This window comes from Microcaecilia unicolor, chromosome 5 (genome assembly GCF_901765095.1).
Source record: "Microcaecilia unicolor chromosome 5, aMicUni1.1, whole genome shotgun sequence".
Classification (NCBI taxonomy): domain Eukaryota; kingdom Metazoa; phylum Chordata; class Amphibia; order Gymnophiona; family Siphonopidae; genus Microcaecilia; species Microcaecilia unicolor.
Genome location: NC_044035.1, coordinates 111,824,226 through 111,968,404, shown reverse-complemented (window position 1 = coordinate 111,968,404; position 144,179 = coordinate 111,824,226). Strand labels below are relative to the sequence as shown.

General features: G+C 41.8%; 1 protein-coding gene across 1 annotated transcript; it reads right to left on the bottom strand.

Moving 5' to 3' along the window:
• Positions 1-41,596: 41,596 nt before the first annotated feature.
• TUBGCP2 (tubulin gamma complex associated protein 2) lies at positions 41,597-115,620 on the bottom strand. The gene is made up of 18 exons (XM_030203196.1): positions 115,513-115,620; positions 110,603-110,771; positions 107,148-107,276; positions 106,066-106,236; positions 101,292-101,451; positions 98,531-98,738; positions 89,347-89,546; positions 89,062-89,251; positions 85,679-85,824; positions 78,474-78,654; positions 77,509-77,689; positions 72,365-72,537; positions 56,315-56,443; positions 54,208-54,328; positions 48,437-48,580; positions 47,669-47,797; positions 42,546-42,709; positions 41,597-41,973 (listed from the first exon to the last, which is right to left on the bottom strand). The coding sequence occupies exons 2-18, from the start codon at positions 110,750-110,752 to the stop codon at positions 41,862-41,864; spliced, it is 2,688 nt and encodes an 895-aa protein (XP_030059056.1). The 5' UTR covers positions 110,753-110,771; positions 115,513-115,620; the 3' UTR covers positions 41,597-41,861.
• Positions 115,621-144,179: the final 28,559 nt, after the last annotated feature.

The window sequence follows — 144,179 nt, the reverse complement described above, 5'->3', positions numbered from 1 at the left end:
TGTGCTGCATGTGCTGCATCTATCCCCCACAGGAAGTTGCATAGCTGTGTGACCTCTCTAAGTAATTCACATCAGAGGTCACAGAGTAATCACAGAGAAATAATAGGTGACAGGCAATGCATGTAAAATACAATACATTCCAACAAACCCCTTCTCATGCATAACTGTCATGCAATTATTTATTCATACAAAGTCCAAGCTTTATACGCAGATTCACAAAATGTTCTCTGGGTAACGGTTTGGTCATGATGTCAGCTGTCATCTCACTGGTGTGACAATAGTGTAGACTGATGACCCCTTCTTTCGCCAACTCTCGCACGTTGTGGTATTTCGTTGCGATGTGCTTGGTGCGTGACTGAACCTTGTCATTCTGTGACAGTCGGATGCAGCTCTGATTATCTTCCATTATCTGGATTGGTCTCTTTTCAGCTATTCCAAAATCCAGCAAAAGTTTTTCAATCCACATCAGTTCTCTGCACGCTTCCGATACGGCCACATATTCAGCTTCTGTAGAAGACAGACTCACAATACTTTGTTTATGACTGGCCCATGAAATTTGTACATTTCCATACATAAACACATATCCACTTGTGGATTTATAATCAGAATGATCCCCTGCCCAATCTGAATCACAGTAACATATTAGTTTTGGATTACTATTGGCTGAAATCTTTAATTTACAATCAATGGTACCCTTTAAATACCTTACCATCCTTTTAACTGCAGTCCAATCTGATTTGGTAGGTGAGCTGACCCTTCTGCTCAAAATTCCTACTGCATTTGCTATATCAGCCCTGTATGTGGTAGCTAGATATAAAAGCTTACCTATGGCTGATCTATATTGGATGTTATCTGGTAAAGGTTCTCTTACTGTTTCATCCTTCAGAAAATCAGTGATCATGGGAGTGCTTACAACTTGGGCATCTTGCATACCTAAACTTTCAATAAGCTCATTTATTTTCTGCTTCTGGCTTAGAAGATAAGAACCATCATTTTGTTTCTCAATTTCTATACCAAGATAGTATGACACATTACCAAGTTCTTTTATCTCAACATTGTGGTTTAAACATTTTACAATGTCCTTGTACTCTTGCTCACTTTTGCTTGCAATGAGCAGATCATCAACAAAAGCAAAAATGTATGCATATTGTCCATTTGTGCACCTAGTGTACAAGCATTTATCTGCTTCACCTTGCTTAAATCCTAAATGTGTCAATATTTCATGCAATTTTTCATTCCAACATTCTGCACTTTGCTTTAATCCACAAAGACCTTTGTTTAATTTACACACTAGCTGTCTTTGTTTTGTATTTATGAAACCTGTTGGCTGTTCCATGTACAAGTCTTCAGTTATTTCTCCATGAAGAAACGCTGTTTTCACATCAATGTGTTTGACTTGCATGCCTTTTGAGACTGCAATGCTCAGAAGTGTTCTGATTGTCGTGTGTTTCACTACAGGTGCAAACACTTCATCAAAATCTTCTCCATATTTTTGAAGATATCCCTTTGCCACTAATCTGGCTTTATACCTTTCCACTTTTCCTTGTGCATTCCTTTTTAACTTGAATACCCATTTGCATCCTATAGCTTTCTTGCCAGGAGGTAATTTTGTAAGAATCCAAGTATTATTTTTATCCAATGCATCAATTTCTTCTTGTGCAGCTTTACGCCATTCAGCAGCTTCTTCTGCTGACATTTTCTCAATCTCATCCCATGTTAAGGGCTCTTGAGCTTCTGCTGACTTTGTTAGGTAAGACAGTCTTGGGGGTGGAACACCTTTGTTTTCCCTGGATGAGCGTCTGACAACAGGTTGGTCTGACCTTTCTGCATCCTCTAAATCTGAGAGTTCTTCTCCAATTGATTCCCCTTCTCCAACTGTACTGTCTTCTTCAATGATCCTTTCTGTGTCTGTTTCCTCTGCCTGTTCCTCGTTAGATACAGGTGAGTTGCTTTCAGACATCTGCCTTGGTATGGCATTTATATACACTGGCATGTCTATTATTGTTCTAGTTTCATATTCTGGATGATAAGGCTCATCTGGGATAATCCAGCCTTTATCAACCCTTTTGTTTTCATCAAAATATGTAACATGTCTTATGCCAACAATGCCAGTTTTCAGATTCAAAATTCTATATCCTTTGTGTCCTGGAGCATAGCCAACTAAAATGCCCCTTTCTGTTGTGGAATCCAGCTTATGCCTTCTTTGCTTTGGTACATGAGCATATGCTGTACTTCCAAATGTTCTTATGTGTGACAGGTTTGGCTTCCTACCATGCCATGTCTCATGTGGTGTGCGCTCAGCGCCTTTAGTTGGCATTCTGTTTTGTAGGTACACTGCTGTGAGAATGGCTTCCCCCCATAATCTTTTAGGGAGATTGCTATCTGACAGCATACATCTGGTCATTTCCACAATTGACCTAAATTTTCTCTCTGCAACAGAATTTTGCTCTGGTGTATAAGCTACTGTTGTGATATGCTGAATGCCTTCTTGTTCTAGAAATGTGCGCATGCTTTGTGAAGTGAACTCACCACCATTGTCGGTCTGAAGAACCTTTGGTTTTCTTTCAAATTTATTGCTCACCATGGCTACGTATTTCTTCAGCATGTCTGTGACTTGACTTTTTTCTTTCAGCAAATAGGCCACACAATATCTAGAGAAATCATCCAAGAATATTAGCACAAATCTGTTATTTCCCAATGATGGGATATTAAACGGTCCACATAAGTCACTGTGTATTAAGTCCAGCACTTTATTACTCCTATTTCCTGTGTATGCAGGAAATGAGGGTCTCACACCTTTTTGAGTAACACAGTCTATGCATTTCTCCATTTTACCAGCATCTGCACTTATCTGAATGCCGGTGGCTAGTTGCCCACTATGAAGATCCTGGATCACCTTAGAATCACGATGTCCCAGGCGGCGGTGCCAGATTTCCAGACTACATTTTCCATCATTCTTCCTTACTTGCGCCATATGTGAGGCTTCACCTGAAATGTTCAGCTTATAAACATCATTATGCATAAAAGCTTCAGCATACACTTCATCATTTTTAGAGATTGTGCACTTACTGTTTTCAAAATGAATCACAAATCCCTTCTTATCTAATGTAGATACACTAAGCATATTGCAAACTGCTTGGGGAATATACAAGACATCACTTACAGGAATTTCTTTAACTTCATTAGACACTTTGCATTTTAAGAATCCAATACCTTTTGCTTGGATCTTAGCAGTCCCTGCGTTTGCAGTTTTAAGAATACCTTCCTCTGGACACATTTCCTGAAAGAAATCCTTACAATTGGTTAAATGGCATGTACTCCCTGAATCCAAAATCCAAGTACTTTCATTTGAATTATTATTTACCATAGTCAAAGATTTTTCTGCCATTAGAAAGCCCTTGTGTTTATCTTTGTCCTTCATACATTTCCTGGTTTGAAAATTCTTTAGTTCCATTGGCTTAGGTGAGCTAGAGGGAGTGTTTTGTGTTTCCTTACACCATTTAGATACATGTCCCTCCTTTCCACATGAGTAGCAAATCAGCTTGCCCTTGGGTGGAGTTTTCCCATAGCTCCGCCTTCCTCTGTTCTTTGCCAAGAAATTTGTTTCATTTCTCTCTGACTTGCTTTGAGAACACATCTCCTCAGAATCATTTATTATGCATTCCTGCCTTAGTTTTGATGTTGCCTGTTCAAAAGATTGCCCTTCAATGGCCTCATTTACAGACCTAAAAACATCAAACTTCTTTGATAGTGAGGTAAAAAGAAATGCTCTTTTCAATGCATCACACATGGGAATTCCAGAAAGTTCTAACTTTTGAAATGAAGACATAAGATGCATAATGTGATCATTACATTTACTTTTATCCCTTAATTTGGTTTCATTCAACTCTGCCAGCCAAATTGGTTGCTGCTTTGCATATGTAGTTGCATACATAGTTCTCAGTTTATATAAAATGTCCTTTGGTGTATCTTTTCCCTCCACTAATATGGCTTGTTTCTCTGAGAGAGCTTCCAAAAGCATGCACTTCACATAATAGTTTGCATTGTCCCATTCAGCCATATTTTCAGCTGTTCTGTCTTGGTCTAAGCATATATTTAATCCTTTTGCTCGAAGGAGACATATGAATCTTAGTTCCCACTGCTGATAATTAAACTCAGTTAATTTTGGCACCTTGAGAGAATAGAACAATGGTGAATTTCCTCCCTCAGCCATTTTCTTAGCCTTCTGTCTGCTGTGTGGGGGGAGAGAGAGACAGACTGAATCTTTCCTTTAAAACTTAAGAGAAAAATGTGGCCTTTTTTTCTGCCTGGTAATATTTCTCTTCTTTTTCAATTCCTGGCCCCTGGGCCCATAACCCTTTTGTTGGATTATTTGTAGTAAATAATTAGCAGATTTTAGTACACACAGCTTCAGCTTTAGAAATGTTAATTTCTTTCTTCATCTCTCTCTCATTCACCCCTGAATAATTCACTGCTGAGTCAGTTTAAAGTTGAAGTAACAAAACATCTGTTTACTCACAGTTTGTAGTTAGATTATAATCAGACAGGCTTATATTTACATATTACTATACATTTGTATTATCAGCTCCTTCCATGTGCTTAGATGGTAATGGATGCTCACACCACCATAGATCCTCTCAGGTTAGGAGAGAACATGAGCTCCATGTGCTCCATGTGCTGCATGTGCTGCATCTATCCCCCACAGGAAGTTGCATAGCTGTGTGACCTCTCTAAGTAATTCACATCAGAGGTCACAGAGTAATCACAGAGAAATAATAGGTGACAGGCAATGCATGTAAAATACAATACATTCCAACAATAATGGGCTAGAAAATCCAGATCTTTGCTAAGTCCTGTCTGCTGGGTGTCAAAATATTGAATCATTTTGACTTTAAAAGTGGACTAACACGGCTACCACATCTCTCTACTCTATATTTACATGTAAACCAGAAGAGAGGAGACAAAAATTCTAGGACATCAAAATCCAACACATACCAAACCAATCCTAACGAAAAAAAAACCCAGGCATTTGCTTAGAGGAGCGGTGGCAGGAGTCAGACATTGGTTTTATCAGCGAAACATTGAGGCATCAAACTTACAGAGGCTTGCAGAGTTAGGAATCAACACTATTAAGAAGATACACAGGCTACTGATGCAGACAAGTGCTTGCCGAAAGCATTCTTTTTGGCCTCTCAATAAACCTCAACTTTTATTTTCACGGATCACTGTTGGAAGTCCAGTGTCCTTTCCCTACTGGTTTGGATTGTGCTATATTTACATATCTCAGACACTGTTCCCTCTGTAGGTGATTTAGTCTTGTGTTTAGATTTTGGGACTAGGAGTTGGCAGAAACAGAAGTCTGACTGTGGTCAAGTGTTTGATTACCACACACAGATATATAATCAAGAGTTAGTTGTGAGGAAAAGCAGACTCCAGGATCACAGCAGGTATATGCCTGATAGGAGTCTGGAAGTCAGAGGAGGTTTGGAAGTTGCAAATGCATCTTCACAGATAGCTTCTGTAAATGAGTTTCATGAAGCACTCACAAGTGCTAGCTTGTGCTTTGCCAGAGAGGGAGAAACAATATGTTGTACTGTAGTATGCCATGGAGCTCTACTTGCTGGCCAATTTCTTTCTGGGGAGGGTAGGCCAGAGGCATTTTTTAAATCCAGCAATATAATAGCATGAGAGAAGGTAAAAAGCTTTGCACCCAGTCGGCGGTCATAAAATATGCATTTCAGTGTTTTTTAGACATGTACCACCTCTGGATTCCATCTGTGGCACATTTGTGTATTGCTGAGGGAGGGAAGGAATGGCCAGTACAAGGATTATGCTTAATAATGAATACCTTTTCAGCTTGATGAAATGCTCCTGATAGCCTTATTTTCTTAATGGGAGGTTTAATCGTCTTGGTTTGACTGGGTCCAAAGAGTTTCATATTCCCAGTAAGAGTGCATGACAGAGTGTTTGCTCCCATCCTAGGTGGGGCTCAAATCATGCCTATGGAAAAATTCAAATATGAGGTGAGCGAACTTAAGTGTTCTTTTTTGTGTGCGGCTCTGGGACAGGGGGGAGGGGCAGTGCGCATTCGGTGAAAGGCCTACGTGCTTGAGATGTTCTCCGCAGTGTCAGTTTGCAGAATTTTCTGAGTGGTGCGAGCAGCTGCGGCTGGAGTGTTTTTGGAGGTGGTAGTGCCTTGACATTGAGGAGCTTAGTAGACAAGTTGGTGCAGCTGCCATTCTCACATGAGATAATTGTGTCCTTATTGGGCGCTTTGGGGGGGGGTGTAGTTCCCCTTTTGAAGTAGTTCTTTTTTGATGGCATTCACTGTGATCTTTTTGGGGACTTTCCAGGTTGGAGAGCTGGTGGCTCCTTCCAAAGTTGATGTGGGAACTTCTGGGGTGCTTTTGAAGAATGTACTTTTAGGATCTAAGGTGTTAGCAATATTTTTACCTTGATCCAAATGTGACCAGTTGGGCAAGTGAGTGTGGGTGAAGTTGAAGCATGTTCCTCCGCTCTTGATTTGTCCAGTGTCTTCTGCAATGCAGTATATGGTGATGAGGCCACAGGGTAGATTATTCTGGTTGACTCATGTAGATGGGATGCCCTTGACACACTATCAATTTGGGGCAGTCCTGAAGAAGTCTTTACGTTCCTTAGGTTATGACCCACAGCAGTTCAGAATTTACTCTTTCCGGATTGGAGCTGCATCTGTGGTAGCTTTTCACAGGGCCTGTGCTACAGCCTCTGACGCCCCCTACAAACCATTAGTTGGCGTCCCCCCCCCCCCCCCGGTCCACCATCTCCTTTCTTTCTTCTCCCTCCCCCTTCTCCCATGCTGCCCTTTTTTTCAGCCCAGTGCCTTAAAAGGTGAACAACAAAAGTTGTATTTTCAAAATGGCTGCCGAAACTGCCACCAGAAGCCTCAGCAGCCATTTTGAAAATACGGCAGCAGCACCCACGGCACAGAAGACCAAAGTGGAGATGGAGAGCAGCAGAGGGCAGGAAAGAGTAGGATTCTTTCCTGCCCCCGCAACCACATAGGCCACTAAACCACCAGGGCGACCTTCAAGAATCAAGGTAGGTCTTCTTGGGAGGGCCGTAGTATAGCGCATGGGAAGCATGGCAGTTTTTGGTGCCCCCTCAAATGTTGGTGCCCCCCTGCCATGCACACCCTGCTTACTGTGTTCTGCCCTGGCTCTTCAGGGTTGATCCAAAGGGTGGGGTGTTGGTCTTCACAGTGCTAGAAGGCTTGTGTTCGAGATCTTGGACATTAATTTCTTGTGTTTTGCTTTTAGTGTCCTCAATTCAGACTCTTCCAGTGGACATCTGTGTTTGGCTGTGAGCACTCTTTCATCTTTTGGACTGGAAAGTGTGCTTCTGATCCCATTGGGGGACAAATCTGGGCCTTGCTGCATTGGGAATGTCTATACAGTGGTTGGGTCAACAGGGGATGCTGTGGGACCAACTGCTGTCAACCTTGCTGGACATTCAGCGTTATTTGTATCCAGATCTCATTCTTATACTTATGGGTGGGAATGATTTGTGCACAGTCAAAGGGATTGATTGAATATTGTTTGTCACTTTCCGAGCTGTTAACAGCTGAATGCACCATATTATATCATCCAGATGGCGTTCATTTGTTCGATATTGGGTCAGACAACGTTTTAAGCACCATTCAGTATTTGCTGCACTTTATTTTTGGTGCTTAGTGGTTGCAGCGGTAATGAGCTGAGGCTAACACCGCTTTGGCAGGGTAGTTGAACAGTTGACTACGTGGCCAAAGGGGCGGGAAGGGATATGAAAGGGAGAATTACAGGAACTGACATGTAAGCTTGAATAGGGGAAAGGCTCAGGTGCGATACCGCCTTAAGCTGAGGCATGGACTTGGCAACACCACAAGTCTCGTTTTGACTACGTTAATGAACTTGGCATTAGTAGGGATGAGGCTAGGTCAATATCGACTTGCCTTAAGATTCCGGGATTGGGAGTTACGGCCACTCTAGTGGGAAACAAAAAAATGAATTGTTGTTTAAGATTATTGAAATATTTGATTTGTTATATGAAGAAGTTAAATAAAGCTGCGGCCAATATATTCCACATTTATATTATATTTATTTTTCCTTGGAGACAGATGTTTTGTGGGTTATTTGGGAAAGTGAGATGGATGCTGTGCGAGTGTCAAGGTCAGGGGCGGCCTAAGGCAATCTGCCGCCAGCGCCCCCACCCAGTCTAGCATCTCTCTCCTTCCTTCCTCAACCCTCTTCCTCGTGTTTGTTTTATTTTTTTCTTTTCCAAAAGGTGGCAGCAGCAGCAGCAAGTCCCATAGGCTGACCTGCCACAGTGTTTATTTATTTAGATTTTGCTCACACCTTTTCAGTAGTAGCTCAAGGTGAGTTACATTCAGGTACTCTGGATATTTCTTTGTCCCAGGAGGGCTCACAATCTAAGTTTGTACCTGAGGGAATGGAGGGTTAAATGACTTGCCTAAGATCACAAGGAGCAGGGGTGGGATTTGAACCAGCCACCTCTGGATTACAAGACTGGTGCTCTAACCACTAGGCCACTCCTCCACTGTTGCTAGCACCAGCCTCTTTGCTCTACTGCATCCTGCCTCTGAGGAAACAGGAAGTTACATCAAGAGGCGGGCCACAGTAGGGAGAAGAGGCCGGAACTGGCGGCAGGACAGCCTATGGGAATCGCTGCCACTGCCACCTTTTGGAAAAGAAAAATAAGGTAAACGTGGGGAAGAGGGTTGAGGAGGGAAGGCAGGATGCCACTCCATGGACAGTACCGCCTGTGGCCTAATGGTAGGGCAGCCACTGACCAAGGTTATAATACCTTACTCTGAACCAAAAAGAAGACATGTGAGATTTTTGAAAAAAAGGGCCTCATAAAGGCCTCAAACCTTAAAAACTGTAATTATCAGTCCTCTAAAGTTTTTGTTGATTTTTAAATCTAAGGCTTTATCAAGTGTTCATTAAAGAGTTTTTTTTTTTTTTTTAAAGTGCTGTGGAAGATTTTTAAAATTTAAAACTTCCTCAAACATTAACCACTAGGCTTGCAACATGCAGAAACTAAAGTAACATAAAATGTCATCTGATGTAGAAAGAGAGTCAAAACTGAACATCAATTAGGCTTCACAGTTTGCAATGGGAAACCCACCCTTCTTGTCTGAGTCCAATGTTTGTATTTTCATTCTTTCAGTTTGGATTTATACTAACCCTTATGCGACCCTTTTTAAATGTTCAGTATATATTCCCTCCCTTTCTTGGAAGAATAACAGTGAAAACTGTTATTTATTTGTATTGATTATCACATCTCCACAATGCTAGAAGTTATTTACAGTTTTGAAATTGTCAAATATTATGGCATTGTTCTTGTGTCAAAGGAAAAAACAAAAAGGAGGTGAAATCCCTCACGGAATGTGAGATATGGAACAAAAAAGTGAAGAGAATGAGTGAGGATACCAAGAAAAATGTTTATTCACATAAAAAATGACCCAACACGGCCGTGTTTCGGCCCAACGGCCTGCCTCAGGGGTCTTTACAACCTCGGGTAATCTGATGTGAAACGGGCACTCTGAAAAATGGCATTTTTGTAATCGCAAACCGTTTTCACGAGAGGAGTATAACAGGCTAGTTCCTGGTTAATATCTAAAAATTTGTCTAGAGGATAGGAGACCCAAGAGGGTTCACCCACACCATTTTTCAGAGTGCCCGTTTCACATCAGATTACCCGAGGTTGTAAAGACCCCTGAGGCAGGCCGTTGGGCCGAAACACGGCCATGTTGGGTCATTTTTTATGTGAATAAACATTTTTCTTGGTATCCTCACTCATTCTCCTCACTTTTTTGTTCCATTGTTCTTGTGTCAAACATAGCAAAATCCAACAATTAAATGATTAATTGTAATAGTTATTAGATCTTGTCTTTACAACTTGTACTATGAATATTCATGAGATATATTAACACCCTTATTTCCATGTCATGGTTTACCTTGAAACACAGACTAATTGCAACCCTCATGAATTCTGTGCCTTTGATTTTAGATCAACTGTATACTGCATAGATAATTCACACCCTTTTCGGGTGCACTTTATGTGTCACTATGATAGCACGTTGCATGCATTAGTGCAATGGGGTATCAGAATATTCAGGGCAACATAACGGTGCTGATGGTCAAAAGTACACGTGGGCGCTAGAGGCACCATACTAATGCCCGCATTTACCAGAACAGAATGATCAGAGGGGTCTAGTGCAGCAAACAAGCGCACCAGGCCTCAGCACAGACAGCATGCAAAAGTAGTCATGCTCATTTAAATGAGGTCATTTTGTATTTATCCCTCAATGATCAGAAAAGAACGCCCAAAACAAAGGTGCCTTACTGCTGTATAAAATAACGTCATTTCCGAGCAGGCATTAGGGTGTTGGAAGAGAAGATTTCCCATAATTCTCATGCTTCTCTCATGATTCTGCAAAATCTACCAGTTTTGATTGCTTTCGGAAGCAGAAGGAAGCCCGTGCAAGCCCTTGAGCGCAAGTTGTGAGAAACAGCAGACTTGAATGTGAAGCACGCATCGGTGTTCTTGTCCTGCAACTAAATTTAAAGCAGCCATGTTTTAAAATAGAAACCCAACGCACACATTGGCGTCTGTTACTTACATCTAAATATAAGCATCCAGAAAATTTTTTTTTTAACGCTTATATTTGGGCTGCAGAAAACAGATGCCAATATACGCTTCATGCTCGAGTTTTACCAGGTATATGCATACAGGAGCTGATCTTACTGCTGAACTCTTCAGTGCACGCGCCAAGCACAATCCTTCCACTGAACTCCCTAATGCTCAGAGCTATGAGCATGCCTATATTTGCATCTCATTAGCTTTGAGCATTAGGGAATTTTTCTTCTGCAGTGTTTTTACAGTGCTGTTCAAAATAGTGCCAGAGTTTTGATCATTTGCCCCGTTCTATTTTAGATACTGCCCTAAATATCTATCATTTACTCCAATGAATGAGCTTTTATTTATATTTTAAAAAATCTTCAAACACTTCATGTATGCAGAGTCTATAGGGAGAATCGTCCCTTGTTTGTCATCTGTCTCTTAGACACTTGCTTAATCTCTTTAACCAACATCCTCCTGTTGAAAGTTCATTAGTTCCATTTCTATTCATTATGCTGAAGAGAAAGAGACTGTAATGGCCATCATTTGAAGGTTTTACTAATAGCCTTTTCCCCTGATACATACCTCTGTGGGTACATTGGCTGATGTACAAGACATCAGCATACTATCAGCTAGCATTATGGCACAGTATCCGGTCACAGGCCATTCACAGAGGAAGCGACCAAGTCATTGGAATGTGTCACTGCTACTTCACATCATGACACAGAGAACTTACATTTGCCATAGACTTTTTCTGGCAAATTAAATGCAATAAAATATATTTTGTTGGTTTCTTAATTCACTTTAATTTGAAAATGACCCAAAATGAGACAACCCATTTCATTGCATTTTTAATTTAATTTTGAAAAGAATGCACATTCTTGCTAATGATAATTCATTTCAGGACAGTATCTTGTTTTCTCAAATTGCAATCCTTTGCCTGTTTTTGTAGTGTTGACAAACAGCTGAAGAATGCACACAGACTATTGAAAAGGGATATTGATATTCAACAGATACCTTCATCCAGCAAAATCTCAAACCAAACAGAATACAATATAAGAACTTCCACTTAGAACAAAAAAAAAAGCCTATTTTCCAGGGTGTACATGTGCACACATTTGCACATATATGTGAATCTCGGAAAGAAACCCACCTCTGTCAGAGTCACATATAACTCTGAAAATTTGATGTTGGTAAAAGAACAACAAAGACAAAGGTTATAAGGGGAGATACAAAAACACACACAGAGCAATCTCAAAGTTGTCTTTTCCTTCAGAAAAGAGGCTAAAAATCAGCATTTTATCATTGCAGTTGTTGCATCATCATTGACATTTAAGAAAAGATGAATTAAGAGACATTTCTGGAAATCTAGCTAACAGAGCAACACAAACAGCAAATTTATTTGAATAAGGGATGTGTCCGTTAGGGCAGTGGAATCTTTTTGGTTGGGAGAGCCAAGTCAACCAACCTATGTTCCTATCCCCAAGCTCCCCAGTTGATAACTCTGTGTGGAGCAAAATGTTAGTCAGGAAATAGTGACACACTCCATTGTACTGCACATCCAGTTTGAAAAAAGGCTGCCCAGGTGAAAAAAGGACAGATCACCACTCTATTTTATTCACTGTCAATATCCCACAGGCTTATAGTTGAAAAGTCAAACAAGCACCTCTGTTTTTTCTGCTTACAAGCAGGCCAAGCAGAAATCATTTTTAAATGAATAGTTATTTGCTCTACAGTCCGGAGGTATGTCATGCACCTAGGGAACTTGTCTTCCCCTGTCAGCATTCAGGAACATTGCTGAGTCAATCAGAACTAGCATTTTCTTTTGATCTTGTGATATTCAAGATAACAGCTGCTAACTCCAACCTTATCTCCTGCCTAAAAAGAGGAAATGAAAGAGGCAGGGTGAGAAGGGAGGAAACACAGAAGCACCCATGCACTACTAGTGTGCCTCTCTGGCCTCTTCTATACAGATTCATATGTAGATAATATATACAGCAGCCTCTCCATTTAGATCAAAGGTTTTCAATCCAGTTCTCGGGGCACACCCAGCCAGTCGGGGTTTTCAGGATATTCCCATTGAATTCTAAATGGAGGGGCTGCTGTATATATTACCATCCATCATGAACACTGAGGTCACAAAACCAAAACAGACTTGCTATCCCAGCATTGTCCAGAGCATGCTTAGATATTTTCAGAGACGCTGCCTTTTTCTACTTAGCGCCAGCATTATGGAATTCCCTCCCTCACCAACTGAGGTTGGAAAATCAACTGGAATCTTTCAAACGGACCCTTAAACCTCTTTTCTTTAGACAAACCTTTGAGAAAACAGAGGAGATCGGTAGCTTTTTGAATAACTCATAAACCCTACTGTTGTCTCACTTGTCAGACCTGTGTAATGCTTTCTGTTTATATGTTCTAAATATGGTTCCATGGATTTTAACTAGCTTATCATATGTTGCCTCTTGCTATTCCACGTGGCTGATTGATTTGTGGCCTAGTTTAGCTTAGTGCAAGTTATGTTGGAATTTAGGGTTTGCATATATTTTAAGACAATGTTACCTGTTTTATGACCATGCTCTGACATATTGTGAACTGCTGTGATTAGTCCCAAGCCAGAAGGGGGTTGCTCCTAATCTAGATAAACTGTGTCAAACTTTGGTACAGATTTTTTTTCACTCCCTTTGTAGGAAAGGGGACCTGATATACTGCCTTTCTGTGGTTATAGTCAAATCAGTTTACATTATATATACAGTGGGGGAAATAAGTATTTGATCCCTTGCTGATTTTGTAAGTTTGCCCACTGACAAAGACATGAGCAGCCCATAATTGAAGGGTAGGTTATTGGTAACAGTGAGAGATAGCACATCACAAATTAAATCCGGAAAATCACATTGTGGAAAGTATATGAATTTATTTGCATTCTGCAGAGGGAAATAAGTATTTGATCCCTCTGGCAAACAAGACCTAATACTTGGTGGCAAAACCCTTGTTGGCAAGCACAGCGGTCAGACGTCTTCTGTAGTTGATGATGAGGTTTGCACACATGTCAGGAGGAATTTTGGTCCACTCCTCTTTGCAGATCATCTCTAAATCATTAAGAGTTCTGGGCTGTCGCTTGGCAACTCGCAGCTTCAGCTCCCTCCATAAGTTTTCAATGGGATTAAGGTCTGGTGACTGGCTAGGCCACTCCATGACCCTAATGTGCTTCTTCCTGAGCCACTCCTTTGTTGCCTTGGCTGTATGTTTTGGGTCATTGTCGTGCTGGAAGACCCAGCCACGACCCATTTTTAAGGCCCTGGCGGAGGGAAGGAGGTTGTCACTCAGAATTGTACGGTACATGGCCCCATCCATTCTCCCATTGATGCGGTGAAGTAGTCCTGTGCCCTTAGCAGAGAAACACCCCCAAAACATAACATTTCCACCTCCATGCTTGACAGTGGGGACGGTGTTCTTTGGGTCATAGGCAGCATTTCTCTTCCTCCAAACACGGCGAGTTGAGTTCATGCCAAAAAGCTCAATTTTTGTCTCATCTGACCACAGCACCTTCTCCCAATCACTCTCGGCATCATCCAGGTGTTCACTGGCAAACTTCAGACGGGCCGTCACATGTGCCTTCCGGAGCAGGGGGACCTTGCGGGCACTGCAGGATTGCAATCCGTTATGTCGTAATGTGTTACCAATGGTTTTCGTGGTGACAGTGGTCCCAGCTGCCTTGAGATCATTGACAAGTTCCCCCCTTGTAGTTGTAGGCTGATTTCTAACCTTCCTCATGATCAAGGATACCCCACGAGGTGAGATTTTGCGTGGAGCCCCAGATCTTTGTCGATTGACAGTCATTTTGTACTTCTTCCATTTTCTTACTATGGCACCAACAGTTGTCTCCTTCTCGCCCAGCGTCTTACTGATGGTTTTGTAGCCCATTCCAGCCTTGTGCAGGTGTATGATCTTGTCCCTGACATCCTTAGACAGCTCCTTGCTCTTGGCCATTTTGTAGAGGTTAGAGTCTGACTGATTCACTGAGTCTGTGGACAGGTGTCTTTCATACAGGTGACCATTGCCGACAGCTGTCTGTCATGCAGGTAACGAGTTGATTTGGAGCATCTACCTGGTCTGTAGGGGCCAGATCTCTTACTGGTTGGTGGGGGATCAAATACTTATTTCCCTCTGCAGAATGCAAATAAATTCATATACTTTCCACAATGTGATTTTCCGGATTTAATTTGTGATGTGCTATCTCTCACTGTTACCAATAACCTACCCTTCAATTATGGGCTGCTCATGTCTTTGTCAGTGGGCAAACTTACAAAATCAGCAAGGGATCAAATACTTATTTCCCCCACTGTAGATAGATATTTATTTTGTATCTGGAGCAATGGAGGATTAAGTGACTTGCCCAAAGTCACAAGGAGCTGCAGTGGGAATTGAATCCAGTTTCTCAGGAACTGAGTCCACTGCACTAACCACTAGGCTACTCCTCTACTCCTTTGTAGTGCTGAGTCTTTACTGCAGCTTAGGGTGGAGTAAAGATGCAGTGTAGGAGCAAAGGATCATCTGAGATGAAGTGCAGCAATTCACTTCAAATAACCTTTTTTGGCAGATCTTCTTAGTACCCTAAATGGGACTTCAGAACCCCAACCCACTGAACCCACAAAGGTATCCCATGGCCTACGTGGACACCTGGACACCTAGTCCTCAACCCCACAAATATATCCATAGTGACCCATGTGGGCCTCTAGATCCACAAACACCTCTACTTGCCATACCTCACAGATATCCCTTGTGGCTCGAATAGGCCCCTACCCTCCATAAACCTCCTTCCCCCACCTATCTGCTTTTATCATCCTCCTGACCCCTAGTAGTGCACTGGATATAACACTAGGATCAGAATACCAAACAGAGGAAGGAGAGAAAAAAAAGACTCTTACCAGGGCTATCTAGACCAGGGCACCCCTGGCTAAGGCATCTTGGGCTAGGGCACCTAGCACAGGATGACCTTCAACCAAAGATCCTCTAATGCTGCAGCAACTCTCTATGGATCAATAATACCAGGTCCTGGGAAGGCATCCAGGTGTCATCTTCTGATCTAGCATGCCTGACTCCTAGTGCTGAGTTGCATTGTTAGGGGTCAGTGTGCCAAATAAAGGAAGAATTCAATTAATTTACTACATAGAGAGTGAAAGGTTTTGGGGTTTTTTTTTCCTGAGCATGCATTAGCAAACTGTGCATCAAAGCTCGGTGCACTATTCTTACGCTTAGCTTATTAAATCAGTCTTTCAGTAGCTCCAAATAATTTAATTTAACAATGGGTTCCTATTTTGGTATCTGTACAGACAAAACACAAACTACTAAGTGAGGTCTATAGGTTACTCTGTGGGAATTAAATATTTGTCTTACAATTGCTGGTCTTACATAGTCTTCAGGAAAATGATTAAATAAATTAGAACCTCAAGGAGTATACTCTTCAGAAATGGTAGTTAGGGCTGCATTATGGATATTTTTTACCCCTGGCATAGAAAAAAAAAAAAAGAGTCCCCAGTTAATTTAAGACATAGAAAAGCATATAATATTGTAAACCACTCTGATATTTTATTAGTTGCAGTATATCAAGGGGCTTATTTTCAAAGCACATAGACTTACAAAGTTCTATAGGTTACTATGGTGTTCAGTTTTAAAGCATATAGACTTACAAAGTTACATAACCTATGTAACTTTGTAAGTCTATGTGCTTTGAAAATGAGCCTCCACGTAACTTTGTACGTCTAGGCGCTTAGGAGGTGGTCCACTGGACCACCAGGGATTCTGTGCAAGCTGTCAAATGCATTTGACAGCTTTAAGTCGCATACAGCATTTGCATGTGATTCTCTTTGTGCAGTGGTCGCTGATTGCGATTTAGTATTTTTTCCTGCAGCACGTCTTTAACATTGTTCATCAGTCTCTGAGTAACTGTGACGAAAACCACAGGAACCATGAAAGTAGACTAGGCAGTGGCAGGACCTGGAGCAGGCAGGACAAGCAGTGACACTTGGAGAAGCAGTAGTAGAAACAGAGAAGCAGTGCTGTAGCAAATTTTTCCCCTTTGTTCTCTTTTTGTATGTGGGGCTAATTGTTTCCTGAATGCCAAATAAGAATCCACTTTCCTAAGTTCAAAAGGCAGCACACATTCCACAAATTAGGACCCACTACTTGGAACGTAGAATTCCTTAATCTAAGCAGGCTGAATGAAAACTAGGAATCTCCAACTAAATGTTATCTGAGGATCTCAATGTATGGTAGATGTTAAAGTAGAAGGAGCTTCATTCTTCAAAATTATAATAATTAACGTCAAGATCTTAAAATGACTCCATATATTAATAATTTCCAATATGGCGGCCATTTTTCTTCTTATACAGGAGCATGATCATTAAGCAGCTAGAACCTCTTCCCTGAGGAAGCGTCTCGAAACCTGGCCAAGTCGGCGGAGGTTCTCCTAAGTTGAAATCTTGCTGCCAGCTAAAAGATAAGTGATAATGCTTGAAATGAAGCTAAAAATATACTGAAGCAATTCAAAAATTACAAAGTAGGTAGATCAATGACGATTTGCGCTACAACCATTGTTTCAAAAGAACGTGTGTTCATATGGTGTGAACTGCAGTAGACTCTGAAGATCCCCTTAAAAATGTCTATATATTTAAAAATTGCATAAACAAAAAGAATATATTGATTGCACTCAATGATATCGAAGAAGTTTCGAACTGTTATCATATAGAAGTTGAAAATATTACTTTAAAGGTTACTGTCTGGGACAACACATATACTGTGTCCATATATTAACAGGCAACCAGTTCAAGTCAGATAAATCAGGAGTGACATGATCAAATCTTGGGGTATTCATTATTAAACAAGCAGCTGAATTCTGAGCCACCTGTAGAGCTTTCAAAGAAACAACAGGCAGCATTACAGTAATTGAAGTATGGTAAAACAATACTCTTCACCAAATTGTGAAAATTAGACATTGAGAGCAAATACTTCAATCTCTGAGGGATTCTCAGTTAAAAAAAACAAACTGTTTTGATATGTTTCAACTGGCTTCTCATAAACTAGTAGAACAGTCTGCATTTCCTGCATTTGATAGAAATAAAACCTGTGTTTTAGCTATACTTAGCTGAAATCTATTTTTAGACATCCAGTTTTGAATCAGTTGAATGAAGTGTGATAGCTGCTTCAAAGCATCATTCATTTAAAAATTTTTTTTTTATTTGTTGCATTTGTACCCCACATTTTCCCACCTATTTGCAGGCTCAATGTGGCTTACATAATACCATCAAAGGCACTTGCCCAGTCAGTTGATAACAAATACAAGGTTGTATAGTGATCGAATGAGGTATATGTGGAGGATCAGAAGGGATGAAGATTGCGTGATGTCCAGTACGATCAATAGTAATGTTATGTTCCTGGGTGAAGAGGTTTACGTTGGGTCGTTGGGGTAGGCCTTTTTGAAGAGGTTGGTTTTTTACTGATTTCCTGAAGTTCAGGTGATCATGGATTGTTTTTCTCCGCTTTTGAAGATTAATCGATCTTTAACAGGTAAAAAGAACTGTAAATCATCCGCATAGATCTTATAATACAATCGGTACCATATATAAATTAAATAATAACGCTGAAAGGACTGACCCCTGGGGGACACCAGCTGTATGTAAAGACCATGTAGAAATGTCCTGATTAATTCTAATTTAGCAAAGACGATCAGTCAAAAAAGATTTAAATCACCCCAAAATTTACCAGATATTCCAAGACACTCTAATCTTGAAATCAAAATATTATGATTGACTGAGTCGAAAGCAGCTGATATATCTAAAGTTGCCACACAATATTGGCAACCACGGTCAAAACCTAATTCCAAATGGTGAAACTCGATACCAAAAACTATAAGAAGCATCACAAATCTCCTCCAATTCAGAAAGGAAATGAAAAGCTACCTCTTCAAAAAATTCTACAGCTAGTCACAAAGATATTATTGCCTTCATCTCAAACCTAACTCTTGAAAACTATATGAATAAATACCACCAAAACCCTACAATGAACACAAACTACTTCTATCCTTTCCTATCTTTTCAAAACTCTATGAATAACCATATGAACTACAGACACCCTCTCCATATTGCACAACACTATTGTAACTCCACCAAAATATAAATTTGTAAGCCACTTTGAACCAAAACTTGTTTTTGGATAATAGTGGGATACAAGAATGCATAAATAAATATCAAAAGTGTCTCTTTATTATGTTCGGCCTAAAGCCAAACTGATTCTTATCCAATAGCTTATGTTCCTCAATAAAATCCTGAAGTTGCTGAAGCAGCACATTTTCAAGCACTTTTGCTAGGAAACAAATTGAAGATACAGGTTTAAAGCTATTAGGTAAAGAAGCATCTAACTTCTCATTCTTCAATAACGGTGTCAACGATGCCCTTTTCAAACACTGTGGCACCACCTCTTCAGATAAGAATTGATTCACTAGAGTAATCACAGAGTCCACTACCATCGCAAGCATCGTTTTAAGCACTGCAATGGGACAAGTATCTAATTTACAAAACATATTGTTCAAGTTTGCTATCACTTGAGCTACTTGTTTAGAAGACACTGGAAGAAATGACTCCCATTTCTCTGCTTCATCAGGACTACTCTTTTCAACAATAGATTGTGGCAACATCTCAAATGTTTTAGCAATATTGCTACTTTTACATAAAAGAGCCTCCAAAAATACTTGGGCAGAAATTACTACAGGTGGCAGAAAATATTAATCAAATTTTTTGCAAAATAAAAAAGATCCTTGAACCCATTTATTGAGGAGAGGACTCACTAGATTCCCAGCCCTTGAGAATTTCCATTCACTGGGCATGGTGGTTCATGGGCAGAAAAGAAAATGGTGGGTGACCTTGAGCAGGAATGGCCAAACCATGATCTTCTGTGGCCAGTGTGCTAAATCTGTGGTCATGGCCTCAATGAGCTCTATAAGTTTCTATGTCACAGATGTTTGTGCAAGGGTCTCACTTGCATCAGGCTTACATTGGTATCTGTTACTCTGCCACTACTGTAGCTATGGTCTCCATCAACAAAGATGGTGTGGTAGTGCCCATGGGGGACTCATAAGTGACGATAGGGCAGCAAGTTGTAGCTGACAGAGTGCTACCAGTACTGCTTGCTGACATTCATACTCTTTCCTCTCCTGCATGCCCACTGACCCTCTGCCTCTGATGCTCCCTTTTGTTGATCTGAATCATCACCATATCCCTTTGGAACATCAATGCATTGAACTGGAGGGTAATACTTCCTTTGACCTATGGGCCACATAGAGTGAATAAGTACATAATGCCATACTGGGAAAAAACCAAGGGTCCATCAAGCCCAGCATCCTGTCCATGACAGCGGCCAATCCAGGCCAAGAGCACTTGGCGAGCTTTCCAAACGTACAAATATTCTATACATGTTATTCCTGGAATTGTGGATTTTTCCCAAGTCCATTTAGTAGTGGTTTATGGACTTGTTCTTTAGGAAACCGTCTAACCCCTTTTTAAACTCTGCTAAGCTAACCGCCTTCACCACGTTCTCTGGCAACGAATTCCAGAATTTAATTATGCGTTGGGTGAAGAAAAATTTCTCCGATTTGTTTTAAATTTACTACATTCATCACATGCCCCCTAGTCCTAGTATTTTTGGAAAGCGTGAACAGACGCTTCACATCCACCTGTTCCACTCCGCTCATTATTTTATATACCTCTATCATGTCTCCCCTCAGCCGTCTCTTCTCCAAGCTGAAAAGCCCAAGCCTCCTTAATCTTTCTTCATAGGGAAGTCGTCCCATCCCTGCTATCATTTTATTCGTCCTTCGCTGCACCTTTTCCAATTCTACTATATCTTTCTTGAGATACGGTGACCAGAATTGAACACAATACTCAAGGTGCGGTCGCACCATGGAGCGATACAACGGCATTATAACATCCTCACACCTGTTTTCCATACCTTTCCTAATAATACCCAACATTCTATTCGCTTTCCTAGCCGCAGCAGCACACTGAGCAGAAGGTTTCAGTGTATTATCGGCGACGACACCCAGATCCTTTTCTTGGACCGCCACTCCTAAAGTGGAACCTTGCACGACGTAGCTATAATTCGGGTTCTTTTTTCCCACATGCATCACCTTGCACTTGCGCACATTAAACATCATCTGCCATTTAGCCGCCCAGTCTCCCAGTCTCGTAAGGTCCTTCTGTAATTTTTCACAATCCTGTCGTGAGTTAACGACTTTGAATAACTTTGTGTCATCGGCAAATTTAATTACCTTGCTAGTTACTCCCATCTCTAAATCATTTATAAATATATTAAAAAGCAGCGGTCCTAGCACAGACCCCTCAGGAACCCCACTAACTACCCTTCTCCTTTGTGAATACTGCCCATTTAACCCCACTCTCTGTTTCCTATCCTTCAACCAGTTTTTAATCCACAATAGGACATTTCCTCCTATCCCATGACCTCCAATTTCCTCTGTAGCCTTTCACGAGGTACCTTGTCAAACGCCTTTTGAAAATCCAGATACACGATATCAACCGGCTCTCCTTTGTCCACATGTTTGTTTACTCCTTCAAAGAATTGAAGTAAATTGGTCAGGCAAGATTTCCCCCCACAAAAGCCGTGCTGACTTGGTCTCAATAATCCATGTCCTTGTATGTGCTCAGTAATTTTGTTTTTGATAATAGCCTCTACCATTTTCCCCGGCACCAACATCAGACTCACCGGTCTATAATTTCCCGGATCTCCCCTGGAACCTTTTTTAAAAATCGGCATTACATTTCAAGTGGTTCACTTGAAACATCCTTCTTGCTGAAGGGTTTCAACCTATTTTCCACTTGCATATGCAAGGTATCCACAAGCACCTATACCTCTGATGTCAATCTCTCTCACTGCTGAAAACACTCTAAAACTTCACCTCCAGGATGCTCACTCTTTGTAAAACAGGTGGCTCTTCTTGAACTCAGTTCCTCCATTGCATCCTTGAAGGGTTTCAGCACTTTTATGACCCGAGTCAAATGTATCCAATCTTCATGGCCCAGGAGACTTTCAGTGCCAACTTTGGTGCCAAATGAAATAGGATAGAGAGCTGTCCGTCCATTGCTCCATTAACCCCAGTATCAGATAGGTGGAATTTCACCTGGTGCCAGCCTTGTGAATGAGATGGCCCTTGTAGCTTCTTGCTTCTGACACAGTCATACCCACCCTTCACTACAGTTTAAATGTCCAGCTCTTTCTTGGCACTTTTTGATCAGTACCTTTAGAACACTGCTGCCACTTCCCTTGCTTCTTGTGCCTATGGAGTCTCTTATTACCAGGTGCAGCAAGTATCAGATACCATAAAAAAAACCCTCTTTCACTGTATTAACCATGTTGTCAGCCATCTGTTACAAAAATACAGGAAGTAGAATTGTCTCTATTTTGCCTAGTTATTCCACCTTCCCCCATCATTGCTAACATATGGACTGAGGTATGGCTATCATCCTTCTACTGAGTATGCAACCCAGCTCACCTGTACCTTCTTGCTATTGCACCCCCCCCCCCCCCACCACTATATCTATATTCTGCCCATATTTATCTAACTTCCACCAGTGTGTTGTCAAGGAAATACAGGCCTAGCACCTCTCTCTCTGATCCTCTCTGTTTGAGTGTAAGCAGAAAATAGTGCTCTCCTTTCTTTCACTTTCCTAGTCAGTTGCTCAAGACATCATCAGCCATGGGATTTGGGAGAAGGGAAACTGGGATAGGCTTGTTGGGCTGTTTGTCAAAAATTTTCAACATGATTGGTGATGTGCTTCGTTATTCTGAATCTTTCTCCTCAGAAAGTAATGCCAGCTTGTTTGTTCTCCCCTGTAGTTTGCTAGCAAAAACAAATGGCATGACTGAAGATTTAGCTCAAACTGTACTGCCTGGCATCCAGTTTATTTAATGGTAAACAAATCCAAATGCCCTTGTTTCATCACATTTTACCACTTATGCAAAAATGAATGCACATCTCTATGGTTTTAGATTACTTACAATTGAAAGGGAGAGGGAGAAAGAGAAAGAGGAAACGTTATCAGTAGCAGGGATAGAAAAGGGATGATGAGAGGAGATGGGAAGAAAGTATTAGTTAAGATATATTTTGTTTAAGAGGTGTATATGTGTGAGTGAGAGAGGATCAAGCTTTGGCCATTTAAATGTTAATTGGAGAGGTGAGCAGACTGCAGTGGATGCAGTATGTTAAGGAGTGAAATAGAGCATGTGTGGGTAGTGAAAAAAGAGAATGAAAGAGTATGAACTGTGAGAAAGAGGCTCTATCTGTAAGGCTGCCAAATGGATCCAGATTCGCAGGACAGGGTTGATCCAGTCATGGGTTTACCCCATTGCATGCAGAAACTTGTAGTTCTGATTTTTCCATTTCATTCCTTCAGAAAAACAAGACTACAAGTCCCAGCATGCACTAGGGTAAACCCAGAACTGGATCAACCCTATCCTGCAAATCTGGATCCAATTGGCAGCGTTAATATCTGTGAATGAGAGGATCAGAAGATATGTGGAATGTGTGAGTGAGTGGATAAAGGTGTATATAGAGGTAACTGGGGTGAAAATGAGAGAGACAGAGAAAGGAAGTGTGGTGACTGATTGGATGAGGGAGGTGTGAGGGAATATGTGTGGGACAGTAAAAGGATTGGTACTGGGATGGTTATGTGCCACATAGCACCTAAAGTTGCAGTTCTGGTTGTCCTCGGAATGGTCTCGAAAGAGGAGGGAGTCCTTTGCTTTAGAGATGGACCAAAACTGGACTTGCAAGATGTTTTTTCCATCATAGGGGTGACTTATCTTGATCGTGAAGTGAGGGTGTTCCCCTAAATATGCAAGTTAAATTCACCCTTCTGGATTCAGTTATTTCTATGCATCAAAAAGTTTCTGCCCGTGGATGCATAAAGATTACTAAAATCAAGTGTGCACTTAAGTTTCAGGTGCATCAATATAACTTTTTTTGACCCTAAGCAGTTGGTTGTATTTCTTAAGGGTAAGATTTAGCATGGGGACCTCAGCTGTATTAGCAACAGAGAATTTTCAAGCAACAAACAATATGGGGCCTAGACTAGTGTTTAATACTGCTTTAAATATTAGTGTGAGTTTATGGATTAGCTACCTAATGCTTTGGTTTTCTTCTATTATTGTGGTAGATCTTACTTCTCCCTTTCCCCATCCCAGTGGCATACCAAGGGGGGGGCGGTGGGGGCGGTCCGCCCCGGGTGCCAGTGGGTGGGGGGTGCTCCGCTCCCGCCGCCTCCCGTGGCCGTTCCCGCGGCGCCGCACATTAAAAAAAACCGGCGAAGCAGCGTCGCAGGCAGCGCCTCGTGCCCTGCTTGTAAAAAAAAAAAAAATCAAATCTCCTTCCTTCTCCTCCTCGTCTTGACGTCGACTCGGGCCTTCCATTCAATTTGATTGGAAGGCCCGAGTCGACGTCAAGACGTCAAGATGAGGAGAAGGAAGGAGATTTGATTTTTTTTTTTTTTACAAGCAGGGCACGAGGCGCTGCCTGCGACGCTGCTTCGCCGGTGGGGAAGGAGAGGGGCGAAAGGGACTCGGGTGGGGGTGTTCAGAGGGGAGAAGGGGACTGGGGTGGGGGTCTCAGACAGGGGAGGGGAGAAGGGGACTGGGGTGGGGATCTCAGAGGGGAAAAGGGGAGGGGAGAAGGGGACTGGGGTGGGGATCTCAGAGGGGAGAAGGGGACTGGGGTGGGGGTGTTCAGAGGAGAGAAGGGGACTGGGGTGGGGGTCTCAGACAGGGGAGGGGAGAAGGGGACTGTGGTGGGGGTCTCAGACAGGAGAAGGGGAGGGGAGAAGGGGACTGGGGTGGGGGTGTTCAGAGGAGAGAAGGGGGCTGGAAATGGGGGCTGAAAAAAGGGGCAGAGAGAGAGAGAGGGGACAGATCCTAGATGGAAGGGGGAGCGAGAGGGAGGGCAGACCCTGGATGGATGGGAGAGGGAGGGCAAATGGTGGATTGAAGGGGCAGAGAGAAAGGGCAGGCAGTGGATGGAAGGGACGGCAGAGAGGGCTGACACTGGATGGCAGAGAGAGAGAGAGAGAGAGAGTGAAGACAGATGCTGGATGGAAGGAAGACGGTGAAAAGAAGATGAGGAAAGCAGAAACCAGAGACAACAAACTGTAAATAAAATATATTTTTTTTGCTTTAGGATAAAGTATTGTAGTTGTGTTAAATGTTTATAATAGAACATGTAAATAAGGTAATCTTTTTATTGGACTAATTTTAATATATTTTGACTAACTTTCGGAGAACAAAACCCCCTTCCTCAGGTCAGGATAGGATACTGTAACAGCACTATACTGTACTGACCTGAGGACGGAGGTTTTGGCCTCTGAAAGCTAAATGTATTAGTCCAATAAAATGGTATTATTTTACTTTCTATATTTGTTTTATTTCTATTTGTTAATTTGTAAAGTGGTGATTGGTACTTGTTAGTTTTTTTCAAATTTACATCTGCTGTCTTTATATTTTGCACAATACTAGGGGACAGCTTCTGTTTCTGTGGTGTTGCATTGTATGCAGAGTCTGGCATTGGGGGTTCAGTTTAATTTTTGTCTAAATAGAAAGTTTATGATTACTTATTCTATAGTGGATTAGGGTGTATCTGTGTTTGTGAAAAAGACATGGCTTTCAGTTGGCATTGACTGCGCAGGATCTACGATCTGTACTATTCTGTCTGGTTTCATTTTACAATAGGTGAATTGATGTTCTAGTGCTCACTGTAGTGTTTAAGATGCTTTCCTTTTCCTTGTGTGACTCGTAGAAATGACTGCTTATGGTATGGTAGAATTGCTCTATAGGTCCTGAGTGTTTTGTATTCTCGGTATGCCTAGTACTGGATTTGGGGGGGGGGGGGGGGTGTTAAAAAATGACCGGCCCCGGGTGTCAACTACCCTAGGTACGCCACTGCCCCATCCCCCAACTGTGTGCATACTTTTGTGGGCTTGACTAAACAATTTTTGATAGATTTTTTTCTTGTTATTTCTGCCAAGGGGTTACTTATATACTGCTTAGTGATTTATATAAAAAGGTTTTTTCCACTACAAACGTTTCTTTACTTTGATGTATTTCTTTAAAATTGGAAATAAGCCCCCCACCCACACTTTTATTAATCTTTGAAGAATAAAATAAATTATTCTGAAGCATTATCTGCACTTTTCATTCTAGAATGTGTGTGTGACAGTACTTATAACCATTGTATATAATTTATGTAATCATGTTCATGTTGTGCAGGCTATTTACCTAAAAGTGATGTATAACTATTTTCTCATATATGGACAGCTGATCATAATCAGTGGCTGTATTTCAAAGAAAGATCTGATGCAACTATAGTGTTGTAATATGGAAACCCACTTTGCATAGGTATTGAGGTTGAAGAAAGACTTCTGGGTCATTGCACTGACGCTTTTCAATTACTCAAACTTGGGTACCTTGTGAAACAGGCTTGAACGATAAAGATCAGCATCCCACTTTATTTACCACAATAATCATGCAGCTATCACACTGAAACATGTAAGAACAAGGAAGTGTTGAGTTGAGAACAGAATTTATAAATACAGTATGCATTTACAGTAAAAGATGAACATCGTTAGTGCAAAAACAAAAAAGTATAAAAACATAAGAAAGGAGGCCTAGAAGTTAGATCAAGAGAGGAAACCATAAAGCTAGAAAATAGGCAAAATGATATACTGATAAAATCTAGCACCACCACTGCATTAAAACTCTAGTTACTTGCTATTCATGTTTCATTTAGCAAAATGGTCTATGTAGAAATAGTATACCAGACATTAGATTTCTTTGGAGACCACCATTAGCTTCAGGTTTTCAGAGAAAGTTTTAAAAACTATACTCTCAGAACTGCAACAACTCGGTCACTGTCTAGGAACTGAACCTTACAGTTCAGAAGTGTGGGCCAATTTGAAAGCCCAATAGCAGAGCCACACATTGTTGTGCTGGAAACAGATTTGATTCTCAGATGCAGCTTCTCTTCACTAAGCTGCTGGGAGTTTAGCATGATTACAGGCTCTCAGAAGGGAGTTCTAGACACCATTCAACGGTAATGCTTACTGGTTGTTTTAACAAGAGCATTCATGGACAAAGACATCATATCTCTCAGCCACAATATTCTCAATACATTCGATAGGCTTGATAGGGTAGCAAGAAGGAATTAAAATGGAGGGAATTCTGAGGCAGCACCACATGAGGCTTATTGTGTTTATTATTTGGAAAAGATTCAGACTGAGGTTGAAGCCCACAGGCACAGGAGGAAACTGCACACACACATCTCTTTTTGTCTAATTTGATTTGGAGGGGCATTTTCGATATGATGTCTAAATCTGAATTTGAATGTTTACACAAAACGTCCAAATTCTGAACCAGAAAGAAAGTCATTTTCGAAAAAGAAAAACGTCTATCTTTTTTTTTTCAAAAATACTATGGACATTTTGTATTTTGGACGCGTTTTTTTGGACCATTTTAGAAACAAAAATGTCAAAGTGCAAAACGTACAAAATCAAGCCATTGGGATGTAGGAGGAGCCAGCATTTTTAGTAGACTGGTCCCCCTGACATCCCAGGACAGCAATAGGGCACCCTAGGGTATACTGCAGTGGATTTCATAAAATGCTCCCAGGTACACATCTGACCATTGCTCCCTTACTTTGCTGAGCCCCCCCCCCCCCCCCCCAAAACCCATTACCCCCAACTGTATACCACTACCATAGCCCTCATGGTTGAAGGGGGCATCTTTATGTGGGTACAATGGGTTTCTGGTGAGTTTTGGAGGGCTCGCAGTTTCCTCCACAATTGTAACAGGTAGGGCGAGCTAAAAGGCTGGGGTCCACCTGTCTACAGTGTACTGCACTCACTACTAGACTACTCCAGGGGCCTACATGATATTCTGATGGACCTGAGTAGAACATCTGAGGGTGGCATAGAGGCTGGCAAGTAATGTTTTTCTTCAATTTTTTTTTTGGGGGTGGGGGGGGTGGGAGGGGGTTAGTGCCCACTGGGGGAATAAGGAGAGGTCATTCCTGATTCCCTCCAGTGGTCATCTGGTTATTTAGGGCACCTTTTTGTGCCTTATTCGTTGTAAAAAGAGGTCTAGCTCAAAACGTCTAAGTTTTAGTCCTGGATGTTTTTGTTTTGTTCCATTATGGCTGAAAAATGTCTAAGTCTTAGGAACACCCAAGTCCCACCCTGAACACACCCCTTGAGATTTGGACGTACTTCTGTCGGACTTCATAGAAAAACATCTAAAAATAGGTTTCGAAAATACTGATTTAGACGTTTTTGTGAGATTTAGTCAAGGGAAATCTTGTCTCATCAATGTACTGCACATCTTTGAAGGGGTGAACAAACATGTGGATAAAGGTGAGCCGGCTGATATTGTGTATCTGGATTTTCAAAAGGCATTTGATAGAGTATCTTTTGAAAGACTGCTGAGGAAATTAGAAAGTCATGGGATAGGGGGTAATGCCCTATTGTGGATTAAAAATGGGTTAAGAGATAGAAAACAGAGTAAGATTAAATGGTCAGTATTCTCAATGAAGAAGGGTAGATAGTAGGGTTCCCCAGGAATCTGTGCTAGGTCCGCTGCATTTTAACATCTAGAAATGGGAATAACTAGTGATGTAATTACCGTATTTTTCGGACTATAAGACGCACCGGACCATAAGACGCACCTAGGTTTTAGAGGAGGGAAATACGAAAAAAAATTTTTTCCTTTTTCCCTCCTCTAAAACCTAGGTGCTCCGGTGCGTCTTGTCCGAGTTCGGGATCGCCCTCCCCTACTTACGTGACGCGATGTTCTCTGGTGGTCTAGTGACGTCGGGGCAGGAAAGAGCCCCCTCTTTCCTGCCCAGCGTGCTGCTCTCCGTCCTCCTGACTGCTTCCTGACGGTCTCTGCGAGATTCAAAATGGCCGCCGAGATTCTCGGCGGCCATTTTGAATCTCGCCGAGACCGTCAGGAAGCAGTCAGGAGGACGGAGAGCAGCACGCTGGGCAGGAAAGAGGGGGCTCTTTCCTGCCCCGACGTCACTAGACCACCAGAGAACATCGCGTCACGTAAGTAGGGGAGGGCGATCCCGAACTCGCTACCTTCGGACTATAAGACACACCCCCCATTTTCCTCCCAAATTTTGGGGGAAAAAAGTGCGTCTTATAGTCCGAAAAATACAGTAAATTTGTTCCTGCCCTGACAACTGTCTCTTCAAAAATAGAAACCTGCAACCCCTAGCAGAACCTTCACTTTCCTGGTCCTCAGCATTCTGCTATAACTACTAGGCTATTCTTCCACTCCTTTTTTTTTTAATAGTTATATTCTTGTATTAATACTTAATTGTCTTGTAATGCTTCTTGTAATTGCTCCATGATATGACAACACCTCAAACACTGTGTGCAATTCTGGTCACCGCACCTCAAAAAAGATATAGTGGTATTAGAAAAGGTACAGAGAAGGGCGAAGAAAATGATAAAGGGGGTGGGACGACTTCCCTATGAGGAAAGGCTAAAGTAGCTAGTAGCTTTGAGAAGAAACAGCTAAGGGGAGATATGATAGAGGTCTATAAAATACTGAGTGGAGTGGAACAGGTAGACATGAATTACTTGTTTACTCTTTCCAAAAATACTAAGACTAGGGGGCACACAATGAAGCTACTAAGTAGTAAATTTAAAACAAACCAGAGAAAATATTTCTTCGCTCAACACATAATTAAACTCTGGAATTTGTCAAAGAATGTAGTAAAGCAGTTAGCTTTGCAGGGTTCAAAAAAGGTTTAGATACTTTCCTAAAAGTCTATAAGCCATTTTTAAGATGGACTTGGGAAAATCCACTGCTTATTTCTTGGATAAGCAGCATAAAATCTGTTTTACTGTTCTGGATCTTGCCAGATACTTGTGACCTGGATTGATCACTGTTAGAATGAAGATCCATCAAACACAGTATTCTGTTTCCATCCCAGTATGGCAACGCTTATGTTCTAATTAGCTTTAACAAGCATTAATAGGCACTAATTTGCAGTTACATGTATAACTGACTTACAACCCTATTCTATCAACTTAGCACCTAACTTCTACAGCATGCAACTAGAAGGGGGTGTTGATGTGGGAGTGGCATGGGCAGGTCACATGCTTAAATACAAAACTTATAGAATACTGTAAGTTGCACCTACATCGGCATTTAGGCATGCTCAATTCCACCAGCTCTAGAGATGGCAAAAGTGATCACACCTAAATGTAGACATGTTGCTGCTGACTTACACTAGCATTCTATAATGAATTCTGGGCACTAGATGTCATTATCGAAATTTGGCTTAGTACTCATTATTTTAGAGCTTAAATTGTAGCTCCCTTTCTTGAATTAACTGATAAGGGGGCAATTATGTGTAGTTTGTCAACATTTAGGTGCCAAAAGGTGTGCGAAATAGTGGGCATTAAGCGGTATTCTATAACTGCATCTGCGTGGCCAGATTTTATATGCTGACATTTAGGCACAACCAGTTATACCTGGCCTACAGCAGATGTTAATGCACTTGCCTTTGGCACATAACTGAACCTATTCTATAATTGATGTACGTAGCCATCCCTTTCAGTTACATGCTATGACACTTAGGTGCTATTCAATAGGTGTTATGTTAGCAGGGATTTATCTCTTGCCAACTCTCTTAAATAAGATTTAAGGTGAGTTACATCAATTGAAATTATAGGCTGGCACAGTTAACAGGATTACATATAGAATAAAAAAATAAATAATAAAAATATATTCATAACATTCTAGGCCTAGCAAACAGATAAGTTTTCAAACCTTTTCAAAATAGAAAATAACTTCTCATCGAACATAGTTCAGAAGGAAGATTGTTCCAATCATGAACTGCTGCAAAGAAAAAAGATTGAGAAAAAGCAGCTTTAGACCGTATACTTTTAGTTGACGGAAAACTAAAGGTTGTCCTAAATTTTAACACAATAGAGTTATATGATCCATCCGAGTTTTCTGAAATATTAGCTTAGCATCTAAATTCCGAATCATTTGAATTTTAGAGAGCTGCTTAGAAGACAAGCCCAAGTATAGCGAATTTCCATAGTCCAATAATGATAAAATTATTAATTTTACAATAATCCTAAAGTGATCCTGTAAAAAAAGAAGACCTCAACAGACATAATTGTTTCAATTTAAAATAGTGCGATCCAAGATGGCGACGGTGTGCCTTGCACTGACAGACACGTTCTGAATAGTGCTCAAGCTGACTCTTGAAAGAGCCTCTTACCTGCTGTTTCAGATGGGTAAGAGACGAGGGAAAGTCAGGGAGATTCCCTCTGCCCCAGGCAATAAACCCCCCCCCCCCCCCACTCCAACAGTTTGGAATTGCGTCTGGCTCAGGTATGACCTCTACTCCTGCTGCTGGAGTCCGCCCCTTGGAGCCGACCGACAGTGTCGACGGGGCTTCTTTGAGCCGTCCCACGTACAGCACCACCCCAACCAGGAAGATCTGTCAGGTGAAAAGAGTATTCAGGGAGGGAACTTGCTCGAAGCTGGAACAAACGCTGTAAGCTTGAATATTCCAGAGGAAAGCTCTACTCCTGCTGTGACTGTGAGTATCCTGGAACAAGTTGTTAAAGCACCTCCACTGTTGTTTGAGGGGAAGTTGGAAAGACCTGCTGTAGTGACATTAGAGTCACTTTGGGATTTAAATTCCACAACTCTCTCTGCTTTACAAACTATGATAGTAAAGAATTCTGAAACTATCAAGGTTTTGGCTGGGTCTACATTGAAGCAATTACAAATTAATGATCTCCAAGCAGCATAGGTAAAAACCCTTTCTGGCAAACTTGAAAAAATGGAAATCGTGGAGCAGTCTTTGATTAAAGAAAGGAATTTTGCCTCTAAACGCTTGGAATATTTGGAGAATCAATCAAAGAGACTTAACCTAAGAATTATTAACTTTCCTAAATCTCCACTTGTGTCACCAGTACAAATGGTTAAGAAATATTTAGTAGAAATCCTGGGACTACCTGAAAATTCTTTACCACCTATTACAAGGGCATACTATTTGCAAATTACTGGGAAAAACCCAGACAATTTAAACCCTCAAGGTGTAATGAACTTGACTGAGTTCCTGGAATCATCTCTGGATGTTGTCACACAAAGAACTACTTTGTTAATGACATTTGCATTAGAATTAGATAAAGATGCTGTACTCAGACTGTCCTTGAGACATTTGAATTCTTTATTTTTAGGTTCAAAAGTAAGGGTTTTCCCGGATTTATCCAGGGAAACCCAAAAGAGAAGAAACTTATTTCTTTTACAGCGTCCTAGGGTAGCAGCTTTAGGAGCAAATTTTCAATTGAAATTTCCTTGTGTTTGTAGGATACTGTATCAAACAAAGCAATATCAATTTTTTGAACCTAAGCAGTTAGAGGATTTTTTATTAAGCAAAGAGAGTGTAATTGTGAAAATTTATAAACTAATATAACAAAGCCTATTCTCTAATTGTTAAACCAAAGACTGCACCATGCTCTGTTGACTTAATCCAAGCTACTATACAGTGTTATATTCAGGATTAATTTAATTTCTTTTTCTTGGATCAATTCCTAAATTGTGGTCTTTGTATTATTGTTTCCCTATGATGATGTTGCATATTTCGTGTATTTTATTCAAGATTTATTGAATATTGTAATTATTAAAATTTGAAAATAAAAAAAATAAATAGGCTCTTCTAATTAAGCCATTAATCTGTGGCTTCATGGTCAGGGAAGAATTCAGGACCACTCCCAAGACTTTGGAGTTTTCTCTACATTAAATTGGGACCCACCATCATCCAAAATCATCTGGAGAATTTTAGTTAAATCCAATGTGAACCATAGTATCTTTGTCGTATCAGCGTTTAACTTAAGTTTGACCTTAACAGATCAGTCTTTAATCCTGTTTATACAGCTATTGATCTTAAAAGAAATAGAATCAACACCTTGACCAACAGCTATCAAGAAGAAAATGTCAGATACTGTTTGTTCTTCAAAAAAGATTCAAACCAGTTAAATACTAAGTCGCTAAAGCCAAATTCAGATAACATACTTAATAAAATATCATGATTGACAGTATCAAAGGCAACAGAGATGTCATATTGTAGGAAAACCATCTTTCGACTACTGCACAAAACTCATCTTACCTCAGATGTTAAAAATACAGCAGTAGAGTCTCTATACTATGAAAAGATCGGAAACCATTCTGAGAACTATGCAGAAGATTATATCTTTCTATATAGTTTAATAACTGAGATCCTACAACAAACTCAATCAATTTTACAAGAAATGGAATGTTTGCAAAAGGTCTAAAATTGGAAACTGAGGTTAAGTCTCCATCAAGTTGTTTTAATATACTGTAGATGTCAAATTTATATTATCTATATCTTGGGCGAACCATCCCAGTTCCAATGCAGACTTGATAAACAAAACAAGCCATTTCAGTAGCTCAGCGGAATGATCCCTCTGCAAATAAGAGGAGATTGCATCTAATGGACAACCAGATCTGGACTACCTTTCTCACTAAGGGCCTCTTTTATCAAGCCGCACTAGTGGTTCCCGTGTGGAAATGCTGAAGGAGCCCATTCAAAGTGAATGGACTTTGTTGGGATTACCGCACCAGGAGCGGATAGTTTGGCTTGATAAAAGAGTCCATAAAGAACTTAAAGAAGACAGAAAAATGGGTTCAAATGCGGTCCACAATCTATTAGTTGGAATATTTGCAAGAATCACATTATTCAAATTTAATTTAGCGAAATCATCAAATTCCAAAGAAATCTTAAATGATTGATGGATATTATATACTTTAGAAGCAAAGTAACCAGCCAGGGCCTCTGCAGAAGGCTGAATTGAAATAGAAGAATTAGATAACAAGAAATCTTCTTGCAACAGACCAAATGACTTGTTTAAATTAGGTCTCTCTAGTCCTACCAGCATAGAACAATATGTCCTTCTAGCAAAATTTAGGCCATTTTTATACTCAGTCTGAGCAGTCCTCCAACAAACCTTCTCTACTTCACTCTTAGATTTTCACTAACTACATCCTAAACTCCGACATTTCCTCGAGTTCTAATAACTCATTAGAAAACCAAGGAGATTTCATCCTTCTAGAAGATTTAACTTCACATTCAGGAGTTGTATCATTTAACATTCTTTGAGACTGTCTCTTCATGTTCAAGTGTACAGCGCTGCGTATGTACATAAGTACATAAGTACATAAGTAGTGCCATACTGGGAAAGACCAAAGGTCCATCTAGCCCAGCATCCTGTCACCGACAGTGGCCAATCCAGGTCAAGGGCACCTGGCACGCTCCCCAAACGTAAAAACATTCCAGACAAGTTATACCTAAAAATGCGGAATTTTTCCAAGTCCATTTAATAGCGGTCTATGGACTTGTCCTTTAGGAATCTATCTAACCCCTTTTTAAACTCCGTCAAGCTAACCGCCCGTACCACGTTCTCCGGCAACGAATTCCAGAGTCTAATTACACGTTGGGTGAAGAAAAATTTTCTCCGATTCGTTTTAAATTTACCACACTGTAGCTTCAACTCATGCCCTCTAGTCCTAGTATTTTTGGATAGCGTGAACAGTCGCTTCACATCCACCCGATCCATTCCACTCATTATTTTATACACTTCTATCATATCTCCCCTCAGCCGTCTCTTCTCCAAGCTGAAAAGCCCTAGCCTTCTCAGCCTCTCTTCATAGGAAAGTCGTCCCATCCCCACTATCATTTTCGTCGCCCTTCGCTGTACCTTTTCCAATTCTACTATATCTTTTTTGAGATATGGAGACCAGTAGTGCTATAGAAATGATAAGTAGTAGTAGTAGTATATTTTCAATTAGATAATAAAACATCTGGATTTTCCTCTGATGTTTCCAACAGAGGGATTACCCTGGACCAATAGTTAGTTTGTATCACCCTTTCCCATCCTAAAACAATTATGCTTAATGTCAGAAGTATTAATATTCAATGTAAAATTACAACAAAAGTGGTTCAGACCAAATCACTGGTTCCCATTTATAAAAAGTTATCAAAGATGAATCATTTGCAGAGAAAAAGTCTAATATATGCCCCTTTTCAAGAGTTGGGATCTTTGGTTGCATAAAAAAACTGTAAAGTCTGTAAAAATGACAAAAACTCACAAAACGAATGGTCTTTGTCACCTTCAAGATGTAAGTTAAAATCGCCCAGCACCACTTATGTGCACAACTTCAGTTCTCTGAATGTTTTCTTTCTGTCTAGCTGTTGGTACATAGTAGCCCTCATCATTAGCTGGCAAGACTTCCTGGGGTAACTTAAAGCAACTGCCCTCTTCAATTTAGCATCATTGATAAGGCACCATGGATTCTCACTTTTTATGCAGGTTGGAGATGTGCATTCATTTTGAAACAAAATTTTAAAAAATTTACTGAAACCAAATAAAACACTCAAGTTTAATTTCAAAATGAATTAAATTTTCCTTCATTTATTTAATTTGTTTCATGTAATTTTTAGTTGCAAGTTAAGTGGGGAGGTTTTCAACATGAGCTACCATTAAGATATGTTACTGACATGTTACTTTACTGTTAAACCCAGTTATTAATAACTAGGTCAAATTGCATAAAATGGGACCTGTGCTACAACAGCATGAGTTAGTGAAAAAATAATATGTCTTAATGGTAGCCCACGTTGATAACTATACCCCTAAGTATACTAAAACTGAACAAGAAATGAACAAACCCAAACAAATGAAATAAAATAAAAACCCTAACAAAATGGAACAAAAAAAATAGCATGCACAACCCTAATATACAATACTTTTATCTTTACATCAAGGAAATATGTTGCTCTTGCAGTGAGAAAACCTCTCTTTCCACAGCAGTATTTCATGATACACACTCACATTAACAAATGATGGCCGCTTATAGTTATCGACAACTTTATAAGAATCATCCAATTTTATCATATGACTTAACATATATGTTTCAATTCTGGAGACACTCAACAGAACTCAGCAAAAAATATGTTTGGGAACTTTTAGCTATGTATCATCTCCATAAGAGCTTCCGAATGGACAAATGCGGGTGCATAGTGCCCTCTAGTGGAAGATGCTTGCATCTTATAGATTTTTACCATGTTTCCTATGAATTAAAGTTTCCTATCATTATAGTCATCATTTGCATAGCACCACCAAGTGTACACTACACTTTCCAGATCCCTATAATAGATAAGTCTCTTTTCCTTGGAGCTTACACTCTAGTCAAGGCCACCTGACAAAACATACAAAGAGGGTCAAAGATATGGAAATTGATTGGGAAGAACTATCATGTGTGTTATAAGTGGGATAAGTCAAGGCACAGGCAATAAATTGAATGAATGAATAAATAAATAAATAAATAAATAAGGAATGAGGACTCTTAGGAGGCTGTATAAAACTGCCAGTAGGGTGAGGACAACATCCACTTAATGTATTTGGGGGTCCTGCAGACTTTTTGGGGGCAGCAGTGGGCTTTAAAAAAAAGTCTCCCTTCCTGTCAGTACATGAGCCCATCATCGCTCATGCACTGGCAGGAAAGGAAATATAATTTCTTGCTGTTCTGCAGCAAACTGCTGTATATTACCACTGTATGATGTGTTTTTTTTTTTTCAGGCAGCACACACTTTTTAATGCAGCGGTAAATCACCTTTCATTAGTTTACAGTCTCAGAGAGCAAAACTTTTGCATTAGCTTCACTTCACAATTGGCGACATAAACAGGAGTCTGTCATTTCTCAAAATTGGCATCCAGCAACAAGAAGGCATTTCTTTAGCATCTATCTTGGTGGAGCAGCATGAAGTGAAGGAGCTCATATCAGTCACAAAATAAGATATAGAGCGATAAAGGCAGAACTCTTTGTACTTAATAATGGTATGTCAGTCTTCATGCAAGGCTGAAAACAATGGAAATGAGGATTTATACTGTGGAGGGCAACATCCTTGGCCTGCAGCAGCAATCAAAACTGATTACTTTAGATTGAGAGACAGCTGGAGGACCACTTATGTGACCTATGGAGAATATCCAACCCTATGGGGAGAGATTATACATTTTTATCATCCCCACACTCTTCATATTCCATATTGATTTCTAATTTGTGGATCCTTGCTTCTGAAAGTACAAATTGCAGGAACAGGCAGTATACTTTTTTCTGATTATGCTTCAATCTGTTTGGATTTGTCAATCAAGCAGATAGCTCATTCCCAGTGGTGATCTAATTTGATTTTACTAGAAGAGCATAGCTTTGTGGAATCCACTTCAGTTGCCATTACTGATTTGAGTATAACAAAATCACTGAATCCAGTTGGCCAACAACATGGGATACATTCAAGGCCTATATAAGTGGCATTATCTTGAGTTTTAGCTCTGGAGTCACAAACAAAGACTAAAAGCAGCTAACCTTGAGAGAAACATTAAGCAACTTGAACAGGACCACTAGGCAGATCCAGCCAACAATCCTGTCTGCGGCACATGAAATATTAAGTATAAACGTATCTTTGAGCCATCAAGCTAGCACATCTATTTTTATGATGTCTACTCAATATCATGTGGAAAAAAGTAAGAGCTGCCATCCTAGTTATAAACAGACCTCGCCTCAATCAAACAGCACGATCAGACTGAGTTCATAGGCAGCCGCTACTCCAATTTACTAATGTGCTGCTACAGGCCCAAAATGTTTTTACACTGTATGTGGCCACTGCGCTAGATGCTGAGAAGACCTTTGATAGGGTCAAATGGCCCTATTATTTTGCTGCCATGAACTAGTTCAGGTTTGCTCCCGATTTCATTGCCATGGTTAAGGTATTGTATACAGCAATATTCTTTCTACACCTTTTCATCCTGCTAGGGGCACCAGACAGGGCTGCCCCATCATTAATTCTTTTTAACATAGCATTGGAATCTCTAATGATTGTAGTCAGACAGAGAGAGGACATTATTGATGTACAATATTGTGCTGTATGTGCCAAGGTCTGGGTTTATGCTGATGACATTCTGCTCTACAATATGCTGGATTCCATCACTGCCATACTGGGTACAATTACAATAGCTCAGCATTCCACTCTCTTGGGTTATAATATTAATACTATTAAGATAACTGCCACTGAATTGTCTGAATATAACTTCTACAATTTAACAATATCAGCTACAATGGTCACTAGCTGGATTAAAGTACTTGTGGGTTCAATTTGCCACTATTGTGGAGGACACAATTTCCCAGAACACCGAGCATTTACTGTCAATCAAGGACCTCACTTCCAAATGGTCCCTTTTATATCTCTCTCGGTGAGACCAACTGGATGCTATTAAAACGATGATAGATCACCTTAAGAATGTTACCTATATTCTTGAACCCTGCAACTTACAAAACTATCAAAGATGCTTCTTCAATTCTTGTGGAAAAATAAGCCATCTAGGATAGCGATTAAAAAATTCTAAAGGTCTTGGCAGGTCAATTTCCCAGGTTTTTGTATTACCATGTGACTCATAATGTGCCAGGGAGCTCAGTAGATGTTAACACTAGATACGACTGACTCCTCCCCCTGGATTCAATTTAAACAGGAGCAATGCTATCCAACCTCACAATTTGATCTTTCAAAATCTATACTAAGACCTGAGCAACAGAATAATGTCCCCCTATCCACTGTGTGTTTAATCATGTCAAATCAGTCATCATGGATAAATGGGATCAATCCAAATACCTACCAATATGGCAAAATAGTTCCGTCAAGATTCAAGGTAAAGTGATCAGTTGGAAAGCTTGGCAAAGGTCTGGCATATGGCATGTTGGCCATTTACAAATGGAGTTGCATTGGCTTACCTTTGCTGAGATCTGTTCTCTATACTCCCTGTCTACTTCAATACTTCTCCTGGTTTCAACTACATCACTTCCTATCCAATGTGCGTGGTACTGTACCATTATCTAGTAAGGAGCCTGGATGTGTTGAACTGTGCAGGAAAACCTATGCTAGCAAAGGTATAGCATCTGCTTGGTATAACATATTTCAAAAGCACAAATTCCATAAACCCTCTGCATTGAAAGCAGTTTGGGAATATGATAAAGGTGATATTCTACAGTCAGAACAATAAGCTGCTGTGTGGGCTGGAGTAACTAGAATTTCCAAGTCTGCTATGATGGCTCAGTTTGCCAACTTTTTGCTTCATCGAGCTTTTTGGACACCTGATGAATTGTCAAAGATAAGATACTTAAAGAGATAAGACATGTTGGTCTTATGCTAAGCATACAAACACACCAAGTCATATATTGTTCTTACTTACTGTGATGGAGCCTCTTACATACTGTGTTCTTATTTTTCCCTCTGTTGGGATTCAACAGGGTTTACTGAAGCCGCAAATGTAGATACTAGATATTCTAATTTTGATTGCACTTAAGATTGTTTGATGTCTTGGAAAGAATTTTATCAATGTGAACATGTGGTGAAATAGTCTGTATAGTGGATAAATATGAATGGATAATAGCTGAGAATACTAATTGTGTAATGGGCTCCCTTGAAGGCTTATTGTTCAGAGTGTTTTAAGACTTTTCATGTAAACCATATTATTGGAATATATTTCCCTCCTGACAACTGTCTGGTTTTAAATCCTGCTAAGAGCACTGTATGTTAGTTGATTGGCCGCTCATCTTCCCCATCTGTCTCCCCTTCACTCTCTGACAAACAGATTCCTTTGGTTACTTCATTTTGCTATCTTGGCGTCTACTTGGACCAGCAACTTCGTTTTGATCAACATATCGCTCATGTTGAAAAATCCTATGTTCTCTCTTTACACAGATTCTGCTCTATCCATAAATACTTTAATCCTTCTGCTTGCATGACTATCTTATATGTCACAGTACTAACTCACTTAGACTACTGCGATATTAACTATGCTGGTCTTAATTCTGGTCTACTTAAAACGTCTTCAGTCCTCCAAAACACAGCCATTCACGTCTACATCTGCACATTCTTACCTATCTTCTCTTATTATCCCTCATCGCCCTGTTCACTCGGCATATTTTCAAAGCACTTAGCCTTCAAAGTTCCATAGGTTTCTATGGAACTTTGGAAGGCTAAGTGCTTTGAAAATGTGCCTCCCATTGGGTGTTCTGCTTATGAATGTCATTTAACCATCCCATCTGTTTTCCACTCTAAATTTGAGTTCACACCTAATTCCGCTTTTTTCTTTGTAGCCCCTTTTCTATGGAATTCCTTGTCTCTTGACCTTTGTAAAGGAGCCTTTCTACTTAAAATTTAAGTGTGTCCACTCAACCTTTTGTCTATCATAATCCGATTCTGATTTTTACCACATTCAGATTTCCTTGTTTCTATTCCAATGTGAGTTTTTATCCCCTTGTCACTGATGCACATTTTGGAAAACAGATCACTATTGCAGAATTTTTAGAGTGAATTAACTAGGATGCTAAATAATTTGGCTCATCTCATCTGTAAATAGGTCTGACTTTATTTTGTAAGATTTTAAAATGAAAATTACAGTACCTAATATGATGCAGAAAGCTGTCAAATCAGAGAGAGACAACATACCTGCTTTGAGTTGAGGAGATGTGCATGGTGCTGAAGTAGGGAGCCAGTAGGGAAGCACTGGAGGAAAATGAAGGGGGTTGGAGAGAGACTGGATTTGCTGGGAGATAACTCTTCCCTCTGCTAATGCCACCAGTATTGGTGCAATAAGATGACTAATTCTCCACACAGGATCACCTTGGGCATATGACCAAAGGTGCATGATCTGGCACTTTAATGCTAATGAAGAAGCCAGAGATTATCATAGACTAAGACTTCACCTTTGGCAGAAATAGTGGTCTCATGGACAAATATGCAACTGTTGTATCTGTGTCTGTACCCAGTGTAAACCAGAGGAATGAGGCTTCTTTCAAGCCCTATTTATCAGGACATCTCTTTTACCTCCATATGGAATTAGAAGTGTTGTGAATCTAGATTCCAATTTGGTTCAGAGCTGTAGCTCACCTATTTCATCGGCATCACCTGTGTCAGTACCATCTGCTTCTTTAATGCCCATTTTTCCACTTACCACCCTGGCCACAGTTTCTGGAGATCTGCAGAGATATTGGCAACATCTCGTTTTTAAAGGACACACCTTTTGTGTAATGAGGGCACCACTTTAATCATAAGTCTCCAAAGCAAGGGTAACCATACAAACCTTTTTGCTAGTATGGTTACCCTTGTTTTGAAATTATTTATTTGCGTTGTAATGTAATGCTGTTGGTGTTCTGGTACCTTAATAAAAATTATTTATAAAAAAAAAAAATAAGTCTCCAAAAAAAACTCCACCATATCAAATTCACAATAACTCTGCCACTGTACCCTTAAAAGCACCTATAGAAGAGACACTATGCTGAATTAAAAGTCACTTGAAATCATTACTTATCTTGGATGACGATTGTTCCCCAGTTGGTGGTAGGAGGATGGTAGTGTAGAGCACAAGCGGCAGGTGGAGGCAGACCTCAGCTGTGCTGGGGATAGACCCCCCCCTAAGTGGCCGTGGGGTAACCCCAGGTGGGTGGCTAGGTGTTTCTTGACAGAGGAATTACAATTATTTAGTTAAAGCTCCAGATTACTGTGTGACTAATTTTTTTTTTATTACTGTGTGTCTTCTCATGACAAGGGCAACTTATTATAGGTAATTGCCTTATGTTCTTATGTCATAACCACACTCTGTAAGCCACATTGAGCCTGCAAATAGGTGGGAAAATGTGGGATACAAATGCAATAAATAAATAAACACTTTTGTTCATGACTACTGTAAACATATTTCTGAAAATAACAAAAGAAGGCTCCAAGTATGATGAATGACCACTTTATGTGTTTTTTTAACACAATAAATATTTGCTACAAATTTCTAAACATTACAAAATGTATAAGATTTATAAAGAAAACAAATGTGATGTGGTTTATACCACCTTCTGATATAAAATTTTGGTACAGAATAAGCAAATCTGATGTAAAGAAGAATCTAGTGAGTAGCAATGGACAACACCAGAGAAGTGCAGGTGATGGTTTCATTACATATTACAATGAGAAATATGCTAAAAATATACAATTAAGTTTACTGAGCAGTCACTACAGTTCTCGGCAAGGTGCTCTGAGGAGCTGCTTTTTGACTCCTTTCTGCAGACAGACGTTCCAGGCGCTCAGTGTAAAATCCATTAAAATCCAATCTGTGGATGGAACGAAGAAATTACGCTACTAGGAATTTATGAAAGAATAAACACCAGGACAAACCAGTAAGGCTCTTAAATACTTTCAATAGGTATACAGGGAAAAAGTGAATTAAACAAAATATGAAACCTGCAATATATTAACAACTATCTCAATCAATTAAAATCCTGTCTCAAACAGGCAAAACTTCTATTGTCCACTGTGCAGAGCTTGTTAATTTTTACAAAAGAACTGAATTCTAATATTCAGAAAAAAAATTATGCAATAAGAAAGGTTAGTATGGGTCATCAGTTAGGGAGATTAGAAAACAAAGGGAAGAAATCTTTAAGGCATAACACTGATAAAGTCAACTTAGCAAAGTCCCAACACTCCTAGTCAGGAGAGCTTAATCTGTCTCTCTTCCATTCTATCCCAACAAAGGTTTGTTATCTGAATTCTGAAGATGTCAGTTCAATAAAACATTAATTCAGCTGACTAGCTGGCACTGCAAATTTCCTGCAAGATGCACTGATTTTTGGTCCTACAAGAACTCTCTTTAAACAGCAATAAAATGTCAACAAAATCTGCTTACCTGTAAATGATATTTATCATGCTGTGTTCACAGTCATTAGTGCTATAAATACTCAGCTTGTCCAACAGATCAAGGAGATGTGTGGAGAAGTTGCTGTCAAACTTATTGATTGTTGCTTCAAACCCAGCTGTTGAATGAAATGCATCAACATGTTCTGCCAAATACTGGGAGAAGAAAAAAAAACACATAGGCATCAGAAACATACAAGATCTATGTTTTTAGGAATACCAGTACCATCTTTTAAAATTTTTTTTATAAATGTCATGTAACTACAGGAAAAATACATCCCTTGCAGGAAATATTAGCTGAACCTGGAGATAACAAAAATACCAACAACCTGACAGTCCAAACAAGTAAAATCCAAAAATCACATCTTTATCAGATTCAAAAGCAAACTAGAAAACAAACATACCCTGTCCTACCAAAGTAGAGAAAGATCCACATTTTCAAACATGGAATGCCCCTCTCCAGCTCACTGAGGTTTTTCATCTTCTTTCCCTGAAGGCAAATCTATTTTAACAACTGATAGCATAGTATCTGCAGGTACCTTCAGCAACGTTTTTCCTTAGTATCCTATCAGACCAGTTCAGACCAATGGGTTGTGTCTGTCTACCAGCGGATGGCGACAGAGAATGAAAATAGTTCTCAAGTGATTTGCACCTTAAGGGTATCCAGCACAGAATGTTCAGTACTTTTCAGTCTCCCAAGCTGATGGATGATGGGCTAACAACGCTGCTCCTGACCTGGTTTCTAACTAGTTTTAGTTCAGCTTTAACTACCTGTGACAGAACAGTGTGTTTTAAGCCTGTAAAACTGCCTTAATTCTTGAAGTGTATTTCTCTAGTTTGGCCAGCAGGTGGTGCATGTTATTTTTTAAGCTGTTACAAAACCGACCTTTCCTTTTTTAGTTAACACAAATAAAGGAAATGCCAGCTATTTATAAAACTTGTTGTTCTGGGCTCTGATTGGCTCAGGTGCTCATTTTCATTTTACTGGCGTTTTCTCCAGTCTTAGCCAGGAAGAAAAGAGATCAGGATCTCTTTGAGGAGGCACTGTGAACAATTATATGTCCTAATCTTCCCAGGTACTTTTTAGAAAATAAACAAATGTTTAGATAATTGAAATATGGATCAATTATTAAACTACCTGTTATTGTTTGCTGATTGCATTTTTTATGTTCATTGTTCAATATTTTTAAAGACAATAAACACTATTCAGTTTATTGCCTCTGCTGTCTGGACTGATAAAGAATCCTGGTTGTTTGTGTGTTGGGTCTGCAAGTGCTTTCTGGGAATTGTGGGACCAATGGGTGTGTGGCCCCGGTAACCTAGAAATCACTGGGGATATTTTGAGAGCGGAAGACTCTCCCAGAGGCAGTTGGGATCCAGTGGGTGCTAGTGTAGAACAGAAGTGGCAGGCGCAGGTGGACCTGAGCTGTGCTGGGGATAGACCCTCTAAGTGGGTGTTTCATGACAGAGATGTTTTTTTTATTTTTCACCAGTCCTATTTATGCATTGTAGTTCCTTTCCTTTTCCATACAAGCTTAATTGTACTCCGCCTTGATTTGTTGAAAGGTGGTATAGCAAGTGTTTAATAAAGCTAAACCTATGCTATAGGATACCCTTAAGGGGTGAATCACAAACTATTTTCATTCACTGTCTCCATCCACTGGTAGACGGATACAACCCATTACCCATTGATCTAGACTGGTCTAATACAACTAAAGGAAAGAAAGTTATCTTTTTTGCAGTCTCGCAAGGTTCAAATGCACACAGTAGATAAGTTGAAAGCTATTTATAGTATAGGGACAAAAAGACCTCACAAAGAGCATAAACAATTATGATTCCTTCAAGCGGGTCAGTTCTGTATCACTGGTCTATAAAAACCTTCCATAACTTTCATTTATTCAATTTTTTTCTTATATACTGATTTTTTTTGCAATATATATTTTCTTTTTTTCTTAAAAATATCATGCCTTCAAAACTAGCAAAGCATCAAAGCACTTATCTTTCACTCCAGACAGAGCATCCGTTTCACTTCATTATGCTTCTTCAGGGGAATGTGCTGATGCGCTTTATGATTAAGCGCTTTGGCGCTTTTCATCTGATAGCGTTCACTCTCACATTTCAAAATGGTGCTGTAGACCACTTCTAGAGAACTGAGTCGCTTGAAGGAAGCATAATTGTTTATGCTTCTTTTGAGGTCTTTTTCTCCCTATATTATAAATAGCTTTCAACTTAACTACTGTGTGCATTTGAAGGTTGTAAGCTGATTACATTTTGTGCACCAGAATATTCACTGTGTAGTTTCTATTGCTTAATTACAGTATTTTCAAGGTTCCACACCTTGATACTACATTTTTTTAGTTCTACAGATGAATGATGACAACAATGACGGTCGCTGGTAAAATTTTTTGTTTCTATACAATCCCATTTCAATACTTAAATGTTTGCAGGATGTAAATTCTTTACAGAATCATTTGTGTGTGCCATTCTGCCAAGGTCTGAAATTGTCTAACAATGGTAACTTATGAATGTTTAGCTCAGTGAATATTATATTAATCATACCTAGTCTGTACTGTAAACCCAATGTTTCCCTTGAAGGGAAAGGTAAAGAGTTACAGGTTGAAGCTATCTTTGAAAATGTGAGAACAAAATTAGTTTCTCCCTCCATAAAGGAATAACTTCCATCATAAGTACATAAGTATTGCCATACTGGGACAGACCAAAGGTCCATCAAGCCCAGCATCCTGTTTCCAACAGTAGCCAATCCAGGTCACAAATACCTGGCAAGATCCCAGGTAGCTGATTCCATGGTAGATCTGTTAAAAGCTCAAATAATCTTAAATGGAATCTTTACTACTATCCCTTCATTCTATAATTTAGTGCCAAAATGCAAGAGTCATTTGCGCACTTAAATTATAGAATACTAGCACTTAGTCAGGTAAGTGTACACTTACACACAAGCTCAGCACTATTCTACAAATGACAGAGGCCACCTGCTTAGTGCGTAAATGCAAAGGGATGTTCAAAGACCACAGGCAGGCCATGGGAGGGACCAACATTTACACAGATAACTTACAGAATACTGTAAGTTATGTGCTAAAGTGCTGCATTTATGTGCATACATTTAAGCCTGCTATTGATGTGGCATTAAGTAGGCAAGCCTAAATGTACGCACATGGATGCTGACTTACACTAGTATTCTATAATGAAAACTTGGTGCACAGATGCTGTTACTGAACTTATGCTCAAGCACACTGCAACCAGACACCTAATTTGTGGCTCCCAGTTATAGAATTGCCCTCTAAAAGACCAGTAAAGCCAGCTACAGAGGTGATGCCATTTCATGTGAAAAAAAAATTTAAATTAGAATGTGAATAACTAGTTAAATACTTTCAATATTTTTATAGACGCTAAAAGACAAGAGTACTGACCTATGCTTCCCTGTGGGAGGCTTCATTATACAGAATTCAATTCTAACCAAATCCACTTGTCACTTTCCTATGAGTCACTGGAACTAAGTGCCAAATTATCAGGCAATGTTCTGTTCTCATTCCAAGAATAACTTCATGTTTAAACACAAATGCAAAACTATCAAAACACTTTACAACAAATATGCCACTGCCTATTGTGGTAAAAAAGGCACATTTGGAAAGCATTGCCCCTTGGGACTGAGTAAAAGACAAAAAAAGAACACAACCTGTGGAAGCAACAGATGTTTCAGCTTCCTCTGCTGCCTCCAAAGTTGGATAAGGATTGAATATGTATTTAAGGGCCCTGTTTACTAAGCTGCGCTATAGGCGCGCTAGCATTTTTAGCACACACTAATTCTAGACACCCATAGGAATATATGGGTGTCTCTAACGTTAGCCCGTAAACCTTAGTAAACAGGGCCCTTAATGTCCCAAAATTAAAGCCAAAACCATTTTAACAGGACTGAAAACAAACCAAAAGAAAAATCATTCTCCTAAATGTTGTGTAACAGAGAAAGGGACCTTTTGCAGAAAAGTAGGAGCAGATAACAACAGCAAAGAAGGGTGAAAGGCCGAAAGGCTGCCAAAAAAGGAACTTGCAAAATAAAATAAAATCAATAGATAAATTTTAGGTTTGATCTTTAAAGTTCTTTAATTAATAAACAGATGGTATATTTAAAAAAGACATACAAACAAGTAATAATTATTATCCAATAAATATTCAGAACACATAAATTGAAATGAAGTCCGATTAAAAAGGACTTGACATGGTCATGCTTCAGTTAACTCTCTGTTTCAGGAGTAATGTATCATCAAAACCCCCTATTTGTTCAATATTCAAAATGATTAAAATAGACATTGTCCAGTTCTCCTTTTTGAGTCACCTTCGCTGTTTCCTGTGTGATTGCACGCCTGTGAGGGTCTTTGTTCTTCTGTGCATACATCGCCCAAATACTCATGCCTCCTTCCTTTACTGAGTTAATCCATCTCACTGTGATTGGCTCCAGACTGCAGCCATGCCAAAAATTGATCTAGGGCTTTTCGAAGAAGGAAAAAGGGTGAAACCAAGGCGGTCCCAATGTAAAAAAAAAATAAGTTTTACTGACATGAACTTATGGGTAATTTTAAAAGACACTGCCTCGTTGTAGGCAGCAAGAAGGCATGTAATTGTGGTCTTTTAGACACCTGTATAACTGATTTGATGATGTATATTTTGCCAGTGGGCATAAGCACTGGCAGAGTGCACAATTCATGTGTGGTTCAACTCACGACAAGGCTTAGGCGTTAAAAACAGATACAGGGCTAATGTAAGTACCTGTGCATTAAAAGTAGGTGCATTTTAGTTCACTTGTGCTAGTATTCTATGAAGAAATGCGGATACCTACTTTTCTTTCTAGAATACCCTTGAGATAGGTGATATAACCAGTGCCTTTGGTAGATGCCCTGTTGCAGAATTTTGAGCCACCTATCCAGCTCAAAAAGTACATTTGTGCTGGATTCCAAGAGAAATGAGGTCCATGTCTCTCAGACAGATACTGTTACTGCAATGGCTGGGCTACCAGAGGGAAGAAAGAGGTTATATAAAGTTAAACATTATTCAGGCTATCATTTTAATAAGCCTTATATAGCCCAAAGCAGCACGTTTTACCTTGCTTGTCAGCTTTTTTTTCATAGCCTCCTCCAAACGCTCAGTCTGAGTTGGGGGTCCCATCATTGTCCCATGTTCTAATGTCAAACGATCCATCTCATTCTCAAGCTTTATGCTCTGGGTAAACCGCTGTGTGTTAGAAAGGAAAGAGGGCAACATATGAAACTCAAAGTTCATTTGCATAAAATACATGGTGCACTCCAGACAGGGTGGGTGTTATTAAGCGCTAGTACTAATTCATATATGGAACTACTGGGGCATCACTGTAAGATATTATATCCAAAAAGAAGAAACCCATTCCTAGTACATGAAGCTGATGTACGTTTCTAATAACTAGCATCACAAATAAAAAGGGTGATACAAAAATACCCACAAAACCCTCAATCGGGCCAAATGTGTTCTGGAAAATGCATGATTAGCCTCTGAAGAACAAAAAAGTATGGTCATCTTCAACACACTCTACTAATCACAATGAAACATAGCCACATGTGAAAGGCTGCTACTCTGTTCAACTGGCCTTTAAGTCTGACATGTAACTAAATATCAGTAGTCACCAAATTAATGTTCACCTGAGCAATGCTGTATTCCACTGTGCAATGATTACAGCGCCTGGACAGGGCCAGTGTCCTTCTGTAGAGAAAGCAGCAATCAAGCACAGTAGCCAAGAGCAGTGCTAAAAGAGAACATAGGCCAACATAACATCTCTTTTCTCTGTGATTAAACAGTACCACATCTGACCTTTTTTCGTTGTTCAGTGGGAGTGCATACCTGCATGCAGTTTGTGAACATCACACAGACGGACATAAGTTTGGAAAAAATCTTCAGCAGCTCAGGGTTGGTTAACATGCAATCCTTCAGGCAGTTATCCAAGAAACTGGTGTGGTGGCTCAGAACCTCATCAATATTGGAAGCCTGCAGTGCGAGGATACAACATAACATAAGAACAGCCATACTGGGTCAGACCAATGATCCATCTAGCCCAGAATCCTGTTTTCAACAGTGGCCAAGCCAGGTCACAAGTACCTGGCAGAAACCCAAATTGTGGCAACATTCCTTGCTAACCAGCAGTGGCTTTCCCCATGTCTGTTTGGAACTTGTCCAAACCTTTTTTAAACCCAGATACACTAACCATTGTTACTACATCCTCTGGCAAAGGAGTTCCAGAGCTTAACTATTTGTTGAGTGAAAAATTATTTCCTCTGGTTTTAAAAGAATTCCCAATGTAACTTCATTGAGTGTCCCCTAGTTTTTGTATTTTTTGAAAGAGTAACAAATCGATCCAGTGGACAGTCTCACAGACCGACAGGTTGCCAGAGATTTTCAAAAGAATAAATTCTAAACAGCAAATCACCTCTAGAAAGCATGCCTATATAATCATGGTGCATAGGCTCCAACATTGCAAAATGTTTGGGGGGTTGCAAACACAATACAAATTACCCCTCTCTGGACACAATGAAGGACCTTGCTCAAAACTGGGGGTGCTCAGCACCCACAGAGCTGGCTCGTAAGTCATGGTGCGTGCTGCTGGGAAACTATTTATTTATTTAAGCATTTTTAATTTTTACAAGCTGTAAATAAAACAAAACTTGTTTGCAATACAGAGATCATATCTTAACAAGAAACATTTCAATCAAAGTAAAACATTCTCTTCCTTAGACCAGTGGCGTAGCAGGGGGGGGGGGGGGGGGGGCTGCCACCCGGGGCGGGGCGGTTTGCCGGTGGAACCTCCCCCCCCCCCCCGATGACCAGCTCCCACACCCTACCTTTAAAAAGAATACCGGGAGTCGTGCCTGCCCTGCACGTAAGAAACGTGGACCGTCGGCTCTTCCCTCGCTCTGTCCCGCCCTTGCGAAAATAGGAAGTTGCGTCAGCGGAGGGCGGGACAGAGAAGAGCCGACGGTCCACATTTCTTGTACGTGCAGGGCAGGCGTGACTCCCGATATTCTTTTTAAAGGTTGGGGGGGGGGGGGGGGGTGTCGATTCGCCGGGGAAGGGGGGGGGGGGGGAATGGTGCATGATAAGGAGATCAGAAAAAAAGGAAAAAATTATTACTATAAGAAAATGGCATATACCTGTAATACCCTCTAATTATACTTATTCATTATTCCCCACCTGTCCATTGGTTAGTCTTTTCGATTCTAAGAAAGTACGTAACTGATTCAGTTCATAAAATAAATATTTGTTTCCCAAAAAACGTATTAGGCATTTACAAAAGGTATGCCAGCTGAAACTTAGCTCCCACTGCCCTGGTTTCTTCTCTTAACACCAAAAACTGTTTTCTTCTTTCTTGTGCTGTCTTTATCACATCTGGATAAATCCAAATTCTTTGGCCACAAAAAGGTAATATGGCATTCTTGAAGTAAAGTCTCATCATTGAATTCATATCTTGCTGAAATACAAAAGAAACTATAAGTGTCCCTCTAGTAGATATTTCAGTTAACGAGTCTTCAAGTAACACTGATAAATCTTGAAAGTCTATATCATTTCTCACTTGGGGTAACTTCCCAGCTTGATCAGGCCCAACTCCTTTCTCTGGTATCGTTAAGTAGTAAATTTTATTACATGGGGGAATACCTTGAGAGGAAATTTTTTTAATTTTCCGTTAAATATTTTTTAAAGATATCTGTAGGAATTATACCTGGAACTCTAGGAAAATTTAATAGTCTCAATGTCAATCGTCTATTATAATTTTCCATTTGTTCAATTTTCATAAGAAAAAGTTTTTACCAAGGCTTCAGTTGTTATTTTCAGCGACTTAACCTCATCTTGTACCTGTAGAACTTTGTTAGCCAATTCAATTCAAAGATTTTCCAGAGATTCAGTCAAATTATTCATCTTACGATTAGTTTCTTGGGCTGATTTATTCACTGCTTTCATTATGTCTTGAAGTACTTTCCAAATGGAACTTAGTGTTACCTCCACGGATGCTTGTGTCTCTAAGTTGAATTCTCCTTCGGATTCGGGAGGGGCACTGCCAATCTGAGTATCGCTGCAAACGACTTCCGTTTCAGCTTCTACTCCTTGCCCTCTCCTTGGTCCCGCAGGGCATGGAGGAGGAATAATTCCTGGAGGCGACAGAGTCGTATTAAGGCCCAAGATCGTCGGCACTCCTTCGCCAACGGCCAATACGATGTCCTGGCCGCCGGCAGTTGGCCTTTGGTAGTCCCCTTCCTCTTAGTATGAGGCATCAGTTACTCGAAGTAATTCTAAATTGAGGAAAAATCAGAGAGCAGCACGACTGTTGCATGTGTGCTTCAGGACGCCATCTTGCCACGCCCCCACTGGGAAACAGTTTAAACACAGTTTTTATTTGCTGCAAAACTTAAAATTCAAACGAGAAGGTAGCTGAAGGAAAGATAACTAAGTACATTTCCTCTGCTTTGTTTATAATCGTAATCAGGAAAAGGGTTTTTTTTTAATACTTTAAATAATTGGGTTCCTTGTTTGTTTTTAATTGAAATGCAGTTTATACATTTGTAACTAAACATAACACAGCAATACAGTATTAAAAGAACTAACTTCCAGAAAGAGTATGAGACTGCAATGTAGGCAACCTAATCAGTCCATCCCTATGACTACTACTACTACTACTAATCATTTCTATAGCGTTACTAGACGTACGCAGCGCTGTACACTTGAACATGAAGAGACAGTCCCTGCTCGACAGAGCTTACAATCTAATTAGGACAGACAAACAGGACAAACAAGAGATAAGGGAATATTAAGGTGAGGATGATAAAATAGGGCTCTGAAGAAGTGAGTAAGGGTTAGGAGTTAAAAGCAGCATCAAAAAGGTGGGCTCAGTGACGGTGTAGGAAACTAGAATTCAATTCATACGTATGGCCTTTATCTGCCGTCATGTTTCTATGCTGCTTCCCAGGCTGGCTGAAGCTAGGCGATGCTTTAGCTGCTGCACCCAGACTCCAAGAAAGGAAGAGCTCAGGTCATAGACACTTAAAGAGCAATTCTATCAATTGACACCTAAAGACAGGTGCCAACTGTGCATGTAAGTTACAGAATAATAGTATTGACATGCGTGATTAGTGCCATTAATTGGCAATTATGCAAGTGCTAGGTGCTATTCTATAATACAAAGCAAAATTTCACCTCAGTAGTTGAAGGAATAAATAATATAGAACCTGGGACATACAGGATAAAGAAACTAGGCTGTATGCATTCTTGCCCAAATTCAACGAGCTGGAATAATGGAATGAGTCCTTACTTTTGGGCACTCATGATATGATTGAATGGAATTCCATTCTCTGATTTCTGTTGTATTAATACATTTTTTGAATTCTGATGTCAAAACATTCCTTACGCTGTTAACTGTTTATTGCTGAGATACTCGAATTTCAAGGCCCTCCGCCACAATTAATTGAGCGAGCCCAACCATAGTTGAGGGAATGACAACATATCCTCATGTGCTTTCAAACTACGGCTCCTGAAGAAATGCCAATCAAAACAGAGAACAATTACAGTGCACAAACGTTATTTTAATATCATTGTTTTTTGTTGCTTTCTGTGAACATTTTCGCTTATGCTGTTACTATGCAGAACATTTAGTGTTGATTGCAAATGGAGGAGTCTATACACACACATAATAATTAATAATTCATTCACTTTATACACACTAATGTGAGTGTATGATTTTGTGATTTTTCTGGGTCATATGTGATGTTTGAAGAGCATATTAATGAGTGCTCAAAAGTAAGGGCTAATTCCATTGTTACAGCTCATTGAATTTGGACTAGAATGTATATAGCCCCCTAGTTTCTTTATACTGATATATCCCAGTTTCCTCATTTATTGAAGTATTTCTTCATCTACCGAGGTGAAATTTGCTTTGTGTTATGTTGGGTTTTTGACTTGTTTGGGTTTGTTTTTGGAGAGGCACTATTCTGTAGACATATGCATGAAAATCACTTAGTGCACAAGTATGGGCATGTCTGAGATATGTGCGTAACAAAGAATTCCATAAGTTTCTCACACTTCAGGGCACAATTAGGTGCCAACAGTTACCATTGATATTGAACTTTATTGGCATAACTTTTACTGCCTAACTTTAGGTGTGCCAATGCCCGCAATGCCCATTTAGACTAGAATTCTGTAACAGAATCTTAGCAGCAATTCTATAACCACATCTTAGCGCTAAATGCATGACACTGCGGTACCTACATCTTGGCGCCAATTTTTAGACTTTCCACCTTAAGGGGCAGTTCTGTATCTGGGCAACTCCATTTAGGTGCCCCCTGAGGAAGAGTGGTAGTAGCCTACTCTATAATGGCACCTAGGATCCATTATAGAATACTATAATATCCCGGCATCAGTATTTATGCCAGAAGTAGAACTGAGGTAAATGTAGATGTGTAGATGCCTAAGGGAGTCTTTTACTAAAGGTTAGCTTGAGTTATCTGCAGCAGGGCCCACAGGAATAAAATGGGCCCAGCTGCAGATAACTCAAGCTAATCTTTAGTAAAGGACCCCCTAAATGCTGCAGGGACTCGCATAACTTACAGTATTCTCTAAGTTATACTGTGCATAAGTGGGAGCCCCATTGCAAATATACACTACGCAAGATGATCATGAATTTACAGAATAGCACTTAGGTGGCACATTGGTATAGTGCTAGTATTCTAAACATTTGTGCGCGCAAAGGGCATGTAAAAATTAGTGCCTAATTTGTAAGAATGTACCCTTTTAAGGGGTAATTCCACAATGTTCTGCCTAGCTAATGATGGCAAGAAAGACATGTAAATGACAAGTGGAAAGTACATGCCCTGATATTTTGCTGGTGAGCATGCACATAGGCAGAGCACACAATTACACATATAGAGGACAGAATGCTATAGTTCATGTGCATTCCAACTCGGCTCACACATTTACAGCACATATAGGGCTAATATAAGTGCTCGCATTTTAAAAGTAGGTGCAGTTTATGCCACTTGTGCTATTATTCTATAGAGAAATATAGACACCTACTTTTCTTTATAGACACTTACTTTTCTGTAACCCGCGCCTCTGGTGCCCTGTTACAGAATTACCTTCCACCTTTCTAGCTCAAAATTACACTTGTGCTGAGTTCGAATGGAAATGAGGGCTATGTCTCTCAGACGGAAAACTGTCACTGCAATGGCTGGACTCCCCCCCCCCCCCCCCCAACTGTAAATGAAGGCTTATGCCATTGAGGCCTCAGATGAGACAGGGTCTTATTGAGTTTGAAACACAAAGAATGAGCTAAGCTCATTCAGAACCCTCTTTCCCCTTAAGAAAGAACAAACTAACTTGGAGAAACGAATTTAAAATTCTTCAAAGTTATTTAGTCAATCCCAAGACTATTTGGTTTAATGAAGATTAAAACTCTATCCAGAGATTTACCTACAATAAAAATTATAAAAACGAGCTTTTAAAAGCAATTTGAATTATAGTTTGGGAATCAGTATCAGCGTGTTCACCTGCTTTGCATTGTCTCCTAGCTTAGATATCAAATTTGAAGAACATATTTCCAATATACTAAAACAGAAATGTTCTACAGGCCTTACCAATTTCAGATTCTTCTGTAGGCAATGCCACGTTGGTTCCATGACTTCAAACATCATGTAATATTGGATATTCTGTACAAAATTTAGCATTCGTTGCCGTAAAGTGAAAGCACCAGCAAACCTGAAACAAATTAAATAGATTTCTTCTCAAATTTATTACCTATCAAGTACTGGCTCAATGAACTGTATAAAAAAAAACAAATAAATATACATATCAAGTAAAGTAATCTAAACAGAGATCTGCTGAAAAAAATAAATAACAAAAATATAACCCAATATATTCAATCCCTTTTAAAGAAAGATTTATCAAAAGCAAAGTTAAAGGAAATGAGGGGACATTTCATTAAATCTGTTTATTCCCTTTGGTACAGAAACCTGCACATGGATGAGGAGTTTCTGTTACACCACTATATTAGAAATAACTTTTTCCCTATAGGAAACTGGGCAAGAAATGGAGAATGCTGGTATGAACCAAATGTTACGAGATGCTCTAGTACTTGTGGTAAAAACGTACTTGAAATTAATAAACAATTCAAAAATTATTGGCATAGGAAGTGAAAGACAGACATGATCATTTTTTCAGGCCCGTTTCCCTATAGGAAACAAATTTTAAAAGGTACTAGTAAATAAACATATGCATATCCATGTGTGTTATATACACATTGAGAAAAACAATCCTAATTATAAAAGGTCCAAAGTGGTACAAGCATGGCTCTCCCCCACAAATAAAGGCAGGGCAAATGCCAGTATGGTGCAGTCAAAGCTGCCCTCTTCTTGGCTACCTCATCCCCAATCATGCTCCCCCATTCAATCAGCTCCTGGGAGGGTGTGTGTGATGGGCTTAAGATGTGCTCGCAGAGGGGGAGGTAGCTTTGCCAAGGGAGGAAAATGTGTTCAAGACTCCATGTGTAGGTTTACAAAATGTCCTGCCTTCTATGTGGCAGCACACACACTTTTAAGGTCTGATGCTTTCCACATGTTTTTTGCCACGTGTTAATCAAACATATAAACGGGGAGTGACCGACTCACTTGCAAATGCGCAGTAGCGACTTCCCTCTCTGTCCCGCCTCCGCGTCAATATGTGATGACGGGGGCAGAACAGAGAGGGAAACTGCGCAAAGCCGCCGAGGTCGCTACCGCTCCCCCCCACCCAGGCCCTCTCTCCGCTACTGAACTTACATCCATTCGCCGTAACGCAGCAGGGCAGATCAGCTGAGCTGCCGTCCGCCTTCCTTCCCTGCCTGTGCCCCGCCCTCGCTGACGTTACGTCACACGAGGGCGGGACACAGGCAGAGAAGGAAGGCCGATGGCAGCTCAGCTGATCTGCCCTGCTTCGTTCCGGCGAATGGATGTAAGTTCAGTAGCGGAGAGAGGGCCTGGGCTGGGTGGAGGGCTGGCGGTGGCGACCTCCGAAAACCCCAATAGCAGCCCGTTTTAACAGGCTCAACGGCTAGTTTTGTAAAATCAATATGCTCCCTAAACATATCCAGCAACTTAACCTACACTTTCATCCCTGGGGGTGGAGATATGTAGATTTTACATGGGACCTACACTTGCACACTTTCCTTTCTAAAATGATGACCAAAAAACTACATGTAATCACTTCTGTATATATTTTTGGGGAGAGACAAACTATCTAAAATTTGCCCAGCACCAGTTTGTTAGTATCACCCATATAACAAAAGGACTACATGTAGAAGTGGCAGTGTGCAAAAGAAATTTCCACAGCAGAAATAGCAAAGGAAAACATGATAGAGCGGAGAGTCAGAACCACTGTGTCTGGATGTAGGACTGAAATATTGGAGGCTGCATTAAGGTATACTGCCATAGATCAGCATGAGCTCCCCTGGGCACAGCGGTATTGCTATAGATGAGGTTATAGATCTAGATTATTCATTGCCTGATCTAGCCTGTGCTTACGAGTTTCTCACTTTCATGAAGCCCCTCAGTTATAAAACAACCCATCATCAGTTAAAAAAAAAAGCGAGAGAACAAGAAAACTATATATGTCTTCATTTAATTAGGACATTTTAATAAATTATTTCAGGAAATATGTCCAATTTTGTATTAGCAAACCCCAGTTTTTGACCTGTCACCCAGAACTCACCATTTAGCAGAATGGAGGGAGCACTGTTTCGCAGCTTTATTGCTGATCCAAACGTTGCACAAAAGCCTTTCCACATGCTTGCAATAAAACATGTGTCGAAATAGCATCTGGTATCGTGTCAAAGCTTTCCTGAAGAATCAGATTTTAAAAAAGTGACACAGAATAAAACACTGGTATGCTAGGACTGCTAATAACAAAAGCAAAAGAGGTTAATTATTATAAAGAATAATAATAAATGTGCTTTCAGTAAGGCATTTTGTATTTCCTCAAGCATGGTTTGAGGCTATGGAGAATTATCTTGCAATAGGAATGTTCCTGGGAAATACAGAGGTGCATGGGGACAGAAATCCAACCCGTCCCTGCCCGTCCCCACTGGAATCCAACCCGTCCTCATTCATCCCCGTAGGGAATCTAACCCATCCTCGCCCGTCCCCACAGGGAATCTAACCCATCCCCGCCTGTCCCCGTAAGAATTTAACCTGTCCTCACCCAATCTTGCAAGAATTTAATGGTACATAAAAAAAGTTGCTGTTGGCTCTCTCAGTCTCTCTCTGGGTTTGAGCCACAGCACTGCAGGCAAAGAAGGAACGGAAGTTGGAACACTCTGGTGCACACATGTAAGATTTCTCTGATTCAATGGCACTGTGTGCTAAGAGATCGCCACATGCATGCGCCAGTAGGTCAGGTGACATCTGATGCTCATGCCTATGTCGGAGCTGAGGTCTGTGCATCGGCCCGAGAGCAAAGAAGATTGATAGTAACGTAGTAAATGACAGCAGATACAAACCGGATCAGTTCATCCAGTCTGCCCAATAGTCACAATCATTATCAATTCATGATTAAATCAACAATGAATGTGATATTATATACTTGATTACGGTCTTTCTGTGGTGTGTCTGGGACATAGACCATAGAAGTCTGCCTGGCCCTATCCTTATGTTCCAACTGCTGGAGTTGCCCTCAAAGCTCACTCCAGCCTATTCATCTTCTCATTTGCAGGACACAGACCGTAAAAGTCTGTCTAGCATTGTCGTCATGTTCCAGCCACTAAAGTTGCTGTCTAAACCCTTTCCAGCCCATCCTAAACCAGATTGCCATATATGAGACACAGACCGTCTCTTGGTATCAGCCCTAGTTCAGCACAGCCAGTCGCCATCTAAGTGTCACTCAACACATCCATACAGAAGCAGCCATTTAAGTTTAGGTTTTTTATAACTTCCATGTTCTAATTAGAGATTTTCTGTGTTCATCCCATGCCTTTTTGAATTTCATCACCATTTGTATCTCTACCACCTCCTTAATGGAGACTTTCCGTATCTGTGCTGTTAAAGCAAGGAGGAGGAGGAGGAGGAGACAGCACTCAAAGAACTTGGTAATCGGTAGGCGAGAGGCTGGCGCAAGTGCAGCATACACTTCCACGAGAACCCCACAGGACCTGCTTCTGCCCCACGGGAACCCCACAGAACCCCGCAAACCCCGTTCAGGTCTCTACTGTGCAGTTCTTTTTGGTTCTGGCAGAGCACGGAGGGCTATATTTCAAAAACATGCTAATATGTTACATTTTATATAACGTAACCCTCATCACTTTTCTAGAAAAAGCACTGCACAAAACATTCAGATTCTTATAAGTTAATTCCCCATAGTCTCAAAGCATGTTTAAAGAGAGTTAAAGTACCTTATTAAAAGTCTATTTGGATGTCTTACAGCTTCCTTTCCCAGCATGGTTAATAACTGTGCAGGAAACCTGTCTTCCACACTTGTCTTTCAATTCTAGTATTTATGACAAAGACTACTTACTGTAGACATCCTTGTCATTTCAATAATAGTGAAAGGAGATTGCTCATGCTAGCAGAGAGCTGTTTTTTTTTTTTTAACCTTCAAGCGTGATTTCATTTCTTTACTCTTATTATGCCAATAAAAAGCTATAGGCTTAACGTAAGCCTGTCTCCTCTGGCATGTCCTATGGTGGGGACCTATTGTAGATTAATGACGAGAACACTGCTTGTAAATGATTACTACTGGTGTGCCCTGACAAAATAGGAGAAATTAGGTCTTACCTGATAATTTTCTTTCCATTAGTTCTTCCCACTATCTCTGAACCTGTGGGTTAGCTGTGTCCATCTACCCGAGGAAGAGGGAGAGGACTCCCGTCCAACAGTGAAATAAAGATCCGCGTATCATTGCCTCAGCGGCCAATCTGGGGCTACAAGAATTATTCCACCGCAGTGCAATATGATCCTTTTCACAATGCAGCCTACTATGTGCCAAGGAAGGAACACATACAGTAGATATGTCTCCAGTCGGGGCTGCAGTAGGACATCGATCCTTATTCAGCTCAATTCTCTTCAATGTCTGAAGAACTTGGGCATTTTGGCATTCCTTTTCATCACCATCAAGTCCAGAAGCGGAGAACCCCATTGTTCCACTATCAGCTGAAAACCCTGGCTGGATAGTTTCCATCCTCTGGGTCCAAGCAGTGCTTGCTAAAGTCTGCCTCCACTTCAAGGACCCAGCGATGTGAGCTCTGACAAGCAGAGCAGATTTATCTATGCTCAATTCATGAGGGTGGCCACCTCCAGCACCATCGGATGGTTGAGGGTCCCACCTTGCTTTTTGATATAAGCCACTGCTGTAGCATTGTTGGAGAAAACAGACGGGGGCCCCCCGCCAGAAAGGGAGCCAAGTCGAGTAAGGCATTCCTCACTGTCCTGAGCTCCAAGTGATTTATCAACCACTGAGACTCCTGTCCATCCAGGTGCCCTGTGCCAAATGGAACTTGTAATGAGCTCTCCAACCTGACTTACTGGCATCCATTGTCACCACCTACCATTGTTTTATTGGAAAGGAAGCTCCGATGGTCAAATTCCTAGGCGACAACCACCATTTCATACTCCATTTGGGAACCAATATCCAAGGAAATTGAAGGTCATACTTTTGTGGCACCGGAGACCAGTGGCTGAGAAGAAATTTCTGTCATGGACGCATACGAGTCCTTGTCCATGGCAGCATTTCCAACGCTGCTGTCACTGACCCCAGAACTTGGATGTAAGTCCCAGACCCTGGGCTTGACTTGACTGAGGGGAAAATGAATCCATTGAACCAGCTTCAACCTCCTGCGCTCGTGGGGAAGATCCTCTCCCGTACTGTGTCGAATAGAATGCCTAGATACTCTAGTGTCTGTGATGAAGTTAGTCTGCTCTTCTGCAAACTGATCACTCAACCCAATGACTGCAGAGAATGGACAACTTTGTCCCTTGCCACCATGCAGTCTGAATAGGATGATGCACAAATGAGCCAGCCGTCAAGATACAGGTGAACTCTGATTCTCTGACACCAAAGGACCGACCAGGCGAGAGAACTCCAACTTGTAACTTTCTATAAGAATATGCAGAACCCACTGGACTGATGTGATTTTGGCCCAACTCCTCCTGAAACTCCTGAAAATGTCCTCCCACCAGAGAATGAGAAAAATGAAACAGCCTTGCATCATTGCAAAGCTCTGGAGGCATTGGGCGCCCTAGCTGATTGAGAAGACTTCCTGTCTGCATGGAAGGAAGACTGACGTGACTGAAAGCGGGACTGTCTGATGTCTAGAAAACGACAGCCCCCTAAAGACAGACAACCAGAAGACTTTGGCGTATCTTCCGGCAACTGCTGTGGTTAGTTTTAAGCAATTCTTTCACCAAATTACTGAGATCTTCTCAAGTAGACACTTGCCTGGAAAGGACAGTTTAACTAGATATGACTGACACTGCATCCACTGCTAATACGCAACTAGAGGTGCATGATAGCGAAAGACATATGCAGGCCATAATACGTCATAAATTGCATTCGCCAAGTAGGCCAAGCTCGTTTCCAGCTGGGCATTATGGTACCCATCTTTTGTTGCCAACTGCTGATGCTACTTCAGGCATGCTGTTGCCATGAATGAGCTGCAGTGTCACTTGAAGGCCCAAAGAGGCCACTGCAAAGGCTTGTTTCAGCTAGGCTTCTAGCTTCCTCTCCTATAGGTCTTCTAAGGCAATGCTCCCTTCAACTGGCAAGGTGGTCTTCTTAGTCTTAGTCATTGCTGTATCCAGGGAGCCCACCATGGGAAGCTGCAATTTATCTTTCTCCTCTGGAACTATAAGGGTAGAGGCGAGTCATGGCTCTTCCCACTCTCAGCCTTGCTTGAGACCTATTCTGATGTAATCAGGTCCTGAATATCTGGATGCATCAGGAAGGTCTTATAAGGACCTCTAAGCCCCCTCACAATCAATGAAGATGGAACTCCTGATGCCGAAGCAGAAGGTTCCTCAATGGAAAGCACCACCAGTGCCTCAAAAATAAGAGTACCAAGCTCCTCTTTATGAAAAAAACCTCAGTACTTTTGGATCATCTCCTTGATCTAATAGCTCCTTCAATGATGACTCTTCTGAATAGGCTAAGGTCACATCAGATAAGGAGGGAGAAGCAGAGATAATCTGTCCATTTCTGGAGGTCTAAATGAGATCTCCTAGGAGATGGAGGAGCAGGAGTGCGAGAAACTGAAGCACCTTGCAGCAATTCTGACTCTCACTGCTTCATTAAATAGGCCTGGTGTAAGAGCAATATAAACTCTGGAGAAAACTAACATCCCGATGCAGCTGAATGTTCTGTTGGGCTCGGAGGCTGAAAAATGACAGCTGTGTTCCACGCATGATCAGCCAGAGGCTGCTCCTCACTGCCAGTTGGTCCTGACAAAATTGCCCATTCCCGCACTCTCTTGCATCAAAGTGTGCACAGGCCCTCAGAACCAGAGGCTGAAAAGTGTGTCTATCCATCTGCTGGAGATAGAAAATACTGCGGAGCTGGACTGGATGCCAAGAGAGATATGCCTGAGCTCAGTTTTCAGTTCTCTATCTCCACCTGCTGGTTGATGGACACAAATATCCCAGAGATTCTAGAATAGTAGGAAGCTACGTAATGAAAACAGTTTTAAAAAGAGTGGTTTCTAGTAATAAGTTGCAGCAACATTTCTATATGGGGCGATGAATATGAAGGCCTAAGGGGGCAGTCTCCTAAAGGCAGCAAAAGATCTATATGCTCTCTTAATCCCATGTTTTTTTAATCTATCTAGTCCCCCCCTTCTAGCAAAGTGACTAAAAAGCAAGTTTTTCCAAGACGTCTACGTAAGGGACAACCTCAACATAAGGGAAAAAAAGGTCATAACAAACCCACACTAACAAAGAAATGACAACTGACAAAAATCCACATAACACCGAACACAGATGACCCTTACCAAAAAATTCAAGTGGGTTACATCAATGCCAGATCCGTAGTAAATAAAGCAGCAACAACAACAGACTGGATCATGTCAGAAAAACTCGATCTGCTTTTCATCAATGAAACCTGGATCGATGATCAAAAGGACCCTATAATCCTAGACCTATGCCCCCCAGGATACAAAATCACTCACTGGACCAGAAAGGAAAAGAGAGGCAGAGGCATAGCACTAATCCATCGATCCCACTTCACCACCGTAACCACTGCCAAGTCCATAACATCCCAACTTGAAATCGCCTCAATCAGAATCCACCACACATCCCTGCTTGACCACCTAAACTGTATCTTGTTTTATAGACCACCAGGTAATTGGAACAAATGCCAATCACACTTCATGGATTTCATATCAAACACCTGCGTAACTAACTCCAATATACTAGTATTGGGAGACATCAACCTTCACCTAGAAGGCCCAAACTCTACCAACGCACGCAAATGCAAGTAATTCCTCCACTTATGGGACCTTAAATGGCCACACATTCAAGCAACCCATGTCAAAGGGCACACACTCGACCTTATCTCACACAAACTGTCCACAGACCAGAACCTACTAATGTCAGACATTAAATGGACAAACACACCTTGGTCAGACCATTACAAACTAAACCTATCCCTGCAATGGTGGAAAAAGGGTTCATACCGTACACAAGAATACACAACCTATAGCACAAGAGGCCAAATAGACCCGGAAACATTCTGGCAACAGATATACAATAATGAATCGACAGCACAAACAGACTCTACATACTATCTCTCAGATTGGGATAAAAGATGCAAAAGCATATTAGACAAAATAGCACCCTTACAAACAAGAACCTCACGTAGGCATAACTTGATACCATGGTACAACGAAGAACTGAAAAAACTAAAAACACAATCCAGGAAACTCAACGCATGGAAACAAACTCAAAGAAAATACAAATACGCAATAAGACAAGCCAAAAGGTTATACTACAAAACCAAAATAGGGCCAGACTACAAAGACACTAAGAAACTTTACCAACTCATGAACAAACTACTAGACATCACCATGGTCACCACAACCAGTACAGACATCCCATCTGCAGACAAACTTGCCAAATACTTCAATGAAAAAATTGTAAACCTACGCAATACACTACCTCAGAACATCAACATCGAAAACTTCATCGAGTGTATGGACCCAATCCTCGGTGAATACCCAGCGGACAGAGCCTGGACAAGCTTCGCTCTCCTTACTGCTGAAACAGTCACTCAAGCGATTAATAGGTTCTCCAAGACTCACTGTAAATTGGATACCTGCCCCAGTTACCTAATAAAATCCGCTCCCCACTGCTACATAGCAGACCTTACATCCCACCTAAACTATATGCTTCGACATGGTCTCTTCCCTAAGGAAAACGGCAATATCCTACTCACCCCAATCCCAAAAGATACCAAGAAAAAAAACAAACAAACAATATCACCAACTACCACCCAATAGCATCTATCCCACTGGTAGTCAAACTGATGGAAAGCTTGGTAACCAAACAACTTACAGACTACATAAACAAATTCTCAATACTACACGAGTCACAATCAGGATTTCATCCATTCACAGCACCGAAACAGTACTAATTACTCTCTTAGCCAAATTCAAACAAGAAATTGCAACAGGCAAAAGCATACTTCTCCTACAATTCGACATGTCTAGTGCGTTCGACATGGTAAACCATAACATACTACTAAACATCCTTGAATACTTCGGGATTGGTGGAAGTGTACTTAGCTGGATCAAGGGCTTCCTAACTACTAGAACATACCAAGTGACATCAAATTCGAACATATCATCACCATGGAAAGCAGACTGCAGAGTACCCCAAGGATCACCACTATCACCGATTCTTTTCAACCTAATGATGACCCCACTAGCCTTAACCCTTTCATCTACGCAGACGATGTCACAATATACATCCCTTACAAACTTGATATAACAGAAATCACTAATGAAATTAAACTCAGCTCGATCATGAACTCATGGGTGAATGCATTTCAACTTAAACTTAACACAGAAAAAACACACTGTCTCATCCTCTCATCCCAATACAACACAAACAAACCCACCCACCAATATAAACACCCTAGATTACAACCTCCCTATCTCAGCCTGAAAATTCTTGGCGTTACAATTGACCGAAACCTCACGCTAGAGAGCCAAGTGAAATCTACAACAAAGAAAATGTTCCATTCAATGTGGAAACTCAAAAGTGTGAAACCTTTTTTCCCCCGAGGGAAATATTGCACAACTTGGTACAACCTATGGTATTAAGCCATCTAGACTACTGCAATGGAATCTATGCGGGATGCAAAGAACAACTCATCAAGAAACTACTAACTGCTCAAAACACAGCAGCCAGGCTTATATTTGGAAAAATGAGATTCGATAGTGCCAAACCCCTACGAGAAAAACCTGCACTGGCTCCCAATCAAAACGTATTGTGTTCAAAATCTGAACTCTGGTTCATAAAATCATCTACGGTGAAGCCCTGGGATACATGACAGACCTCACAGACCTACCAACCAGAAACACAACAAGATCAACAGAAACGTACCTAAATCTCCACCACCCAAGCTGCAAAGGCCTCAAACACAAATCAACCTATGCATCCAGCTTCTCCTATATAAGCACACACCTATGGAATGCACTACCAAGTGGCGTGAAAACAACGTATGACCACCTAAACTTCCGGAAATCACTAAAAACTAACCTGTTCAACAAGGCATACCCTAACGATCCAATTTAAATGCCTGAACCCTGCAACACAACGAAGCCAAAGCCAAACTGTTCATAACTCTTCCTCCTCCTTACGATTCCCCAATGTGTCTGTCACACATGAACTTTACTCTACATCACTCTGTATTTGTTCATACCGGAATTGGCGATCGTCTTTACAGTACTATGTAAGCCACATTGAGCCTGCAAATAGGTGGGAAAACATGGGATACAAATGTTAACGAATAAATAAATAAATATGGGCGCACACTCAGGGTGCATACAAAGGAGAACAAAAAGGAGCTCTAGAATTATGCCATTTCTACATCCCTATTTGGTCACTTAGCTATGCAGGCACTGGCACCTACACAGCTATCAATTGCTACTTGAATCTGCCCTTGGAATGCCTCTTTCCTTCCCACTTTAGAAATGGCCTGGTTACATATCCCTGAATATCGGCAGCCAGCCCACAGAGCACAATATAAGTGCTTAAAGAACTTAAATGGTTTTGAATATCAACCCTTAATTATTAATAAAGGAATCTTAAACTTTGCTCTGGATAATCAATTCTTCCCGAAGGGAACATTTCGCAACCTGATACAATCAATGGTACTAAGCCATGTAGACTACTGCAATGGAATTTATGCGGGATGCGAAGAACAAACCTTAAAGAAACTCCAAACCGCTGAAAACATGGCAGCTAGGCTTATCTTCTGAAAAACACGATTTGAAAGTGCAAAACCCCTTCGCGAAAAACTACACTGGCTCCCAATCAAAGAACACATTGCTTTCAAAATCTGCACTATCTACGGTGAAGCTCTGGGATACATGACAGACTTGATCGAACTACCAACTAGAAACACATCCAAATCAACACGAATGTATCTAAATCTGCACTACCCAAGCTGCAAAGGACAAATACAAATCAACTTATGCGTCCAGTTTTTCCTACATAAGCACACAACTGTGGAACGCATTACCAAAAGCCTTGAAAACTACGAACGACCACCTAAACTTCCGGAAAACACTAAAAAGTAACCTGTTTAAAAAGGCATACCCTACCGATCCAACATAAATGCCTGATCTCTGCAACACAACAAAACTAAAGAACGTAATGGACATAACACAACTCTTCCGTTGTACGATTCCCTAGTGTGGCTGTGCCACATCAACTTTATCTTACCACATCATCACTTTGAATTTGTTTACACCGGAGTCTGTAAACGCCTCTCCGGTACTATGTAAGCCACATTGAGCCTACAAATAGGTGGGAAAATGTGGGATATAAATGTAACAAATAAAATAAAAATATCTGCTACATTTTTAAATGGGAAAAAAAAAAAAAGAGATGGCATGAAAGAGAAATTTCTCCATATAGAAAAGGGATAGAAAATAAGAAAACTGAATAAAGATATGAAAGAAAAAAAAAAAAAAAAGACAGAACATTATAATGCCTCTGTATTACTCCATGGTGCGACATCAGCAGAATTATCTGGGTTAAAAAAAAAAGTTTGAACAAGCTCTGAGGAAAAAAGTCAACAGTCTGCTAGCTATTGAAATAGAGATGGGGAAATCCACTACTTACCCCTGGAATCGGTACCATGGAAGCTTGTTTCTTTGGGATTTTACCAGATAGTTGTAACCTGGATTGGCCACCATTAGAAACGGGATATTGAGCGAGATGGACCATCGGTCTGACTCAGTATGACTAATCTTATGTTCTTTGGTATTTTCTTTATCTTGCTTAAGTATCTCAGTATTCCCATCCAGAATCACTGAACTTTGATGCAAGGTAAAAAAGGCACATCCTAAAGTGCCAAACGGTACCTGACATTTCCCACACACTGCTGGTTTGGGTAGACACCATGTTGCATGCTCTTCCTGAGATATACATACTCATAAGATTTTATATAGCATTTCTGGCATATTGACACTGATAGTTATAGCTTTAATTCTAGAAAACACCAACCAGGTCTCCTGAAGTCAAAATGCCAGCCAAGGTAAGGTAGAAACGCATGAGAAAGCCTCAAAGAATTCCCTTAACCCTAGAACGCATATTGGGGGCCTTTTAGGCCCCCATGCTTACATTTTTGCTATTATCTGCAAAATTACTTTAGTTAGAATTTTGAAACTCAAGGTATTACTCAAGTATGTCATTGTTGATAATATCCAGTTGTTCATATAATTTTTTTTCATAGGCATTATGGTGTAACAATGCTTGTTTGGTGAAAACTACATCTGTACGAATTTTTTATCATGTTCTCAGAAGTGTTTGTGTCTCAAATTACTTTATTTGTACTCAGTAATGCTGGTGGAGGGGCCAGGGTGTGGATAATAACATGTGAGGATGTCATGTGATTTTTGGAGGGAGTGATAAGGCCATGACATCACCTCAGGTCCTCTGAACACTGAGGACAGTATACACTGTGAGCTAATTGCTGAAGGACCTGTGATAAGATAAGCTGTTGAGAGGAAATCTGTTTCATTTTCTAACATCTAGTCAGCAATGGCACAGTCTTCCTCCAAGTGTCTGACTGACCAAGAAATTGAAGCGATTATGTTTCAAAGCGATGATGAAAGTGAACTATCTTTGTCTGATGAAGAATATCTGCCACCAGCTAATCAAACATCCTCATCCAGTGATTCTTCTGATGATGAAGAAGTGAATCTAGTGGATCCTCAAGAAGTGATAAGTAGAACATCCAAAACGAATGTTTTTTGGGACAGTAATCCTACATTAGTCGGACGTACTCCAATACACAATATTGTGAGACAGGCTCAAGGAGCTGTGGGAAGTCCCAGTTACTTTACCCCTAAAGATGTATTCTGTACTTATTTTTCTGACAATATTGCAGAAGAGGTCCTATTATGTTCAAACCTAGAAGGAAGACGTATCGCTTCAGCAAAAAATAAGTCCTGGAAAAATATCTCAAAAGAGGAACTTTATGCATATATTGGACTTTTCCTGCTGGCAGGGAGTCAAAAATCGTATGATGTCCCAATACGAGAATTATTTCTGGACCCACTTTCTGATCCACACTATAAGGCGACAATGTCAGTGGGCAGATATGAGGAAATTAGAAGGATCATTCGCTTTGATGATAAGCGAACTCGTGCAGCGAGGTTTGAAACAGACAAATTAGCCCCTATCAGTTATATCTGGAACATATTTATCAAAAATTGCACAAAACTTTACAATCCTAGTACTAATGTTACTGTAGATGAGCAACTTGTACCGTTCAGAGTACGCTGCAAATTCATACAATACATGCCCAGCAAGCCAGCCAAGTACGGTATAAAAATCTTCTGGATGTGTGATTCTGCAAATTATTATGGCATAAATGGCGTAATCTACTGTGGCAAAGAGGTTGGTGCACCAGTACAGAAGGATCTGGGGTCTGAAATAGTCAAAACTCTTGCTGTTCCAATATTCAATTCAGGTAGAAACATCACCATGGACAATTATTTCACCAATGTTGAACTAGGCAATTTACTGCTTGCAAAAGCTATTACACTTGTTGGTACTATAAAGCAAAACAGACGAGAAATTCCAGCAGCACTCAAACACAATCGTCAGCGAGCACTTTATGAGAGTGTCTTTGGATTCAATAACAAAGCGACTTTGGTATCTTACAAGGCAAAGAAGGAGAAATCTGTAATTTTACTCAGTACCATGCATCACGATTGCAGTGTTGACAGCAATAACCAAAAATTGAAACCAGAAATCATCCTGCATTACAATGCAACAAAAGGAGGTGTAGATAAAATGGATGAGATGGTGGGAGAATATTCGTGTAAGAGGCAAACAAAACGATGGCCTGTAGTACTATTTTCAAATATGCTTGATGTAGCAGGCCTAAATTCATTCATTATTTATACAGAAACTCATCCTGAATTTCATGCACAGAGGAAGGACAGGAGACGCTTATTCTTGAAGGACCTTTGTCATGAACTTGTAATACCTCACATGATAGAGCGAAGCGACTTGAAATGCTTGCCAAAGAAAACTAAAGAAGCAATGAAACGGTGTGGCGTACAGTTTCAGATTACTCCAGAGCCAGGAGAAAGAAAACGAAAGCGTTGTTTCATGTGTCCAAGAAACATAGAGAGGAAAACTGAGCGATATTGTTCCACTTGTAAGGAAACTGTTTGCAAAGAACACTCTTCTGAAAAAATAACATGTCAGAATTGTTTGGAAGACTAATATAATAGAAAAGAAAGTTAGAATAAAAATGTAGCTGCAGCTAGTTTGCTATAGATTTCTATGCATTTTTGTGTGTTTTCATGTCTTTGCGTGAAATTTGGGAAAAAAAAGATTTTTTGGTGTTTTTTTGTGAAAAATTATAATTAAAATGTTGTCCACTATTCATATTTTATTGAGCAATTTTGAAATAAACTTGTGAAAGTTATTTAAGTGTGTTTTTCTACATTATGTGCATGGGGGCCTAAAAGGCCCCCATGACGTTAATATGTATATTTTTAACGTCATGCGTTCTAGGGTTAACTTGCCACTAAGGCTCGATTTTAAGGCTTCCTTTTTCGCTGTATCTAAACCACACTGTGCACTACATGTGAAATTCCCACTGCATGTCCAGGAAGGTCAGCATTACCTCCTCTGTCCATTATCTGTGCTATGGAAATGATTCCTTTTTAAGCCCATGTCGTTAACACACCTTTCAGAGGAAAATCTGAAATCATGGATTAGTAGGGTACAACCTTCCTTTGCTAAAGCCATGCTGATTGTTCCCTATAAAGCCAGTTTTATTCTTACAGATCAGCAGTAGTATCTGTACAATTTTGTATTTTGAGTTCCTTTAGAACTCTGCGGTGAATATCAAGTTCTGGTGACTTGCTACTATATTTAGTCTATGAATTTGCTCTAGCACCTCTTTTAGAGTCACACCAATTTGTTTCACTCCCCTTGAATACCTCCTACATTTCCAGTGTGGAAATCTCCAATATGTTCCACAGTAAAATAGGGGCAAAATATTGATTAGCTTTACTGCTATGGTTCTTCCTGAATGCCCCTTGCAGGTAAAAAATTCATTATTAGCTTTTGCCTCTTTGGCAAGCCTCTCGTAAAATTCTCAATTGGCCTACTTTATTAACGTTTTATCTCTTTTGCCAGAGGTTATACGCTTTCCTATTCCTCATTTGCTCCTGCCATGCTGGCAGGCATCATTTCTTTTGCTTCATTTTAAATTGACAGAATACATGTTATTGTCATGGATTCCAAGATATTTTAAATATTCTCCATATCCTAATCAGGCTTTAACTCTTGTAACTGCTATTACTTTTGGTTTCCTCCTAAATAGCTTCCTCAGGGGCCCTTACTAAGCCGCGTAAGTGTCTACACGAGGCAAAATGGAGTTAACACACAGCTACCGCGTGGCTCTTGCAGTAATTTCATTTTTGCTGCGCGGCCAATATACATGGCCAAAACATAATTTTTATTTTCTGTCATGTGTATTGGATGCGCGCCAATTGGCAATTTGGCACACGTAGGTCATTACTGCCCGGTTACGACGTGAGACTTTAACTCTAGGTCAATGGCTGGCAGTAAGGTCTCAGACCCAAAATGTACGCGCGGTAATTTTCATTTTGCCACACATCCATTTTCAGCAAAAATTTTAAAAAGGCTTTTACAGGTGTGCTGAAAAATGATCCCGCGTGCGCCCAAAACACACGTCTACACTACCGTAGGCCATTTTTCAGCGCACCTTTGTAAAAAGGGCCCCTCATTTTATTAAAGTTCCCTTTAAAAAATTATATGTTACTGGAGTAGTTTTAGAATTTTGTTTTTTAAAGCAGCTTCATTGCCATTACCAATGAAGCTGCATTCCACAGAGAACTACATGCTAAGTAGCTTCCCACCTCTTGTTGGATCTAGGACCAGTCACTACAAGAACCAGTCACTTGTGGCACTTAGAAGCACTTATCCTCTCTGACATGGCCTCATGAGGCATTCAGTCAATTGATACTGGAGTATCTGGAATCTCCCTTTACTGTGTTTCCATGTTTAATAGCCTGTCTAATTTTTGCTAGCATTTCACATTCTGTTTCATCGTTCTGGCCAGGTGAACAGTAGTAAACCACAATATAGGGAATTTCATTTCACAGAAATACCAGAAATGCAGGTTTTTCTTGCCAAAATTTGTTTACTTGATTCTATGAAATTAACATAATCTTTCAACTACCACATGCATCTGCCCAGTTATTTCTATGTAACTTGCATTCTGGGATCAATGTCCCGCTGGTTCTCCTTTTTTTTTAACAGGGCTCTGAGACAACTATTATGTTAATGTCTTTATCTAGCGTCGAAAAAGGGTTTGCCTCTTTGCGAATGATACCAAAACCTGCAACAAGGTAGAATCCTAGAAGCTTAAAGACTGGCTAAGAATTTTGAAGCTAAGATTTAATACTATAAAAACAAATGCAAGGTCATGCATTTGAAATGCAAAAACTCAAGGAAGCAGTACAGTACAAGTAAGGGGTGAAGTACTTTTGTGCACGAAAGAAGACTAGTGTAAGGGACACACCCCCTGCCAGAATTTAATGTGTGCATCACATAGCTTAATCTGGCAAAGCCTGAATTATAGGCTGAAGCCATTAACATGAACTTCTGTCGCTCTTCAGACAAGAATGAAGCTTGGACCCTGAATGTGGAGCACAGTATGTTGGGTATGAAGATTCAGTTAAACATGTCTTCTAGATGGGGAAAGGGGACATTTTATCCTATATCGAGATATTTGAGGCCAACATAATCCAGTGTCCCTGGCCAATGTTTATCCAGGGCCTTGGACATGACTGATAAGAAATCGCATATAAGGCCATGGAAGGGCACATCCCAGCTCTATCTTTGTGATCCATTTGAGTTTCATTGCCTACTGCTGAAAATGTTCCAGCTATTGTCGTTGAGTGGAGTACTCTACCCAGTGTGATCACAGCTCTTAAAATGTCTGCAAATACCATTAGTTATCAGATTTTATCTGGAATTGATATGTGTGCTCAAAGAGAGGGCATTTTGCTTGCTAATGCTGGTTGTAGATATTAGGTTTAGGAAATGAAAGGTATTATAGGAAATTTTTCTGCTGTATGATATTCTTCTGTGTTGCTTTGCAAATAAACCTTCATCTATCCTAGTTCTCTCCTAGTCTGAAAGTTTCATTATCAGCAGATAAAAGGTTTGAACTCAGGGACCTATTTTTAGTGTGTGCAATCCCTCAACGTGATTATTCTTATATTTTAATACCGCACTGTGCCATACCCGTCAAAGTGGGACCAAAGGGTGCCTGTATTTGATGATGTTAAGGTGTTCAAAAAGGAGGAAAATGCAAAGGCAAAAGACAGGAGATGCTTGGGAGCCCTAGAAGAGGAATGGCCAGGAGAAAAACTAAGTGACAGTTTCTCTACATAACTCTCTAGTGACACTTCATTTGGAGGACTGTGTATAATTCTGGAGACTGCACTTTTAAAGGGATATTAACAAGATAGAGTCAGTCCAGAAGGTGTCTACTAAAATGGTGACTCCATTGTCAATGGTCTTTGCCATAATGTATATGTGGACAAACAAAGATTTCAACATGTATACTTTGGGGAAAAAAAGGAGCGAGAGGGGATATATGGTATAGACATTTAAATTCCTATGTGGCAAAAAATGTACAGGAGATGGGCTTCTTTCAATTGAAAGGACAAAAAAATCTGGAATGAAGGGGGCACAGAATGAAGGTGAAAGGGAATTGATTCAGGAGTAATTTAAGGAAATATTACTTTACAGAAAAGGTGGAACTACCTTCCAGTGGAGGTGAATTCAAGAAAGAGATCCTCTGTGCTTGTACCTGAGAGAGAAGGGAATAGATTGCAGACTCATTGGTACGGATAAGCAGAATCAGATAAGCCATATGGTCTTTATCTGCTGTTATTTTCTATGGTTCTACTTTTTCATCATCATCTTCTTGTCTACATATTCCTCCCCTTCACTCTTGAATCTCACAATCACGAGAAAGAAACTTTACCTATTTATGATCAGCGAGAGAGGCCATTTCACAACATAATCGAAAGAAAATGCCTCCAGGCCACTAAGTGTTAACTCTGTGGGATCTGCATTTATAAGTGCCTTTTCCTGTTTGGTCTCAATGGCAAGAACTCGCAAGAGCTGCGTGATGAGGTCATGGGGCATCAAGTCAACCTGAAAGAAATATATGTAAGAAAAGTTAGAAATGTATTTCTATTGAAATGTCTGCTCAATTACAGATGCAACCTTTTGAAAAATGTATGTCTTGCCATGCTAGAGCAGAATGCTAAATGCAAATCATATTTGTATTAGTAAAATTAATCCTAAAATTATTTTTCCACATAAAGCTTAACTTATTATTTGTAATTCAGTGCAACTTAGATTATCCTACACAACAAAACCCAGTTTCTGTCCGTCACACTCCCACAAAAGACATGCAATGCTTTGCCCCTAGGGATTTTATTTATTTTTGTTACATTTGTACCCCACGCTTTCCCACTCTTGGCAGGCTCAATGCAGCTTACATGGGGCAATGGAGGGCTAAGTGACTTGCCCAGAGTCACAAGGAGCTGCCTGTGCCTGAAGTGGGAATCAAACTCAGTTCCTCAGTTCCCCAGGACCAAAGTCCACCACCCTAACCACTAGGCCACTCCTCCACTCAGATGATTATGTGATGATTATGTGTGGAGGGAGGAGAACGCATGTACACCCCACCCCTTGGGCTGCTGATGGTTGAGATCCGCAGACAGACTCAGGGTGGCAGTGGCCTGTGGAGAATGCCAATGTTTCTCCTCATTTTGCCTATCACCCCCCCCGCCAAGATGCTGCTCTCAGATAGTGACAGTCAATCTCATGGTGCTGGTTGCTTGGTATTAATCAGCCCAGGCCAGTAGGGTTGGGACAAAGACTACAAGAAACAGTCATGGCATATATGAACTGTTGAATTCTGTTCATGGCAGGCATTTGATCCAATAAACCAGAACTGGATTATCCTGTCCCCAGTGAAGTCTGGGTGACTTTGTCAAGAAGGAAACGTCCATTCTAGCAGCTTATTCAGGGGTCCTTTTACAAAGCCGTGGTAAAAACAATTGGCCTGCGGTAGTGTAGGTGTGTCTTTTGAGCGAGCACTGGGCCACTTTATACTGCGGCTGAGGGGGAAGAGAGAGCAGGGCAGGCAACGCAGCAGCACCGGCGCTGGACAAGGCTTCAGCTGGCAGGGGTTAAGGACCCCTGCAAGCAAAACCAAGGACCCAGAGGAAATGTTGGGGGGCCCAGGCCCCCGTGGCTACACCACTGCATTTAAAGGTGATGAACAGAAATAAAACAGAACAAAAAAGATACCTTTTTTTTTTGGACTAACCTAGGTCATTTTTTGACTAGTTTTCAAAGGCAATGCCTTCTTCAGGTCAGAAAGTAGCAAATCAGAATATATAAGTGAAACATAAAAGCATTCCAATGACAGTCGCACAGGGAAAGGCAAAGATGAAAGGGGGGGGGGGGGGGGGATGAGAAAGAGAGATGGATAGGTGATCAGAGAGTGACAATTATAATTTAATGTTTTATAATGTTATAGGAAACCCAGATCTTTGTTAAGTCTTGTCTGGTGGTTGTCAAAATATTTCATCATTTTAATTTCAAAGGTCTTACATTTCTGGATTGTTTTAAAATTCCTTTTAGAATTCTGGCTGTAATGTCATTGATACATTGCTTTCGTCTTGCAAAGTACTCACCATCCCTCCTCCCCTCCCCAAACTCTACTTTTCCCAGAGACTGTCATTGGAATGTTTTTTTTTTTTAATGTTTCACTTACATATTCTGATATTTGACACCTTTTGCTCATTTCTGAACTGAAGAAGTAGCACTGCGTTTGAAAGTTAGTCAAAAATGTACTAGGTTAGTCCAATAAGAAAAGTTAATCTTTGTTTTTTTTGTTTTGTTTCTATTCATTACCTGTTTATGAAGGAAGCATTCAAAAAGATGAAAAACAGGAAGAGGATCCAAGATGGCCGAATAGATAGGAAGCAGAGATTTTTTTGCTCCCTAGAACTATTTTTAAATTTCGCGTTACCTTTTTCTTTTTTACCCACAATTCTGAGAGAGCATGCCTAAGCGAAAGGGGAAACTGAGGGGACCTCCTCTCCCTCGGACAGAGACCCCAGGACCGAGGCAAACATCTATCTCAGCTTTCTTGGCGTCTACACCTGCGGGCGTATCCGCTGCCAGTACGAGGGACAATACTGGCTTGGAGAGCGATTTTTCGCTCAGTCCGCTGGGTCCTGCTACCCCACCAATCCCACAAGCTACCGGAGCATTGTTTCCAGAGGCGGGAAGTATAGCGCCCCTGAAGGGGAGGCAGGCTCAGATGGAAACAGCAGCTATGGGAAAGAATTGGGAGGAGAGCCAGCTAATTCGAGCCCCAGAGACTGACGCCGGCCAGCAAGCGGAATCTCTGCTTTGCGCAGAAGCGCTTCAGCCTCTGAAACGACCGGCCGAAATATCGCTGGAGGCGATATGGACTGCTCTAGAAAACCTTCATAAGGTTTGTACATCCTTTATCACAGTATCATTGAATAATTCTTCTCAGATTAAAGACATGAAAAGCAAAATGGAACTTATTTCCGCTAAACAACTGAATAACGAACAGAACATTTCCAAAATACAAGCTACTCAATTGCAATTGGTGGCTGAAAAATTGTTGATCTCTAGAAAAATTGAGAACTTAGAGAATAATATGAGAAATTTGAACTTACGGATACTCAATTTCCCGGTGTGCGCCATAATTTCGCCGAAAGAGATGTTCTTCAGATTTTTGAAGGAACAATTAAAATATCCTGAAAAGATGTTACCTCCATTGCAAAAAGTATTCTATTTACCGGTGAAAAATACTACAGAAACTATACAAGAGCCTCAATCGAAAGGAGAAACGCCCACGCTAGATCTAACGGCTCTCCTGGAGCAATCCAGGGAAGAGATAAAATTGAGATCAACATTACTTGTGTCATTTGTCTTCTTGCAAGACAAAGAAATGCTGTTAAAGAATTACTTTCAGAAAGCAAATGTAGATTTTCTTGGTGGTAAAATTTCTATATTTCCTGACGTATCGAAATGGACTCAACAACGCAGAAAGAAATTTCTGGAAATGAAAACGGAAGTGCTTTCTTTACAGGCACGTTTTCAGCTTCGTTTTCCATGTAAATGCTTGGTAATGTTTAAAGATCGGAAATATATTTTCTATGATGATAAACAACTGAATGATTTTCTTAAAGCCCAGAAGGCAGCTAGATAAGTCCATATGTCTTAGCAGAAAATAGAAAATGTAGAGCCTGAGATGTTATCAGAAATTGTTTCCTATTATGCCAAGTCCCTTTGGTTTAACTTTAATTTTGGATCCTCATAATGTGGGCTAAAATCACCAATTGTAATTTAGAGTTTTCATTGTTATAATTTCTTCTTTACTATATCACATTCATTGGTGTGTTTTGAAAAGATTGTATGTCTTGAATATAATTGCAAAATATAAATAATAATTTAAAAAAAAAAAAAAAAGATGAAAAACAGAAGCTATGGGGTTTCTGTTGAATACTCTGCATTGCAGAACCCATTCCTGCTGTGGTGAAGATCCCATGATAGAGCTTCTTTTTGGGACCCAATGAACGAACTTCATCAAATGCAGATACTTCTCTTCCTCTATACTGGCTGAAAGTGGCTGTAGGATACTAGGATCACTATATTGGGATCTGGTTGCTAGAAGAAAAATTTAAGGCACCCAAGAGCATGGGAAATTTCCTATCTTAAAAGCAGATATGTTGAATAGGAAAGAGCTAAATTTCCTAAGAAGCAACAAAGAAATCATGGAACGGCAAAATGGAGAAATATAATTAAAATAGCCATTTTAAATAGCTAAAAATACTCAAATGCTCTTTTAACAACATTCATTTATGGAGGGAAAATTTGATGAAAGTGAAGCCCATTTAAAGGAGGGCCACCAAAAACAGTGCATGACCTGCACTGTAAACTTAACAGACACTTAAAAAGCTAAAGATGTTAAAAGAAACAAAGGGCAAGGGGAGACATGACAAAACATTTAAACACTAGAAGCATAACTAAGGCATTTTTAAGCCTTGTGAAAAGGTTTATAAGGCCATATGTTGTGGTCTTTGGATTTGTTATGGGGAAAGGGAAATGGGACTTCATATACCGCCTCTCTGTGGTTTTTGCAACTACATTCAAAGCGGTTTACATAGTATATACAGGTACTTACTTCTGACAGAGGTCCTGTTTCATTCATGCTGCTTCAGGGGAATCAACCTCAAGGTGAACTTGGCAGCATTTGGCTTGTGAAGTTGATTCCCCTAAACCAGTACGAGTGAAACAGGGCCTCTGTCAGGAATCTGAATATTGCCCTTTTGGAGCAGTGCTTAGACACGCTTAGATGGCTTGTTCTGCCAGCACTTTTGTTTGCCTGATTGCCTGGAGGTTGATGGAAATTCTACCTGTTTGAGACACCTCGTGCACTATTTTTGTGGAAAGTTAAGTATCGTTTGAACTTTGTATTTGAATATACTGTGAAAGAATGTTTAAGGAAGAAGTTGATTATATTGACTGCACTGTTTGAACGGTGGGACACTGGAGTTTTTCTGAACAGTGATTTTTCCCTTGAGTAAGCTATTTGCTGTCAGATGACAGAGATACAGGTCTTACTTTCAAGGCTCATAGAGGTCTTTTCTCCAATTACTAATTCCTGCCTTTTGGGGGGTTACTCTGATTTATCTGAATGTATCATGTGTTTTTTTGAGTGATTCACATTTGGCTCCTATTTTTTTTTTATTGTTATTATTTGATTAACCAGCGCTGTCTATGCCCTATGCACACCAGACAATGTACTTTACTTCACAGAAACTGAACTTAGATCATCGGTAATCTGTTTAAATGAAATCAAAATTACCCAGTTTGTTTCCTATGTGGTAAGGGGATTATGCAATACCAAAAAGCTCATGCATGACATTTTTGTTGGTCCTTTATGAGGTAGCACAACCTTCAAACTCCTATTTTGTTTTTGTTACAAAGACCTGAAATTAACAATCAATTTCATGATGTATTTAATACATAGTTCATAATCACTGGCATCACTAGTTATTAGCTAACCTTCAAATCATCTTTAAAAGGATCTGTGTTTGCTGTGCTCATCCTCAGTGCCAGCTCAAGCAAAGCTTCCAGCCTGGTGGGAATAATGTCATCGACTGGTTTCTTCAATTCCTCTTCTGTGAGATCCATGAAATGGACAAAGAAATCTCCTTGGTCCATCAGGAAATAATGTTTTATTGACCTGTGAAAAAGTAAGTAACAAGAAGGAAACAAAATAAATACAATGACAGTAATGAGCATAATGTATTTAAAAAGATGATATATGTGTAAAAGACAACCGAGGGTATATCCACCAGCTCAGAGACTATACATTTCTAGACAGAAAAACAGATTCTAAAGATATTTAGGGCTGCAGTTCTGTAAAGTGCCTTAACAAGCCCCTAGGGAGGGATGTTCATTTGGGCAACAGAATAAAGAACATACCATTTCAGAAAACACCAAAGTGGAGGAGTGGCCTAGTGGTTAGGGTGGTGGACTTTGGTCCTGGGGAACTGAGGAACTGAGTTCGATTCCCACTTCAGGCACAGGCAGCTCCTTGTGACTCTGGGCAAGTCACTTAACCCGCCATTGCCCCATGGAAGCCGCAAGCCGCATTGAGCCTGCCATGAGTGGGAAAGCGCGGGGTACAAATGTAACAAAAATAAAAAAAATAAAATATTTGCCAATCACATATGAAGATGAAGCCAAAAGCTTCATAAAACAGAAGTGTGTAAAAGAGAAAACCTAGGGCGTTAATATGGTGTCATGGTGCACAGTGGACCCTGTGACATCTTGAACCTATCAGAGCAGTCTTTGCTTAGCTGGTCCCAATGGGAAACTACAGCTAATTTCAAAATAGAAACTGCTTGGGAATAAAGATACTAGGTCAGTGGATGATGTGAACTCCTCTTCATGTCAAGCATTTTTATCCAGTTCCTAATATAAGATTTATATTAGTAAAAGAAATAATGAATATCAATCTATACCTTAAGTGTGCTACAAGCTCTTTCTCTTCCATCAGGAATTCTAGAAGAACTTTGCTTGCATAGTTGTAAGCTTTCTCTATTTGTTCCACATATGGCCGCTCCTTCAGGGTATAGATAACTTCTTTAGCAAGAGGACAGGTGACATTACGACCACATTCTCGAACAACATTCAGGTATTTTCCTACAAAAATAATAACAACCTATAACAGGTGTCACAAATGACAGTTCACTAGCTGCACATGTGGATCACATGATTGTGCATTTATATTTGTTTAGCATATGCACTAACAATGTGCTGAGTGAATCTCTAGTGAACACTTGCCGCGACTGTGTGCTAGGATTTATAATGAAAATGAGAGGAAAACCTCAAACAACTGTGGCTCCGCCTAGTTAATGTAAACCAAAAATAATTTGGGCTCACAGTGAAAAAGTAATCACAGGAAAAAACCTCTCAAGGTTAGCATCACGATTCAGATCATTGCTTACAGGGTATAGTTAACCTTTTATGTAGCCCTTATTTACACACAAGTGGAGTTTTTTTGACCAGTGATAAAAACGGAGTCAAAACGCTGGCATTCGAGTGCATTCAGTACACTGCTGCCATGCTGTGACTACTGAGGTCCTTTTCTCCACTTTAAACAGTAAAAAAATAAAAAGAACGCTACGTACTTGACACCACACACTCTTTAATGATTAGGTTAGTTAAGCTCATTTCAGCTCATTACTAGCACTATAGTTAATTCCTCTCTCGCTGAATTTTTGTCCAGTATTATCTGCAATTGAATGCTCTGTGAGGCCCTGAGGCTGTACAACGGTGGCTATGCTCCACACGTGATCAGCCAGAGTCTGCTACTCTGTGCCAGTCGGCCCCAACAAAATGGTGCCCATTCCCACATCCTCCTGTAACAAACTGTGCACCAGCCTTGCCAGAGAGTCCAAAGACCCTGGTATATTCAGATGCTGTGCTGAATCCGAAGATGTGCAGCTGCTGACTTGTTTCCTCTTCATCCCGTGAGATTCCCTGCTTGCACACATTGCAACGCCCAACGCCAGCTGGTGGGTCCCACTGTGAAAACATCGCTTACCTGCCTCTATGGGAGTTTCCATTCATCCCGACTGTTACCAGTACAGCACAATGTTTTCCAAGCGCTGAGTCAGGATCCCTCCCTGCACCATCTAGAACTTGCAGCCCTCCCAGAGGTTCAAAGTCAAACTTTAGTTGGACTTGTTGCCAGATGCTCCCCCCAAGCTCACAGTCTCCACAAGTCTTACCCCAGTTGAGTAAGGCTCAGAACTGATACTTTGTCCCATGCTCTCCAGCAGACCTCTTTCCTTTATTTATTTTAAGGTGGTTGTGCTGGAAAAGGAGAGCTCCACAGGAAATAGGAGAGAAAGAAGTAAATTCATAGGGCACCACAGAGGGACCTGAAGACCTCCAGACTCAAGTCACCTGCAAAGTTCAACTGGGAACTAGTTGACCAACTGGACCAGGAGCAAAGCACTCAGAACCAGGGCTGAAAAGTGTGTCCATCTACTTGCTGAAGACAGAAAATACTGAGGAGCTGGACTGGATGCCAAGACAGATATATCTCAGCTCAATTTTCAGTTCTCTATCTCCACCTGCTGGTTGATGGTCACAACTATCCCACTGGTTCTAAAATAATGGGAAGCTACATATTGGAAATAATGGTGCCCTTTTACTAAGCCATGGTAGGGCTAAGAAGCGGGTAGCTTGTGCTAAATCAACACTACAACCAGGGTACAGTGGGCACCCTGTGACAGAAGTTAGCGTGTGCTGTTTCCTGCGATAGAATATAATTTTCTGTTTTCTACCGCAGGGGGGGCATTCCCGGTGGTAATCAAGAGCGTGCACACATTTAACACAAGCTGTCTGAATTCTGCAGGAACAGCGCATTAGCCCTTACCACGAAGGTCTCAGGCAGTAAACAGCAGCACACTACTTTTAATATTAGCGTACAGCCATTTAGTGCCCCATTAAAAAAAGGCCTTTTAACCTGCTGTGGTAAAAAAATGGCCCAGCACACGCTAACTCCACGAATCCAAACTAGCACAGGCCACTTTTTATCAGTAAAAGGGCCCCTGTGATACGTGTATCTCTAGTATTTAGACACACCAGCGTGGCTGGAGTAAGTGTATAGACCTAATTTGTTAATCTAGTATTATAGAATAGGCACACTATTACAGAATCATCTTCTAAATTCTTGCAACCAGATAGAATCAATAGAAATAGAGTGCAGATGCTTTTTTGATTATTTTAGTTCTGGGCATTCTATCATTTTTTTTACATGTTTGTTGACATTTTTGACAATACACACAGGTTCTTCCACATACCTCAGATATCAGCTACAGATCTAGACTACTAATTGTGACAGGACCTTCAAATTCCCTGTCATATACTTGGGATATACTCATTGAATGGGTTCTTTTGACTACATGGTCTTTTCAAAATGGTTTCTGAACTCTCAATGTTCCAGAAAGATACAATTTGCATAAGTCCACTCCTCCCTAACAACCTTGTCACAGTTGACTCAGGTGACCTTTAAAGATATTTTTTCTAGTTCTCCAATATTGGGCTTAATAAAGGTAAAATTTAAACTTACTTTTCCTTTAGATCTGCCAAAGCAACCTAGATAAGTTGGTTACGTCACTGCCAGCAGAGAGAGACAGAGCAAAAAGCCAAGAGCTGACTTTATTCTCTTACAGAGGACTGGTGCTGCCTTCAGCTCTTTAGTATACCTAGGTCAAAGCTAAAACCTCATGTTAAAAAACCATCAAAAGCAAAACGGTTTTGTTTGAGCTTCTAAAAATACTAAAATTGCCAAAAAAAAAAACCTTTCCTTCATCAGTAACCCAGACACAAGATAATATCCTAAATCAAAAAAGTAAGATAAGTTCCAAATAACTAACTTCAGAGCAAGCAACAATGCATTTATGTTCATTTTAAGAACTTGTTAGTCTGTGAGCTCTTGATTGCTGTGGCTTCTCTGTATGGGTTCTGTTAGGATTAAAGGAAAAAGAAATTAAAATTTCACCTTCCTTATTATCCACTAGTAAAAAAGGCCCGTTTCTGACACAAATGAAACAGGCGCTAGCAAGGTTTTCCTCGGAGTGTGTATGTTTGGGAGAGTGTATGTGAGAGTGACTGTTTGAGAGTCAGAGTGAAAGTGTGAGTCCAATCCATGCTCCTCTGTCACCTGGCCCCTCCATTCATCCCTATCCAGCAATTCCCCTCTCTGCCTGAGGCCTGTCCTGCAATCCATATCCATCCATGCCCATCTGTCCCCTCCATTCATCCCTATACAGCAATTCCCCTCTCCCTGAGTCCTGCCCTTCCAATCCATGCCCATCCATGCTCCTCTGTCACCTGGCCCCTCCATTTTTCCCTATCCAGCATTTCCCCTCTCTGCCTGAGGCCTGCCCTGCAATCCATATCCATCCATGCCCATCTGTCCCCTCCATTCATCCCTATCCAGCAATTCCCCTCTCCCTGAGTCCTGCCCTTCCAATCCATGCCCACCCATGCTCATCTGTCACCTGGCCCCTCCATTTTTCCCTATCCAGCATTTCCCCTCTCTGCCTGAGGCCTGCCCTGCAATCCATATCCATCCATGCCCATCTGTCCCCTCCATTCATCCCTATCCAGCAATTCCCCTCTCCCTGAGTCCTGCCCTTCCAATCCATGCCCATCCATGCTCATCTGTCACCTGGCCCCTCCATTTTTCCCTATCCAGCATTTCCCCTCTCTGCCTGAGGCCTGCCCTGCAATCCATATCCATCCATGCCCATCTGTCCCCTCCATTCATCCCTATCCACCAATTCCCCTCTCCCTGAGTCCTGCCCTTCCAATCCATGCCCATCCATGCTCATCTGTCACCTGGCCCCTCCATTTTTCCCTATCCAGCATTTCCCCTCTCTGCCTGAGGCCTGCCCTGCAATCCATATCCATCCATGCCCATCTGTCCCCTCCATTCATCCCTATCCAGCAATTCCCCTCTCCCTGAGTCCTGCCCTTCCAATCCATGCCCATCCATGCTCATCTGTCACCTGGCCCCTCCATTTTTCCCTATCCAGCATTTCCCCTCTCTGCCTGAGGCCTGCCCTGCAATCCATATCCATCCATGCCCATCTGTCCCCTCCATTCATCCCTATCCAGCAATTCCCCTCTCCCTGAGTCCTGCCCTTCCAATCCATGCCCATCCATGCTCATCTGTGACCTGGCCCCTCCATTTTTCCCTATCCAGCATTTCCCCTCTCTGCCTGAGGCCTGCCCTGCAATCCATATCCATCCATGCCCATCTGTCCCCTCCATTCATCCCTATCCAGCAATTCCCCTCTCCCTGAGTCCTGCCCTTCCAATCCATGCCCATCCATGCTCATCTGTCACCTGGCCCCTCCATTTTTCCCTATCCAGCATTTCCCCTCTCTGCCTGAGGCCTGCCCTGCAATCCATATCCATCCATGCCCATCTGTCCCCTCCATTCATCCCTATCCAGCAATTCCCCTCTCCCTGAGTCCTGCCCTTCCAATCCATGCCCATCCATGCTCATCTGTCACCTGGCCCCTCCATTTTTCCCTATCCAGCATTTCCCCTCTCTGCCTGAGGCCTGCACCCTGCAATCCATATCCATCCATGCCCATCTGTCCCCTCCATTCATCCCTATCCAGCAATTCCCCTCTCCCTGAGTCCTGCCCTTCCAATCCATGCCCATCCATGCTCATCTGTCACCTGGCCCCTCCATTTTCCCTATCCAGCAATTGTCCTCTCTCCCTGAGGCCTGCCCTCCCAATCCATGGCCATCCATGCTCCTCTGTCCCCTGCCGCCTCCATTCATCCTTTTCCAGCAAGTCCCCTCTCTCCCTTCCATGACCCCCCCCCCCCTCGCATCCATGCTCCTCTCTCTCCCATGTGCCAGCCTGGGCCGGCCTCTCCCCCCCCCCCCCCCCCCCCGCTCGCATCCATGCTGTGGTTGGCCACTCTCTTCTCTCCCCCCAACATGCGTTTTTTTTTTTCTTCCACCCCTCCCGCGAACCTGTCGATCCCCCCCCGCCGGAACGCCGAAAACTGCCGCTGCCATTGTTGTACTACCTTCCCTTCCCGTAGGTTGTTGAATCATCTTAGAAAGTTTAACTCCGTGCGTCTGACGTCAGACGCACGGAGTTAAACTTTCTAAGATGATTCAACAACCTACGGGAAGGGAAGGTAGTACAACAATGGCGGCGGCAGTTTTCGGCGTTCCGGCCGGGGGGGGATCGACAGGTTCGCGGGAGGGGGTGGGTTTCGAGGGGGCCATAGCGCGGGGGGGGGGGGGGGGGGGTGACAGCTGATTCCGAGGCAGTGGGAGGAGTAGGGAAACTTACTCCTCCCCTTGCCTTGCAATCAGCTGTTTTGACGTCAGTGACGTCAGTGCGTGTCTGCCTCACAGACCACCTCCAGCCAAGGAGCCACGGTCCCAAGCACAGAACGTTGGAGGTGAGAATTATTATATAGGATGGCAGCCCAGTCTAGACAAGTGTGATGTACCCAAACTCCACCTAGATTGTCCAGGGAGGCAGACATGACAGCTCTAAGACAATTGTGCCTAAAGATGGATCTCTTCCAGTCTGACCTAAATAGCTTGACTGTCTTAAAATCAGAAGTATCCCATATAGTTGCTTGTATGTGAGGAAAGAACTAACTAGGAGTCTCCAAATTCACTCCCTCTAGTTCCACACAACATCAACACAAATTCTGATTCTCCTAAAACAAAGTGCTGCCAGTGTTTGGGGTAACTTTTGAGTACTCAAAGCCTTACAGTCATTTTGGTGAATTGAATTATTTCCATTTGAGCCACTATAAGTACATAAGTATTGCCATACTGGGAAAGACCAAAAGGTCCATCAAGCCCAGCATCCTGTTTCCAACAGTGGCCAATCCAGGTCACAAATACCTGACAAGATCCCAACAAAGTACAAAACATTCTGTACTGCTTATCCCAGAAATAGCGGATTTTCCCCCAAGTCCATTTCATAATGGTCTATGGACTTTTCCTTTAGGAAGCCGTCCAAACCTTTTAAACTCCGCTAAGCTAACCGCCTTTACCACATTCTCTGGCAACGAATTCCGGAGTTTACTATACTTGATAAGTACTGAATCCTTACACTCTATACAACGGTGGTGCCCTTCGGCACTTTCTATATAATTTCCTTGGCAAATTCAAAAAACATTGTTTATTGTAAGCTATTCACTATTATTATATTATCTGACTCTCAGTTGCTATACATTGAGACAGCAGCATATCTAGTCACATAATTTGAATAAGCCGACCTAAGTATTTAGAAAAATGTAAGACTACTTTTTCTAAATAGTGTCCTAAATATACATTTTCACATATATACACTTTTCCTAGATTAACAAATATTTAGATTTTAAAAAATGACAAAACTTCTGTTAAGTACACATTTCAGGTAACCAACTTCATTACTATGTTACCGTAATGTAACATTCAAATCTAGCTACTAGGTTTGTGAAAAGGTAAAAATGTTTGGTACACTTTGACCCATTTGGGAATTCTCCCCAATTTTTGGATAATTTTGGCTTGTTTCACATATTTGGTTTAATAAATTCTTTTTAATATGTGTTGAATGTGTATAGGTGTACACCAACCTGTGAAAGTGCCATCAGGACACCTAAGCGCTGTTCTATAATGACAGGTATGAAGTGGCATACCGTGCAAATGTTAGGTTCCTAGGCGGGATTCCACTTACTCAACTAACTTACAGAATATTGTAAGTTACACGTGTCCATGCTTGCATTTACGCCAGATCTACGGCTGGTTTAATTGTGGGTGCATAAATGTAAGATGCGCCAATACCAATTATGTTAGTATTCTATACCAGAATCTAGATGCCTAGAAGCTGTTATAGAATACTTCACAGCACAGGGGCACCTAAATGGAGGCATCCACTTCCCCTAAATCTTAAAGGAGTGATAACAAACTAAGGGCTCCTTTTACAAAGCCATTCTAGCGATTCTGAGGCAGCAAATGCGATGAAGCCCATAGGAACTGAATGAGCTTCACTGCATTTACCACACCGGAACTGCTAGCATGGGTTTGTAAAAGGAGCCCTAAATATGTGCTAATGATGGAGATGATGGAGAATACTTTTAGGCATTTTATTAAGAGGTGAAATGCTATGAACCATACCTGTGCTAAGTATCTTGTCTGCCATTTTCTGGAGGAAGGATGGAATCTGTTGTTGGACAATAGTATACCTTTGATCCCAGTATTTATCATTATAATCCTCTTGGATTTTTTCCTTTTGCAGCTCATGTTCTTCTACCATGAACTCACTGAAAAATTAAACAAGGGCTTCTAAGAGACAATGACACAATTGTAAAAATCATAAAGCACACTGCTTATAAAATATGAGCGTTTTACTTAGTATGCAATTATTCTCGTTGTGTTTTAAATGTTCATTCACTCTTATAATGTCAAGATTTTATGCTTGTGTGTGTTAAAATTTTTTAAAAAAAAGTATGTGTGTCAACTACTTCTTTCATAGCATCATCTCACAGCAGCTTATGACATTATTTGGCACACAGGTCTACTGCTGAAGATGGCTGAAACTCTCTGTTTGCTTTACAAAATCATCACCACTGGGACCCCAGCCAGCCCAGGTACGTGAGGTTACAGAAGGGGTCGAGAGCAACAGGGAGGTGGGACAAAGTGTGCCCCCCTCCACACACACTTTGGGCTCACCAAATTGAGGTCTGACTATGCCTCTTGCTCTTTCCTAACTGAAGGTAAGGCACACCAGTCCATATCAACAAAGCTAGAATTGATAAGTTTAAAACACCCTTCTAGTACAAACTAGGATGTGTGAATCAAGGAGAAAATTAGATTGCACCTGCCATTTTCTTTGCTCAAATCCTTCTAGACCAGTCCAGATGCATGGATTTATGCTCCCCTGCCAGCCTAAGGAAACTGAGAACCCTGGTTTGACGACGTCGTTCTATATAGGGACCTGTTTGGTCCACAGCCAGCTAGTATTTCTATGAACAAAGTAGACTACCAATAACTCCTTTTGAGAAACAGCGGGCAACAGAAACAACTGAAAACAAGCCTGAATTTGGCTCAAAGAAGCAAAACGGCAGAACTTTCCCTTTTTTTTTTTTTTAACCTATTTAGCAATCCTTCTGCTATAGCCTCATCTTACTACACAAGTAGAGACACAAACTGACCTACAGGCACCTCCCCCCCCCCCCCCCCCCAACTAAGGGCTAGGCTCCAGAGAGACTGAAGGAAAGAAAATTATCAACTAAGTGCTACGTCCCTTCCCCCTTTGTTCCTCCAAATCACTCCAGATGCCTGGAAAGTACCAAAGTAATGAATAAGGTAGGTGGGAGCCTGGTAAGTCTGCCTGATACATGCTACAAAATCCTAGTCCTACCATGCCTGAACATCCAGCAAAGGAATGCAAGGATGCTCAAATGGCCACTTCACAGATCTTCTGAGCCAGCATTAAACTATACTTTACCCAGGATGGAGTCTGTGCCCTAGTCAAATGAGCTCTCAAACCAAGGAACACATTGCGTTGGCATATATCATACACTAACACGATAGCTTCCTTAACCCATCAGGCTACCGTTGCCTTAGATGCCTCTTTCCCCATCCTGGGCTCACTGAAGATGAAAAGATGATCTGACTTCTGGAAATCTGGAATCCTCTTTTAAAAAGTCTGCAAAACCTGCTCTATATCTAATTGATGCAGGACCATCAAACCACCATGATCCTTTAGATTCTGAAACAGAGCCAGGGAGACTGACTGATGCATGTGAAAGGGGGAAACAGTCTTCAGAAAAAAAAGAGGGAACCAGCTAGATCACGGTTGTCCTTTTGCTATCACCTCCTAGCTGAGCAGTTTGCCAGAAGGAAACCTGCTCTAAGCATTTTATCTTTCAGAGAAGCCTAGTGAAGTAGCTCATGCAATGTAACCTCTACAAACTGACATCTGCAGAGAAAGCACGGAGATCTTGTAAGACTCTTTCAGCAGCAGCACCGTACAACAGTCCTGCAGGTCCTCAAGAGCTGTGCCTCCTTCCACTGGGATGGTTGCCTTCTTGGTAACAGCCGATACTAAGGTGTCCATATTGGGCAGCTGTAGTTTATCCTTCTCCTCTATGGTCAGTGGATAGACCCTGGCCATAAACCTATCCACCTTCAAGCCCATGTGCGGTGTGTCCCATTTGCCATGATTGTGTCCTTGATCCTCCTGTGGCAGGAAAGGCCTTAACTGGCTTCCCGATGCCCTCAAGCAATAGGTCAGAAAGAAGGATCTGGCCTTCAAAAACTAGTCAAAATGTATTGTTAGTCACCTTCCATTTTTTCCTTTTTGTTTTGTTTCTATTAACCTATAAGGTGGACGAACACAGCAACCACACTGTTTTATATTACAAAATTCCACAGAAGAATGTCAGGCCACTGTCCATGAGCAGAAGCTGAGCAGAAAGTGGGTCATGCAGCAAGACAGCAACCATAAATATTCAAGAAAAACTTATCACAGAATGAATGAACAATCTGTGTGTTCTGGATTGACCAAGTTGAACCTGAAGCAAGGTGGTAATGAAAAGCCCTCAAATACCAAAGTTTAAACAATTCTGTATAAAAGAATGAGCCAAAATTCTTCAACAGCAATCTGAGAGCTGAAGTTACTGCTACTCAAGGACATGCAACCAGTTACAGAATGAAGAGCTCACAAGGATACTTACTACTGAATTTATTTTTTTTGAATAAGTAAATCAAAATAACTCTACATGAATGAGCAACTCATTCAAAGAGGATCTTTCTCTCTCAACAGGGTTTAGATTAGAGTCTAATCAAGCTTTTGAGTATAAATTGTGCTAAAATACAAACCACATCAGAGAGTTCATAAACTTTTTTTCAGCACTGTATGGACAGGTACTACTCAACTTTTTTTAGCTGTAACATCTAACTAATATTTGTGAGTTATGATGTGTTCATTTTTTATATCAATCTAATAACAAATGTATTGCTTTATATCCAGCATTTGTTCTATTGGAATTGCTCAAACTGCACAGTAAAACTGAAAGAGTCTTCATACAAAGTAATTTTATAACAGGCTAGCTGTCAACAAATCTTACTGCCAAGTCTGCTAACCAATTTTCAAAGGGAAACTCGCCACAGAATTCTCCTTTGAAAATCCTGCGATAGCTAGTGACACTGGGATTCTTTGCAGGTGCAAAATACATGCAGTAAAGAACATGTTGCAATTTCAAAATGAAGCCTTTACACATACTTCATCAAGACCACCCTAACCTCACCACTGCCCTTTTTCCTTTCCATGGAGTGGGCAACTTTCAACAGGATTCACCTTCCCTCTTTCTCTCTCACACACACACAAACACATGTGTACCTGTGGATATCCCTTTGAAAACTTCCCCCCTTAAATACATCTGATGCATATGCTATTTACCAGATTTGGTAAGTATGTACAATGAGGGAGTGTAGTATATAAAGCAAAAAACAAGGAACCAATACACATATTGCTTGTTCTTTTACTGACAGACCTGTAAGGATCATTGATGATGCCTCTGTAGATCCACTTTTCCAGAATTTCAAAATAAGGAACACTGGCTGCTTTAGTCAAATAGAGACACAGTTCTTGAGCCTGGCTGTCCCCAGTGTAATTAAAGGTCCTGTCATGAAGGAGGCTCAAGGTGGAACCTCCCATGCACTCTCCTTTGTCTAGGGATGTGGCTACAAAAAAAAGAAGAAGAAAGATCGCTCTTGTTAGCATGCAAAAGATAAATGGACAGGGCTAGTGAATTCAGGTAGAGGCCAGTTGGACTCACTGAGTAATGCTAAAATCTCCATTGTTCTCATGGTTGGCTGGATATAAAACCACAGTTTCTGCAATGAGAGAAGTCCTTGTCTCTGAAGATGTTCTAGCTGGGTGATGAGAATCATATATTCTTTGATGAGAGTTCTCATTGCTGCAGCTAACGCATGATTCACTTGCCCATACTCAAATGAAGATTTTTCTTCAACAAACCTAAAAATAAAGGAAATAAATGTTATTGTATGAAGATTAATTGTGTGGTATCTTTTACTTTTCTTGTAAGCTAATGATCAAGTGGCTTCAGAGCCACTAACTTCTCATAGACCCATTATAAAGAAGATGAGAGACCAAAGGGGCAATTCTATAACTGCACTTCACAAATTCAAATTTGCTGCCTACAGTGTGCTGAGCAATAATTTTATAAAAGCATCTACACGCCTATATTTAGGCATGTCCACTTACACTGCGTCAATAGAAGGCGTAAAAAGGTGTAAGTTATTTATCAAAGTGCAGCACTTATGCAATGATATTCTGTAAGTTACGCACATAAATGTTGGACAAACTCATCCACCTCAGCCTGTGAACGCACCCCTGCATTTACAAAGTGAGCTGCATGCTAAAGTTATGCGTAAGGGCTAGTATTCTATAACTTATGTGCACACTAAGCATGTAAATATAGGCCCCAAGTTACAGAATGAGTGAGAAAGTGTAAATCTTTGCTACACAATCCTTGGTATACAACCTCAGTATAATTTAGTCCTAAATAAATGGTCTATAAGATAAAACTGGTATAAATGAATATACACTTGTGCAAATGCATGCATATGTGATGTAAAGTTTGTAAGACGTTTTGTATTCTTGCTATCGTTATTTTCATGGATGATCAGATATAGTAGAGCAATCAGCAGAGGAAAGATGGGAAGGAAAGTCTTAGATAAAGCTGAGGACTAACACCTGCCAAAATCCTTCACCAGCCCTCAACTAGAACAGGGCCTTCCAAAACTATGGGTTGTGACCCCAAATGGGGTTATGCACGCCATGTCTGGGGTCACAACCTGAGCTGAAAGTACATAGTGCATCATTATGATGCACCACTGTAGGGTCAGAGATGACGCTGCGGCTGTGACCCAAAAATGAAGAGTAAGAGGTGTACTAGAAACTTTGGTTCCAACATATGAGGAGGCCCAAGTGGTAATGAGATTGCTATTGTTCTATAGTCATGAGGCCCCATATAGAATGATGATTTATAATATTTAAGTAAGGTCTGGAATCAAAATGTAAAGCAAATGAGCTGAGGATGCAGGAGGGTGACTTCCTAGCACCCATACTGAAGCAGAACTTTTAATATGTGCAAGCCTTCATGTCTCCTTATTTCTTCATTATCTGATACTAAAACATAAGGGGAAGATGTGGGGACCTCCCTACACCTCACATCAACCCTGGAGCTTGGCAGCTTTATATCTAAGGGTCCACTCAGGCGCTAACTCAGAGGAAGAATCTAGTGTACTCAGTCCAGATGGTCATCCCATCTTTTCAGGGTGAATTGGAGTGTGGTGGTGCAAGTTGCTATGGAATGTTTGGACAGTGGAACAGAGATGGACTCGGAACCACTAGGTCTCAAAGAGCTGCAAGACTACTGGAGTAAGTAAGGGCCAACAGATAAGCATTCATATCATGGCTTTGTAAGTACCCGATCAGCCTGGTTTTCTGGCTACTAGTCTTTCACTCTGCAATTTCCAGTTGAATGTCAAAGGCTTACCGGCTGTAAAGAGGATGATCATAGGTAAACTGGTATAAAAGTCATAACATTGATGTCATCTGCCTACAGGATACCCACATACTGAACATAAGAACATAACATAAGAACACAAGTGTAGCCATACTGGGACAGACCAAAGGTCCATCAAGCCTTTAATCCTGTTTCCAACAGTTGCCAATTCAGGTTACAAGTACCTGGCAAGATCCAAAAACAGTACAATACATAAGTACATAAGTATTGCCATACTGGGAAAGACCAAAGGTCCATCAAGCCCAGCATCCTGTTTACAACAGTGGCCAATCCAGATCACAAATACCTGGAAAGATCCCAAAAAAGTACAAAACATTTTATACTGCTTATCCCAGAAATAGTGGATTTTTCCCAAGTCCATTTAATAACAGTCTATGGACTTTTCCTTTAGGAAGCCAGCCAAACCTTTTTTAAACTGCGCTAAGCTAACTGCCTTTACCACATTCTCTGGCAACGAACTCCAGAGTTTAATTACACGTTGAGTGAAGAAAAATTTTCTCCGATTCGTTTTGAATTTACTACATTGTAGTTTCATCGCATGCCCCCTAGTCCTAGTATTTTTGGAAAGCGTGAACAGACGCTTCAGATCTACCCGTTCAACTCCACTCATTATTTTATAGACCTCTATCATATCTCCCCTCAGCCGCCTTTTCTCCAAGCTGAAGAGCCCTAGCTACTTTAGCCTTTCCTCACAGGGAAGTTGTCCCATCCCCTTTATCATTTTCGTCGCCCTTCTCTGCACCTTTTCTAATTCCACTATATCTTTTTTGAGATACAGTGACCAGAATTGAATATTCGAGGTGCGGTCGCACCATGGAGCGATACAAAGGCATTATAACATCCTCATTTTTGTTTTCCATTCCTTTCTTAATAATACCTAACATTCTATTTGCTTTCTTAGCCGCAGCAGCACACTGAGCAGAAGGTTTCAACGTATCATCGACGACAACACCTAGATCCCCTTCTTGGTCCGTGACTCCTAATGTGGAACCTTGCATGACGTAGCTATAATTCGGGTTCCTCTTTCCCACATGCATCACTTTGCACTTGCTCACATTAAACGTCATCTGCCATTTAGATACCCAGTCTCACAAGGTCCTCTTGTAATTTTTTTTTACAATCCTCCCGCGATTTAACGACTCTGAATAACTTTGTGTCATCAGCAAACTTAATTACCTCACTAGTTACTTCCATCTCTAGGTCATTCATAAATATGTTAAAAAGCAGCGGTCCCAGCACAGACCCCTGCGGAACCCCACTAACTACCCTTCTCCATTGAGAATACTGACCATTTAACCCTACTCTCTGTTTTCTATCTTTTAACCAGTTTTTAATCCACAATAGAACACTACCTATCCCATGACTCTCCAATTTCCTCTGGAGTCTTTCATGAGGTACTTTGTCAAACGCCTTCTGAAAATCCAGATACACAATATCAACCGGCTCACCTTTATCCATGTGTTTGTTCACCCCTTCAAAGAAATGTAGCAGATTGGTGAGGCAAGATTTCCCTTCACTAAATCCATGTTGACTTTGTCTCATTAGTCCATGCTTTTGAATATGACCTGTAATTTTGTTCTTAATAATAGTCTCTACCATTTTGCCCGGCACCGACATCAGACTCACCGGTCTATAATTTCCTAGATTTCCTCTGGAACCTTTTTTAAAAATCGGCGTTACATTGGCCACCCTCCAGTCTTACGGTACCACACTCGATTTTAAGGATAAATTACATATTTCTAACAATAGCTCTGCAAGTTCATTTTTCAGTTCTATCAGTACTCTGGGATGAATACCATCCGGTCCAGGAGATTTGCTACTCTTCAGTTTGTAGAACTGCCCCATTGCATCCTCCAGGTTTACAGAGAATTCATTAAGTTTCTCCGACTCGCCAGCTTTGAATATCATTTCCAGCACCGGTATCACTCCCAAATCTTCCTTGGTGAAGACCGAAGCAAAGAATTCATTTAATCTCTCCGCTACAGCTTTGTCTTCCCTGATCACCCCTTTTACTCCTCGGTCATCTAGCGGTCTAACAGATTCTTTTGCCAGTTTCCTGTTTTTAATATACCTAAAAAAAAATTTTACTATGTGTTTTTGCCTCCAACGCAATCTTTTTTTCGAAGTCCCTCTTTGCCTTCCTTATCAGCGCTGTGCATTTGACTTGACATTCCTTATGCTGTTTCTTATTATTTTCAGTTGCTTATGCTAGAAATAAGCAGTGGATTTTCCCAAAGTCCATTTTAATAATGGCTTATGGACTTTTCTTTTAGGAAACTATCCAAATCTTTTTTAAACCTCGCTACGCTAACTGCTTTTACTACATTCTCTGGCAAAGAATTCCAGAGTTTAATTACAAGCTGAGTGAAGAAATACTTTCTCCAATTTGTTTTAAATTTATTATTTTGTAGCTTCATTGCGTGCCCCCAAGTCCTAGCATTTTTGGAAAGAGTAACCATGCAATTCCTGTCTACCTGTTCCACGCCACCCATTATTTTATAGACCTCTATCATATCTCCCCTCAGTCGTCTTTTCTCCAAGCTGAAGAGCCCTAGCCGCTTTAGCCTTTCCTTATAGGAAATCGTCCCATCACCGCTATCATTTTCGTTGCCCTTCTCTGTACCTTTTCTAATTCCCTTATATCTTTTTTGAGATGCAGTGACCAGAACTGCACACAGTATTCGAGGTGCAGTCGCACCATAGAGCAATACAAAGGCATTATAACATCCTCATTTTTGTTTTCCATTCCTTTCCTAATAATACCTAACATTCTATTTGATTTCTTAGCTGCCGCCGCCGCCGCCACACACTGAGCAGAGGGTTTCAATGTATCATCAACAATGACATCTAGATCCCTTTCCTGGTTGGTGACTCCTTAATGTGGAACCTTGCATCACGTAACTATAGTTCAGATTCCTCCTTCCCACATGCATCACTTTGCACTTGCTCACATTAAACATCATCTGCCATTTGGATGCCCACTCTCCCAGTCTTGTAAGGTCCTTTTGTAATTTTTCACAATCCTCTTGCTATTTGATGACTTTGAATAACTTTGTGTCACCAGCAAACTTAATTACTCCCTAGCTACTCACAACTCTAGATCATTTATAAATATGTTAAAAAACAGTGGTCTCAGCACAGACCCCTGGGAAACCCCGTTATGTACCCTTCTCCACTGAAAATACTGACCATTTAACCCTACTCTCTGTATTGTCTTTTAGCCAGTTTTTAATCCACAATAGAACCTTACCCATATCCCATGACTCTCCGTAGCCATACTGGGTCAGATCGATGGTCTATCTAATCCAGTATCTTGCTTCTAACAATGGCAAATCCAGGTCACAAGTACCTGGCAGAATCTCAAAATAGTACCACGATTTCATGCTACCGATCACAGGGACAGCAGTGGCTTCCCCTATGTCTCTTTCAATAGCAGACTATGGACTTTTCCTCCAGGAACTTAGCCAAACCTTTTTTTAAAGCCAGATATGATATCTGCTGTAACCACATCCTCTGGCAATGAGTTTCAGAGCTTAACTATTTGTTGAGTGAAAAAATATTTGATCTATTTGTTTTAAAAGTATTAATATGCGACTTCATTGTGTCCCCTAATCTTTGTACTTTTTGAAAGAGTAAGAAAAAAATCGATTTACTTTTACCAGATCTACACCACTCAAGATTTTGTAGACCTTTATCCAGGCTGAAGAAACCTAATCTCATTAGCCTTTCCTCATATGAGAAGAGTTTCACCCACTTTATCATTTTGGTCGCCCTTCGTTGAACCTTTTCTAATTCTGCTATATAGGTTTTTTGAGATACGGTGACAAGAACTCTACAAAATACTCGAGGTGAGGTCGCACCATCGAGTGATATAGTCATATAATATTCTTCATCTTATTTTTCATCCCTTTCCTAATAAATCCTGTTTGCTCTTTTGGCTGTATCCACACACTAGGCAGAAAATTTCAGCATATTTGCTATGACACCTAGATCTTTTTCTTGGGTGCAGACTCCTAAAATGAACCCTAGCATCAAATAACTATGATTTGGATTATTTTTCCCAATGTGCATCACTTTGCATTTGCCCACCGTAAATTTCACCTGCCATGTCGATGCCCAGTCTTGCAATTTCCTAAGGTCTCCCTGCAATTTTTCAGTCCCTTTTTTTTTTTTAACAACTTTGAATAGCTTTGTGTCATTTGCAAACTTAATCACCTCACTTGTTATGATTTGTAGATCATTTATAAATATGTTCAACACCAGTCCCAGTACAAATCCCTGCGACACTCCACTATTCACCCTCCTCCACTAAGAAAAGTGGCCATTTAATTCTACCCTCTGTTTTACATCTAATAACCATTTACTAACCCACAACATAACATTGATTCCTATCCCATGGCTTTTTAATTTTCTCAGGAGTCTCTCATGAGGGACTCTGTCAAAAACTTCCGAAATCTAGATACACTACATCAACCAGCTCACCTCTGTCTACGTTTATTCACAACTTCAAAGAAATGAAGCAAATTGGTGATGCATGACTTCCCTTGGTTAAATACTTGATGACAATGTCCCATTAAGCCATGCCTATGTATTCAGTAATTTTATTCTTTATAATAGCTTCCACTATTTTGCTCAGTATTGAAGTCAGGCTTACTAGTCTGTAATTTCCTGGATCACCCCAGAACCCTTTTTAAAAATCGGCATTATATTGGCCACCCTCCAATCTTCTGGTACTATAGGTGATTTTAAATGACAGGTTACAGATCACTAGTCCAGATAAAAGTGGGATGTTTGACCACGGAAAAACAAATCCTGGAAACAATAATCTTGAAAATTATTAGATTATTGTTTCCAGGATTTGTTTTTCCGTGGTCAAACATCCCACTTTTATCTGCACTTGTGTTTTCCCGTGGGGCGTTCGAGTTCTCCGTTGCATTGCGGATTCTTCTGAGGTTACAGATCACTAACAGCAGATCAGCAAATTTATGTTTGACTTCTTTCAGTACCTTGGGGTGCATACTATCTGGTCCAGGTGATTTACTACCCTTTAATTTATTGATTTGACTCAATACGTCTTCCAGGTTCACCAAGATTTCTTTCAGTTCCTCCTCACTAATTCTTGAAAACCATTTCTGGTACAGGTAGATCTCATACATCTTCTTTAGTAAAGACCAAAGCAAAGAATTCATTCACTCTCTCTGATATGGCCTTGACCTCCCCAAATGTCCCTTTTGCTCCTTGATGATCTAATGGTCTCACAGATTCCCTCACAGGCTTTCTGCTTCTGATGTGCCTAAAAAAGTCATTACTATGAGTTTCTACTCCTGTGGCAAGTTTCTCTTTATATTCTCTTTTAGCCTTCTTTATCAATGCTTTGCATCTAACTTGCCAGTGCTTACGTTGCTTCTTATTTTCTTCATTCGGGTACTTTTCCCGTTCTTTGAAGGATGTTCTTTTGGCTCTAATAGCCTCTTTCACTTCACCTTTTAAACATGCTGGCTGTCACTTGCTCTTCTTTCCACCTTTAGTAACATATGGTAAATCCTGTCTGGACTTCCAAGACGGTATTTTTAAACAACATGCATGCCCGATTTAAAGTCCTAACCTTATTGGCTGATCCTTTTAGCTTCTTTTCAACCATTTCCCTCATTTTATCATAGCCACCCTTTCAAAAATTAAATGCTGCTACAGTTGATTTCCTTAGTGACTGCACTATAGATATTAGCTGAATTACCCACTGCACCCCAAATTCAGCCACATCACTTATGTATGCAACAACATCACTGATAACTAGCATTCAACAGTAAAGCATCTTCTTGGTGAATAGCAATTCTGCTTGCAAGCACTGCAGCAAAGTGCTTACACCAGAGGTATTCTTCAACAGGAAGGCACTTCGCTATGTAACTTAGTGGAGAATATAAGCTAAATAAAGACATACGTTTGTGTAATAATCCCTGATGCAGCCTGTTGGTGAAAAATGTTTCAGACTTATTAAAACTTGATATACCAGTCTCAAGAAGGATCTTTCAGAGTGGTTTACAAAATATAAAATCATATTGCTGTGATACTAAAAGTCAATATACTTTTTAATGCAGAGTACTGTTTTGTTTTTCAGTATATACACTTCCTTTTTCGTGTACACTCTTCCTTTTTCCTGCTGTTTCTTGCCTCTTTTTTTTTTTTTGTCATTGGAGTGCAACAGTGAGGTTACTTGCTCCAATCCAAGAAAACTCAGAGCTTCCATTTCACCACAACATTTACAGTCCAAGTCCAAGACACCTGCTGTCCAGAAATCCAATCTGGGCTCATTTTCTAGAACATACCAAACCACAGACAATCTGTAGTGCAAGAGATGGCTCGTAAATTCAAAAAATAAATGTAATTTTTCACTCTATATTCATTCAATCTATATTGTAAGCCATATTGAACGCAAGACTTTTGGGGATAATGTGGGATATAAATGTCACAAACAAATAAATAAATGCCTAATGAAACCTGGTTAACTTCCAGCACCCAAGTTGTCATGGAGACCCATTATTCTACAACACTGTACATGTTTTTGAATGCCTATAACCTGTCCATGCCCCTCCCAAGGTCACACCCCTTTTGGGCCACATGCTATGGGATTTGCACCCAGTGCTGTAGAATAGCGTGCAGCCAGATGAGCACTCATATCCTAATCGATGTCAATAATTGGTTGTTAGTATCCAGTTATTGATGGTTAATAGCTCATTAGCCAAATAAATATGTATGCATGTCGGAAGCGCATCCAAACCTGGGTGCCATATATAGAATCCAGGGGATAGTTTCTGTTACAGAAAATACTGGAGTAGGGTGCCAACAGTTACACCAGCTGTAGAGCTGTAAGCGTGGGTACCTAAATGCAGTAGGGATATGAGCAATTTATATTATTCTGTAAGTCACCCACACAAGTAGAAGATGCGTCTATGTGTCTGTGTACACTTTCCTTGCATATACATGCTATATTTGCAGAATGGCACCCAGGCACCCTGCTAGCACTTGTGGGTACATATGCAAATATGTGCATAAGTGTTAGCCTTTTAAACACTTAAATGCATAAAGGTGGGCACCTAGGTTATAGAAGTCCCTTTACGACTTACTCCAAAACAGAAGGGGGGAGAAAAGGCACATATGAATTTGTTTGCTTATGGTCACTGAAATGCTGAAACGTATTTCTGGAAAATATAGACTCTGCCACGACAACAGAAAGGTCATTAGAAACAACTGGTATCTCTGAGGGCGGATGAGAAATGAATATGCATACCAGCACAGCTATATAAAATGGCTCAACATTTAAATTTGGAGTCTCAACCATACAGAGCCTGTAGCAATACATGTGTTTACAACATATAAGTTCCTTGCTACAACCAAAGATAAAGTACGATACCTGGTTACAATGGAATAACTCGCTGCTACAGGCAGAATCCTGCTTACAAGTTCTTTAATTGACATATCCAAGTTTGGGTCCACCATGAAACTACGGTTCTGCTTGTACATGAGAGGCTGTGCTGTGATGTATCTGCCATCCACACCTATTAAGACATATAGCAGGTCCTCCACAATTGCATTTTCTTGAGAAGATAGTGGTAAAGTCCCTAGTAAGGTATAAAAACAGAGATAAATTGTCAATATTGATGACCATTCTTTTGCTGCATACCTGTTAGTTTCACAAATGTGGAAGAAAATTATAAGTGTGTTAGGTTTATCAAAGCACATAGCCCTACCATCTAATCTAAGTTGAAATATTTTGCCTGTTAGAGGCATTGCAAAGATCAATTCAGAACGGAGGATTAAAAAATACAGATTGGACAACATCTACAGGACACAGAGTGGTGCTGACAAATGGACTTGGCCCATTGTGACCTTAGCATTTATTTATTTAGCTGCATTTGTATCCCACATTTTCCCACCAATTTGCAGGCTATTTGGTATTCTAATGTACTTTCTGTAGTCCTTAGGGGACAAAAAAAGGTTGACTGAAAATGTATATACCAAACTGGTCCTCCTGGGGAGATCACTGCAACACAATTGTGAAGAAACTGTGTTTTAAGCCTGTAAAATGTATTGGATACTTCCCTATCTTAAATGTGTCTGAAGTGTATTTCTCTTCTTTGGCCAGCAGATGGTGCATGTTTATGCTTAAAGCTGTTACAGAGGATTGACTTCTCTTTCTTTTATTTGGAACACAGATAATAAATAGGAAGTGCCTGTAGTGATGTAACCAGTTTTTATTTGAAACTTGACTGTTGTGGGCTCTGACTGGCCTGGAGTTTTTGAAATTACATAATAACATAGTAAATGACGGCAGATAAAGACCTGTACGGTCCATCAAGTCTGCCCAACAAGATAAACTCATTTTACATGGTATGTGATACTTTATATGTATACCCAAATTTGATTTGTCCCTGCCTTTCTCAGGGCACAGATGATGGCTTATGCTTCAGCTTTAGCCAGGAAGAAAGAGAGACACTTTGCTGAGGCTCAGTGAATTATATGTCCTGATCTTCCCAGGTACAGTTTAGCCAGTATGCAAATATTTAGTGTTATAATTGATCCATGTTGTTACTGTTTGCTAATTGCACATTTTTTTTGTCCACTGTTCCAAGTTCTGAGAATAAATACATTTGTTTGTTTGTTCGTTCTGTCTGGAATGATAAAGAATCCTGGTGGTTTGTGTGTTGGGTCTGCGAGTGCTTTCTGGGAACTGTGGGACCACTGGGAGTGTACCTCCAGTAACCTAGAAATCACTGGGGATAGTTTCAGAGTGGGAGACTCGCCCAGAGGCAGTTATAACCCAGGCGGTGGGAGAAGGGTGCTAATGTAGAGCGCAAGCAGCAGGTGAAGGCAGACCTCAGCTTTGCTGGGGACAAACCATCTAAGTGGCCACGGGGTAACCCCAGGTGGGTGGCTAGGCATTTCGTGACACCAATACATCATTCAGGAGGATTCTTTCAGGAGCTAGACAACAGGAAGGCTCTGTGTAACACCAATTAACTCCTCCTAATGCATTTATATTGTACAATTCCAAAATTTATAAAACTTCACTTTTGTCTCACTGCAGATGTATTGAAGCTGCTTAGGAAATACGCTATGGGTAATTGTATTTTAAATCTATGCCTAGGAGACAAATTGAAAACTCTATCAGTTGGTACAATGTGTTGGCTGATGAAGTTTGTCAATCAGTCACCTCATGAGGGTTGTTTTCCACCCTCTTTCCTTTAACTGGCTTCAACCCCATCTTGAAAGGTAATGGCTTAGACTAAATAAAGTGTTCTAGTTATTAGCCAATTTCCAGTATTTATTTTCTGGCTAAACTGTGTACTGTTTTGGATAGAGGTGGTCAGGCTGTTGTAATGCAGGTGGGTTTATCAGCTGCCTTTGATCTAGTTGAGCACACTATGCTCCTTTCCAAGTTCAGCCACATAGGAATTTCAGATTCTTTTTTAGTCGGTTTGGGGATTTTTAACCTGTAGATCAATTAGGGCCCAATGGAGTAGTAGGGATACAAGATATTCATTAGGCCAGTGGTTCCCAAACCTGGTCCTGGAGGCACCCCAGCCAGTTAGGTTTTCAGGATATTTGCAGAGAGTTGCATGCACAGCTCTCACATGAATATTCATTGTGGATATCCTGAAAACCTGACTGGCTGGGGTACCTCCAGGACCAGGTTTGGGAATCAATGCGTTAGGGTATCAAGAAAACCTGACCCCACAGCACAGATGATAAGAAAGTAAACACTGTATTTACTAAGCTGCTGGAAACTTTGGGCCCTCTTCAGGAAGAGGCAGGATTTAACATATTATAACAAACTCCCCCCCCCCCCCCCCCCACCGATTCATTACTTTTTTTTTTTTTTTTAACCATTGTGAAACTCTAAACGTGTCTGAATTCAGAGTATACAAAATGGTCCAGAGATGGAACAAGTATGACTCAAGAATTCATGGAAAATATGGAAAACAATTCTGAAATGAATTCTGAGAGAAGAAGCATAAAAAGCTGTTTATCTCAATTATGAGTAGGTGCGAGAATAAAAACATTAAAAAGCCATACGAGGGTAACCTTTTATTTCACCAAACTAGTTAAATGCTATTGGTTTGATAATTTCCATCCCTTTGAACATTTAGAATTGCCTGCAAAGTTGCACATACCTATAGGTACAGTTGTATCAGTGTTCGCATTTAAGCCACTTAAAAAATCACCAATGAGGGCAGGCCTCTCGTATACCCATGTGGGGAACACTGGAATTGGCTGCCCAGAATTCTTCTTGTTCTGTTTGTCTCTCAGAATCTTTCTCAGGACATCAAGAGGCTGTTAAAATATAGAAAGATTAAAAAAGCAAAACACACACACACTTTTTTGGATGACAATGTTTAGATTCAAATGATACTAGCAAATCATATAGTTAGGAAAACTCAATGTATAGTAAGCCAGTTCGTTTTAGAAGAAAGGCTTTAGAGCATAAAAATAGGAGGTTTTTTGCCCATGATGAAGCAGTCCCAGCTCTCTTAACACAGTTGTGTATGAAAGAGGAGATTCTTGAGGCTTTTTCCTCCTTTTCAATAGATATATCTGTTTCCTCCTTTAAGAGAAGTCATTTTTCTTTTTCAACGAACTGGCTTACTATACATTGAGTTTTCCTAACTATATGATTTGCTAGTACCCTTTTGAGCAAACTCACCCTTTTATTGAAAATTTAGTTCATCTCTAGATTCAAATGATAAACATATCTATAATTAATTGCTACTAATCATGTCTACCATGCAAGAAAAACAAACAATATGGTGACAGTAATAGGGGTTTTCTACTAGCTTAACTGGGCAAGTTCTCCTTTAGCTTAGTTGGTTTGAAGACTGATAGTTGAACCATCAAACCTGCTAAATAAGACAACCAAAACTAGTTAACTAATAATAAACAGCAACGTGAAAAAGTATATACCGCTTCCTAATTTTCCCTATTACTATATTTATATTAGACTGCACAGTTTCTGGCCTTTAAACAAAATGTAACACTGTACTAGACAAAGGGAATTTAAGTAAACACAACAGTTTTTTAAATTTCTACTTCATTTATTTAAGAAAAGGTTCTCCAATGCCCAGATTACGCGTGTGAAAAAAGAAACTGTACCTTAAACTTAACTGGCTGCATCACCTTTAGCAGTAATAATTGCAACCAAACGCTTCCTATAATTTGATATGTCGTTCACATTGCTTTTGAGGAATTTTAGCCTTCTTTGCAGAATTGCTTTAATTCAGACACATTCACAGGTTTTTGAGTATTCAGGTCCTGCCACAATCTCTCTATTAGGTTCAAGTCAGAACTGTGATTAGGCTAATCCAAAACTACTCTTCAGCTATTCAGATGTAGACTTGATTTTGTGTTTTGGATCATTGCCTTGATGTATAACCCAATTACACTTTGGCTTATGGACAGATGAGCAGAGTTTTCTGGCAAAGAGCAGAATTCATGTTTCCTTCAATAACAGCAAGTTTTTTAGTTCCTGAGGCAGCTAAGCATCCCCACACCATCACTATGTTTGACTGTTGGTATGATGCTCTTACTGTGGAATGCTGTAATTGCTTTATGTCAGACATAATAGGACCTGCGTAGTCAAATGCATTCCCCTTTTGATTGGTCTGTTCATAGAACATTATCCCAAAAAGCTGGTGGACCATCCAAGTATGTTTTCATAAATGTGCGACAAGCATTGATGTTAATCTTGGATAGCAGCAGTTTCCGCCTTGTTACTCTTCCATGAGCCCCATTTTTGCCCAGTCTCTTACTGTGGAATCATGAACCCTGACCTTAGCTGAGGCTTAGAGGCCAGCAGTTCTTTGGAGTTCTTCTGGGATGTTTTGTGATTTTAAATACAAAAAATACCAACAGTAGAAAAAAAAACAAAATCGCAAAACTAATCTACTGCGGGGAGGGGGGGAGAAAAAGGAAAAACTTAGAAGCGTACTGATTGTAAATATAATTTCTTTTCTATATTTTAAAATTATTTTTTATTTCTTTTTACTTCTTAAACTATTATTTTACCATATTTCAACTAGCCACTACACCCCATGAAGTGTAGCAAAAAGACCTCGGCCAATATCCAAAAGACTTGTGTAAAAATAAATTGCACATGCCATCAGAGGTCCAAAAAAACACCACCTTAGCTACTATTGTTTTTATAATACATTTTCATACACAACCTTCTTGTATCAAAAAAATAACAAGTCTTACAGGAGTATTTCTTCTATAGTTTCCAGGTACATGCAAGCAAAAATTGTTGAATCAGTAGTTTCCAGCCTCAAACATGGTAAATGTTGATAAAACCCAAGCCTGTTGGGTGACAGGTCATTGTATATGGCCAGAAAAAACTATCCAGTTTTTGGGTAGGGAGCTTCCGCTTGTTGACTCTTTTTGTTACTTAGGAGTCATTACTGATTCCCAACTTAATTTTACAGCTCAGGTTTGTTGTTTTTGTCATTTCGTAAGATGCGTGCAATGCAAGGTTTTGCTGCTGAGAAATCGTTTCAGGTCTTGGTTCATTCTCTTTTTATGTCATTGTTTGATTATGCAAATGTTGCAAGATGGATACTGGGTAAATCTGCTTAGCTTGATCATGTAACGCCTTTATATTTGCATTATCATTGGTTGCCTGTTTTTTATTGTAGTCATTCTAAGCTATTAGTGTTAACTCATAGGGTTTTTTATAACCAGAAAAGGTCCCCCCTTTGTCAGGTTTGAATCGTAAATATGTTCCGCTTCGAACTTTGCATTCAGCGGATTCTCTCCTGCTAAATATTCCTGTTGTGAAAAGATACACATCTTATGTCTATAAGATGGAAAGTTTTTTTTTTTTGTTTTTTTTTTTTAAATTTGGCGCCTTCATTGTGGAATTTCCTTCCATTAACATTGAGGGGAACTCAGGGGGCCATGCATAAAAAAAAAAAAAACTTACCAGGCCAGCAACTTGAGTTTTTGACCAGTTTAAGCTGGTTTAGTGAGCAAAGAATCCAGCGATGAATGAACAAAGGGGCTCTAAAGGCTTCTTACTGTTCACAGCAGCAGACACCGGAAATTGTAAGCTGATATATTTAAATGAGCTATGCAGTATTCAGATGTGCATTCTGAGAGATGCACAGCAGTTTACAAGCGATGCATAGAAAGACCTACCTACCTTTAGCGTGAAAAATTTTACAGGAGGTCTGGGGCAGTTGTAGCATGACAGTAGCTTCTCGGCAGAGCAGTCTGCTGCACAGCCTTGTGGAGGTAGACTCAAGATGGAGAGGATTTCTCCCTGGATTTCCTTCCTTTCGTAGCTCCGCAGAGCTGAAACACCAGAAGGCTGACCCACGCTCTGAAGCAAGCAGAAGGCAAAGGATCCGAGAAGTGAACAGCTAGTCAGTGTGCAAAACCTGGTGCAGTGTCCTTCCAGTGTGGCAAGCTTCCAAATCCCCCTCTCTGGGGAACAGGGTAGGGAAGAAGATCAGACCCCCTTACAACCTAGGCAGGAACTCAACCCCGACCAGGATGAAGGGCGCCTAGGTCCGACAAGTGATACTGCTTGGTGGTCATCACCCTCACACAGAGAAAGCCAGGGGGCCGGGAGCATCCCTCCAGCCCATCCCCACTTCTCCTCTGCACGCTGCTCCGGTTCCTCCTCTTCTTGTCCTCGTCACTCCCCGCCTCCTGCTCTCTGTCACGGCAACAGCATTGCCCCTCCCTCACTGCAGCCACCCCCCTCCGTCCTGCTACAGCCCTAGCTCAGCACACAGCCACGGCAGCCCTCTACTCCCTCTCTGGAAGGAGACTATTTTTTTTGCCCACCCTGTTCCCAATCTTTCTTCTCTCTCCCTGCTAGACAGCAGGCGTGTGTTGGTTGTCATGAGATTGCATGTAGATGGAGGGGTCATCTAAAAAGTGGATCCACCACACGGCTTTCAACATCAGAAAGAGTTTTGTTTTGCTACCTGTATGTATGGAAGCCATATAGCAGTGGAGGCTGTTTGGCTGTTCTGGGAATGCACACAGCAGCCATGCTTAGTGAGTGGCTGCTGTATGCATGCGCTAGCGCTTTCCCTTACCGAGCTGCTCCCTGTTTCTGCGAGCAGCTCATTTGCATGAGATTTACTTTGGGAATTGGCTGTTATTTCCACCTTAGTAATTTTTGGGTGGTTGTTTCCAGGGATTTTACTGAATCGGCCCCCTCAGCCTTTGGTACATTTTAAACCCATGCTAAAAGACATTTTTTTCATTCAGCATTTAAGACCTTATTCTATAAAGTTTATGCTCCTAAATTTACAAGCATAATTTATGCTCATAAAGTCCAAGCGTAATCTATTATGGTCATAATTTTCGGAGCATAAATTTTAGGAGAGTAAATTTAGGAGCACAAACTTTATAGAATTAAGGCCCTTAATGGAACCCTTCCGGTGATTAGGGAATGATCAGATGGGAGTCTGTTTTGATAGTTGAGAAGTCTGTATCTTTTTGCAGTGTGTGTGTGTGGTTCTATCCTGTTTTTAATGGATTTTTTTCTTTGTTTTTATTCTCTTGATATTGTAAACCGCTTTGATCTTACATAACTACGTTAAGCGGAACAGCAAATGAAATAAACTATCATTATAATCTGAAAACCTGTGGAAAAGGCAGACAGTTATTTGATGGTATGGCTAGCAGAATTACCATAGCACACTTTTAGCACAGAGAGCTTTTCAGAAGCTGGAGGGAGGGGCTAAAGTCTTTGGTAAGGACTGTTGCTCTTTCTGAAGCACTACCTACCTACGGAAAGTAAGAGGAAAGACTATGCAACACTGAGAACTTCACTAGGTGGCTCAAAGCTTGGTGTTAACAAGAAGGTTTTAGATACATAGGAAGATAGAGTAATATATGGAAAAACAAGCTATACTGTAATGAGGGTAGAATGTAAAGTACCTGCTGTATGCTGGAGTTGGTGGTGACACTACCAAGTTGCTTTCTCAATTCTTCAAGTTCCTGCATGGATATCTTGGTTGCAGTTGATGGGATGGTGAAGTTGACGCTAGCCATAGCATTAGCTGAAAGCTCCGCTCTCTCTTTGCCATTCTTCTGCAAGTACTGAAGAGTCTGTAAGTAAAACCAATAGCTTCTATTTCTGGACCTTCCAGCAAACATGCAGAACCAAAACAGAAATTACAACTCAGACCTTCCTAGGATAAATGACTAAGCAGTTCTGGATACTTGTAGGCTAAAGTTTCAATACTGCTCATGCAACAGCATAAAGTGTCCACCTGGAGCTTGAACACACCACAGAGGAGCTCTGCTCTCTCAAACTGCAGCTTGCAAGCACTAAGATTCTAGCAAGCAAATTTTATTTACGTTTGGATTAAATTCTGGGGGCTGCACTTTTGGTTTCTCTGTAGCACTCAATGCTAGGAAAGTGCTGGCTTCTTAGTGAGACCCAGCAGACAGGTGCAGTGTTATCTGTGGAAGGAAATTCAAAGTGACGACTGGCTCCAAAAATGAATTAAAAATTGGGCTAAACCCTTATTTTCCCTCAGGAAGGTTAGTCATGCAGTGTCATATTTTATTATACCTGCAGAGAGTATTTCTAACCATATGACTTGTGTACCAGCAAAGTAATCTGCTATGTAGATATTCTTGATCTTCTAAGAAGCATACTGCACACAGTATAAATATCAAGAGTCATGAGTCCAGCATATCAGGCCCCGTCTCCTCTGAAGGGACATGCACGCATACAGTGACAAACTAATCACGCACTCTTTTTAGAATGTGATCTGCATCATGCATAAACTAGTGTCTTGATCTTCACTCCCAGGCATAGCAAGATAACCCTAATGAATATCCATATGAGAGATTTGAATACAATGGAAGTAGCAGGCATGGAAACTTATCATGCAAATTTATTAGGGATATCCTGAAAAGCTGACCTGCTGGCAGCGCTCAAGGACTGGGCAAGAAGACCAAGGGACTATCAGATGCAGCTTCCAAAACCTACAGCAAAGCACACTACCTACCTCTTTGTCTTCTGTGAGCTTCGATAGCAGATATACCATGGGATCCAAGTTTCTTGTATTTTTCAATTTCAGCTCTTCATATTTCTTCAAAAAGTCTTCTGGTGTTTGAGAGAACTCTGCTATTTTAACCTTCAAGCCATCAGATATTAAAAAAAAAAAAAAAAAAGCATGTTTTAGCCTTCAGCTGGAAGAGTGTATTGCAATACAGTACTTTAAGAAAAGAAAAGTCAAAGTGAATTAAGTGGGCAGGAAAGTCTCCTGCCTGTTTAAATCCCACTCAGTAGGCCAGCCACTGTGCCGCTGAATATCACCACTAACCAACCATGTTGAAAGGTGTGCAGGAGAGGGGCGTTACAGGATACAGAGTTGGGAGTTATGCAGGTGTTGGCAATATTCAGTGCTGGTGCCTGCATAGCTAACTGGGCATGTAGGACTGCCTAAATAGCAGTGCTAACTCTGTCTGGTTAACTGTGCAGGTGCCAGCACTAAATACTGGCTGGCACAAACATAGTTGTCAGTTGTGAATGAAGCTCATCACCCCTCCCTCCCGCCCCCTCGAGCGCTATTCAATCTCCCCTTCCGTCCCCAAACTCTGGGTCTATCTACCAGTCCTGGTGGTCTAATGGTCATTGGGGCAGGAGCAAACCCCACTCACTCCTGCCCCCTGTGGCTCCCAAGTGAAAATGGCTACTGCGACCTTTAGCAGAAGTACCGATATTACCACTAGAGGTCGCAGTGGCCATTTTCACTTGGGAATCACGAAGGGCAGGAGTGAGTGGGGTTTGCTTCTGCCCCAAGAAACTGAACCACAGGAGCTGGTAGGTAGGTCTTGGGGGAGGGGGGGATATATGGACTCTGCTTATGCAAGTCTCAACTACATAATCAGACAGGAACTGCATAAGTTCTAGCAGCTAGCTTCTGCTGGTCAGGGCCGGATATTCAATGCTGGTGTCTGCACATGGCCTGGAATTAGATATCTAGGGCTAAGTTAGCTGGTCAAATAAATCAATGAACTAAAACACCAGTTCTTCCTTTTTGCTCAACACATGCCAATTTATTGACAATATTTGCCTATACACAATTCAGACACAATCTTGGCTAGGTATGCTCCTCATCTTATCATTTTAGGTGTTTTAGTTCAGTGATCTATTTGGCGAAGTCCTAGGTTTTTATATACTTTTCGATTCGATATATATGTTTTTAGAAATGGCCATCAACTTGATTTTCTTATTTATCTGATTCAGTTAAATTGAAGCATTTTATTCATTTGTCATAGGATTAGGTTCTCTTACATAATTTAACCTACATACTGAGGTTTAATACCCAAGTAGTATTCCTTTTGCTCTTGCATAGTCTATGTATGCATATTTGTATATTTCCTGCATTTTAGATTGTGACGCCTGAGGCAGGCATTTATTGCCAAAACACAGATCCGTGTCAAGTCTGGCAACATTTTCTTGTGTATTACAGAAAAACGTTTGCATGTAATTGCTTCAATCTGGTTTTGTATTTAATTGATTTTAGAAAATGTTTTATCAATGTTTTTTTGGTCTGTTAATAAATAATACTTTGGAATTTAATTAGTCCTCCATTACTCCCTTCCCTGAGACTTGTATATATTCTTGGGGGGTTTTCGCTAATCCATTGAGTATATTCAGCCAGTGGGAGGTTAATGGGAGAGATAAATAAAAGGTGAATATACGGGAGATAGAAAAATCTGGAAGACGACAAGACATATTAAATACAGGAAGAAAGACCTGGAAGACGACAGACATATTACATGCAGGAGGGAAGCACTGTACGCAGAAAAGGGAAATGGAAAAAACGAGTACTATGAGGAGAGATAGAAGAGGACACGAGTTTAAAGTTTACATACAAACTGAGAAATTGACGGCAGATAAATACCACTTGGCTTATCCAGACAGCCCATCCATATGATCTACTAGCCTTTCCTCTCCCATAGAGATTCAATATGCTTATCCCATGCTTTCTTGAATTCAGATAGTCTTCAGCTCCACCACTTTAGCCATGAGGCCATCCCATGCATCCACCACCCTATCCATGAAGCAATTCCTTAGGTTACTGCTTGACTCCTGTGTATTTATGCCATGGAGGTATTTAAATGTCTTTTATCATCTCTTCCCCGAGATCTTTAAGTCCATCCTTATAAGCTTTATCGCAAAGACCACCAACCACTTAAGTAGCCACCCGCTGAACAGACTCCATCCTGATTACACCTTTTTGAAGGTGTGGTCTCTGGAATTTTTACACAGTACTCTAAATGGGGTCTCTGAGACTAAACAAAGGTACTGACTCAGAGAGCAAACCTTGACCCTCAAGTCCAAAAAATGGGATTGCTTTTGTGGATTTTCACAATATTTATGAGCATATATATGATGCAAGAAGTAGATCTAATTTGCATAAAATCCATCTGTCTTGAAAACACCAGACCTACTTGCAGAAATGAAGGACCAGAATTTGCCATCCCTACTTGACTCCTAGGAATTCCTACTGTTCCAGCCCTGCATACGAAAACACTTTCTAAATTTATAGTTTATTTTGAAGTGGAGTGGAGGAGTGGCCTAGTGGTTAGGGTGGTGGGCTTTGGTCCTGGGGAACTGAGTTCAATTCCCACTTCAGGCACAGGCAGCTCCTTGTGACTCTGGGCAAGTCACTTAATCGTCCATTGCCCCATGTAAGCCGCATTGAGCCTGCCATGAGTGGGAAAGCGCGGGGTACAAATGTAACAAAAAAAAAAATGTAATTGCCCACATCCTAATTTCAAATAGATGGCAGTAGTGCAGCAGTATAGTGTTTAAAATAAAAAACAAAAATGTGAGATTATAGCTATTTGGGGCAGATTTCTACTAGCTGCATTCCTCAAAGAAAACTGGACTAGTTTATGAAAAATCCCAAGAGGACGATGTACACAAGCTTTCAAGATCATACAAGTGGGATTCAGAAGCAAGCATCTGGAAAAGGGACCTCAAGCCAGCATGAAAGCTCCTATACATCATTATCAAAGACTCACCTCACTTTAGCGTCTTGTTTTAATCCTGTGTGATGGTACTATCCATTTTCCCTGAAACTACTGGTGCATTATAATATATCTAATAATGACACAACTTATCAGTCTTATACAGCAGGTGCTCAGACTCCAGATGACTAGGATATAACTGATCTATTTATGCTATCACAGTACCTAACAACACACAAACAAGGGAGTTTTTATTAAATTAGGCTGAACCTCATGCACAAGCTGCTTTCAGTGCTTCTCTATGCAAGCAGGCCTCTACCCTCAAATCCCCCAAAGTCATGCACAGTAATAACCACCTCAGTACACCGTTTGTGATTAACTCAAATGTATGAAGCAGAAACGCAGGATTATGATCCTTCCACTGAAAACATTCATATTCGGTAAAGTGCACTATAAAATGATGAACAAAAGAGCTCACCTTGGCACTGTGTGCAGATACGTTGGTGGTGATGTACGGAGTCCTGTTCTTCTGCAGCAAGTCTATGTACAATTCGGCTCCGTCCCCACCATGGACTCGCAGCAAGCTGATGAGCTCATTAACATCATGATGAATCCGGAATTCACTCATGCTTTTCAGCTTGGCGTTTCTAGTACCAGAGCAGAATGAAAGTAAGCATCAGGCAAGAATTTGCTATCACATTGCTGCAGGGTACTGGAGAATATCCCTTATTGTCAGTAATGAAGCAGAGATTGAATCTGGCAGAACATACTGGCCCACATACAAAACAAACAATAAAACATCATTATGCCATTGGTAGAGAAAACACTTTACTATTTCCCATAGACTTTCAGCCAATGGTACATTTTCCATTTGTGAATTTCTTCCTACGTTCACGATTCCTGCAACCCAGCTTCACTTTTTCTGTATTTTGCTGGCCCCTGAACTTTTCCCAGGTTCTGCTTGACCTCTTAGTTCAGGATTTTTATTTGTTTAGTAAAATTTGTTATACTGCACTTCAACAGACAGAGCGGTGTACAAAATAAAATCCCATCAGTCACACTTAAAAGGCAGACATAAATACCCAAAACAACATCAGTCGGATAAACTACAACATAAGGGAGGGAGCAAATTGCACAACAATAACAACCCGTTACACTGATAAGTTATTGAAAACATAAAGGATAAACAACTACAGATTCACCAGGTCCTTAAGGTCTCAAGCATAGATTTGAAAAATCAAGTAACAGTGAAGTTTTCACATATGCTGATCTCGGGGCTGATTTCATGAATAGAAAGCACCTTAACCAAGGAAGCAAGATTTCAATTTTCACTGTCCCAACTACAGGTAAGTCAGAAAATACTATGAAGTTTACACTGAAGACTGTTCATTTCTGCTTAGTTACAAGAGACAATCCAGTGACATTATAAAGCCCACCTGCGCCACTATTCAGGGTAACTGATGCCATACTTAGATTTAGGGCTCCTTTTACAAAGCCTTGGTAGCGAAACCCAGAGTGGCAAATGTGACAAAGTCCATTCAATTCCTATGGGCTTCGTCACATTTGCTGTGCATAAATCACTCCCGCGGCTTAGTAAAAGGAGACCTAAATCTAATTAATATAACAACAATGCAGTTAACTATTGAGCAAAGATACAAAATAGAAAAAATGCAAAGGCAAAAGTGCATTCTCCAAGCATAACACTTAGACATGATGTTGAATCCGGGTGTTCAGTTCCCTCACTACTATAGCTTGTATGGTGTGAGGCACAACCTAGTTCCCAAAGACAACAGAATATTTATTTATTTATTTATTGTTTGCATTTGTATCCCACATTTTCCCACCTCTTTGCGGGCTCAGTGTGGCTTACAATAAGATATGAATAAAGAGAATACAGTTGATACAAATTGGTTATGGGTTACATTGTACAAGTTATGCGAGATAATCAAATTATCATTAGGAATATCACAATGGGACATCAACAGGGAGACTTTGGGAGGAGATAATAGGAAGTTTAAGGGCAGTGTTAAGACATATAGGCACATGGTTTACCTATTCCTGTAAGTATATGTATGAGTTATGTGGAATTGGGGGGAATGAGAGATCTTGAGTGGATGTGTGATGCATTGATGTAAGTGAGTGTAGACTCTATGTGTTTAGGTTATGCATTTATTTATAGCATTTATACCCCACATTATCCCAAAGAAGTTCGGCTTCAATGTAGCTTACATCAAACTTTAAAGCAAAGTACAATAAGGATTAAACAAAAGTAAAAGACAATAAAAGGTACACATCATAGCAGCAGAATGACTCATTTCAAAATAACAAACTAGCTAAGAGAATTACAATAGTCAACAGTGGCAAGGAATTCACTAAATAAAAATGCTTTCAACAATTTACGAAATTTTAGGTAATCAGAAATACACCTACTTGACTTTGGAAGGGAATTCCATTGCTTAGTATGAGAAACTGGAATCATGAATTGATTTGTAATGGAGATTCTTACAATTCAGAAAATGGAGAAGTAGATAGTGTTGCATATAAGCAGGTAGAAGACCGAACAAAATTTGATAAACAAAGCCTTACAGTTTAAAGGCGACTCTTACATTTATAGGAAGCCAATGCAACTTGATTAAAAGAGGGGCTTTGAATACAAGACAGGCTGCAGTGTTCTGGGCTGTTTGAAGTTTTTTGATGAGAGATTTTCAAAGCTGAGTAAACAGGATTACAATAATGAAATCTGGATAACATTAATTTGCGTATTTTCAAAGCAATTAGACTTAGGGAGCCCCTAAGAATTGTATTAAAGAATGAAATACTGAATTTGAAAAAAAAGGTCTCAAGGCTTTTTAATCTCCATAGGGAATTAAAGACTCTAGAAACCACAGAAACCTGTGGTCCAAATGATAAATACTGGTTGATAGATATTACCAGGATTTTCAAGGTGGCAGAAAAGATACATTATCTATAGAGAAGTATTTGTTAGTAACTGGGTGAGCAGAATTGTTATGATTAGAAACTTGGTTTTGTCTCTATTTAGCATCAATCTGAAAGCAGCAGCCCAAGATTCCATCAAATCTAAGCCGGATTTAATTCTAGGCAGGATTTCATATAAATTCTCCATAAATGGTAAGTAAAGTGTAACATCATCAGCATAAATAAAGGTGTTAAAGGCACGCAAATCTAGAAATCTACCTGGGGGGGGGGGGGGGGCATCATTATGTTAAACAGAATGGGAGAAAGAGGGGAACCCTGGGGCACCCCACATACAGAGGGCCAGGGCAAAGATAAATTACCAGATAAGTTAACTTGATATTGTTTAGACTTTAAGAAACCAGTAAACCACTGCAGGACTTCTCTGCAAATGCCAAACTGATCCATCAGGCCCAATAAAATATCATGACACACTGTATCAAAAGCACTACACATATCAAATTGTAGGATCAAGATTTTCTTCACCCCGACTTATGAAATTGGCAGAGTGGTAAGGACTGCCTCTGCCTGTAGATGGTTCATGAGCTGACTTGACACCACGTCTTCCATAACCTTAACTAACAGTGGTATAGAGGCCACTGGCCTATATTAGATACTTTGCTCAGTAGCCTTGGGATTCTTACAAATAGGCATGAGAATTATTTTTCCTTTGTCTGTAAGGAATAAGCCCCAAGACAGTATGAAAGGTTAGACAAAAGACAACTAATGAAAAAGTCAAGTGCCAACTTCATTAGATAAATGGACATGCATCAAGAAGACAATGCGAAGAAGAGTATTTAGATGGAATCTGACAGAATCAATAGTTGGTGAAGAAAAGGATGACCAAACCCTATCTGCAGGTGAGCCTTGGAAAAAACCATGAACAGAACTAAGATAGCCAGCAAAGGAAGTAGTACTACTTAGTTTGCTTCTAATTTTAATAATTTTCTGCCTAAAATAGTTTGCAAGCTGGTCTGAATGGGTGTTGCACATGGAATTAACTAAGAAGTGTAACTTCCTAATGCTTAGTTTGAGGCCACCTATATATTTTGCATAGTAAGCAGTTTTGGTTTTTCCTAATTGCATGCTTGCACTCCTTGCAGAGACTCCTCCGGCCCAATTGTCTTCAGATTGAGATTTGGCCCAGATCTTCTTGACGTCTGCATTTTCACCTCACCTCCAGAATTTCATCTATAAACCAAGCGGAAGGTATCCTAGAAAACCTCTATTTTTCTCAGGTTCAACTCTATCCAATGTTGCCCTGCTAATGTCATCCCAAAACTGAAAGTAATTAGGTGAGAAGGAAGATGACAATAGCTGATCTGACGGTACATTACACCAAAATTCACCGGAATTAACTCTACCCATGTTTGTGCAGAGGGTTCTTTTTATTTGCTAAAACATTAACCACTATGCATACCTTCCAATTAAGTGTCTCAGATCAGGGAGCAGGAGGCTACATTGGATATGTGATGAAAAAGTTAGTAGTGTCAGTAAATCTATATGCTAGAAGATCTAATCGATGACCTGTGAAAAGGGAGACTTGCCAGTGATTAAGGAAGTCTGTAAAACTCCTGGTGTGAGAGTCATGTAATGTGTCCAGAAGAAGATTAATATCACCAAGTCATAACACATTATCCAAAAGAATACAAGCATTAACAATGAATTTCATAATGTCAGATTCTATGTCGTTCCAGTTGCCTACAGGACAGTAGAGTAGAACCAAACAAGTATGTTTACACAGTCATCCATAACATCATAAGCAACAATTTCTAATTGAGTAATTAATTCAGAAACAGGTGTGAGCATGAAGAAGGAAGGATTTATAAATGAAACAAATTTAAATAAAGCAAGTCTCAATCACCTAGGGTAAGATTACATACTATCAAACACCCCCTACCAGACATCTCATCACAGGCTTACCGCCAAATTTTTAAATGCCCAGTTGGGTATATGTGCTAATCTCAACTTTGTTAAATGTTTCAGACATATCCATCTACTTGCTTCCATGATATAACTGAATTCTATTACTATGTCTCACTGTATTTTCAAATGTAAGCCATATTGAACCCAAGTTTGCATTTGGCAATGTGGGATATAAATGTTAAAAAAAAAAAAGGCTCTCTACCTTTTAAGACACTGCCTATCCAGCTTTGTAAGCAGGGCCCAGAATTTATAACTGCTGTTTCTACCAACTACAATCATTTTTAAGCTGTTTTAGTGATATTCAATTTTTATTTCCTAGTATTTTTATCTAGATATGGAAAGTTTTCCAATAAATTAAAAAGCTGCCAAAAATATGTAAAAGAAAAAAATCTTTTGTCCTCCGCCTTTTAAGGCACTCCCTAGCCAAGTGGAACAGATTTTGACTTTTTACAAAAGGACCATGCATATGCAGTCCGTTATTGGTTTTACCTTTTTCTTCCATTTGCAGTCAAATCTTCAAAATTCGGTGCTGCAGCTACAGCAAAGCAATACTGTCTGAAAAACTGCCTCGCTCTGTGCAGTTTGTGCACCGCTCCGGATCTTCCCTCTGACCCGTCCCGCCCCCTTCTGACGCAACTTCCTGTTTGGGACGAGTTGGGAACTGGGAAGTTTCGTTACGGTGCATACAGGCCGCAGGTAGACAGCTTTTGTGTTGCTGCCGCGGCTGTAAGTCGGAAATTCGAAGGTTTTATTGCAAATGGAAGAAAAAGGTAAAACTGGGAGGAAAGAGAGAGCCGGGAGAGGGAAAAATACCGGGCCAAAGAGGTTACATAAAACGGGATGACGTCAAAAGTTGAAGTCAATTGGGTAAGTTTCTGTTTTCTCTTCCCTGCGCAGCCGTCATTTTGCTACACTCAAAACAAAACGAGCAAACTATGAGCTGCTGAATCCACGTTCTCGTTATTTATCGTTGATAACATTTTAATTTAATCTCCCTTATTTTTCAAACATGCCGGCTTGTGCACCATACGGATGTACACAGAGGAAGTATAATAACGAAATAACTTTTCATAGGTACAGTTGTAATTTGTTATAAATCGTACTCTGAGTGTCATTTGAGGGGCTGGTTCTAGCATTTGTACATATTTACACATTGTTATATATTCGTGCAGAGATTTTTTTTCCTCCTGGTAAAGGACCACTGAAACAGGAATCATGAGAATCAGGTGCTCAACATTCAGAGTTTGCTTTTATTGATTGATTGATTTATTTGTTAATTAATGTAAGTAAGTACATCTATATCCCACATTAAACATGAATTAGGTTGTAATCTGGGAGTATGTACAATTTTTTTTTCCTGTGCCTACATCAAAAGAAAAAGATGGCATGTAAGAACTTGTTCCTTTTGTTCGGTGGATTTCAGTGATATATTATAAAAATGCTCTTGCCTTTCATTACTACTGTTTCACAGAGAGGTATTAAATAATGAGAGAAAGGCTTGTTCATTCATTCAGAAGGTCTGTTCAGCGTCAGTCTAAATGTGCCAGCTGGATTGTGATGGCACAAAGAAAGCAAGTTTGGTCCACTGAAGACTAACTTAAAATAACCTGTTCCTTACCTGGGCTCTAGTATTACCATATTGAAAATGCGACCATATCTGTGGTTATATTCTACTAATAAGTTAAACGATTAACTGGCTTTCTTGAAAGGATTTTATAAACTTTGAATGCATGACTAGGGACACAAGCATACACTTATTAATTCAATATCACAATTCCTCATGTACAGCCACAAAACAACCTTTTAGAGTGGATAGTGTTTGAGCTCCTTTTATTATTGACCAGATAGAAGAGATAAGAGTTTTCAGTTTTGGTACAGTATAAGTCATCCCAAGAATAAAATATAAGAAAACCAATGGACTGGATTAGGGGCTTATAGCCCATTTAGTTATATTTCAACAAATAAGTGATCTGCATGAAACCAAATATTTATTTTTGTTATTTTCACTTATGTCCCTGAAACATGTTCAAAATAGAATAATCCATTTGTGCATCTAAAATGTAAACTTCTACAAATGAGATGAGGTGAAGATGTGATTCTCATGTGCTCCAATAAAAGGAGAGTTTAATTTTGCTTCCATTTAATTTCAGTATATTCCATTTTTATAACACCAAGCTTCCCAAGGTAGATTACAACAGTTAAGATGAACCCATCAGGAAACAGGATATCCTCACTTAAATCAGGCCATATATTACTGTAATGTATAGAACAGTGTAGAAAAATAAGCACAAAATACAGAGTTTAAAGCTGTTTTAATGATGTTCAATTTTTATTTTTTGATATTTATATCTAGATATGGGAAGCTTTCAAATAAATCAAAATCCTGTAAAATAAGTAAAAAAAAAAAAATTGTTGTACCGGACCACATGCGTGTGGGCGGGGAGAAATGCCAGATTCGTGCAGGAAGGGAGGCAGGCAGGCAGAATGCAAATCATGGGCCTTACCTAGTCCTTTGGCTTAGCTGGCCCTGCTCCTGAGACTTGGGACGCTAAATGGCAGTCCTTAAAGGAACCTCAAAGTATTTGGGTAGAGAGGGCTTTAAAGGTCTAAAAGTTCCAGGATTATTATCACTGTTTCAGCAGTAGTCCCGAAAGCTTTCATCGTTAGCCATCGCTTAGATTTGTGAAGGTATATATCTGTGCCCATCTACTTTTATTTTCTTTATTTATTCGGATTTTGCTTTCACCTTTTTCAGTAGTAACTCAAGGTGAGTTACATTTAGGTACATTGGATTTTTTTTTTTGCCTTTCTTTTGTTTAATTGTAATGGCTTAATATAGTTCTTCCTTTCTACCTGGATAACCTTTACTGTGAATCTGAGAGTGTATTTGTGGGGTCCTCTGAGGTCCTTTTAAAGGAGCTGGCACCAGGCCACTGGGGTACTGTAAGTGCCTAGCTAGGCCTCAGCAGCAGTAGACCCTCTGGGATTTTTTTTTTTTTTTGTAGGTAGGGGCAGCACCGACCTACACAGCGTATCAGGATCCAACTTTTAAAAAATTAAGATAGGCATAAGAAACTTCTCTGAGAATGTGACGTGGATGGTTGAGCACCCCAATCTTGAGCAAATTTATTATTCACTCCGTTCAGGAAGAGGTAGTTTGTGTTGAGTTTAGTACCTCCATTCTCCTTGAAAAGTTGACCACTGTAGTGAAGGGATGGGAACTGAAGGTGTGTGAGAGTGGAATCTACCATCAGGTTCACCCCAGAGATGAAGCTACAAAGTAGTAAATTTAAAACGCATCGGAGAAAATTTTTCTTCACTCAGCGTGTAATTAAACTCTGGAATTCGTTGCCAGAGAATGTGGTAAATGTGGTTAGCTTAGCAGAGTTTTAAAAAGGTTTGCACTGCTTCCTAAAGGAAAAGTCCATAGACCATTATTAAATTGGACTTGGGGAAAATCCACTATTTCTGGGATAAGCAGCATAAAATGTTTTGTACTTTTTTGGAATCTTGCCAGGTATTTCTGACCTGGATTGGCCACTGTTGGAAAAAGGATGCTGGGCTTGATGAACCTTTGGTCTGTCCCAGTATGGCAATACTTATGTACTTATGACCTGAAAGGATGACAGCCCAAAGATCCTGTACTGGAAACAGTGAAGGCTTGTCCCTGACATGTTATAAAAATTACTATGACCTGCTGACTTTGGTCATCTTAAAAGTTGATGCTACTGTGTCCTGTGGAAGATTATCAGGAATTGTATTTATCACTAGGAACATTTATTTTAGAAACTAAAAAGAGCACTCTAAATATTTTTACCTTTATTGAAATACACAGAAGAGAGAGAGAGTATTCAAAGATTTCATTTTAAATTTCACTAGGAGTACTACTATTCATTTGCCTAGATTTAGGATCCTGAGGGGTCCTTATACCAAGCTGCGGTAAAAAGGGCCTTGCACTAGCAGCGGGGGATGTTTTTCCCACACGCCAGGGCCCTTTTTACCGCTGCAGGTAAAAAGTCCCCAGACAAACATGGCCATGCGGTAAGAGAACTCTTACCACGTGGCGGGAAACCCAGGGCCGGCCCTAGGGTTTCTAGCGCCCTCCTGCAGTCTATTAGTCGGCGCCCCTACCCATCCAGAGGCGAGATCACTATGGCTCCGCCCCCACAGTAGACACACCCCTTTTACCAGCCATGGCATCATTGAAAATATTACACCAGAATAGAAGAAAAATAACTTAGCACACAGACCAGGAATTAGAAGAACAGACAGTCTTGCCAACTCTGAAAAACAATGTGTTATCAAAATTTCAGAATCTAACAAACAGATCCCTATTCAGACACTTGGCCTTGCAGTCACACATGTAGAACAGAGATAGCCCCTTTTCAAATTCTTCAAAAATTAACCTGAAATCCTAAGAAGTTAGACTCTGCATGCAGCACAATAGCCTTCCCATCGAGCACAGCTTAGGATCTAGCTAGGACAGACTTAATCAGCATAAACTAACATATTCTACAGTCTGAGTTGGACAGACTAGCAGGAGTTACTGAAGTGGGAATGAGAGATAAGTGATGGTTAGGAATTGAAAGCAGGCATCTAGCCCTCCTGTCCTGTGAGTTGCTGTGTTGGGGGTGGGGGGGGGGGGTGGAAAAGGGGGGAGTCAGGTACAGCACTAAACAGCAGTCTCTGACAAAACAAGGGTACAGGCTACTACTACTACTATCTGCTGTGCTGTCTCTGTCTGAGCCCTCTCTGGGCAGAGGACAGAGGTTAGCTGAGCTCCCACAAGTTATTTCAGAGCCAGATTCAGTTGGAGCAGTGAGGTCCTCTGACAAACACAAGAAGGATATTTCTCTGCTTGGGAGGGGGGAGGGGACAGGACAGAGAGCTGACAGCTTTGGAGCCAGACTGAGATGAGCAGCAGAGATTAGATACTCAGCAGAGCTTGATTGCTTGCAAAGTGACGCCTTTGAAGGCAGGCGCCCTCCTGCAGTGCTTATCCTGCTTACCGGGTTTGACCGGCCCTGGGGAAACCCTTACTGCCACCCATCGAGGTGGCGATAAGGCCTCCCATGGTAACCGGGCAAGCACGCAACGATGCCTGATTATCGCCGGGTTACCACCATGCAAGCCATTTCTGGAGGTCTTCTTTTTTACCCGGAAATGACAAATGCTCGGGGCAAAACTACCGTGTGCGGTCGCATTGGGCTGGTGGTAGTCCCAATTTAGCGTTCGGTAAGCCCACATTGGTCATACCGATGCTTTGTAAAACACCTCCTGAGTTGGATGTCCAATGCTGAGCATCAGCACTAAATAGGGCTGTACCAAATATTCATATTCAATTCATCCCCAAATACATTATCCGTATTCAACCAAGCAGTGATTTAAATTCAAATACAAATAATCCGGGGTTCTACTGTGCTAAATCCTACTGAAATAAACAATTGATCTCTGATTTTGCGTTGCTTTATTTATTATTTATTATTTGTTATGTTAATGCTCAGTGTCTATTCGTATTTGGCCAAATAATATTTTTCATTATTTGTATTTGGCCAAATAGTAAAATATGCTGTTCGGCACAGCACTAAAAACACCTAACATTTTCCCCCCATCTGTACTAACTCTGCCCCTTTCACCACCTATTATTTTAGGCTTATAAATTTAGGATTCTAAATTTAAGCATTCAATTCTAGTAAACTTTCAAAGGAGTCTGTATTCAGCAGTCTGATATCTTGTTAATTTTATCTGGGTGTTGAATTCATTTATCAAGTTACTTGTAAAAAAGGCCCGTTTCTGACACAAATGAAACGGGCGCTAGCAAGATTTTCCTCGGAGTGTGTATGTTTGAGAGAGTGTGTGTGAGAGTGACTGTGTGTGAGAGAGAGAGTGAATGTGCAAGTGTGTGTGACAGAGAGAGAGTGAGACTGGGTGCGAGTGTGTCTGTGAGAGAGAGTGTGTGTGATTCTCCTCTCTCCCCTGCCCCCCCTCCAGCCACCCAGCGATTGTCCTCTCTCCCCTGCCCCCCCTCCAGCCACCCAGCGATTGTCCTCTCTCCTCTGCCCCCCCCCTCCAGCCACCCAGCGATTCTCCTCTCTCCCCTGCCCCCCCTCCAGCCACCCAGTGATTCTCCTCGCTCCTCTGATTACCTCTGTCGAAGCGGCCGTGTTATTGAAAGCCCTGCCCGTCCAGGGTTGCCAGGTGGAAAATTTTTTTCCAGCCCACTGGAGCCCAAAAAACAGCCCAAAAACCGCCCAAACACAAACCCCGCCCCTGACACCCCCACCCCCGCGTCATCACCCCCCGCCCCCGCCGTCATAAACCCCGCCCCCGCCGTCACCGGCCCCGCCTCCCACGTCCCCGGCCCCGCCTCCCCGTCAGCGGCCCCGCCTCTTACGTCATCGGCCCCGCCTCCCCGTCATCGCCCCGCCTCCCCGTCATCGGCCCCGCCTCCCACGTCATCGGCCCCGCCTCCCACGTCACTAACCCCGCCCAAAACGTCATTAACCCCACCCAAAAACGTCACTAACCCCGCCCCCCCGCGGCCGAAAAAAACCGCCCGAAGCACAAAAACCAGCCCAAAAAACCGCAACCCGCCGCGGGCAAAAATTTCCCGCGGCGGGTCGCGGAAAACCGCCCAATTGGGCGGTAAAACCGCCCACCTGGCAACACTGTGCCCGTCTCTAGCCTTCGCTTTGAGTTTGTTCCCTCAGAGTCCCGCCCTCGTGGAAAGAGGAAATGACGTCAGAAGGTGGGCAATCTTTATACATTGAATATTTGGTTTGAAGATGTGTCTGTTCAGTTCACAAGTAGTGATTTCACAAGTAGTTAGATGTTCCTGCCAAAACGTGGGTGATTTTTGAAACACCTATTGATAGGACAGTGCATATCACACTTGTATTGGAAGATCGTTACTAATAAACTGCTGTTGCCACTAGCTGGTTTACCTGGTTGATTTTTCTTTGAATTACTAAGGGCCTGTTTACTAAGCCAGGCTAAAGACGCAGCTTAATAAACAGAGCCCTAAGACTTAAAACAACTTTGTCCTGCAACCCACCATAAAACAAATATGTGTGTATGTGTATATAATATCTTACTGAAGTACAGAAAATCCTCGTGCCATAATGATCAAGTTTTATTATTTCTTGATAAACTGTTTATCAGGTATGCCATCTAGGCAGTTTACAATCCACAGTAACAATGCTAAAAGATCGGCATGCACATTCCTAAATCTTTACTTCCCCAGCTGTAAAGGTCTAAAATATAGATTAATACATGCATCCAGCTTTTCATACTTGAGTTTACAAATGTGGAATGCTCTACCATTGGACCTGAAAATAATTCGTAACCTAATTAACTTCTGTAAGGTACTGAAAACACATCTCTTTAATAAGATATACTATAATGACTTATAATTAGAACTGTAATCCACCATCATTTACTTAACAATCGGATTATGTTCTCCCTATATCGTATTGTTTAATTTTAATATGCAATCCATGTTCAATATGTGATACCAATTGTATATGTTCCCTTTTTTACCTGACTGTTCATTTAGAATTCATGTTCTATGTATATTACCAATTGTATATGTATTCTGAAATGACATAAGTCTTGACGGGAAAATTGTAAGCCACATTGAGCCTGCAAATAGGTGGGGAAATGTGGGATACAACTGCAACAAATAAATAAATTAATTAATTAAAATAAAAGTGAAATGGAAGCATAAATTACAAGGGGGCTCTTTAATAGAGCAGTGGTAGGCCCAACACAGGCTTATCGCTCGCTCTTCCAGGACTACCGCCGGCCCAACATGGATGCCAGTAGTCCCGCCCTGAGCGTGCGCCATTTCTGGGGAAAAAGAAAACCCCCAGAAATGGCTTGCACAGCAGTAATTGGGAATCGCTATGCACTGCCCGGTTACCGCCAGTTTAGCGTGGGAGCCCTTATCGCCATCTCAGTGGGTGGCAGTAAGGGCTCCCCACCGCATGGCCACGTGGTAAGAGTTATCTCAGCACATGGCTATTTCTTTTGGGGGGGGGGGGCCTTTACCGGCTGTGGATAAAAAAGCCCTGGCTCACAGGAAAAATGCCCCCTCCCCGCTGCTAGCACGGGCTCTTTTTCTCAAAGCTTGGTAAACGGACCCCAATGTGTCTTAAAAGAATAAATAGAGAATATGATGGATTCCACTGCCGTTAGGGTGAAAAATCCAAAACCCCACCCTCCTTTGTCATTGTCTGTAATAAATTAAATAAATAGGGACCAAAAAGTGTCTTTAAAAAATAGCTTTTAAGACCTGTTTTTAAATTTCTGGTATGATTATTCAAAGCACAGGTAAGATTTGTAGGTTATAAGTAAACCAATAATGTAACTGTCAACCTACTACTACTACTATTTAGCATTTCTATAGCGCTACAAGGCGTAAGCAGTGCTATAATGTAACTGTCAACCAGAATGTAATTTGTAAGCCACTTTGAACCAAGGCTTCTTTTTGGATAACATTGAGATACAAGAATGCATAAATAAATAAATTCCACAAAGCTGGGCCATTAGCACTGAGATAGATAGTCAAATCATATCAACTCAAATCATAAGATGTTGCTGGTATGATCTCAGGGTTCTGGATAGTGCATAGGGTATAAGCAATTAAGACAAGAAAACAGAAGACCTATAGTTTATATTTTGTGCATCAATGTTTGGATTTTATAAGGAATCCCTGATGAAATTGGAAACCAGTGTTCTTCTCCGAGAAGGGGAATAATATAGTCCCAACATTTTGCTCCCGTGATAAGTTTTACTGCTGTATTCTGAATCAACTGTAGTCTCTTTATGTCAATAAAACTTAGTATGGTACCTCCAAAGAAAATTCCTTATATTGTATTTATTTAAATATTGTTTCTTACTTTTCTCAACGTTTTTGATATTATTTAAATATTGTTTCTTACTTTTCTCAACGTTTTTGATAATTAAAAATAAAAATCAGGAGGAAAAGACCTTATTTAGACCTCAACCACACTCTTGGAACTTATTGTTTCCTACATATGGGGTTGGTCAAACAAGTCATCGTTGGTCTAAAAATCCTCCTGTTAACCGTTGTTGAACCAACAAAAATGAATCTGCTTTATTCACAATAACTTTTAGTTCAACAAGCGTTAGTATAAAAAAATGTTACTTAGCTTGAGCTGCCTTGCTTTTAAACAACTCCAAGTGATTGTCTAATGGTTTTTTTATGAGACCATATATGACGCTATCAATTGCTTGGTGGGGGTCCCAATGGGGACCCGTTTCGCTATGGCTTCTTCCAGAGACCCCACCTTACTTGACGATCTCTTGTGTTTGGATTCTTCATTTTAAGAAATGGTTTACATGCATTAAACGCTAACGCACCCATAGAAATGTATAGGCGCATTAGCGTTTATGCGCCTTAAATTTAAAGGTGCATTAGAAATGCTAACGCACCTTAGTAAACATATATTTTTTTAAACCTGTAAGCTTGCAAATCAAATGATGAGAAAAATAACTAATAGATGGCAGGTTAAATGCAATGGCTTACCTGCCATAGTAGTTACTGTTTAAGACAACTCTTAGTGTATCTTTATTGTATCTACTGTTTTGTTTTAGAGTGTATTATATATGTAGATCCAGCAATATGACTGTTTTACACCCCCTTGCATTCTGCCCTCCTACAGATAGCATTTAATATGGGAGCAAAAAGCAGGCAGTATATTTTAATACAGTATTTAGGAATTTGGTTAACCATGACTTTTTTTCCAGCTAAGATGGGCTGCTGTTAGATAGATAAGTGTCACTAACAAAATACTACTTGTTTCAACAGTAAAAACACACTGCTTAAGAATGATGTAAAGATGTGTATGGATACAAATGTAGAAGATGATGATACACAGCAGTCTCCAGTGGATTCGATGTGGAGTTGTCTGTCCCTGAACGAGTGGAAAGTGCCTCCGGCTTCTTGAGTGTAAGCCAGAACAGCTCTAGGTCAGAGAGTCCATACCATAAGTACAGGTTGGTCTCCTCAGTTTTCGTTCTTAACCGTATTACAGCACATCTAAGGCAGATCTCATGAGCAGATGATTGCTGTCAACTCAGTGGAATTTCAAGGCATCCAGAAACTAAACCAGGCAGCTATTTTTTAAATGCAAAGGCTTTTTATTATCTGTTGAGGTCCATTTTTAAAATTTTTGCCGAAAATGGACGTGCGGCAAAATCAAAATTGCTGTGTGTCCATTTTGAGTCTGGGACCTTACCGCCAGCCATTGACCTAGCCGTAAAGTCTCACACGGTAGCCGGGCGGTAATGACCTACACACACCAAATGCCACTTGGCGCGTGTCCAGTACATTTGTCGTGTGTATCGGATGCACGCCAAAAAATGAAATTACCACAAGAGCCACACTGTAGCCGGGCGGTAACTCCATTTTGGCGCATGTTGGGCGCTTGTAGAGCCTTGATCAGCTTAGTAAAAGGGCCCCTAAATTTCATGCAGTGGCATAGCCGTACAGAAGGGTTCAGCATTATGGTGGCCAAGGCAGTTCATTACTCTGAACTCCCTGACTTTTCTGCATTTGGATTAGTTCTACATCATTCCTTCTGACCAAACTAGCTTTTGCATAAATAACTTATTTACTCCTTCAAAGCAGCAAGTTATATATAATCAGCAACTTTACAGCAGTATTGCGTATGAATCAAGAGGAAGTTACTTTCGCTTTGTTGCAGGATACCTTCTACAATTTGTTTTGGTCACAATGCCATACGAAGATTTAAAAGAGCAATGAAGAAGAAATGACAGATGCCAGGGACAATGGATCATGAAATCATCTAGCAAAGATTAGAAGCTTGGATTCTGGTACAGCAGGATCAGTGATCACTGTCAGACTGCTTGCACTTCAAACTGCAGTATAAACAAAAATAAATGAAGGGAATGGAGAATATGGCAACAGCCTGAGAAACCCGGTGCTAGAGCTGGAGAATTGGCCTGCAAGTCAGTATTCCGGATCCGATGCTGCTACCGCTTACTTTGACTTTAATACACAACCTGTCTCGGACTTAGGGGCCCTTTTACTAAGCCGCATAAGCTTTTACATGCGCCCAAAGCGCGTCAAAGTGGAGTTACTGCCCGTCTACCGCGTGACTCTAGCGGTGATTTCATTTTTTACTTCATGTCCGATATGCGCGTCTGAAAAATAATTTTTATTTTTAGATGCGCGTATCTGACTCGTGCCAATGGCATTTGATGCACGTAGCTCATTACCACGCGGTTACAGTGTGAGACTTTACCGCTAAGTCAATGGCTGGCAGTAAGGTCTCAGACCCGAAATGGACGTGTGGCAATTTTCATTTTTATGCACGTTCATTTTCAGCAAAAATGTTAAAAAAAGCATTTCTTGCAAGTGCGTTGAAAAATTATTCTGCATGCACCCAAAACACGCGCCTACCCTACCTCAGGCCATTTTTCAGCGCACCTTAGTAAACATAGTAACATAGTAGATGACGGCAGAAAAAGACCTGCACGGTCCATCCAGTCTGCTGAGGAGGAAGGAGGTGTTTTAGAGAGCTCTGCTGACTTCCAGTGGAAAGGGAGTGAGACCTAGCTCCCTCCCCAAAGATGAGGAGGGTCCCTGGGGAGAAGGCCTCAGGAAAGTCCCAGGCTATGGGGCCTCCTGGGGCCCGGGACCAGAAGGCCGAAAGGAGTGGCTCTCTCCCTGGTTTGACTACCGGGAGAAGGGAAAGGAGTCCAGTGGACCGAAGGGAGAAGCAGCCCAGTGGAGGCCACCAGAGCATTTCCCCCTCCATGGCCCAGCTTGCGGAAGGTAAGCGAGAAGACAGTGGAGGGGGGAGGAAAATAGTACAGGCCCCAGAAGGGCGCTTCCAAGGAAGGGAGAAGGAAGAGGCGATGGAAGTTTGCCAGAAGCCTTTGCTGGAGGCAGCTGAGAGTGAGAGTGAGGAGAGTGGATCGTCAGATGAGGAGTTCCTTGAAGTGAGCTATGACCCTGATGATCCAGCAAGTAGTGTGGTAAATATTGTAAGACGAATTAAGCTGGTGGAAAAAGAAGTAGTGGAGCTAGGAAAACGTCTGAAAATGGCAAGAACTATGTGTAAATTTGCCCCAGCGGAGCACAGACAAATGTATGTTAAAGAGGAAGCCCGGATATCAAAGTTGTTGGGGAAAAAAGAACACTTGTTGAACTGTTTAAAAAAGGGCTCTGTGAATCCTTTGAGGGAGCTCTATGTTAACCGAGAAAGGATGGCTTCAATACCACAGTCTGGGGGTTCAGGAACACTACAGTTGCAGCAAGCTTCAGTGTCTTCAGCAGCATTAGACCCAAAAGAGTTGTCTGGGTTCAGAGGTGACCCCACTTTAAAATACATGAGACAGTTGGCAACACAGTCTAGAGCACTTACCCAGCAGCCAGAGGATAAGGAGGCAGCGGCAGGACATGGCTCTGAGGTGGGGGCTGGAGTAGAGATCCTACCTGTGGAGGGGAGGACAGAACTCAGTAACTTTTCAAAACTCCAGATAATGGAGGCAGCAGAGGGAGACGCAGGTAGCAGCCTGTTTTCTACAGAGGTGGTGGTCGAAGTCTCAGAGGGCTTACCTGCAGTTGTGCAAACAGCAGAGACAGTTGCCGTGAAGGAGGCCCTGTTGGAAAAGGGTCAGCAGAGGCAGACTCCGGTATTTTTGGCTGGTCTGCAATGACTGAAGTGGAAACCGAAGCAGCATGGCATCTGGAGAAGCCCCGCCCACGAAGTCCGGGAGCAGGGGAGGTCTTCCCTGAGCATGGAGTAGCTGGCGGTTTACAGGAGAGGGGTCGGAGAGAGAGGAATAGGAGCGGGCAGCAGCTGGGAGCTCATTTGACCAGCTGTCCATTACAAGAGGTGAAATCGGGGGGGTGCTAACAGCCAGCCTGTGGCGGAATCAGGAACAGACAAGCCATGCCCCCGGGAAGCGCCAGCCATTGGGAGAACGCAGGAGGGACTGCACCAGAAGCAAGGGGGAAGTACCCGATTGTTGAGAGACTTTCGTTGACTACAGAAGTGGACATGGCAAGTCTAACAGATGTGCAGCGGGTGGTGGAGCAGACCTGCCAGCAGGACGGCTGGGAGCGAGGAGCCAAGGGGAGCGGCGGAGTTCCGGAGGCTTCGCCCCTGGTGCCGGAGGTTGGAGGGAGTTCGGGGGCAGAGCGAGCAGGGAGTCTGGTATCGCCAGCTGCAGACCTGACTGGGCAGGTGCCAGAGTATCGCCAGGAGACAGAGGAGAGGAGGCGATTAGCCCAGAGGCTGGAGCCTGCAGTGGCAGGGACGAGCAGGGACGTTCCAGGAAGTGGAGATGGGCAGGACAATCAGTTGGAGGCAGCCCAAGCCGCAGAACTGACTATGGACGTTGCTGGATGTTTGTCTGAGAGGGAAGGGGACGGGGGACAACGGGAGGGGGGGGGGGCGGTGGATATTGAGGAAGGGAGAGGGATGAGGGGAGGGGCAGAGGGACAGAAGGGGGGGGAGGCAGAGGGAAGGGCTGGAACAAGTGTGGAGGGGGGGCGGTGGGGGCTGGGGTCCAAGTCCTTTGCGGCAGTAGTCCAGGGAGGGGGAAGGAGGGAGGGGGGTAGATCGGGTGGTTTTGAGGGCCCAGGGAGGGGTTGGGGGGGAGCGGGGACAGGGGGTGGACAGCTGCCTAAGCGGCGAAATGTGGTACAGCTCAAATGGATAGGGGAGGGGGCAATGCCCTCCAGGATCGGGTCTTGAGGCTGGTGATGGGGATGGGGTTTATACCCGAGGACTTTTACGCGTGTATACACCCCATCAACATCCCAGAATATGACTTGAGCTTCATGACCCAGAGGGGGATGGAAATATTCTGGGAAAGGTACGAGGGGGTGAGGGGAAAGGGGGAGTGGCGGGACCTCAGGGCCATTCCAGTCAGCAAGCCGGACCTGGTGCAGATCACCCTGCTCGTGAGAAATGAGTCTATCTCTGGGGCAGATTTAGCCTACTGGCTACAGAGGTACGCGGAGCTGAGATCCCCACTTACAAAGTTACCGGATCCAAGCAGGGTTTGGGCAGGAGGTTGGGGAGCCCTGGTCAAATTGAGACAGGAGAGCCATGTGGTCCAGCACATTCCTTCGGCTGCCTTTATCGGTCGTGACAGGATACTGTGCTTTTACAAGGGGCAGCCGCGGCAGTGCTTCAGATGTGGTTCGTTTAGGCACTTCAGCATGTCATGCCCAGTGGTAAAGTGTGGAAGATGCGGGGATCAGCATGCCACAGAGGACTGCACCGCGATCAGGTGCAACCTCTGCGGCGATTAGGCCATGCATATCGGAACTGCCCTAGGGCGGGGCCCAAAACGAGTGGGATATGGGGGGGAGGGGAGGGGGAGGGGGGGTAATGGAGGAGGGGATAGGGCAGGGGGTGATAGGCAGGGAGGGGCAAGGGGAGAGAAGGAGGGGATGCAGGAGGGGGGGGCGGCAGGGGCTGGGTCAGGAGTGGAGCAGGGGGGAGAGGGGGAGTGGGTACAAGTGCCACAGAGGAAAGGGAAGTTTCGGAGGGGGGGGAAAGTAGGGGTGGGCAGGGAGGGGTCGCTGCAGGGGAAGAGGGGGGGAACAGATTTCAGGTGTTGGAGGAGGAGGAGGAGGATAGGGAGGTTGGGAGGGAGGAGGAAGAACAGGGGAAAGGAGAAGAGGTGGAGTTAATGGAGAAGAGTGGGCGGCAGGGGGGATTGGAGAGGGCAAACGGAAATATGAGGAAGCACTGGAGGAGGGTACTGGTGGTAGGAAGAAGGGCGGGAAGGCTCTGGGGGGAGGGGGAGGGGTGAGGGAGGAGGAAGAGGGAAGGGAGGGGAGGGAGGGGAAAGGGGAGTAGAGGAAAGCTGAGGGGGCCGGGCAGGTGGTGAAGGCCCAAGTGCAGGCTGGGGGGACAGAGTGGAGCTAGAGGAGGATCTGGAGGACTTGGAGACTTGGGGGAGGTGGAGGACTCGGAGGAGGAGGTAGGGGGCGGGGGTGAAGAGGGGAGAGGGAGGGATCAGGGGGTGGGTCCGGATAGAGCAAAGAAGAAAGGAAGGAAGAAAGGGGGAGGGGGGGTAAGGTGCAGACAGGACGGCTGCAGGGGGGGGGGGGGGGGATCTGGCAGGGGATGATGTAGACCGCATAGCAGAGGACCTGCTTCAGGGTAAGAAGGGGGTATCCCAGGAGATAAGGAAAGAAGTTGGGAGTGAGCAGACCCGTGACTCGCAATGAGGATGGCAGGCTTAGTGTTGACATTTGCCACGCTGAATGTGGCCAGCATCGCCTCTCCGAAGAAGCAGGGTTTAGCGTATGACTGGTTCGCGAGGGTCCAAGCAGATTGCTTCCTGCTCCAGGAGACTCGGCTGCGGTCCATTGAGGTGATCAGGCGGGCAAGGCGGGCCTGGAAGTGGGGTCCCTCGGTGTGGGGGTTGGGCGGGGGAGAGGTATGGTGGGGTGGGGATCTTATTTAAGTCCCACCGGGTGAATATTCAGCGAGTGTGGAGCTGGGGGTGGGGAGATGTCTTGTTGTGGATGCGATTTGGGAGGATAGAGCACTGAGGGTGGTGAATGTGTACGGGCCCCAAAGCAAGAAGGAAAGGGTGCTCCTCTTTGGGAAGATCAAGCCCTACCTATACACTTCGCGCCAAGTAGTCTGGGGGGGAGATTTTAACACCATATTGCGGAAAAGGATAGTGGGGGACGATCGGTACAGGTGGGCTATGATGGGGTGAGGCTGGCAGGGATCATGCGGGAGGCGGAGCTGGTAGACGCGCATGTGGCCTTCTGTGAGGAACAGGAGGGGTTCACGTTCTTTCGAGGGCAGTGTAAAAGTAGAATCGATAGATTCCTGGTAAAGAAGGGGGGTTTGTCTGGGGGGTCCACGAACCGTGGACGTGGACTTTTCAGACCACCACATGGTCCTCCTTCAGGTGGGGGGGGCGGCAGCGCAGAGGCCAGGGAGGGGGTTATGGCGACTAATTTAAAGTGGTTAGGGAGCGAGCAGGTGCGGGAGGAGTACCGCCGGTTTTTGGAAGATCAGGTGTCAGTGCAGGGGGCATTTCAGTCATTGGGGGAGTGGTGGGATACAGTGAAAAGACGAAACGCGGGGATTCTTTCTCAGACAGGCGAGAAGGGAGGGGAGGGAAAGGACAAAGTTGGGCATGGCAATAAGAAAAAGAGGGACACATTGATTTCACAAGGGGGGAGGGAGGAAGAAATACATGATTCTCCAGCACTCCTGGAGCAGGTACAGTACAACCGCTACACCTCCTTGGTGTATGAGCGGGACTTCGGGAAAATGTGTAGCCCGGACCCCTTCGCAGGCTGCCGGGAGCGGAGGGCGCGCAGGGTGATGGAGGGGGTGCAGGATGCACAGGGGGTCCTGCAGGACACCAAGGAGGGGATTCTGGGGGCAGTGAGGGACCACTTTGCGGCGTTCCTTTCAAGCCCAGCAGATTGATATGGAGCAGATGGAGTGTTATGGTGGAAGGAACCCCGGGGATAGGTCACGGGGGACCCCAGCTTCAGGCCCTCTTGAACCCGTGGACAGAACAGGAGGTGGAGGAAGCCATCGGGGCGCTCCACAGGAAGACCTCGCCGGGGCCGGATGGGCTAACAACTGAGGTCTACCAGGCCTTTAAGGAGCAGCTGGTGCCGATCCTGGTGAGGGTATGGGGGGCAGCCCAGTTGGAGGGTTCCTTGCCTAGTTCCTTGACAGAGGCGGCTCTTATTCCTACTAAGTAAGGGGAAGGACCCGGCGATGCTGGCCAACTGGCGGCCTATAGCACTGCTTAATACGATCGAAAAAATCTTCGCGCGAATGCTATTCCAGAGAATGAGGCAGGTGTTGGGGATTTGCTAGCAGCCTCGCAAGCATGTGGGGTTAAAGGGAGAGGGGTCTTGGAAGCTGCAGCGTGGGTGCGGGAGGGGGTAGAACGCAGTAGAGTGGGAGGGCATGGTAGGCTGTTGGTAACACTCGACCAGGAAAAAGCGTTTGATAGAGTGCAGTGGGGTGTCCTATGGAGCATTCTGGAGCGCTATGGGTTTCCGAAGGGTTGGATAGAGCAATTAACAGCTACTCTATCGGCATGCGGGGGTGTTTTCCCCTGGGTAAACGGGTGGAGAGGGCAGGGGTTTGAGGTAGGGGCAGGGGTCCGACAGGGGTGCCCACTCAGCCCGCTGTTGTATGCATACGCCATCGACCCTTTTATAAGACGGCTGGAGAAGGGGGGGGCGGAGGGGCTGGAAGGGGTGGAGGGTGGGGGACAATAACCATTAAGGGTCGATGGCGTATGCAGATGACGTTACAGTGTTGGTAGCGGACCAGAGGGAGGGAGGTAGATTGCAGAACCTGATCCAGGAATACTCGCAGGCAACAGCGTCGCAGGTCAATTTTCAAAAGGTCCAATAGCCTGTGGGTTGGGATCAGGGGCTGCAATTTGAGTTGGGAGGTAGGTTTCCTACAGCTGTGGAACGTATACGGGTCTTGGGGAATATACTTCGAGAAGGGGGATTATAGGCTCTACAACTGGGATAGGTGTCTCCAAGAATGAAGGGGAGGGTGGATAGATGGAAGGGGTGGAAAATGACCATGGGGGAGCGGGAACAGCTCATCAAGGCACACTTAGTTCCTTTGTTTCTGTTCGTCAGTTACATCTGCCTGCTGGCCGGAGAGCCGGTACGCGGCCTGTATGGGGTGTTCTTTCCGGCTGCTCTGGGGCAACAGGACGAATCCGGTAAAACGGAATGTTACCTATCTGTCTAGGGGAGGGAGGGGGGGGTGGGCATGATAACCCAGTCCTGTTTTTCAGCGCTTTGTTCCTGCAGTTCAATCTGGGGGAGGGCGGTAGGGCGGGAGCCACCGGGGTGGGCTAGGAGTGTCCTGCAGTGGTGGCCGAGATATTGGGACCTAGGCGGGAGGGGGGGAGGGTAGTGGCACTGCGAAGGGGGGCTCCGGGGGGGGGTGAGTTATTGCAAGACCCTAGTGAAATTGGTGAGGGTGTGGGGGCTGACGGTGGGGAGGTGAAGGCAGGACAACGGGGGGTCTGGATGGACAGAGTACGGGCGCAGGGTGTTCTCAGCTCCTCTGGCGCTGAGGGACGCGCCGGCCCCACGGATGCAGCAGGGGTTACGGTTGATTGCTTCGAACCGCATCCCGGTGAAGTATAAAGACCTGGCGTGGCTGTCCTTTCACGGTAGACTGTACGTCCGAGGAAATTTGAAATATCGCAATGTGCGGGATAGAGGGTGCCCACGGGAGGAATGTGCTGGAACTGAAGAAGACGATGGAGCATTTCCTGGTGAGGTGCCCATTTACAGTCCAGGTCTCTGACCGGGTTTCCTCATTGCTGCAGATCCCAGTTTCCGCAACTACAGCTATGCGGACTGGGTGTATGGCCCAGAGGGTGGAGAGGGACGCGGGGATCCGGTACACGCTTTCTGATTTCGGTGATATTGCGGTACTAGCCTCTGGATGGCGCGCTGCAGGTGTCCCTGTACCAGGAGGTCCGGCCGGCGGAGGTAGTCAGCTGGGATGTGGTAAGGGCGGTGCAGGAAGCGGCGAAGTGGGAAAGGGTGGAAAAAGGGGTGGGGGTGGCTTCGAGGTGGTGGAGACAACGTGAGGCTTAAGCCGCCATGAGGGGACATGCTTCCAGGGGATTGTGTGCCAGTTGTCTGAAGGGGTTGTGGGGGGTCGGGGGGGGGGGTTGATCCATTGTATTATTGAGGAGGGGGGGTACATAGATAGGCAGACCATGTCTAGCTAGGAGCCTGGGTTTGATTTGCATGTCCGGTTTTTTTCTTTGGGTCTTTCTAATAAACAGTTTCCACTGTACTATTGAGGAGGGGGAGGGGGTGTACATAGATAGGAGGACCGTGTATAGCTAGGGGCTTGTTTTGATTGTATGTTATTTGTTTTTAGTTTTTTCCAATAAAAAGAGTTTTCCAGTCTGCCCAACAAGATAAATTCATATGTGCTACTTTTTATTTGTACCTGTCCTCTTCAGGGCACAGACCATATAAGTTTGGCCAGCACTATCCCCACCTCCCAACCACCAGCTCTGGCACAGACCGTATAAGTCTGCCAAGCACTATCCCCGCCTCCCAACTACCAGTCCCGCCTCCCACCACCAGCTCTGGCACAGACCGTATAAGTCTGCCCAGCAGTATCTCCGCCTCCCAACCATCAGCCCCCGCCTCTGGTAACCTAAACTCGGCTAAGCTCCCAAAGATACATTCCTTCTGAACAGGATTCCTTTATGTTTATCCCACGCAAAGGACCCCTTAATTCCACCACATGAAAGAGGTTCACAACATTCGGAATCTTAAATGCGAGGTCCTTCAGTGATGCGGGGCCTCATGGACACGAGTCTCTGTTTAGCCATTTCATGACCCTGGCTGCAGAAAGTATCGTACAGTTGTTTGGCTAAAATAATGTGGAGGGGCATAATCAAACAGGGCGCCCAAGTTTTCCTGAGGGCATCCTCGCAGGACGTCCCCGCGAAGGGGGCGAGGAAACCCGTATTATCGAAACAAGATGGGTGTCCATCTTTCGTTTCGATAATACGGTCGGGGACGCCCAAATCGTCCCTGACTTTCGATAATGGAAACCAAGGAAGCCCATCTCAGAAACAACCAAATCCGAGCCATTTGGTTGTAGGAGGAGCCAGCATTCGTAGTGCACTGGTCCCCCTGACATGCCAGGACACCAACCGGGCACCCTAGGGGGCACGGCAGTGCATAGCTCTCTTACCTTGTGTGCTGAGCCCCTCAAACCCACTCCCTACAACTGTACACCACTACCATAGCCCTAAGGGATGAAGGGAGGCACCTACACGTGGGTACAGTGGGTTTCTGGTGGGTTTTGAAGGGCTCACATTTACCACCACAAGTGTAACAGCTAGTGGGGGGGGGGGGGGGGGGGGGGGGGGGGGGGATGGGCCTGGGTCCGCCTGCCTAAAGTGCACGTCCGCCTGCCTAAAGTGCACTGAACCCACTAAAACTGCTCCAGGGACCTGCATACTGCTGTCATGGAGCTGGGGTATGAAATTTGAGGGTGGCAAAAAATATTTTAAAAAGTTTTTTTAGGGTGGGAGGGGTTGGAGACCACTGGGGGAGTAAGGGGAGGTCATCCCCGATTCCCTCCTGTGGTCATCTGGTCAGTTTGAGCACCTTTTTGTGGCTTATTTGTAACAAAAAATGAACCAAGTAAAGTCGCCCAAGTGCTCGTCAGGGACGCCCTTCTTTTTTCCATTATCGGTCGAGGACGCCCATGTGTTAGGTATGCCCCAGTCCCGCCTTTGCTACGCTTCCGACATGCCCCCGTGAACTTTGGTCGTCCCCGCAACGGAAAGCAGTTGAGGACCCCCCAAATCGGCTTTTGATTATGCTGATTTGGGCGACCCTGGAAGAAGGACGCCCATCTCCCAATTTGTGTTGAAAGATGGGCGCCCTTCTCTTTTGAAAATAAGCCTGATAATATAATATAAACACCCTAGATATGACAACGCAGTCCTGTGTTTCTGCGCTGGAGGCACCTGCCTCAGGAGTCTAATGTATTGAGAGTGAATCAATATGCCAACTGTGCAGATCGCTTTCCTGACTGTCATCATAAACACTTTTCCTTTGACGCTCTCTGATAGTGACCATTGCATGCTTTGCTGTATTTCTGACACCCGTTCAAGTTAGCATATTGATTCACCCTCAAATGTAGTAAAAGCAGTTAGCTTAGCAGGGTTTAAAAAAGGTTTGGATGACTTCCTAAAGGAAAAGTACATAGACCATTATTAAAATGGACTTGGGGGAAATCCACTGCTTATTTCTAGGGTAAGCAGCATAAAACGTATTGTACTGTTTTGGGATCTTGACAGGTACTCTTGACCTGGATTGACGACTGTTGGAAACAGGATGCTGGGCTTGATGGACCTTCGGTCTGTCCCAGTATGGCAATACTTATGTACTTGACTCCTGAGGCAGGCGCCAAAATTCAGGACTATGTCGAGTCATACCTAGGGTATTTATATTATATTTGTGATTTTTTCATAAATATCCTTGAGTTGGAACATCAGTGGTCACCTTTTTCTCTATTTTTTTTCTGTGTAATGTAGGATGTATCTGACTTGAAGCCTTCATTATCTATGTATTTAAATCTCTAAATAGAATGGTGGAAAAAAGTGGAATATTCTGTAAATTTGTAGATCCAATTTATGGCTGCCCTGATGGTTTCTAGACAATGGGCATGACAATGTATAAGGCCCTTACAAGTTTGGGCAAATAGGCCTCTGTACAAAAAGGTGTTTTCGTTCTCATACCACAGAGCCATAGTGGAATAAGTGAGATCAGGCAACTGGTGTAACTTATCTCACCAGCTACAGGAACTAGCCCTTTAGGGTGTAGAGAGAGCCACTTCCTCCATCAGGCTGTCCTGGCCTGAGAAGGGTGACTGTACTTGTTCATCAGGAGGTAGCTTTTGAATTAATACAACGACCTAGGCTTTGCCTTGGTGCATTTCAGGGAACAATTTAAAAAAAAAGCGACAGAGAGAAGGGGAGAGACAGATTACCTCCTTCATGGCAGCTCCCATCCCACCTTCTTAGCCATGGCCTTGCCGGCTTATGACCACTTGGGGTCCTGCAGCCAGAAGAAAAGGTAGGAATTTGGCAGTGGCTGAGCATCTGTGATAAAAAGTGATATAATAGAGAACAGGCAGCCCAGTCCACAGCTGTATTATAAATTTATGCAAGAGTTACAGATTATTATCTTATTTTATTGAAATACACAGCAGATGGCGCTAATACATAAGTAGGAATTTCAAACCAGCCACTTAGGCTTTCAGTATATCTACAATGAATATGCAGGACATAAATTTGTATCCAGTGGTGTCAATTTATCTTATGTATATTTATTGCGTATGTACTTATTTTATTCACTCTGCCCTTCCACACAGGCTCCAGGTGACTTACAATATAACAATCCAGCTGCCTATGGAGGTCATAAAGTTCATAAGTATTGCCATACTGGGACAGACCGAAGGTCCATCAAACCCAGCATCCTATTTCCAACAGTGGCCAATCTACTGTCACAAGTATCTGTCACGATCCCAAAACAGTATAATACATTTTATGCTGTTTATTCTAGAAATAAGCAGTGGATTTTCTCCAAGTCCATTTTAATAATGGTCTATGGATTTTTCCCTTAGGAACCCATCCAACCCTTTTTTTAAACCCCACTAAGCTAACCATTTTACTGCATTCTCTGACAACGAATTCCAGAGTTTAATTACACGTTGAGTGAAGAAATATTTTCTCAAATTCGTTTTAAATTTACTACGTTGTAGCTTCATTGCTTGCCCCCTAGTCCTAGTACTTTTGAAAAGCCTTGCTCTAAGAAGAAGTGATAAAATATCAGATGAGCTCAGCCATTTTGACATAGTTATCCACTACAGCTACCCAAAAATTATTTTTGTTAAGTAATCTAAAATAATAAATGTAAGCTAAATATTTGGAATAGACAAATATTTCTTCAGCTTTAGAAATGGGTTTCAAACAGCTCTTGCAATCGGTCTAAAATCAAAGTGCGTTGAGCTGTAGATGGTGAGATTGTAGGGTATGAAAGGGGTTGCAGTAGCCTTCCTGTCCCCATGGTTGTATGATGATTGTTTTCTTGTAATTTATACTAAAGAGCTGCTTCATTAAAGTGTGACAAGGTATTTATGACAATGCTTCACCCTATGTACTATTTAGTGTGTCTCAATCTATTAAATGAGTTATTGCTGCCAAATAGGATAATAGGCATGCTAATGAAGAATAATGAGCTCATTAAGCATTTGCTGGTATGTAGTAAAATTCAGTAATTTGGTGTGGCAATTAAAAAAAAATCCTTTCCATATGGAAGGTGGTGTCAAGTAGTACAGATTATCTGAGGGAGAAAAGTCTATTTTAAAGAGCTCCTGCTGCAGCAAACCAGGCATATATGTTTCAAAGGACAGAAACAGGAATGTGTAGAGGGTCTGCTTTGCAAAGTAGGATATGCATTTATTTTTTATTTTCACAAACAGTGGTACAAAAAAAACAAATATAACATAGTAACCCCCCCCCCCCCAAAAAAAAAAAAAAACCCATGTCAACAAACACAGTACATAGGGGCTTATTTTGGAAGAAAAAAACGTCCAAAAAACATAGTAACATAGCAAGTGACGGCAGATAAAGACCTGTACGGTCCATCCAGTCTGCCCACAAGATAAACTCATTTTACTTGATACGCAATACTTTATATATATATATATACCAGAGTTTGATTTGCCCTTGAAATTCTCGGGGCACAGACTGTATAAGTCTTCCCAGCATTCTTCTTGTACTAAAAGTTCTGAAGCTAACATCGAAGTCCCTTAAAATTTACACTCAAGCCCATCCCTATCTATTCAGTCACGATCAGGGCGTAGACCATAGATTTCTGCCCAGCACCAGTTTTGCTTCCCAATTACCAGCATCGCCACCCAATCTCCACTAAGATTCCATGAATCCATTCCTTCTAAACAGAATTCCTGTGTGTTTATCCCACGCGTGTTTGAATTCGATTACCGTTTTCATCTCCACCACCTCCCGCGGGAGGGCATTCCATGTATCCACCACCCTCTCTGTAAAAAAAATACTTCCTGACATTACTTCTGAGTCTGCCCCCCTTCAACCTCAATTCATGTCCTCTAGTTCTACCACCTTCCTGTCTCCAGAAAAGGTTTGTTTGCGGATTAATACCTTTCAAATATTTGAACGTCTGTATCACGTCACACCCGTTTCTCCTTTCCTCCAAAGTATACATGTTCAGGTCGGCAAGTCTCTCTTCATATGGTTTGCAACATGAATCCCATACCATTTTTGTAGCTTTTCTTTGCACCGCTTCCAGTCTTTGAAAAGCTACGAAAATATGAAAAAGTGTCATAAAGAACCATTTGGATGGATTTCTCCTCCAAACGTCCAAATCAGTATTTTTGAAACCTGTTTTGCAGATGTTTGTCTATGCATTTAGTCTGCAGTGTGTCCAAATCACAAGGGGGCATGTCAGGGCGTTGGCGAGATTGGACGATTTGCAGCCATAATGAAACAAAACAAAAATGTCTAGGGCGAAAACTTCAACATTTTGGTCTAGACCTGTTTTTCAAACGAATAAGACATAAAAAGTTGCCCTAAATGACCAGATGAACACTGGAGGAATTCAGGGATTACCCCCCTTACTCCATGCTGGTCACTGACCCCCTCCCACCCCCCCAAAAATGTGAATAAAAATAGTACTCTCCAGTCTCTATGGCAGCCTCAGATATTGTACCCTGGTCCATTAGAGCAGCATGCAGGTCCCCTGAGTAGTGTAGTCATGGGTGCAGTGAACTATAAACAGGTGGACTCAGGCCCATACCTCCCCCTACCTATTATACTTGTGGTGGAAACTGTGAGCCCTTCAAAACTCACCCGAGTTTTGGAGGCTTCAGCAGACAAGATAAAGGAGCAATGGTGAGATGTGTACCAGGGAGCATTTATATGAAGTCCCCAGCAGTGGTCCCCTAGGATGCCCCATTGCTCTCCTAGGATGTCTAGGGGCCCAATCTGCTAAAAATGCTGGCTCCTCCTACATCCCAATGACTTGATTTTGTGTGTTTTTAACGTGCATTTTTTTTTTTTTTCAAAAATGGCCTAAAAAGATCAACCTAGTTCGAAAAGGTATTTTTGAAAAAAATAGATGTTTTTCTTTTTTCAAAAATGGGTATATTTCCTATTTGGATTTGGTACATTTAGCACAGAATGTCCAATGTTTGACTTACACACTATTGAAAATGCCCCTCATAGTCTCTTTTAACAAAGACCAAAATTCAGTCCTCTTTATATATCAACCTATTAACAAAACAAATCTAATGGAGCCCAGATCCTTCTAAACACTGAAAAACTCTCTTAACTTCAGCAATTTCTTACTACTTCCTAGTGAGAGACAATATTCCACCACACATTCATAGACAAGACTGTATTGTCTTTCCACTGAAACAATATAGACTGGAGAGCTACGACCATAATTAAATCAAATAGCTTAGCTCATTCCTTAATAAATAAAATTAAATGACTGATCACAACCCATTAAACTTATAATGTAAGTCACATTGAGCCTGCAAATAGGTGGGAAAATGTGGGATATAAATGCAGCTAAATAAATAAATAAATAAATAAATAATTGAGCTCAGCGTGAATTCCTAACATATTTATAATTCTATCCCATACTGTTACCCAAAATTGTTTTCAATTTGTACAAGCAAACATCATATGAGATAGAATTCCCACTGCAGATCCACAAGACCAGCATTAATTAGAACCACCAGCCCCCAATTTTGCAGCTTTGGAAGGGGTCCATAAGGCTCTAAGAGCCAAATAATACAGAGACTGAGTGACCACTGCTGATAGTGATGGCCTGCACACTTTAATCCACAAGGTTTCCCAAAGTGGCTTAAGAAGACCCTCCCCCAAATCAAACTCCCAAACTCACTCAAGTGCAACAAAGGTATATCCTCCACAAGACATTTACCTTCTTTTATATGGTAGACACCTTTTTGGGACAGTCCACCTGAGCCACACAAAAATCAGTCAATTCAGGAACCATACCAAGCAGTCGAGAAACTGCCTGTGTGTACAGCTGTCATGTCCCCTTCCTCAACGCAGGTGGCGTCCTCGGGCTGGGCAGGGTCCCGTTGACACACACACTTGACTGGCACAGCCCTGAGCCATGTGTGTGTGGTTCTTCTCTGGCTGCAGGCTCCTTGATTGCTTTGCTTCCACCCACCTGGGTCTGCTCTTTCTCTGCCTGGCTTCCCTAGCTTCTCTCCTATTGGTCTTCCGGTTCCTCCTTCCCCTGCTCTTGTCCTATGGCTGTGCCCTTTCTCCCTGCTGATGTCAGACGCCAGCACTTTATCAGCTGAGCTCTCCCTAGACTCCTTGCTTCGGCTTCTACTTTGGTAGGTGTTACTTGCTCAGTAGTGTGCTTCTTCTGTACTTTGTTCTTCGTTACTGACTCTGCCTGTACCTGGATTACTCTTGTGTCTTCTGCCTGCCTACTGACTCTGCCTGTACCTGGATTACTCTCGTGTCTGCTGCCTGCTTACTGACTCTGCCTGTACCTGGATTACTCTTGTGTCTGCTGCTGCCTGCCTACTGACTCTGCCTGTAACTGGATTACTCTTGTGTCTGCTGCTGCCTGCCTACTGACTCTGCCTGTAACTGGATTACTCTTGTGTCTGCTGCTGCCTGCCTACTGACTCTGCCTGTAACTGGATTACTCTTGTGTCTGCTGCTGCCTGCCTACTGACTCTGCCTGTAACTGGATTACTCTTGTGTCTGCTGCTGCCTGCCTACTGACTCTGCCTGTACCTGGATTACTCTCGTGTCTGCTGCCTGCTTACTGACTCTGCCTGTACCTGGATTACTCTTGTGTCTGTTGCTGCCTGCCTACTGACTCTGCCTGTAACTGGATTACTCTTGTGTCTGCTGCTGCCTGCCTACTGACTCTGCCTGTACCTGGATTACTCTTGTGTCTGCTGCCTGCCTACTGCCTCTGCCTGTACCTGGATTACTCTTGTGTCTGCTGCCTGCCTACTGATCTTGCCTGTACCTGGATTACTCTCATGTCTGCTGCCTGCCTACTGGCTTTGCCTGCTGCCTGTCTAGCCGTCATGTTCATCACCCCGCTTCCTGCTCCATCTCATAAGCCTGCAGGCCGCCCGCACCTAGGGGCTCAACCTCTGGGGAACGGCGGTCAGCGCAGGTGAAACCCAGGGTTGTCTGGCTGCCAAGCAGAACCTGGTCCGAGTACCGGGCTTGGCAGCGCTCTACTTGGTACAAGAACTCACAGGTCTGACAACAGCAAGCAATGCTTTAGCTGTATCCATTGATAATGAGACCTGCTCTGCAGTTTATAGTCCCTTTCAAGCAGCTCAACTCTTAAATTTACTCTCCCGAAAAATCTGCTGCACAAACCACATACCCATAACCTGCCATTCAGGCCAATTGAACACTTCCTCTTTTATCTTTAGCTCAGGACTGAACCAGAGAGAGAACCTGTGGCAGTGTTGATGGATAAAGCAGGTGGACGCAATGGCGATGACGCGGTACAAAAATGAACTGAATGGAAAAAAAAAAAAACAGAGGGCTGATGTCAAGGAAATAAATGATGAATAAATAAGGGACAACAACTAGTATCTATTGCGAGGAAATGTAAATGTCTTGTGATAGTGAACACCATGAATCAGAGGATGCTACAGTTTGGCAAAAATATGTGTATTAAAAAGTAAAAAGTATGGCAATAGTGAGCTGGGAATAACTATTATGTGCGGAGAAAATCTGTGGAAAAGGGATGCTGCAATTGCACAAGGCTCCGTGCACTAGTGGTTACACTATGGAGAGACAGTAGAGTATTCAATAGCAGGTAATGTAGTAAAGGGGAGAAGTAGGGGCGACACTCCATGTCAAGACTTCAGGAGATGCAGCATATTGTAAAAATTGCTAAACATAAGCGGGTGATGACATGCTGAGAAAACAGAAGAATACCAGAAACCATACTAGTAAGTTTGTGGTGGGCTTTTCAAATGTGAAGAGACAGTATAGAAATGTTTGGTAGCGGTTAGTGTAATAAAAGAGAGAAATGGGGTCAGTGCTTAATATAGGGACTTAAAGAAATGCAGCTTAGTGTAAAAAATACTAAAGATAGGCAGGTGATAATATGTGGAAAAAGCGGAATACCAGAAGACATGTTAGTGAATAGAGGCAGCCTTGAGAAAGTGGCTAAAGAAAATATCGGATATTAAAAAGTGCTAAATAGTCTATAGTTCATTTTCTCTAGACCGCTGCTATTAATCCGCATGTTCTTCGGTTCCCTTTTTTTAGAATGCCACCTCCGCTAGCATTTAGCACTTTTTAAAATCCCTATATGAAGTGCCATTTTTTCCTTTCTGGACCAGAAACGTTCGCGTTACTCAAGTTGCATATCCCGACTGGATTGCAACGTAATTATCCTGAGTTGAGATATAATTATTAATCGCAGCAATCCAAGACTCCTGAGGCAGGCCCTTTGGCCGAAACACGGCCGTGTCGAGTCTGTAGATTGATCAATAAACTCTGTATTCAAGAGCACTGTCCAATCCTCCTTTTTTGAGTCATCTTCACTGTCCCCTGTGTGATTGCAAGTCTGCAAAATTTTGTTCTTCCGTGCTTACATCGAATTGCATAGATAAACATCTGCAAAATAGGTTTTGAAAATACCGATTTGGATGTTTTGAGAAGAAATTCATCCAAATGCTGGGTGTGACTGTTGGGCAGATTGGATTGACTGTTCAGGTCTTTCTCTGCCGTCATCTACTATGTTACTCATAGAGGGGCATTTTCAAAAGAAACGTGTAAGTGTGAATTTGGACGTTTTACAAAGACATCCAAATTCCGAGGCGGGGAGAAGGTCATTTTTGAAAAAGATGGACATCCATCTTTTGTGTTTGAACATACCATGGACGTCCTTGAATTTAGATGTTTTGCAATTTGTCGTCTTTGATTTTCGGCCATTTTCAAAAACAAAAGCGTCCAAATTCAAGCCATTTGGATGTGGGAGGAGCCAGCATTTTTAGTAGACTGGTCCCCCTGACATGCCAAGACAGCAATCGAGCACCCTAGGGGGCAATGCGGTAGACTTCATAAAATGCTCCCAGGTACACAGCTCCCTTACCTTGTGTGCTGAGCCCCCCAAAACCCACTACCCCCAACTGTATACCACTATCATAGCCCTTACAGGTGAAGGGGGGCACCTATATGTGGGTACAGTGGGTTTCTGGTGGGTTTTGGAGGACTCGCTGTTTCCTCCACAAGTGTAACAGATAGGGGGAAAGGGGAAAGAGAAATGGGACGTGATATATCGCCTTTCTGAGGTTTTTGCAACTACATTCAAAGCGGTTTACATATATTCAGGTACTTATTTTGTACCAGGAGCAATGGAGGGTTAAGTGACTTGCCCAGAGTAACAAGGAGCTGCAGTGGGAATCGAACTCAGTTCCCCAGGATCAAAGTCCACTGCACTAACCACTAGGCTGGGTCCACCTGTCTGAAGTGTAGTGCACCTACTACTAAACCACTCC

Coding starts and splice junctions, on each gene's coding strand:
- TUBGCP2 (XM_030203196.1), bottom strand. CDS start 110,752: ATGAGTGAATTCCGGATTCATCATGATGTTAATGAGCTCATCAGCTTG. Junction 107,277..110,602: donor TATCTGCACACAGTGCCAAG/GTGAGCTCTTTT, acceptor GATGGCTTGAAG/GTTAAAATAGCAGAGTTCTC. Junction 89,547..98,530: donor AGTTATTCCATTGTAACCAG/GTATCGTACTTT, acceptor CTTTATTTTTAG/GTTTGTTGAAGAAAAATCTT.